General features: G+C 41.1%; 6 protein-coding genes across 9 annotated transcripts; 4 read left to right on the top strand and 2 right to left on the bottom strand.

The window, feature by feature from the left end:
- Window positions 1-4,461: 4,461 nt before the first annotated feature.
- On the bottom strand, window positions 4,462-21,890 carry kif2a (kinesin family member 2a; the record flags this gene model as incomplete). Of its 3 annotated transcripts, XM_083905497.1 has the most annotated exons (22): window positions 4,462-4,982; window positions 5,085-5,220; window positions 6,051-6,152; window positions 6,264-6,420; window positions 9,417-9,545; window positions 9,802-9,869; window positions 9,959-10,069; window positions 10,151-10,355; window positions 11,063-11,205; window positions 11,301-11,392; window positions 11,473-11,536; window positions 11,623-11,713; window positions 11,807-11,969; window positions 12,468-12,522; window positions 12,620-12,715; window positions 12,887-12,987; window positions 14,855-14,899; window positions 15,019-15,144; window positions 15,316-15,370; window positions 15,891-16,013; window positions 16,903-16,997; window positions 21,830-21,890. In XM_083905497.1, 22 exons carry the CDS (start codon window positions 21,888-21,890, stop codon window positions 4,897-4,899), a joined length of 2,304 nt encoding a protein of 767 aa, XP_083761623.1. In that variant the 3' UTR covers window positions 4,462-4,896. The 3 variants fall into 3 exon arrangements, with proteins under 3 accessions (XP_083761623.1, XP_083761625.1, XP_083761624.1); XM_083905499.1 differs by lacking the exon at window positions 9,417-9,545; XM_083905498.1 differs by lacking the exon at window positions 14,855-14,899.
- Window positions 21,891-23,744: 1,854 nt separating this feature from the next.
- On the top strand, window positions 23,745-33,144 carry unc45b (unc-45 myosin chaperone B). Of its 2 annotated transcripts, none has more exons than XM_083904492.1 (20): window positions 23,745-23,859; window positions 24,600-24,761; window positions 24,855-24,891; window positions 24,968-25,143; window positions 25,500-25,589; window positions 25,719-25,886; window positions 25,972-26,137; window positions 26,242-26,412; window positions 27,176-27,347; window positions 27,443-27,743; window positions 27,832-27,926; window positions 28,432-28,573; window positions 28,674-28,814; window positions 28,911-29,038; window positions 29,772-29,838; window positions 30,008-30,121; window positions 30,242-30,357; window positions 31,292-31,409; window positions 31,500-31,655; window positions 32,398-33,144. In XM_083904492.1, exons 1-20 carry the CDS (start codon window positions 23,749-23,751, stop codon window positions 32,668-32,670), a joined length of 2,904 nt encoding a protein of 967 aa, XP_083760618.1. In that variant the 5' UTR covers window positions 23,745-23,748; the 3' UTR covers window positions 32,671-33,144. The 2 variants fall into 2 exon arrangements, with proteins under 2 accessions (XP_083760618.1, XP_083760617.1); XM_083904491.1 differs by lacking the exon at window positions 23,745-23,859 and adding an exon at window positions 24,015-24,140.
- Window positions 33,145-54,378: 21,234 nt separating this feature from the next.
- pip5k1bb (phosphatidylinositol-4-phosphate 5-kinase, type I, beta b) lies at window positions 54,379-87,621 on the top strand (the record flags this gene model as incomplete). The annotated part of the gene is made up of 13 exons (XM_083905119.1): window positions 54,379-54,447; window positions 56,352-56,482; window positions 61,859-61,976; window positions 64,922-65,074; window positions 67,299-67,598; window positions 76,848-77,050; window positions 77,511-77,594; window positions 78,861-78,909; window positions 79,014-79,098; window positions 80,474-80,632; window positions 83,526-83,652; window positions 86,387-86,515; window positions 87,531-87,621. The coding sequence occupies 13 exons, from the start codon at window positions 54,379-54,381 to the stop codon at window positions 87,619-87,621; spliced, it is 1,698 nt and encodes a 565-aa protein (XP_083761245.1).
- Window positions 87,622-89,876: 2,255 nt separating this feature from the next.
- LOC310940323 (ceramide transfer protein-like) lies at window positions 89,877-111,247 on the bottom strand. The gene is made up of 18 exons (XM_083905262.1): window positions 110,672-111,247; window positions 109,322-109,456; window positions 105,417-105,533; window positions 100,012-100,119; window positions 99,726-99,864; window positions 98,737-98,820; window positions 98,458-98,615; window positions 96,841-96,933; window positions 96,621-96,707; window positions 96,051-96,143; window positions 95,231-95,308; window positions 94,560-94,655; window positions 93,078-93,210; window positions 92,905-92,975; window positions 92,680-92,808; window positions 92,453-92,582; window positions 91,923-92,060; window positions 89,877-91,464 (listed from the first exon to the last, which is right to left on the bottom strand). The coding sequence occupies exons 1-17, from the start codon at window positions 110,759-110,761 to the stop codon at window positions 91,933-91,935; spliced, it is 1,869 nt and encodes a 622-aa protein (XP_083761388.1). The 5' UTR covers window positions 110,762-111,247; the 3' UTR covers window positions 89,877-91,464; window positions 91,923-91,932.
- A 1,321-nt stretch (window positions 111,248-112,568) lies between these two features.
- Window positions 112,569-122,031, top strand: polk (polymerase (DNA directed) kappa; the record flags this gene model as incomplete). Its single annotated transcript, XM_083905328.1, has 14 exons — window positions 112,569-112,632; window positions 113,464-113,583; window positions 113,676-113,828; window positions 114,756-114,887; window positions 114,982-115,146; window positions 115,229-115,439; window positions 116,357-116,481; window positions 116,592-116,758; window positions 117,395-117,427; window positions 117,542-117,638; window positions 119,859-120,030; window positions 120,203-121,111; window positions 121,581-121,629; window positions 121,947-122,031. Exons 1-14 carry the CDS (start codon window positions 112,579-112,581, stop codon window positions 122,029-122,031), a joined length of 2,472 nt encoding a protein of 823 aa, XP_083761454.1. The 5' UTR covers window positions 112,569-112,578.
- A 957-nt stretch (window positions 122,032-122,988) lies between these two features.
- On the top strand, window positions 122,989-133,958 carry ankdd1b (ankyrin repeat and death domain containing 1B; the record flags this gene model as incomplete). The annotated part of the gene is made up of 17 exons (XM_083905118.1): window positions 122,989-123,163; window positions 123,258-123,358; window positions 123,471-123,569; window positions 123,985-124,083; window positions 125,476-125,580; window positions 125,662-125,763; window positions 125,884-125,982; window positions 126,099-126,197; window positions 126,278-126,376; window positions 127,524-127,622; window positions 127,713-127,811; window positions 127,902-127,997; window positions 128,806-129,007; window positions 129,759-129,890; window positions 130,771-130,869; window positions 133,732-133,836; window positions 133,921-133,958. 17 exons carry the CDS (start codon window positions 122,989-122,991, stop codon window positions 133,956-133,958), a joined length of 1,848 nt encoding a protein of 615 aa, XP_083761244.1.
- Between the last annotated feature and the right edge of the window lie 10,221 nt (window positions 133,959-144,179).

Genomic DNA, 144,179 nt, shown 5'->3' with positions numbered 1-144,179 from the left:
TTTGGTCCAAAATTGGACAAAAACGACATACTATACTATGTCGTCCAAAATCTGACCATTTTTTTGAAAAACGTTTTTTTGGTCCTAAACTTGACAAAAACGTCACACTAAACTATGTAGTACCTTATACTATACTATGTCTCCAAAATGTGACCATTTTTGGAGAAAAAAGATTTGGTCCAAAATTGGACAAAAACGACATACTATATACTATGTCGGCCAAAATCTGACCATTTTTTTGAAAAACGTTTTTTTGGTCCTAAACTTGACAAAAACGTCACTCTATACTATGTAGTACGTTATACTATACTATGTCTCCAAAATGTGACCATTTTTGGAGAAAATAAATTTGGTCCAAAATTGGACAAAAACGACATACTATACTATGTCGTCCAAAATCTGACCATTTTTTTGAAAAACGTTTTTTTGGTCCTAAACTTGAGAAAAACGTCACACTATACTATGTAGTACCTTATACTATACTATGTCTCCAAAATGTGACCATTTTTAGAGAAAAAAAATTTGGTCCAAAATTGGACAAAAACGTCATACTATACTATGTCATCCAAAGTTGGTCAAAAACATCATAGTCGTCCAAAAACGTCATACTGTGGTCCCAATTTTGAGGTCCAACATTTCATCATTATGTGGCATTAAGCTTACACTTTATTGTATTGAGGCCCTTGCCCACAGTGTTCGAAACCTGCCTTTACCGGGACTTGAACCCCAGCTGTTCACATCAAAATCCGTCAACTAAACTACTAAGCTATACAAGCTGCTGGAAGTTAGTAGAACAAACAGTTATACTATACTATGTCGTCCAAAATCTGACCATTTTTTTGAAAAATGTGACCATTTTTAGAGAAAAAAAATTTGGTCCAAAATTGGACAAAAACGACATACTATACTATGTCGTCCAAAATCTGACCATTTTTTTTAAAAACGTTTTTTTGGTCCTAAACTTGACAAAAACGTCACACTATACTATGTAGTACCTTATACTATACTATGTCTCCAAAATGTGACCATTTTTAGAGAAAAAAACATTTGGTCCAAAATTGGACAAAAACGACACACTTTACTGTCTTCCAAAATCTGACCATTTTTTTGAAAAACTTTTTTTGGTCCTAAACTTGACAAAAACGTCACACTATACTATGTAGTACGTCATACTATACTATGTCTCCAAAATGTGACCATTTTTGGAGAAAAAAAATAAATGGTTCAAAATTGGACAAAAACGACATACTATACTATGTCGTCCAAAATCTGACCATTTTTTTGAAAAACTTTTTTTGGTCCTAAACTTGACAAAAACGTCACACTATACTATGTAGTACCTTATACTATACTATGTCTCCAAAATGTGACCATTTTTGGAGAAAAAAAATTTGGTCCAAAGTTGGACAAAAACGACATACTATACTATGTCGTCCAAAATCTGACCATTTTTTTGAAAAACGTTTTTTGGTCCTAAACTTGACAAAAACGTCACACTATACTATGTAGTACCTTATACTATACTATGTCTCCAAAATGTGACCATTTTTTGAAATAAAAAAATGGTCCAAAATTTGACAAAAACGACATACTATACTATGTCGTCCAAAATCTGACCATTTTTTGAAAAACGTTTTTTTGGTCCAAAACATGACAAAAACGTAATACTATACTATGAAGTACGTCCTACTATACTATGTGGTCCAAAATCTGAACATTTTTTGAAAAACGTTTTTTTGGTCCAAAACATGACAGGCGGGCACCTGGTAGCTTCTAACTTCACTTCACCTCACTTGCATGTATCCATATGATCACTCAGTCAAATATCTTTGATATTGTTTATAAAAACTGGTAATCGTTAGGAGTAAGCACTGGAATGAATGTGTATGCAGTTGAATGCATAATATTAATCATTTAAATGGTAAACAAACAAAAAAATATTATATGGTAGCCCTCCATATTATTTTTTACCCTTAAGGTAGCTCTCTGTCTCAAAAAGGTTGGTGACCCCTGTACTATACTATGTCGTCCAAAATCTGACCATTTTTTTGAAAAATGTTTTTTTGGTCCAAAACATGACAAAAACGTAATTCTATACTATGTAGTACGTCCTACTATACTATGTCGTCCATAATGGGACCATTTTTTGAAATAAAAAAATGGTCCAAAATTGGACAAAAACGACATACTATACTATGTCGTCCAAAATCTGACCATTTTTTTCAAAAACTTTTTTTGGTCCAAAACATGACAAAAACGTAATACTATACTATGTAGTACGTCCAACTATACTATGTGGTCCATAATGTAACCATTTTTTGAAAAAAAAAAATGGTCCAAAATTTGACAAAAACGACATACTATACTATGTCGTCCAACATCTGACCATTTTTTTGAAAAACTTTTTTTGGTCCAAAACATGACAAAAACGTAATACTATACTATGTAGTACGTCCTACTATACTATGTCGTCCATAATCTGACAATTTTTTGAAAAACGTTTTTTTGGTCCAAAACATGACATAAACGTAATACTATACTATGAAGTACGTCCTACTATACTATGTCGTCCATAATGTGACCATTTTTTGAAAAAAAAAAAAAAGGTCCAAAATTTGACAAAAACGACATACTATACTATGTCGTCCAAAATCTGAACATTTTTTGAAAAACGTTTTTTTGGTCCAAAACATGACAAAACGTAATACTATACTATGAAGTACGTCCTACTATACTATGTGGTCCATAATGTGACCATTTTTTGAAAAAAAAAAATGATCCAAAATTTGACAAAAACGACATACTATACTATGTCGTCCAAAATCTGAACATTTTTTGAAAAACGTTTTTTTGGTCCAAAACATGACAAAACGTAATACTATACTATGAAGTACGTCCTACTATACTATGTCGTCCATAATGTGACCATTTTTTGAAATAAAAAAATGGTCCAAAATTTGACAAAAACGACATACTATACTATGTTGTCCAAAATCTGACCATTTTTTTGAAAAACGTTTTTTGGTCCAAAACATGACAAAAACGTAATACTATACTATGTAGTACATCCTAATACACTTTGACGTCCATAATGTGACCATTTTTTGAAAAAAAAAAAGGTCAAAAATTTGACAAAAACGATATACTATACTATGTCGTCCAAAATCTGACCATTTTTTTGAAAAACGTTTTTTTCGTCCAAAATTTGACAAAAACGTCATACTATACTATGTCGTCCAAAATTCGACAAAAAAAAAGAAAAATCATACTATAGTATGTCGTCCAAAATTTGACCATAAAGGAAAAGCAGTGATTCATTATAACTTCAGGTGAAACACTTCCACAATAAAATTGAAAAATAAACCGTGGATAATTTAGTCAGTAAAATGTCAGTAAAACATAGTGAAGTACTAAAGTAAATCGTAAAGCCGATATCATGTAAAAAAAATCAAATGCATTATTTTCATTTCAACATGTTTTTATTGAAAAATCTAATGTCATACCTCTTCATGAAATATTTGCTGCTACTAAACTGCAAAAAAAATGACCTGGATCGATCAATAAATAAAGAAATAAAACAGTTTTTTTATCAGTTTAATAATTGTAAATAATTTAAATGCAGCTGCTGTGGTCATCAATTCTTTTACTTCTTGTGATAAAATTACAAAAATAATCAATAACTTACCTTTACACAGGGAACAAACTATAATTATCACAGGTCATGTATTATTTGCACTTGGGGAGCAGAAAAGGTGAAAGGTCAAAGTCACAGTCAGCCCATAATGACCAGACACAGCCGTTCAAATGAAAGACACGAGTCTTTATTAACTTCTTCCAGCATCACATCCAGTGCAAACACTGAGCCACTTAACCACCGGTCGGTCAGGAGTCGTCACTATACATTTATTTAATAATATCAGGTTTTTTCTAGTTTTTTTTTTTTTATATAACAAAAGTGTTAAATGGGGGATGGGTTGAAAAAAAAACATGTTTTACAGTAAGTAAGATTTTTTTTTTGTTTTAAAGTCAAGTAACCACAGAATGAAATGGCACAAACTCAAGCAACTACGTGTAAAAAAAGAAAAAACACAAGGAAAAGAAACAGAAGCACAGCTGTGATTAAAGGCTTCTTCCACATAGAGCTGCAACTAACCATTATTTTCATAATCGACTAATCTGTCCGTTATTTTCTTGATTAATCCAAATAATTTTCTTTCTTTTGTCGGAAAAACCCAAAATGATACAGTTTTAACGATTTCTTTGTTACATGGAGCAAAGAAACCAGGACATATTTACATTTTAAGAAGCTGAAAACCCTGTTTTAATTCTTTAAAACCGATTAATCGATTATTGAAACAGTTGACGATTAATTTAGTAAGTGAATAATCGTCGCAGCTCGTCTTCCAAACTGGTTAAAACTCTCTCAAAGGAAGGAGAAGGAAAAGGATGAGATGTGACTTTTACAAACACCAGCTGAGGAGAACAGAGGTGAACATACGTACGCTTATCATAGAGTGCACATGCAGATACGTCAGCCAGAGGGAGCAGAGATAAAATACTGGTTTAGTGTGGTAAACCTTCAAAAAGTGTGCAATGAGGATCTCTTCTTTAGGCCAGGACCAAAAACAAACAACTAAAAAATCTGTTTAAAAGAAAGTACAAAGAAGTATAAAACAAAAATAATTTAAGAAGAAGAAGAAGAAAGTAAACATTCTTCATGAAGAAAAATCTAAAAAGAGAGGAAGTACAACTAGTATTTTCCCTTCCCTAATAAGACCATAATGAGCCAGTTGTGAATCTCAGCCTGTTGATTCTCTTCCACAGCAGCTCAGCCTGTGCCAAACATCTAGTGGTTAGTTACGTTTCCTGCATGTGCCACTTCAACCTCTTCAGTCACTAAAGAGCAAACGGCCTCTTGGGTTTGATCTGCTTACTGGCCTGCTCCTCCTCCTGGAGCGTGGAGCGGAATGACTTCACTTTATCTGATGAGGAGAGAGAGAGAGAGGGAAAAGAAGAAAAAGAGGATTCATGTTTGTTTGTCTGAGCAGGAAACGCAGTCGTCTGTGTGTGTTTACGAGTCATACCTCGGAGCTCCGTGAGGATTTCTATCTTCTGATCCAGGATCTGCTCCAGCTGAGTGGCGTAAGACTCCACGTCGTAGTCCACCTCCTCCGTCATCTCCAGCAGCACCTTTTCATCCTCCAGCCACCGGATCGACTCCTTTAATTCATGAAGTTAGAACGCGTCATTGCTTTTACTTTGTAGGCACGCTGTGTGTGTGTGCGCTGTAATCTGTGTAATCATTTGTTTTTCAAAATAAAATGAACAAACGGATAACGAGCGTTTCCACGTTTGGTCCTGTTTTGACTTTTTCCATCTAATGAAAGTCGCGTAACCTGGAAAGTGACCAGTGACGATGGAGCACCACGATAAAAATGTCAACAAATCACAAATGTTTTAAATTTTGAATGCCTTTCGCATTAAGAAAGTAATTCTAAATCCAGAAGACAATGTGATACTCACGTATGGATTCAAACTTACGTACTTAAATCCACTATTTTATTTAAAAATGATACAAAAGCACATTAGAAGTACAGCAGGAGACATTTTCTGAGTGTTACTGACAATAATTACTAATAAATATTCACAAAAAAATATAGAAAAGCACAATTCTTCAAACTTAGTGTGTGTAGTTTAGTTACAGAACGTTTGACGACACTCCAGTGTAATATAGTATAGTTATTGAATATTTTTAAATATATTTTTTGCACTTTTATTCTGAAAAATTCATGTTTATGTTCAATTATTATATTTTTTCTATGAATTAATTAAAGTGCGTCGTATGGTTTGTATTCGACTTTCATATGTGCTTCAGGTTCCAGGTTTTCCAGCAGCTCAAATAGCTAAAACCAGCTAAAACTGTGTATTTAAATTTTTCCTCTCTATAATAACCACCGTAGTTCCACCATTAGATGTCACTCATTCATACACACTGCATTTTTAAGTGTTTATGTCTCATGTTTTCATATAAAAACAGAAAAAAAAATGACCTGGAAAACAGCTCGATGGTCCTCCAGCACCTGCTCCTCCATCTCCACCAACTGAGACACGGCTTCGTGGAAGGTAAAGAGCTGAGGAGACACTTCCTCCTCCTGGAAAAACATCAAGGACACAGAGAGTCAACACTGATTTACTCATTTCTGCGTTTCCCACAGAATGATTTAGTCATAATATGACATTACTTGATAATTCCGTGCACTTACGTTCTGCTCACAGAGCAGTTTGAGGTCGTCCCGATGCGGCGACATGCTCAGCCACTCCTCGTCCAGATGTTCCAGATGCTCCAGCTGGTTGACTGCGTGGATGTTGGGTCGACCTCCCTCCGTCACCTGGTTGGGGTCGATCGTCAGTTCCTTGACTCTGCAGAGGAGAAGAAGAAAAAAAAAAAAGGCACGGAGCTCCGTCAGCTTTTTAGACGGCAAGGACACGCTCTCTGAACACGGCCACTGTGGAGGGTTACTGAGTGGGGATGACATCATGAATGGGGAAAGTCGACCGAGTTGAGTCCTAGATATAGCTGGACTTTTTAAAATGTGCAGGGTCTGTCTGTTAGCAACGTAACGCGAAAAGTCCCAGATGGATTTGGATGAAATTCTAAGGAAATGTCCGCTATGGGACCAAGAACAAGTGATTAAATTCACAATTTTTATCGCTATTTTGTAGAAACTGAGCTGCCTTGGAGGAGGGTCTGCGCTCTCCGAGTGCTTTTCTAGCTCTGCCTCTGTTTCGTGGTTATCGCAGTTCCCGAAAATGATTTTAAATAATTAAAACCAAACATTTCTAAAACATTTTCTTCAAATTAAAATAAAAGCGCGAGAAAAAAAACCCTGATAACTAACAAACTGAATTGTGTGTCTATAAAACAAACTAAAATTGTAGCAAAAAATGTGCTTAATGTTTTTTGTCTTTGTAAATTTATTTCGTACATAAATAATCCTTTTGGGTTCATATGAAGTATATTTATTTTTATAATATAAGGAGCTTTTATTTTAAGGGTTATTATAAAGGTTAAAACGTCCATCTTTTGTTGCTTTCATGACTCAATACTTTGTTAATTATGACTTATATTATTGAAATTATCTGGCAAATACTCTATAATATAAAAACAGCAAAAAATAAATAAATAAAACTGAGCATTTCCAAGAAACAAAAAATTTATATAATAAAAACTAGCAAACCCTCTCTTAAAACTAATGAAAATGAACTAATGTTGACTGTTGTAAATCTGTTTTGCCCCAACACTGTAACTGCTTAAAATAATAAAAATAACAAAAAATGACAAAATAAAAGCTAAAACTAATGAAAAATCCATAACTATTATAACTTTGCTCTGCTTGGTCTTTGTCAACATTGTTTGTTTGCTGCGTCTGAGGGAGCGTATGTATGTATACACCAGCAGAGCAGGAAGTGTTTATCCTGTCAAACGACTGGAAAAAACAGGTTCTCCTTTTGCCGTCGTCTCCATATGTCGACTTAAAATTGCCCGGCGACACAGGATACAACGCTAATTTACAACACGCCTCATCTATCGCGATATGAACAAAAAGTACAGTTGGTGTGATCCAGTAAAGCCACACACAGGACGTTGGAGCTGATGTTTTATGAGGCTTCACCGCTCTCTGCTCAAACCTGTTAGTTCAGCACTGATTTATCAGGACTATTTAAAAGGGATTAACGGCTCAGAATTGGACCACACCAATACTGCTTGTTTTTTGTCAGTGACTCACAGATGACTGACTAACTGCTGGATGTCTATTCTAACACGAGCAGCACTCTTATTATTTAAATTGTTCATAATAAAAGAAAACCTGTGTATTTGTCTCAATTTCACCACTGATGATGTCTCTCTCTCACACACTCACTCACAAAAACGATCTGTAATGTCCTTCAGGGGTCAGTGGAAAGAAGAAATAAAGAGTTAAGACAAACAGAAGAGCAGCAGCAGCAGGTGGAGGAGGAGGGGGATGAAAAGTGTCACGTCATGCAGTCATGAAGGAGTGAGAGGGAGAGGGTTTGTTTTTCCCCCCCACACGGTGAATGAAAGCTGTTATAATGAGGATGTGGATGAGGATCATGTTATAAAAAACCTGAAGGCAGTGACTGCATGCTCTGGCTGTGTCTCAATTCAGGACGAATCAATCACAATTTAATTTATTATAAAAGTTGTAGTTCCTTAAGTCGTAAAAGGTTGAACAAAAAAAAGAAGACAATCTCCTGTGAACCATCTGTGGATTCCGGACTCAAAACTCTGGGAAGGACTGAACTCCAGACCATTTTAAGCCCGAACCTAAACGAAACAGACCGGTCTAAGAAAGATTTCCCTACGACATCACTGCCCCCGTCGCCTAGCAACAGAGCTGCAGCTGGACACGGTAGAGATCACCGATGGCATGTTAAACGACAGGAAAAATCAAATTAAAGTACACGCGTATCAGTGGCTATTCAGTGAAGATGAAGCCTGGTCCGAAACACTCATCAGTGAATCCTGAGATTCTGAGGTTTTGCACTGTAAAAAAATTATATTAATGCAAGTAAACAATATCCCCATTTGCTAGAAAATGCATAACAACTCCAAAAATACCAAATTCCTGGTTAAAAAAGACAGTTAAACAGCTTTGAATGAGCGTAAAAAAATCTGTGGTTCTTTGCTATTTAAAATCACCTTCATACACAGGTTCATACACAAAGAGACAGTCATTTCCTCCTTAGGGAGCCTTAGAATGAGCCATTTTCACCTGCTACACTCCCTCAGTGTTGCCATCATACTCTTATTTTACTAGAAAACTGCTGACTACGTCTCACTAAGAAAACATTTCCCCCTGAAGAGAATTATTTGCAATTCAGCTTCTTTCCTGAAGCTACGCGCAGCCGCGCTAACACACGTGAACATGCACATCATGTGCCAACGTGAGCCAGAAGGCTTGATTCTTCCTGCTGTTGTTGTTGTTTACTTAAGATTCAGAAAGTACGAGCAACCGGAAACAACAACAACAACAAGACTGGAAATGAAGAGCAGGACTTTGTTTTATTATAGATCTTAGAGTCGAGTCGTTGCCGATTAGAACCACTTAAGTGAATGCTGATAACTTAACTTCATTTCCTGACTAAAAATGAAGCCGCAGAAACAGTAGCATCTTCAAAAATGTGGACAGCAGGCAAAATCAGAGCAGAATTGATGCGTTTCTAAATAAAAATGGAGAAGTGTGGACGTAAGCTAGGACAGTCGATTCGTGGCGCAGTGTATCGACCTTCAAATGCACTCTTTGACGATACAGCCTGGATTGAGACACAGCTTGTGTGTGTGTGTGTGTGTTTGTGTGTGAACATGCAGTGCAGTGCAGTGCTGTGACCTTGACCTGCTGGGGGAGGTCGCAGCAAAGTCATCGTCATACTCATAGGTATTGGTGGGCGAGTGGTCAGGGCGACTCCCCTGACCGCCCTGGGAGAAGGGGATGTCCGACGGACTAATCCCAAACTCCTTCACTCTGCACCGCGGTAACCGTCGCACACACAGAGAAACAGAGAGAGAGAGAGAGAGGAGCAGAGGAGGAGAGAGGGGGAACAAAGTCGGAAAAAAAAGAGAAGTGAGAGGAGGGTAAACAAGAAAGTTAAGACAGAACTACTGAGTCTTTGTACAACTCATTTCAATCTACAAAAAGGGGGATTATAGTAGGATTACAGCAGCTGTAATTTCATAATGTCCACTGCTGAAATCCCTGCAATGGTTCAATACATTCCCACCTGTTAGCGTAGCGTAGTGTGTTCAGAGTGTTCTCACAGGATGTCATACCAGGAGAGATTGTTGCAATCTGTTTGGAAAGAGAGAAAGATGACCAGTCAGATAAAGAGGAGAGGTATAACAACACAGATTATGGATGAAAAATAATAAAGAACTGACCATGCATGTGCGTGAATTTTCCCCAATGAAGGAGTCTCTAAGGACCTGGGTCAGCTTACTGGCTCTGAACGGAGTGTGGGGCTTGTTACGGCCAAGAGCCCGGATACACTCCTGGGTTAGAGAGAAAGAAATTGTTGTATTTGTCAGAATAAAATCCAGTGGCTTTCCATTCTACTCTCCCTGCCTACAGACCTTCAGCGCCAGAAGGCTTTTGTTAATCTCGGCTCCCTCCAGACGCGTCTGTCGGTCCGCGCTCGACGTGTCGGCTCCCCGCTCGTTTCCGGCGAGGTCGATGAGGGAGAACTTGCCGTGCATCTTCCCCTTCCTCCGAAGAATGATCTGGAACACGGCGTGGCTGCGAGACGAGTGCGCGTTGGCTGATGTCTGACCCGACGTTCTAGGAAGGAGAGACGGAAAAGAGAAGATGAACAAATGGTTCACACAATGGCATGTGATATTTCTTTGGATTTTGATGACGATAATTAATCGATGTCCTTTAAAGTCCCTTCTGCCTTTGGCACCTCACAGGAAATTGTCAAATTTGAGAGATTAAAAAAAAAGGTTTCTCTTTATCAGCAGCAGCACCTGCAGCCTCACAGCCTTCGTTTTCCTCATCTTTAGGAACTTTCGATTAAGTGTCAGAGCTTTTCTGTGACGCACGAGTGAACGGGAGACCACGGTTAAAGGTGCTGAGAGTTTGAGGAGATGAGCCAAGTATGGCGTCATGAAGACATATTTTTAGACACGCCTCAACATTTTTGAAAAGACTACTGGAGAGAAACTATTCTCAGTTTTCACTCCATAATTCTTTACTCAACACGTCACGTCACCACCATTTTCTCACATAAATAATGTTGTGTGAAGACAAGAAATGCTGAATTTGTTTTAGCGGATCTTTAAAAAAATGTATCTTAATTGTCTGAGTTATAACTCATTAAATATTGCTAACAGATTATATTAATGGACACTATGTTTGGGGAAAACAACAGCTTTAAAATTCAAGTCAAAAGTCATTTAAATACTCAATAATGTCAATTTGCATATCATGTTCTGGGATAATAACACCACCAACACTAACCATGGTATGATTTTCTGTCGTCATACCTGCAGCCGTTGCCCAGTTCTATGAGTTTCAGGACATCCTCGGTGCACTTGACCTCCTTTTCCTGAAGCCCCACCACCTGCACCTGCTGTTTCCCGTCCTCCAGCACTCTCAGCTTCGCTTTACGGTTGAGCAGGTCAAACACCTAATAAAATACACCACAACACTGGCTCTGGGAACGGTTTCATTATTTGCAAACAAAGCTTTAAAAAAACCCTATATCTGACATGCATCACTTGCCTTCCCACTGTAGATTTCAAAGAAGGTAGAATACACTTGGAGGTCTAACTTCTTGTAGCTGGGTTTCTTCAACATGAGAAATACATCCCGAGCTGCACGGAAAGAGACAAGAGATTTAAAGAAAACTTTGTCATGTTATGTCAAACATTATTTTAAGAGTATATGGACTTACCAGCTAAAGCATAAACTCCTTTAGCGCAGTCTTGGTTTTTGCCAGAGAAATCTCCTCCCATTGTCTAATATGTGGTAAAATACAGAATATAAGTCAACAAGTCATTTTAAAAGATATGCTAGAATAAAACTCACAAGTCTTGTAACTCACATGTGTTTTTCCACTGCCCGTCTGCCCGTAGGCGAAGCAAGTCGCCATGCCTCTCTCAAATATGGTCTCCACTAAAGGTCTGGCAGTGAACCTGCAGGACAAGACGCAACACATTCTCTAGTGCTAGATGCAAAAGGAGGACGCAGCATAAAACCAGCACAGAGTGCACATTTGTTTTACGAACCTGTAAACCATCTCGTTGGTGGTGCTGTCATCAAAGGCGTAGTCGAAGCGGAAGGTCTGGTTCTCCAGGAAGCGGGTCAGGTCCACTTTCTGTTTGGGTTCGTGCACCATGACCACGTCCTTGCTGGGGATGGTGATCACGTCCAAGTCCTTCACGGACAACTCTGTGAACCGCAAAGAGAGAATATTTCTTAAATACTGTGTAGAAACAGAATAATGTTATGATACTTGGCCACAACATTAGTGCAGATAAAAGGTCCAGTGTGTAGCCTTTAGGAGGGTGTAGTGATTTAAGTTCAACATACTTCCCACAGAAGCTGAGCTTCCGTGGAAGTAGCGTTTTGCCGTCAAAAAGAAAACCTATTCTGTGCCATCCCATAGAGAACAGTGGTTTCAAAGCAGAGGCTGTTGCAAGAATATGAAAAATCCCCTTAGACGGGCCGCAATACGCGATAAAGAGCCGATTCTGAGCGAACTAGTGACACATTCTAAACCCGTTCTAGTACACTTTTAGTGTTGAAATATAAATACAACACAGTACAAATCTGACTTTGAAATTTTAGAAGAAACTGAGCTTCACTTGCTGTTTTAGATCAACCACCACTGCCATTAGATGTCACCAATTCATACAAACAGGACCTTTAACAATCATAGACTCTTACCCTTTTTGTTGAGTGGACGTTTCCTCACACACACACATATTCGGTGCTCTTCAATCTGGACATAGCAACAGAGAAGGATTTTTTTTTAAATTTTACTCAGGTCAAACATATTTTAACCAGGAGAGAAGAATAAGAAGTGATGATCCACTCACCAAATCTGCTGTGGTCAGAGGCCGGTAGTCTAGGTTGGCTCGGAAATCTCGGATCATGTACATGATCTCATAGTTGGGAATAGTGGTGTCCACCTCCTGAAGGAGGACAAGGAGAGGGAAAATGACAGTGAGGTGACGGAGAAAAATATACCCCAATGCTTTTGAGTGTATAATCGCAGAGTCAGGAACTAAAGTGGTTGTAAATTAAAATTCATTAAAGATGCTTTCGTCATTCTGGAGGGAAGACAGTGAGTAATATTCATGTACCTGAGCTCTTTTCTCCCTGAGCTCTTGCTGCTGAAGCCGGCGCCTCTCCCTCTTCTCCTGCAGCTTCTCCACCTCCTTCACGCAGTTCGACTTCCTCCTCGCTGCCATCAAGACAACAGAAACAGTTACTCTACGGCAAGTTTTACTACAAATAGTGTAAAAAAAACGCCATCTTCTTCTGTCATTTTCTCTTCCAATCTGTTTCTCTACACTTGGCCAAAGAAGCCTCGTTGTGACAGTGAGTCTGTTCTGTTCTCCTGGTCTGACTTCAAACAACAGCTGAGATAAAACCTTGGGCTAATTCCAACAAAAGCAGAACAATGATAGTGTTCATACGCAGAGTTGAACGCTGGTGTCTTGCTCACAGAGCTCCTCGTACAACAATGGCTGCTTTCTGTACAACAAACGAACGCCTGCGCCTTCAGAATGTGCTCGCTTCATTTATCTTCTCCTTCTGTGGGATCGATGAATTTAGGTTGATAGACGATATATGAAGAGTGGAGAGGATGTGATGCACAAAATTGCTCAACTTAGATAAAGCAACTAAATGTTGTGTCTGTTGCACTGATATATAATTCAAATAAAGGCCTGCAATGATTAATCAATTACTAAATGAATCATCAACTACTTTGATATTTTCATCAGTTTGTGTCTTTTTCTATAATATTCAAAACAAGCTTTTTTTGGGGGGGGGGATTTTTCAGCTTCTTAGATGTGAATATTTTGTGGTTTTCTTGGCTCCAAAAATGAATAAATCATAAAACTGAATACTTTTGGTTTGCGGACAAAACAAGACATTTGAGCGCATCATCATTCCCAGGTTTGGTAAAACATTTTTCTGACATTTTACGGGCCAAACAAGACCAAGAAGCTTGAGAGAGCAAAAATGTGTAAACTTTCACACAAAAGTATATATATTTATGTTGTAAATATTCTATTTTATTATCTTATTTGTCTTTTATATGTGTTCTGGTGTTAATAATGCATGCTGACTATTACATTTACCCTTTTACTATCTTTTCTGCTTTTAAATATCTTTTAAGTGACCAATGAAATACTCATCCATTATCAATTATAAGAAAAAGTGTAAAAATCTACCTCTGTACTGCTAAAAACGCTTCTTACAGTGTAGAATACGAGCCTGTAAAAACGTCAGAGTTGATTTCAAATCAAGCGTTTTTTTTCAACCACATTACTCCCAGCTGAGAACACCCACAGGTTAGTGTCATTTAAGGTGAGTCAGAACCTTTGAATAACCATCACGAAGAAAGCACAGGTTAGTCAATGTGAGTAAGCCACTTGCGAGTTCATTCAAATCAGTGTCATCTGATTAGCCCTGGCTCACTGCTGTAGCCGCAGCTGTGCCTTCCCACAGGCTTGACCGAAGCCCACGTCTCCCTGCCCAGACCTCCTGCTGGCACCAGTCACTGACAGAGCCAAACTATCAGAGCAGAGGGATTAATAATGTGCTCTAATCTGGGAGGAGAGAAGATGAGCTGGGTCACTAAAAGAGGGGGGTGGGGGGGGGAGAGAGAGAGAGACGATGCGGCACCATCACTACTCAAGGAGAAGTGATGGTTTCCCTCTTCCTCCTTTCAACTCATCAAATGACTGCGAGCACTTGAAGGAAATGGAGGGTAAAGAAAAAAAGGTGGCCATTTGAGTCTGGAGCAGAACTGCAGAGTGCCACAGGCGTGTCCCGCGCGTGTGACTCAGCAGAAATCACGTGGATAAAAAAGACACTCAAACAGCAGCACAAGTCCTTGTCTAATACCCAGAAAGCCTGTCTGCTGGATGGATTTGTCGCGCTACTTCTTCACCACACCACAGCTCTGAATAGTATCTGGCAGACATTTTGGCAGCACAGGCTCAATGACTCCCAGATTCTATTGGGAGCTCTACTGGAATCACCATGAAACACTGAGGGCGGGGGGGGGGGGGGTGGGGGGACATATAGGTGATACATACAAATCTGTGCAGACTCCTTTCTGGAGATCATGTGATGTAGGGACTCTGTGATAAACAAGTAGTCAGCAAAAAAAAAACATGAGCTATTAATAAGGATGTTAAGGTTTGCACGTGACCTAAATCAAATAATCCCAGCAAACGAATTATTGTGTGGATCACGTTACCATTCTGCAGCTGCTGTTGTGTCTGGGCTTGATTGGTCTGTGCAGGTTGCTGGGACGGAGGCGGCGGCGGCGGCGGTGCCGGTTCTGGTTGCGGAGGCTGCACTTGTCGGGCTCGGGTCGGAATCCCTGAAAGAAACGAAGAAGAAAACTATTATTTTCTCGATTTATAGAGGTAACTGTTTGGTCCGGGAAAATGTCGAAAAAAGTGTTGAGCAAACCTTAAAACGATGGTGAAAGAAAATATTAATATCATTTCAAAGATTTAAGAGAAAAACAACATGACATGATTTAACGAACCTCTGTTATCTCTGGACGGAGTATCATTCTTAACGGGTGCTATTGTCCGCCGGTTCTGCACGAGGAAACAGAAATCACAGTTAAGATTATTCTAGGAACCAAATGGGGGTATGGCATCCATCCCTGTATAGTTAACAGTCTAAGTCTTAATCATGTCTTCATACTGTCATTTAATGCTGATGCGATCATTAAAGACTGGAGTGCATTGACCACACACATAGTAAAATAACTTTTTATATATAGATAAACAACATAATATGAGCTGATAACCTAAAATAAATCTGTATGATACAGAAGTAATAGAAACAATCCATGTGTTGCATGCTTATATAGAGCAGCCTTAATCCTCTGTGTAATTCACACAGTGTACTTAACAGAAGCAATTAGCCGGTTATTTAGAAACGGGTTCAGCAACCTAACAAGCCGAGGCTGTCTGAGCCGTTTTAAAGATGAAATAGCTAATACAATTAAAAGAGAAAATGAGTTGAACTTTATATTGAAACTATGAAAAATGCATACATTTCACTGGTCTTTTACAGTAGTTGCTGGGTAAGACGGGTAACACGGATACTTGCCTTTGCAATTTTGCTGACCTTCACACATGTGGGTGTGGGAGGGGGTGGAGTCTCTGGACTAGGAGCAATTTCCTCATCTGGAGCCACATCTGGGTTAAGTGCAAATATACTCTCCAAGTCGATCTGTCCAGAAGCAGAGGAGGAGCATTCACGTTAAAAACAACACTGATAATAACACGTTTGTTAGTGTCGGTGTAATAATACAATTTCTGCACACATTTTGTCAAATTACAATAAAGAACAATTCATATATCCACCAGATTTAACGGTAACACATTAAAAAGGGGTGAACACCTTTCACAGAAACTATGCACACACTTGTCAATGAAAGATAAACTGATAAGAGTGTAATGACACACATTTCAGTCAGAATAAAATAGACAAACATCACATTAAACAGACTAAAGTGTGTGAAAATGTGACTAAACTAACTCAACTTTGGTCCGAAATCAAGTCATCAGTCCCTCAGACCAGTCTTTGAGATCTTTGTTTTTTTTTTCAACTAGGACTTTTGTTACAGTTTCATCAACACATCTAATCTGTTGAGACATCAGGATGATAGACAGCTGCTGACTAATGTTAAAAGTCACCCTATGAGGGTATTTAAAACAAAAACGTGTATAACGTATACACAAACTCAAGATTTTGTAGCTTAATTCAACCGTTTACAAAATAACAAGCCTCAGAGGGCTTACGCAAACAATATGTGGGCCATCACTGATATAATAATATGTCAAAAATGTTGCATTTTATTATTTTTGAAATCTTCAGGTCTTGAAAAAAAGCATTTTGAAGTATGCATGACATTACTAACCATATATGATGTATAATGAATAACTGTCTGATCAACATAAATAATGAATGGATGAATATGAGTAATGTGGGAGTGTCATACTAGCAGGCTGCTTGTGTAATCGTCACAGATCCCGAATGTCTCTGTATCCATTATTCATTGCTTCGCACAATAAAAAGCACATGGCTGCTGCAGAGGGACTACGAAACGGCTGCTTACTTCTTTCCCTTTTGTGTCTCCGTTTTCTATCCACTCCACTGTGACGCTCTCGTTGTCCTCGTTGAGGGAGGTCACCATCGCCTGGTGTATACGTCCTGTGAAAAGATGTCGCAGAGAAAACACAAACATCAGAAACAGATACTTACAAAGAACACAAAACCTGGTTGTTTTTAGGGCCAGAGCAATATTTTTCTAAATGGCTGCAGGAGTTTTAGACGCTGTCGTGAGCGAATAAAATAGGTCGAGCAGTATAATTTTACATCAGCTCTTTTCCTCTGACATTTTTATTTCACATAGGGTTGCAAAATTCTGGACATTTTCAATATTAAAAGTTGGGAACTTAAATATAGTTAATAAATAGCATTATTTCAATCAGATTTGATTCAAATTAATATGTTGTTGTCATCTTGTTCAACACAAAAAAATGCCACATACATCATCTGATGTGTGGGGGCATTTCACACCAGCTAATGTTGAGAGAAAGTCTTTGTACGTGTGTAAATATCGTAGAAAGACGTATGTGAAGAATGTCACAAAAATGCAGCAGCAGCAGCATGTCAATGTCCCCTGAACTCAAAACATGCACAACTTATAATTATTGACGTTCTAGTGAAATGAAGCTGTGTCCCGTTTCTAAATTGCACAATATCACGTGCATTTAAGAGACTTTGTAAACGGCGTGATTATTGGCTGCTGATCGACTAGGATTTTCACTTGCACAACCATCTCTGCTGTTACAGAGAATGGTCCCAAAAGAGGAAGTATCCAGAGAGCGGCAGTTCTCTGGGTGAAAAGCCTCGATCACAGAGGTCAGGAGAGAACGGCTAGACTGGTTTGAGATGACAGAAAGGCAACAGTAACTCAACGAGTCACATAAATACCAAAGTACAGCAGATTATCTGTGAATGCAAAACCTAGAAGCAGATGGGCTATCACTGGATTTTTATGAGGACACATAATACATTAAGAGGTAGTTGGCGAGTGTTTTTTTTTTTTTATTAAACTTGAAAGCTAGGCAAAATGCAGAGGTTACTTTTAGAAAATTCAGACCATGTGGTTTGATAATGACCTCTTAAGAGACAATCACCGTTAAAAAAGACAAGCACAGCTGCTGGCTGTGTGATTGTGTCCGCCTCTCTGTCTGCACTGTAATAATACCAGCTGTAAAAAGCCTGCAGAGGCCCTCACGTCTGTGTCCATGTGGATCTCACACAGTACACACTTTATAGCCCCGGCACCAACCAGGGGAAACACCATGTTCCTGTATTCATAATTTATAAGACATGCAGGGAGCCAGAGAGCAAAGATGCTTTTAGTGTTCCTAACTGCCGAACATTCGGCTGATTTGGCCTTACAGTGGTTTTACACCGGCTAAAACAGACAAGCTAAACGAAAAAGTATGAAAAAGAGGGCGAGCTGAGAGGGGAACTGTGCAGTTTGATCAGGACAGTTTGGCTTTAGAGGACAAGAGCTAACGCATTGCATCTAAAAGAGAAAATTCTCAATTAACTACAGATGTGGTAGTTGCGCAACGTGACCATAGAGCTGCAACGATTATTCAATTCCTAGATTAATCATCGACTATTTTGATAAACATTCGATTGGGTGTAATTTGTGACTTTTTTAATAAACACTCGTAGAACAAAAAAGTTTCCATGACTATCCCAGCATTTATCAAGTTTCTGAAAGCGTAAACGTATACATAAAATCAAACTGCGACAAAGTAGGTGACAGCCAAGGCTGCGGGAACAACAGGTGCACAGCGTTTGTTGTCACACTTCTACTTAAGGACCATTGAATGCATGACATGCTGCAGTAGTGATCACAGCAATCAGCACAGGGTTTACAAAGAGAACAGAGGTCACGACGCCAAAGCCCTCTAAATCATGCCTGCCCTGCTGCTATTGCTCAAAGATAAAATGGAAATGGTAGTATCAGGAGAGTAATTTAAATATACAATATCATGGCATCAAAACATTACCCTGCCCTGTTTAATCTAAAGATGAGAGACAAATCGAATTACAACAGTAGTAAACAAGCTTGACACAAATAAATGTTACATAAAGTTAAAGAATTTCTTCCCAAATCTGCCGACATAGTAAGGTTTCTGTTGCCTGCTGTATCAAATCCAAGCTCAAACAAAGAGGGATCCTGTTTGTATATTGACAGAGCTGCAGAAAATGGTGTGCGTTGACATATAATGACGGCAAAATCCTCACCAGGCATACAGACGCGCTGCTTATTTACATATGTGGATATGAAAGGCACGGATGATATAACCTGAGAATGAAGGCTACAGCCACAGTAACACAATAAACACCAATAGAATTTTAACACGCTTGTCTAACCTGTTGTTTGAGGTCAAGAGACATGGGAATGTGACAATGCTGAAGTCAATGCCGTTTGTTTTTTGTTGTTCAAACTTCAAAGTAGCAAAGTTTTAACTAACTAATAAAATGAAAATACATTCCTAAGAGAAGAAGCTCAACTGTAACTGATTTGTCTGATCTTCCTATCACATTTTTAAACCATTCCATGATTACACATTTCATTAGAGCCTTCAGGCAGATAGATCCAAGTGCACAGCATTGGTCCTGGATTCCCTACAAGAAACAGACACAACAGGGTGTTGCTGTGGCAACTGACCTTTTTGATGGAAGCAAATTTACACTATGACCAACCTCTCCAACATCGGTAGGACACAAAGACAACACATCTCTTCCTCACACACTGAAAGTCATATACGGCAGTTAATCTGCTGCACTGTCCAATGTGATGCACTTTTAAACTAAACCCTGGGTGGCTGTGTACACTGACACCTCCCAGTGTGTGCTTCAAGCTTTGCTAATCCTAGGGAACAAAATCAACCCTTCAAATAAACCATTTCAACAGAAAACTTAACAGATACGGAAAAATGTGTACAATAACTACATTATTTGGTCACCCGTGTCCCTCAAGTGCTATGAAAGACACCAATGTACATTTCATTACCTAAAAATGCCTGAAAACAACAAATAGTCAGGGGACTAAAGAGGGAAAGTGTTATTATATTTAAAAAGCACATGCATACTGCATCAGGGACCAACTGTACAAGGGAACAAATGAGGCACAATCAAAAGTGAGTCCTGGCAGAATCCAGTGGCCTGACTTCAACAGATGGGGTGGAGGCTAATAGCCTGAATCTGGCTTGAATCAGAACCAGGCGCACTACTAGCACCCCTCCCACAGAGAGGGCAATCCCTGCTCTAGATGCAACACCAACCGGCAGGGAAATGGGAGAGACAGATGCACTTCCCTCTCTGGGCCGGCTGAGCATTTCTTTTATATAGATCACCCGTTAGTCTCAAGACACTGCAGACACAGTGTAAACAAATGACTCAGACATCATATACACTGACACAGTCAGTTCAATGGGTAATTATACACTATGCAACTTCCTTTATATTTCCAACTGTTGTTCAAAAGTTGATTGTAAAAATGTTATCACAGGGTGTGTGAGCTAATTCTGGAAGGGCCTGAAGGAATGAAACTAACTTTTCTGTCATCTTTAGTTGCCGGGCCCTGAAGCAATTCTCAAAGGACAGTGACAATCTATTGTTTTATTTTGTAATATCTATCTATTGTTTAGTGATGTGTATTAGTATTACATGCTTGAAATACAGTTATTACCTTCCAATTCAGATAATACTTGGTGTATTTTATAATGGTTAATGAAGGGTATTTATGTGTGATATAATCAATGACATTGCTTGTAAATATGGACAAATTTTGCTATAACACCACGATTAGGCTTCAAATCAAAGAAGAGTGATTAAGTGACATTTGTATATACAAATATGTGCTTATAGTATTTCTATTCGTCTACATCTGGCCTTTCCCAGGTGTGAGCCTAATCTCTTCTTATCTATTGAACTGTCTGAAACAAGATGTCATTACAATCAGGCGCTCTTGGACTTGACTGTTGCCTTTGATAGAATAGATCACAACATTCTTTTGTCTCGCCTTGAGTTGTTTAAGGACATCAGGGGCACATCCCTTAATTGGTTCAGGTCCTATTCAAACTAATCAAACAGAAGCTCCTCTTTTTATCTCGGTCAATATTCCTCCTCTTACCTGTGGGGTGCCTCAGGGCTCTATCCTGGGGCCTATCCTTTTCTAAGGATACCTGCTCCCTTTGGGGTCTACTTTAAATAAATACATCCCCTTCCATCATTTTGAAGAGGACAAATACATATACCCATAATGTTGAAAAGTCTACAATTAAATAAATCATTTATTATCTGTACCAAAAGTCTGTGATGTGATGTGACTCTCAAAAACATTACTTCTACTTGTTTTCCGTCAATTATATCGTCACCGGTACAACTGATGTTAATTCAATAGGCTGAATAAAAATTTAAAATTATAAACATATGGTTTGCTTAGAAGACACACAGTTGCCAAGGAGCAAACCTCTGGTTAAGTAAGTGGGTCACGGTTAGGTTTCAGTTCAGCATTACTAGGCTTCAACATGTAATAAAGCCGGTAGGTATCATTAGCAAGCGCTAGCCGTAAAGCTAATCACAAGCTAACGAAGCGGTTGACAGTGCGCTAACTCGGTTAGCTAGCATGGCTAATGTGAATTTTTAATAGCGTGTTACAACATTTCATTTGGCGTGACGTAACTCGCATGCACTCAAGTTATTATTTGCGGTGTGCTATTTAGTAACACGCGGTATATTCGGTTATCCATGGTGGCAAAACCTCGCATTGACGCTAGCTAACAAAGGTAAGGACTCATTCAAAGCACTCCGCCCTGACAGCTACTTCGTGTAGCTAACGTGAGCGCTGCGCTCTCTGCAGTCACTAACGACGGTTGCTGCACTCAACGGAACCGCAGCAACAAAGATCCGCCGACAACCTGCACAGAAGGCGGGATGAAACTTACCATCGCTGCGCTTTATCTCCACATAAGTACCGACAACGATCTTCCCAAAGACCGACGCCATTCTACATTACTTCACAGACAGAGAGGGGACTCAGTCGACGACTGTTATAAGCCGGCGAAATGCAGCTTCTTGTGTTTAGCAGCCTTTGACTGTGGAGAGGAAGATGCAGCCAACACACACATATGAACTAGCATTACGTAGCTACCAAGAGCACTGAGCGTTTCCGGTCCGGCATTTTCAAATTAAAAACGTGCTTTCTTCTTTATTATTATTTTTTTTTTTAAGTATTTAAAATGTTTATCTTCTGCACTTTACATTATTTTTAATGGCTTTGTGGTGAATTATTGTTTTATGCTTCAATATCATATTTTATGCCTACATTTAGTCAATTTTTTTTTAGTTTTCTTCTATACCCCTATGTTATAAATGGGATTTTGATGAAATTGTAAATTTTAATGTTTCCCAATTTTCACATTGAGTTGCAGGATCTTACCAGAAAATGACTTTGGTAGAAATTGAAGTCACTATTTATAATAGTAGTAGTCTTGAAGTATATGACATTTATATAAAATATAGTCTTGAAGAATATGACATTTACTGAACTTATAAAAGTAATTTTCTGATATAAAATTACATAATAGCAACCCTTTTTGATTGGAAGGACATTGACAGGAAACTTTTTCATATTTCAATTAATATTAATAAACACTTATGTAAATATGCCAGAGGTAGTCAAAATCTAACAATATGCTGCCCATTTTAAATTCTGAAAAATCTTCTCCGGCCCACCACAAACTTTAATAGTCATAATAAGTGGCGCGGCCCACATTTATTTATTTTTTTTTGGGGGGGGGGGGGGGGTTAATCACTGCTTGTGATTGTCACTTTCATTGTTATGGATGTATATGATGCCACCTGGTTAGGTTTAGGTATAAGATTTAAATTGTGGTTAGGTTAATATTAAGATTAATGGTTAGGTATTAACTGGGAAAAGGTTAAGGTTATAGGTTTAACACTTTGTTTAGGCTGTCCAAATGAAAGGAACTCATTATAGTGTCCTAAAACAATAGCTGCATTAACATTTCTGTGTATGAGAGAGAAAGAGAGAGCGCTGGTGCCACAAGGTGGCGTAATACATCTATTACAGTGAGAGTGGCAGCTATGTACAATAAATAAAACAGTTGGAAAGCCATTTGAGATCACTGTCAAAGTATGAAAGCACTCCTGTGATGATCATAGAGGACAAATGGCGCAGAAGTGAGACATTATTCCACTCTGGGTGTACACGCTCAAACTATGAGTAAATGAAGATAGCAAACCTCTAGATTATCTGAAAAAGAGATACCAACTGAATCAATCCAATGCCAAAAACATTTGAGATTTAACCAATCAATGAATTCATTTCTGCCTGATTATTCGTATCCATCCCAGCATGCACTGGGCAGGAGGAAAACACCATGTTCGCCACCACGTTCTCGAGGCTCGAGATCATTCCAGAAGTTACCAGGTCTCTCTGTGGTCCCACAGCTGTCAGCTCCCCCCCCCCCCCCCCCGACTGTCTCCATATCCACACACACCTCCTGCCACTTTGGCATCAGACATTTGCTGGTGAGTTCTCAGCTGTCTGTGCCTGAAATAGACTTTATCTGGAGCAGACCATCTTTAAGGGGGGGGTCCCACTGACACAATGCATTTAGTGGGAATTAAGTGTTCAGTTTTTAAATCCTTGGGCAAGTCAGAGACACTGGAAGTACATTTTTCGCAGCACAAGTAATCACGGTTTCTGACGACTTTTGGGGCATAGTGGTTTTTAGGGGCCTTTCCCTGCTTGGAACAAACCTGTGTGTGTGATGGATGGTCCACGTGTGTCAGTCCTGTCCCATCTCATTCACATGCAGCATAAATATAAATGGAGTTGATGGTGAGGGCAAGTCACACAACGGAGAACCAAACGGCAGGAACTGGACCTTCAGACGCGGGACAAAACAGAACGAGGATTGAGCAGGAGACACAGCACGCAATCCTGAAGGTACTGAGCAGACTTTACTCTTTTCTTCATGTTGTCAGTCACACATATGAAGAGGGTGCTGAGGATAAGAGCACAGATTGGGGGGGGGGGGGAAGACTGAGTCTGTCAGGGATTCAGCAGGATTGGGAAAGTGGCATTTGTTGTAAGACTTCAGCTTCAGGGGTGCGATGGGTCATGCCCAAATATGGCCTGAGGGGAGGCCATTTAAAGCTAGAGATAACATGTGCGTGGCCATTTGCTACGGGAGACCCAGGTCAGCAGGACACCTATTAGCAAACAGGGTGAGAATAAAAACTTTACTAACGCTATACTAGTTTTTAAATTATGTGAACAATTGCTATTTTACAGGGAGAATGAGAGCGAGAAATAAGTGTACATTTGCGTTGCTTTTGAGCTGCTTCTTTACTCCTGTTCTCCTGCCACTAACTTTTAAAATGAGAAAAACTGTAAAGATGCTTTGAAAATGTTTTTTTTTTTTTACCTTTAGCTTCTTTGACATATGTTTGTTTATCTATAAATCTCGTTAAGTGACTGTAATAATAATAATTGAATTGTGGGGGAAAATACTCATCTAAAACACATGAGGCAAGGCCTTTGCCAAAAGAACTTATTCTAAGGAAACTAAAAACTTTTATTTTCAAGCCATTATGCACTCATAAACACATACTTTTTTTAGCCAACAAACCCTCCTAAATGTTACACACTGCCGCGTAATGAACGATAATTCCATTGTCTACCAGATGGGAGACTCAATCCAGCTAAAAGACGAGGGAAACAAACACTTCCAGGCAGGAGAGATCGCCGAGGCCATTGAATGTTACACGAAAGCCATCAAAGAGTGCAAGGACAAGAAGGTGCTGGCCGTCATCCACAGGAACAGATCAGCATGCTATCTAAAGAAGGTAAGCCGTTTTGTTTGCAAAAACTAGAACACACACGCACAGGTTAAGTGTGTGCTGTAATTCAATTTTAAATGCTTTTCTTTTGTGTCACAGGAAAACTATACTTGTGCAGCAGCCGATGCATCCAAAGGTAAAGTCATTCAATTAAATCTAGTAGTAAATTCTGTATGCTCACTGTAAACGTTCCCTTCTTCTTTTTTTTTTAGCAATCGATGTCGACGCAGCAGACATTAAAGCTTTGTACCGGCGGTGTCAAGCTCTGGAGAAGCTCGGGAAACTGGACATGGCTTTCAAAGACGTGCAGAGATGCGCCACCATCGAACCAAAGAACAAGACCTTCCTGGAGACTCTTCGCAGGCTGGGGGCAGAAATCCAGGCCAAGGTCAACACCCACACGCACACATATGATGACGCTTTTCCACTATACAGTTCCAGCACGGATCGACTCGGCACGGCACGACTCGGGACATTTTTGGGAAATGGAAAACTTTTTTTTTAGTACCTGCCCTGGCAAAGTTCCAAGCGAACTGAGCTGATATGAAAATGCGACGTCAACAACGAAAGGGGCCGATTTGCGAGCTGCAATACAACCGCTTCTGCTGGAACTGTACAGTGGAAAAGCGCCATAAGAAAAAAACCAACAAAAAAACATTAAAATACGTGAAGCGTCGAATTAAAAGGAGATGGAAATAGAAAACAATGTCACTTAAAGCATTTTTTTTCTCTCTCTCTCCACAGCTCAAAACATCATTCTCCACAGATTCAAGAGTACAGAGCATGTTTGATATTCTCCTTGATGCAGAGATGGAAAAGGACAAGAAAGAAAAGGTGTGTACATATGAAACATAAATAAAATACGGTGCGGCCTCTTTTTCCTTTTCCTTTGATGAAAACTGCATCAATGCACCACTAATTCTTCTCCTTCTTCTTCTTCTTGCTCCTCTTTTTCGTCTAAAGGCGGCCAACAACCTGATTGTGCTGTCGCGGGAAGACGCGGGGGCCGAGAGAATCTTCCAGAACAACGGCGTGCCTCTGCTGCTCAACATGATCGAGACGGGCAAACAGGAGATGATCCTCGCTGCTGTCCGTACTCTGTCGGGAATGTGCACGGGACACAAGGCTCGGGTGAGGAAAAAAATAGCAAAGTTCAAATCGTGAAAGGGAAATCCACAAAAAACTAAAAAATCTGTATTTTGACTTCTTTAACCAGGCCATGGCTGTGATGCACATGGTGGGCGTGAATAAGATGTGCAGCATCATGGCTGTGGACGACGAGGAGATCACCCTGGGTACCTGCAACCTCTTCCAGTGCATTAACGACTCGCTCACCGGTGGAGATACACGGGAATATGGCAAAGAAGAGGCCTTGGTTTTGGGTGAGACAGTGAATTTCACATCTAGCTATTTCAGTCACTTTTTCCCTAAACTTGTTGTTCCTAAAGTTGTATTTTTTGTATTCTATGATCTGTCCCCTCTGCAGACGCATCGAAAGACCTGAAAACCATTCTCCTGTCGCTGCTGGAGATGCTCGTCAGTCAGAAGGTGTCTGGCCACGGCAGAGACCAGGCGCTGAACCTGCTCGCCAAGAACGTGCCACGCAAAGACAAGAAGGAGAAGGAAAACGCCACGGCGCTCTTCGCCATCGATCACGGTGAGACAGGCAGCTGCAGCACATCGGCCCGTTTGGTTTGAGCCGTAGTTTCCTAAAGATCACTAAAAAGTCACCCTGTCGTGGCGTACTGAGGAGAACATTTTATCTCCAGCCTCCCTACAGTACATTCATCACGTATCATGGAGGATAAAGCTGTAGACCAGGGGTTCTCAAAGTTTTGATACCTGAGGGCCAATTTAGGAACCCAACATTGGACTGAGGGCCGCCAAAGGAAAAAAAAAAGGAAAAAAAAAAAACAGAACGAAAACCCATTTGTAATAATTTTAATGACCAGATTGCAGTTCTACAGTTTAGCGTTAAGTAATTTAAGCATTAATATAATAACGCTTTATAATTTACTGGGTAATTACCCAGTATTTTGGCAATTGTTCTTACTTTCTAATTACAGGTTAATACCAAGTAACACATTTCTGTTACTGGGTAAATAGCCAGTAATTGGGGGCTGTAGCTACCTGCTTATTACCAGCTTATAACCCAATAATACACTAAAATTCACCATATAGAAACCAGGTAAATACCCAGTATTTTTGTTTACACTTATTGGTCTGTATCCGGTAATGTCCAATAAACATTTAACAAGCTTAGTACCTCCTGGATTAAAACTATCAACTAATTCATTGCGAGCCGCCAGAAATGTTTCTGCGGGCCCGCCATTGGTCCCCGGGCCGCACTTTGAGAACCAACGCTGTAGACAATGAGTAAGTGACGGTGAATTGAACCAGTGTGTGTTTGCGTTGTCCAGGTCTGAAGAAGATCCTCAAAGTGTGTGGTCAGGTTCCCGAGCTGCCAGACCAGCTGCCGTTGACAGAGAACACGCAGCTGATCGCCAGCGTGCTCCTCAACAAGCTCTACGACGACCTCAAATGTGACCCGGAGAGAACCAACTACAGAGAAATTTGCGACGAATACATCAAGTCGGTTCATGAAATACTTAAATAACGCCAGTAACCTTTTTTTTTTTTTTTTAAATTGCAACATTACATAACCTCTTGTTTCCTCTTTGGCACAGATCCAAGATTGACCCCAACAACATGGACAAGACCCTTCACGCCATCAACACCATCTCCGGACTCCTGCAGGGACCCTTCGACGTGGGCAACGCCCTGATCGGGCGGCAAGGCATCATGGAGATGATGGTGGCGCTGTGCGGCTCCGACCGCGAGGTGGACCAGACGGTGGCCGTGGAGGCGCTGATCCACGCCTCGACCAAGATGAGCCGCGCCTCCTTCATCATCTCCAACGGCGTGTCGCTGCTCAAGGACATCTACAAGAACACCAAGAACGAGAAGATTAAAATACGCTCGCTGGTGGTGAGTGCGGATTTATTGAAGTGCTGTGTGTATGTGTGTGTTGTACATATACTCATATTCATGACCCCCCCCCCCACCAACCCTCTAGGGTCTCTGTAAACTGGGCTCAGCTGGAGGCGATGACTACAGTTTACGGCAGTTTGCTGAGGGCTCCACCGAGAAACTGGCCAAGCAGTGCAGGAAGTAAGTGTTCACACAGAAACAGTTAGGTTTCCTAGGTTACTGTTATGTTGTGGTACCTACAGGCCCCCCCAATATTAAAGGTGCCATATGTAAGAATGTGGCCAAAAACAGTTACTACATTCAAATTCAAAATACCGAGGTCTTTTAGGTTTCGTTTTTTGGACGTAACTGGCAACCCGTGGTTGCTCGGCAGCTGAGACTCTACCGACTGCAATGATTGGTAGACGGCGGTAGGTGGCGCCACATGCCAAAACACGATTTCAAAACATAAACATGATTTGAAGGCTGCAAAACATTTTTTTTAATGCAAATATTTTGTCTGTACTGTTGTTGTTGGTGACTTCAGGTTGTTATATTAACATTATTCCTGAGTCTCTGTGACATATTAGGAGGATTTTACGGCCAGTTGCTTTAGATTTATTACATAATGCACCTTTAAACTTGCTCCAAAACTGTGGAACAAACGGCCCCCGGTACAAATGTCTGTGTCCCTCTTTTACTCCAGGTGGCTCTGTAATCCCCAGATTGATACCAAAACTAGGAAGTGGGCCATCGAGGGTCTCGCTTACCTGACCAATGATGCCGACGTGAAAGACGACTTTGTTGAGGACGAGATCGCCATGAAAGCCATGTTTGAACTGGCCAAGGTAAAGAAAAACGCAGATCAGAAGGAAAAAAAAGTGTACTGTGGATCTGATCAGATTTGGGAATTAACCCATTTTTTTTTCTTCTTGTCTCTGTTTTCAGTCCAAGGACAAGACCATCTTATACGCAGTAGCTTGCACCTTGGTGAACTGCACCAACTCCTACGAAAAGAAGGACATCCTCCCCGAGCTGGTTCAGCTCGCCAAGTTTTCAAAGCAACACGTGCCCGAGCAACACCCTAAGGTACGAGAAGAAGGGAAAGGAAAGAAAAAACCTCTCAGACAGAAAACCGTAACGTGAGATTAACTAGGAAAATGCCATGTTGTTGTTTTTTAACAGGACAAGAAGGACTTTATTGACAAGAGAGTGAAAAGGCTGTTGAAGGCCGGTGTCATATCAGCTCTGACTGTCATGGTCAAAGCAGACAACGCCATCCTCACCGACCAGACCAAGGAGATGCTGTCAAGGTACGAAGAAGCGTCTCAAATGAATGTGACGATGATGATGATGATGATGTTGATGATGTTTCAGAGTTGCGTCTCCACGGGCAAAACGATCGCAACTTTCCTACCTTCAGTAGGGTAGGAAATTAACTAATTTCCTTAAAGGTGCCATATGTAAGAATGTGGCCAAAAACGGTTACAACATTCAAATTCATAATACCGAGATCTTTTAGGTTTCGTTTTCTGACGCAACTGGCAACCCGTGGTTGCTCGGCAGCTGAGACTCTACTGACTGCAATGATTGGTAGACGGCGGTAGGTGGCGCCACATGCCAAAACAAGATTTCAAAACATAAACGTGATTTGCAGTCTGCAAAAGATTATTTTTAATGCATTTAATGCAATAATTAATACAAATAATTTGGCTGTACTTTATTACATAATGCACCTTTAAACATGGACTTCTCCGCTCTTGTGGAATATCTTTCCAGGGCAATTTTAATCAAATGTTGATAAATACCTTGTTTCTTCTTCGTGCCATGAGTGCTCATAGTTGCCTATTTTCAGATCAGACCGAGCAAAAGTGAACTATTTTCCAATTTTACAGATATTTCAAGGGCATTTTCTCCCGAGCCGTAACTAATTTTCTCATTAGAACATGTGATTAATCATAAAATGACATCCAGTAGGTACCTTCATAGCTGATTTGAGGTTTTTTATATAATGAATACTCATCATTTTCTGTATTTTATCCCAAGGGTTTTCTTGGCGTTATCAGACGATCCTAAAGACCGTGGCATTATTGTAGCTGAAGGTGGAGGAAAAGTGAGTCATAGACTTGTAAATCACTGCATGTTGCACAAAATAAAATATAAGACCTTCCATTATTTTTTTTTTAATGCCACTGCCCAGACAAACCTGTTCTATAAACTCGAGTTTTCCGTCTCATATTCTCTGCTCTGATTTTTAAATGACACTATTATTCTGCCCTCAGGCTTTGATACCTCTCGCTCTGGACGGGACAGAAGCTGGAAAAGTGAAAGCCTGTCATTCTCTTGCAAAGATTGCAGCAATTTCCAACCCTGAAATCGCCTTCCCTGGTGAGAGGGTAAGACATTCGACATGATTTCCTTGGCAGTTGCATTTGAAATGACAGCGAGAGAAGAAGGAGAATGGAAATTTACCCCCCAAAAAATTACCCCGGCTCTCACTTTGTCTCCATTGGCAGGTATACGAGGTGGTGCGGCCTTTAGTCAGCCTCCTCCACACTGACAGAGATGGAATGCAGAACTTTGAAGCTCTGAAAGGCCTCACCAACTTTGCTGGATTCAGTGAAAAACTCAGGTGAGTGCAACTCTTAGGTCTCCATAGATAGCATTTACAGAAACTCTACTTTGGCAGGGTTCAACATCCATCCATCATCTACCGCTTTATCCTCCACCAGTCGTTGTGCCTATCTCAGCTGACATTGGGTGATAGGCGGGGGTACACCCTCGACCGTTCGCCAGTCCATTGCAGGGCCACATATAGAGACAAACAACCATTCACTCACACTCTCACACCTACGGTCAATTTAGAGTCACCAATTCACCTAATCCCCATATCCCATGTTTTTGGACTGTGGGAGGAAGCCGGAGAATCCGGAGAAAGCCCACGCACACACGGGGAGAACATGCAAACTCCTTGCAGAAAGGCCCTTGTTCCGAAGTTGTTCCAAACGGGGCTCGAACCCAAGAACCTGGGTCTTCTTGCTGCAAAGGCAACCACTACAGCAACCGTGGGCCCAGGGTCCAACATGAAAAGCATAAAAACACATTTAAAGGTGCATTATGTAATAAATCTAAAGCAACCGGCCATAAAAATCCTCCTAATATGTCACAGAGACTCAGGAATAATGTTCACATAACAAACTGAACTCACCAACAACAACAGTACAGCCAAAATATTTGCATTAAAAAAAATATATTTTGCAGACTGCAAATCATGTTAATGTTTTGAAATCATGTTTTGGCATGTGGCGCCACCTACTGCCGTCTACCAATCATTGCAGTCAGTAGAGTCTCAGCTGCCGAAAAACCACGGGTTGCCAGTTACGTCAGAAAAACGAAACCTGAAACACCTCTGTATTTTGAATTTGAATGTAGTAACCGTTTTTTGGCCACATTCTTACATATGGCACCTTTAAAGGACAACATTTTGGGGCTGGTAGAACTTTGTATCTTCTGCCTGATGAACTTATTGGAGTTAAACTGTACACTTTCCCCCCCCCCCGCTATAGATTGAAGATCATGAAAGAGCAAGCTCTGCCCGAAATCGAGAACTACATGTTCGAGGAGCACGAGCAGCTGAGACAAGCGGCCACCGAGTGCATGTGCAACCTCGTCACGTGCAAAGAGGTGAGAGAATAATACATAATGAACAACAACCGGTCAACACATTGCAAGTTGCGTGTTACAACTGGAAACTGTGTCCAATTGTGTGTTTAGGTCCAAGAGCGTTACCTGGAAGAAGGCAACGATAAGCTGAAGCTGCTGGTGCTGCTCTGCGGCGAGGACGACGACGAGCTTCAGGTGGCGGCGGCTGGAGCTCTGGCCATGATCACGGCTGCTCAGAAGAAGCTCTGCACCAAAATGACCCGGGTGGTATGTGCAACCGTAGAGTCACATTTTTTGTCTCCACTATGGAAGTAGTGAATTCAGGCGTTTCAGTCAGGCTTTGGGCTTCTTATCTTAAAGGTACAATGTGTAGTATTTATGGGTTTATATGACCCAAAATCCACTCTTTTATACATATTATGTGCTCCTGCATTTCCTAGTTGCTGTATAATAGTTTTTGTTTCATTTTCGTAGTGTTTCAAAAAGTCATGTAAAATAACATGACCACGGACCGCGGTTGCATAGCAACTGTTAGCAGCGAGACGCCATGTTTCTACCGGAGCCTGTAAGGACAAACGCGAGAGAACAAAACAAGCGTCTCTTTACTTGTAGCGGAAGTCCCGCCTCCTCTCTCTCCGCTTCGTCTGCTACGGCCACGGTAGCTCCGCCCTCTCCCTCGCCTCACGAACCTCATCTGCTGACACGGAGAAAGACAACGAGGACGACATTTGACCAGCTGCGGATACCGTAGCGCTCAGGGAAGGGAGGGGGTGAGCAGAGCAGCAGGTCTTTGTTGTAAATTTCAGCCTCTCCTCTAGATGGCACTATAAACTACTTATTTCCCCTTTAATGCTTCAGGAGACAGCTCCGACTTCCGATATAAATGGAACGCAGCCAAACGGCCTCACTTTAAACCACAGACTGTCACGTGTCATTCCCAAACTCTACCGTGTTTCGCTAAATGACCGATCTCTCTCTCTCTCTCACTCTCTCTCTCTCTCCCAAACAGACGGGCCAGTGGCTTGAGATCCTGCAGAGGTTATGTCTCCACACTCACCCCAGCGTCCAGCACCGCGGCCTGGTGATCGTCCACAACATGCTCTTCTGCGACGACGGCGAGCTCGCCAAGAAGCTGATGGAGAGCGAGCTGCTGGAGATCCTGACGGTGATCGGCAAAGCGGAGGACAATCCCAAGAGGCAGGAGCCCATCGACGTGGCGCGCACGTGCCTGGTCAAAGCCATGGAGCTCGGCCTCATCAAACCCTTCTCCACGCCTTCTTAAAGCCACGCAGCAATGGATGGACCTTTTTATTCTGTCTTTTACTTCCTTTGTTTTTTTCCAAATGCCTTTTTTTCTACATCACAGATATTATACATATATATCCCAGTGTCTTTACATTTTGTCTCATAATATCAGAGGCTAAACTTTGGCCTTTGTGCACTAGGATCATAAAAAGAAAGATATGATGTCCTGTGACGCACTAAATCAAGGTGCACCAGGTCTTATATAGGTCTATATTATCCACTGATTACCCATTAGCCCACATTTCACTGACCTGTTTGTAACATTTGCAGTTGAACTGCAGGTAAACGTGTAGTTTAGTCCTGGTTTAAGGTGAAATGAACTGAATCGCTCTCTCGGCTTTATTATTGACTCAAACATCGTTCTGGTTCTTCTCTTATTTTCTGTTTTTGGATCCATGAAAAAGTGTTGTTGTATTGTACAATGACAATAAAGGCTTTCTATTCTATTCTATGTGTCAAGGAATCTGTCACGTTATAGTCGTCGGTTATTTCAAACATGCAAAAGAACTCATGCAATATGTGATGCTGCTTTTATGCAACAGTTACTACAATTCCATCCTTGCATCCAACCTCTACCGCTTTATCCACCACATGAGGGTCATAGAGGTCACTGGTGCTGACATAGAGCGAAACGTGGGGGTCACACATCCTGGACAGATCACCTGCCCATCACAGGGACACATAATAGTCAGGGCCGGCCCAAGGCATAACCGAACTAGGGCCCCGTGACCACTAGAGGACCCCCAAGAGCAATTAACAAAAAAAAAAAAAAAATTGGTTTGCTGTCGTTTATTTAGAATTTTTCTCCCTGTTTTTGCCAAAGCGTTTTCACCGTTTTTTTTTTTAAATAGTTGTCAGATGTGATTATTTAACGTTATATTTTATTTATCAACCATTTTTATTACCTTATTCCGGGTGCCTCTGTTGATTTACATTATTGTTTAAGTATAAGTATAAAATTTTATTTAATGCTGTGTATTTTTTTTTTTTACATATAAAAGTCAAATCTTCGTATTACAGGAGTGTATTTTGAATCCCCCCCCCCCCCCCAAAGATTGTGCACATTAGATAGAGGGCCCCAAAATCAAATTTTGCTTCGGGCCCCCAAATCAAATTTTGCTTCGGGCCCCATGGAGGCTTGGGCCGGCCCTGCATATAGAGACGAACAAGCATTCACTTCTTACTGACAATCCATCCCCAGTTTACAGTATCTGGTGCACGTGTGTCCTACGCCTGCTGGAAACCAGCAGAGGGCGTGTTGGAGCAGCTGTTCACATGAGGTTTTTTTCACTTGGTGGCAGGGCTGTATATGTAAAGAGGCAGGGCAGGGACTCTCTCACTCACTCACTTACTCACTCACTCAGTGAGAGACACAGAGGCTTCTCTGCTGCACTCAGTAAGAGGCTGTGAGTCTTCAGGAGTCCTCACTCTGCTGCGGGAATTAATAACACTCATTTGTTTTTTTGCTGCTGCTGCTGGGGGACAGTCCAGTCCACTGGAGGACAGGAGGACGAGGACAGGGTTTTTGTTTTTACTGTCCCTCTGTCCCTGTGTGTGTGTGTGTGTGTGTGTGTGTGAGGACTGCAGCAGCACACACACTGAGGAGGAAAACGACTGGCTGGTAAGAGAGGACTGTTTGTTTGATGTTTGCTGCGTAACACTGTACAGTATATACTGTACACACACACACACACACACACACACACAGATAGAGAGAGAGAGAGAGTGTGTGTGACATGTGTCACTTGTCAGGTTGTTGTTGTCAGGTGAGACATAAAATGCAGGTGCGTTTACACAACAACAAGAATAAGAAGTCACCCAGATGTTGTGTTGCTCTACTGCCTCACAGAGTGTTTATAGCATTATATGACTTAATCTATGTTTATTTATTTATTATTATTATTATTATTTATTTTTATTTTTTTTAAGTGAAATTAGATGAAATGTGGCTGATTTTAACCTTTAACCCCTCCTCCATCCTCTCCCCATGTTTGGTATATTTACTGTGAAAAAATGGTAAAACGTGTCCATTTGAATGGGGGAAATGAGGCAAATCGTCACGTTTGACGTTCATTCTGACGAGGGAAGGAAGTGATTTATACCAGAAGTTCTCACTTTTTTCTCACGAATATTCTCACTCCCTGTGATGTGAGAACTCAGTTATTCCAGGAATCCCCCCCACCCCCTCCTCCTCATCTATTTCCCCTTTAAATCACTCCATGATAAATAGTTTGACAGAGAAAAAGTCATCTATGAACTATTTTGGACGAAAATCAAATTTGCTTTGCACGTCCCTGAAAATGCAAAACAGCTTTTGTTTCATTTATTATTGACTTATTTTTCTCGTCACATGCATTTAATCTAATATTGGTCCAGTTGTTCTGTTGCAACGATTATTCATTGATTTCTAACTATTTTGATTATTGATTAATGGGTTTGAGTGTTTTTTTTTTTTTTTCTCTCTCTCAATAATTAAAACCATCTTTCTGTTTTTCCGGCTTTCTTAAATGTGAATATTTTCTGGTTTCATTTTTCGTGGTTTGTGGACAAAACAAGACATTTGAGAACATCATCATTTTTGAGGTTTTGGGGAAAACAGCGATTGACATTTTATGGACTAAACAAGTCCTCGATTGCTGGTAGAAAAGAGTTGATAATCTCACTCTTTTAACTTTTACTTTGTTGGAAATCCAGGACCTAAATATCATGACAATTTTCACGGATGAATCTGGAAACTTTTTGTTCGTGGATGAGTGCCAGTGTGCGGTGACTTGCACAACAATGGAAATGTGACCTTTAGCTCCTCATAGTGTGTGTGTGTGTGGAGGAAACGCTGCTGCAGCAGTTATCACGCGGGAGAAACTAGTGGCTCAGTTTAAAGCTCTCGCCGTGAGCTGATGGGTTTTTTTTTTAGTCTGGTGACATTTTTCAGAAGGTGCCGTGAGACGCGTGCGCATGCAGGGCTTTCATTCGCAGGCCGCGATGATAATCTGTCACGTTATAACCGCTCTTTTTACGACCAACTGCTACATTTTTTCTTTCCTGGTATTTTGGTCGGGGGCCGTCTGTGGTTCCTCCGCTCCTGAAAATGAAGCCGATCGTTCTCTCCGAAGGTAGAGGAGCAGATCGATGGTTGTGATTTATGTCGCTCAGGGAGAACGAGGTCATATCACCTGTTGAGCTGATATGTTTGTCATTATACTGGCAAAGAGATTTATGTGTGTCTGAGTCTGTTTTGTTTCATTTAAAGCGGAACTAGACCGGAAGTTCCTATTATCGCTGTTTTTTTTGGTGTGTATCTGCGTCATTACCTTGTTTATGAAGCCCTGACGGTTCGAAACAAACAGTTCAGCCATTGCTGAGAACGTTGTGTTTTATTGTAATCTCGGGGCTCAACGAGATCACTGAAAAACCCGTAATAGTTACGTAAGCAGCATTTCTCCTGAACAACCGATCGTCCTGCTCCGGGCACTAGTCCGGGCACATCCGGTTGCGTACATTGAACCGCAGAAGAAGAATAACGTCCGTTGTGGAGGTGTTTCACGAGCGACAGTGTCTTCTGACTCTGGGTCTGACTCTGGTTTAAAGTCATAAAGGGACTGTGGCGGGGAGTCGTGACGGCGCTATTTTTAAACACTGTTAAAACAATGTTTTGATAATGAGGAGCAGTGCATCCGCCGTTCCAGAGGGGGGCGCTGCGCTTCTGAGAACGGATGTGCCGGATAGTACTGGCCAATCACAAGACTCTGTCTTCTGGGGGTGAAAGTTCACTCTGAAACATCGCGGCTGAAAAACACTGTCAGAAAAGAGGATTTCTATCGGCTAGTTTACAGCAACTAGGAGGTTTTTGACCATAAAAACAAGTTAATATATGTAAGTAGACCTCCATAACTAACATATATGTGCAACAGGACCACTCTATGTGACCTTTAATACCCTTAAACACCTTTTCCTTATTCTGCGTTCTAGCAACGTCATTAATCTCAGGACGCCAAAGTCTGTACCTCCTTTTCGGACGCTCGTCTTTTCAGTTTTTGCGTTGAAAGTGAACGTTGCACTTGATTTTAGCCTTTCAGTTATCAATATATGTGTCTGTCTTTATTGTAGACATTAACTAGACATTGCTTAAGTCTAAAATAAGAATTGGTTCTCGCCTGGTTCAAAAAAGATTAAAGGCGCCGTACGTAAGAATGTGGCCAAAAACGGTTACTACGTTCAAATTCAAAACACCCCGGTCTTTTAGGACGTAACTGGCAACCTGTTGTTGCGCGGCAGCGGAGACTCTACTGACTGCAATGATTGGTAGACGGCGGTAGGTGGCGCCACATGCCAAAACATGATTTTCAAAACATCAACATGATTTGCAGTCTGCAAAATATTTTTTTTTAATGCAAATATTTTGTCTGTACTGTTGTTGTTGGTGAGTTCAGTTTGTTATATGAACATTATTCCTGAGTCTCTGTGACATATTAGGAGGATTTTATGGCCAGTTGCTTTAGATTTATTACATAATGCACCTTTAAATAAAGTCAAAATGACATTTTCCCCCTGTTTCTACGAGACCAGGGTCGTCAAACTCAAATGACCTTGGGGCCAAAAAGTGTCTAAAATGTCAAATTATAACACAATATTCTATCACTATATCACAATAAAGGCACTCATGATGATAGGTGACAGCATTTCAAAGTAAAAGTGCTCGTTTTAACATAGAATGGATGTAAACTTCACAATAATAACATTAAAGAAATCTATTTAGATATAAGTAAATAAAAAACCTGGACGGCTGTAATTAAAACACTGAACAAGCCTATATATATATATATGTGTGTGTGTGTGGAATTTAATGTTAATGAATGCTATTATTATTACTTTTCTTTCTTCATCATTAAATGAAGTCCACATACAGTCGCTCACATGAGAAGTGAATCCTTGAGTCAAATCCTGGTCACATGACTTAACCTGTCTGTGCTTTAACCATTTCAACATTCACATTTGAGCTTCTTTTCAGCTTCTTAAATGTGAGTTTCTTTGCTTCACATAACAAAGAAATCATTACAACTGAATGAGTTTGGTTTGGGAACATAATTTTTCATCATTTTCTGACATTTTACGGACCAAACCATTGCTCGATTAATGGAGAAAATAATCCATAGATTGTTTAATTACGAAAACAATTGTTACTCGCATCAATAGGAATTACCTGATGGAGAAAGATGCTGAATTCTCAGGCTCGGGCCACTTTGTTTTGACCACAGTGTTGATGCACCTGTGCGTGGAGACAAAGAATAATTATGCAAATATCGTCTTTTACGGCCAAGGTCAAATAAAAGCGTGTGGTTTTCTTTGTTTGCTCACATTTGCCTGGGAGGCAGCGGCAGAGGCAGTGGTTGCTGGGGCCACAACGTCGGTCACTTTGCCACACAGGAAGTTTGACAGGGAAAACTTTTGTCCATGCAAATCATCATGTTTGGGTACACGACCTGAAAACACTGCCTCTGCACTGATATATGTCGCTCGTCAGAAGAGTTTCTGTGCAGCATCTGTGCATTATGTAATACTTTTCCTGACCGAGAAGTGCCACCTGATCACTGCAGGGCCTTAAAAAAACAGACAAATAATATTGAAAACGTGCCAAAAGTGTTTTTTTTTCTGTCCATGGTCTCCTGCGTATCTTGGCTGTAACTAGTTGTTATTTGAGTTAGTAGTTTTTATTATCACAAACATGTCTGATATTTTATCTAAACCCTAGAGAGGGTGGTGTATAAAATTCCCTAAAAAGCTCCAAATGGCAGTAGAAGAGGGTGTACCTAATAAAGTGGCCAGTTAGTCTGGTAACTAATGATTATTTTTGTGACCAATTAATATTAATAATTAATATTTTTTATTATTTTCTTGATAAATTGAGCACTTGTTTAGCCCAGAAAATGTCAGAAAATGTCAGAAAATGTCCCTCGTTGTTTCCTAACCCTTGGAATGATGATGTTCCCAAATGTCCTGTTTTGTCCACAAACCAAAGTTTATTCAGTTTTTAATGATTTTTTTTGTCACGTGGAGCAAAGAAACCACAAAATAGTCCCATTTAAGAAGCTGAAAAATCACAAAACTTGTCTAAACAATATATATATCTATAAAAAAAGGCCAACAAGCAGAAGAGAAGGTGTACCTAATAAAGTGACAGATCTCCTCATGAGAGCGTGTTACGGTTTATTCAGGATCCTAATTATCTGGTTCGGATAAATCACATTGGGCCACGTTTTTTTTTTTTTTTTATCGGTGAATAAGCCTCGTGCGAAAAGGTAGCACAGCAATTAAAACTCTTTTTTTTTTTTTTAAGTGGTCGTCTTGTGACTTTTTTGGGTCAAAGAGCAACTCTGTGCACTGAACCATGGGATCCCAGGAGCGAGAGGAGCAAAAAAAATAACAGGCATATGAGGCTTATTAAGAACATGGTTACATAAGTCAGTGACTTCCACAGGCCTCAGCTCATGTGCCTCGTATCAGCACACGGGCGGGGGGGGGGGGGGGGGGGGGGGCCTCGTGTTGGGTTCGGGGCACATTCCAAACCAAAATCAGATTTGGGCAACAAAAAAAAGACCTTGATGTGATGTGATGGTGAACACGTGGAACTTCATAATGTTTACGTTTGTGTGTGTGTGTATGTGTGTGTGTGTTAGAGAGATTTAAGATAAAGTGTAGTAGGGATGTGAATCTCTGGGTGGCTCACGATTCGATTCCGATTCTTAGGGTCACGATTCGATTCAAAATCGATTAAACGGATTCAATTCATACGATTCTCAATTCAAACGATTCTCGATTCAAAAATTGATCCAATGCATAGTGTGTTAAGGCAAATTACGGCATCAAAACGATACAGTTTGTAAGTTAACATTTATTCATTCAACCTACTGTACAAAAAAATAACTTTTTACTGTTTGCCAGTAAATTGGTAAATTTAATCTCGTCGTATTTTTTTAGTTTATTCCGTTCAAAGTTTCTCGTTTATTCTATTAAGTATCAAAGCAGTAAGAAGAAGAAGTAACAAGTAACTGGATTTGTTAGTTTTTGAGTTTGAATCTAATTTATCCAGAGTGACAACACAACAGTCATGTGTTTAAACCCGTTTTCTGCCACTTGAATTTCCTCGTTACTTATTTACGAAACACTCGCGGCTGTTGACGCTGATAAAAACGTGGATGAGCAAATATTGACCCGCGGTGAACGAGCTTCGCGTGTGAAGCGCTAACCTCTGGGTAAACAACGTCGTGAATTATACTTTTCACAGGACGAAGGAATTCTTCTCGTCGCTGAAGCAAAAAAAAAAAAAATCGATGATTGGATTAAGTCAATCAGTGGCTTTTTTTTGTCTTTTCTATCTTTGGATTAGATCATGAACTCCAGACGAGTCACTGTCACACAGTTTGACCGACTTTACTGGTTTTCTATTGACCTGTAACCTTCACACCTTTGTGTGTGTGTGTGTGTGTGTGTGTGTGTGTGTGTGTGTGTGTGTTCTTGTACTTGCGCCATACTGAGGACCAGTGAGGGTTTTTAACTAACAAAGTGAGGACATTTTTACGGAGTGAGGACATTTTGGTCGGTCCTCACTTTGTTTTCATTGAAATCACTTCATTAGGTTGCTATAACATGCTATACTCAATTTGTCAAAAAAAAAATTCAAATTTTGGACGACATAGTATATAGTATGACTTTTTTTGGCAAATTTTGGACCAAACATTTTGGGTCAAATTTTTTTTTTCAAATTTTGGACCAAAAACTGTGCATAAATTTTTTTGTCAATTTTTTTTCAAATTTTGGACCAAACATTTTGGGTCCAATTTTTTTTTTCAAATTTTGGATCAAAAATTTTGCGTCCATTTTTTTTTCAAATTTTGGACCAAACATTTTGCATCAATTTTTTTTTCAAATTCTGGACCAAAAATTTTGGGTCAATTTTTTTTTCAAATTTTGGATGACAGTATAGTATGACGTTTTTGTCAAATTTTGGGTCAATTTTTTTTTTTCAAATTTTGGACCAAACATTTTGGGTCAAATTTTAGTAATGTCATTCATGAAGTAGATATTTGTAATTGTGTTGATTTATAAAGTGGAAATGCTGGTCCTCACTTTGTCAGCTCTTTTAGCCGGTCCTCAGTATGCAGCAAGTACAAGAATGTGTGTGTGTGTTATCTCTGCTCATTCATCAACCAGGCCACAGTCATGTCAGCACAAACCACGGAGGAGCCACCAGGACTGAGTCACAACTTTATAATTAACTTTGTGTCTTTTATCGTTAATGTTGTGATTAATTCTGCCTTCACAATTATATAATGTTTTTATTATACACACACACACACATAGGGTGGTTTCTGTGGACACTCATAGACATAAATAAACATTCCGTTGCCCCTTACACTAACCTTAACCATCACAACTGCGTGCCTGACCCTTAACCTAAACACAATTCTAACCCTAAAACCAGGTCTTAACCCAGACAAAGCGCTTCAAAGTTGTGAGACGCAGACAAAATGAACCACACAATGATTTGTAAGGTTTGTGTGTTTTTTGGATCTCACAAAGATAAGTCTTATTTATTCTCTATGACGGAGTATTGGGGCCAAACTGAAAAACGCCTATTTTTGAATCTTTCGAGAATAAAGTCATAATTCAAATTCAAGCAACGTCTTAGATCTCAAGCAATATTTCTCCTAATATTACGACTTTATACTCCAAATGATTCACTTTAGCCGACAACGCCTTGCAGTTTAACTGGAAACATCACATTACTGACGTCATCGGTTGATCGTTTTTTTCGTTTGTTTTATTGTTGAATTATACCTTTTACTGTTTCGCTCACAGCCTCAATAAAACAAGGCAAACCCAGTTGCCAGGTATAAAACAGTGTCATCCAAGCACACGCGTAGTAAAGTACAAACTAACGTCAGAAATCATTGATGCTAACATCGTATTGACATATTTGGCTGGAAGGTTAATAAAACACTACCAATAAGATGAGATACTAATAGATATAAAATCATGCAAATATAAGGAAGAGCATTAGGGTCACACGTAAAAAAAATAAAAAAAATAATTATTTGATCAAAATCAGTTTTTTCACTTTTTTCCCAATTTTTTTCTCAAAATTGTCACAATTTTTTCTTAGAATTCTGACTTTTCTCACTTTTTTCTCAGAATTCTCATATTTTTCTCAGAATTCTCACTTTTTTCACAGCTTTTTCTCAGAATTCTGACATTTTTCTCAGAATTCTCACTTTTTTTCCCTTAGAATTCTCACTTTTTTTTCAGAATTCTCACTTTTTTCTCAGAATTCTGACATTTTTCTCAGAATTCTCACTTTTTTTCTCAGCTTTTTCCCAGAATTCTGACATTTTTCTCAGAATTCTCACTTTTTTTTCTGAGAAATCTCACTTATTTTTCCTTAGAATTCTCACTTTTTTTGCAGAATTTTCACTTTTTTTCTCAGAATTCTCACTTTTTTCTCAGAATTCATGCGTTTTTTTTTTTTTTTTTAATTTTTTTAACATGTGGCCCTAATACTCTTCCATAAAGATAAAATAATAACAATAAATTATTATACATGTGTATACATATACACATGTATAATATATACAGTATATATATATACAACATATATAAAACAATAATATATATATATATATAAATACATACACGACAAACAAAAATAAACTAATAGTTTAAAAAACTATTAATATTATTAAAAAATATATAATATTGGGGTTGCTTCTCCTTAGAGCAAAATGAGTTAGTATTTTCCACAGCGATCCACATTCACAGGACTTATGTAATCCTGACGTGACCTGACACACTTTCCACAAACTTCTTGTCCAGCATCTGAATGTGGATGATGCAGATTGATCGTTTTTTCCCCCCCAGTATGATGTTAACAACGTCAAAATGCGAGGGCCCCCCACTGCCTCATATCGACGGCAGCTTTTGAAAGGACGACAAAAAAACATCAACATCTCCCAAAGGAGAGCCCTCTAATGTTGACTGCCTCATTCTTTCTTCTCCTGTTTGCTGATTGGTTGAGTGCAGGCTGCCGGCGGGGCAGGAGGTTGGCAGCCTTGCAGGAATTCAGATTATTTTGGAGGTTGTGATGTTTGTTGTTGTTGTTTTGGCCATGCTCAGAGTCTCCTGCCCCCCCCCCCCCCCCCCTCTGCCACTACTTTTTCTGCAGTTCTTTCATTATCTGTGAATAGAAATGAATACAAAAGAGAATTCTTCCTCTCCCCCCCTCCTTCTTCTTTATCTCAGATCAATAAAGGCAGGGCCACCACCGTCTCCCTTTTCTCTCGCGATCGACCACGTCTCAGAGCAAACACAGACTCGTCCTCTGTGTGGTTTGAAGAAAAGCGAAAAGGACCTTTGGACGTTTGGCAGAGCCCAGTATTAATTACGAAGCAAAGCAATGGCGTCGACTGATGCCTCTGTCCGTGGGTGATACGAGTTAAACTGTGTTTATGAGTCAGTGTGGGCTGTGGTCCCCTATTGGGCTGTGAAGGGTATTGCACGTGGACTGCGAAAGGTCGTAAAAAAAACAGGATTTCACTTTCACTTTTGTCAGTGGACTTAACCATCACAGCTAAGTGCCTAACCTTATTAAATTTGTGGGACCAAGACAAAAATGTCCCCCCCAAGGTCAAAATGTCCTCACGGAGATGGCGCAAATCGCGTTGGGTCAGCGCATCCTGTGCAAGGAAGTGCACCAGGGCTTTTACTGCCTAGCCCTGTCTTTTTTAGGCCTAACCTGACCAACACTTGTGCCTAGTTGAGTTTTTTTTTAGAGATTGACCAAATACGACCCATAGTTACGTTTCAGTTTCAGCTGGAGGACAGGTTGGCATTTTCAATTCTGCGTGATTGCATAGTGATTAGGACTAAAATACGACTGTGAAATCCTCGAGTTTTATTTCTAGCTGTAGAATCCATTTCTGAAACTTTGTCACGGGAACATGTTCAGTCCGTATAATTCAAACTAATGCACTTTAGCCCGCTGTGGTCCCAGCTTGACTCTCGACAGTCGTGACATACGTTGCATCACTAACTCACTCACTGTGTGTGTGGGTGTGTGTGTGTGTGTGTGTGTGTGTGTGTGCAGTGTGGGAATGTCACAGTTCAGCCACGTTCAAAACAAAACACTGCTGTACTGACGAACACAGAGAGAGAGTTGTGTGGCGCTGATCGGCTCAGTCAGCATCATGTGAACGCATTTGAATATACTGACTAGATAGTGAGGGGTTAAAGGCGCCATATGTAAGAATGTGGCCAAAAACGGTTACTACATTCAAATTCAAAATACAGAGGTCTTTTAGGTTTTCGTTTTTCTGACGTAACTGGCAACCCGTGGTCGCTCGGCAGCTGATGATTGGTAGACGGCGGTAGGTGGCGCCACATGTCAAAACATGAATTCAAAACATAAACATGATTTGCAGTCTGCAAATTTTTTTTTTTAATGCAAATTATTTGTCTGTACTGTTGTTGTTGGTGAGTTCAGTTTGTTATATGAACATTATTCCTGAGTCTCTGTGACATATTAGGAGGATTTTATGGCCAGTTGATTTGGATTTATTACATAATGCATTTAAAATGAGCTACAAGCATATTATTGCTATACAGGATTATTATTATTATTATTATTGTCACTGGTGGTTGACGACGATGATGATAATCCCGTCGTAATACGATCCTTGTCCTTGTCACACGGATTATCTCCGCTCCTCCAGGGCAGCCTCGCCGTTTTTCTGTTCGTCTTCAGAGACCGTACGTCTTATCTGTTTTCCCCACTCGACGTACTAATTATCCGAGTGTGCCTCTCCCCTCCCACCCTCCATTCCCTCGGACGAATCATGTGACTGGCTGGACACACAGAGGGACACAGAGGGACACAGAGGGACACAGAGGGACACAGAGGGACACAGAGGGACACAGAGGGACACAGAGGGTGACCTCCTCCTCCTCCTCCTCCTCCTCCTCCTCCTCCTCCTCACTGCTTCTTATTCAGACCGGAGCTGAGACGTTCTCTGAATTACAAATGCACAGCAGACCTCAGAGTCCTCCCCCCCCTGATGTTGTGTCTCTCTATAAACTTAGCCGTTCTTCACGGAAAAACATCGTCCCCACGGTGAAGGAAATATTCACGCGTCGCTGCCGGGACAATACAGAAACTCTCAAGCGAAGCATATTTTGAAACCCTCACAGCTTTTGTCCCTCGTCTCTGTCCCCTCGCTTGTCATTGTCCTTCCCTCCGTCTCCGTCACTCATTCTTTTCCTTGTTCATGTCACATGTACGTCTCGGTTTATCTCCCCCACACGTGTTCTTCCTTCGTTTTCATCAGTTAGTTTGTTTACATGACATTGAATCAGGGATCTCAAACTCAAATGAGTGTCTGAGTGTCTAGTTTGGTCAGTAGGGGCCGGTCAAGTTTGGAAAAAAGACATCAAAATGTTAATATTTATGTTGATATTTCACATCATTTCAAAATAAAAGTGTTTGGATATGAAATTATAAAAAAATGTTTGCAATATAAATATATTTGTGTTGCAAATTGAAACAATATATACACATATACATATACTGTATGTATATGGGATATAAGATGATTCGTCCAGAGGACACAGAAAAATATGGAAATGAAGTGATGAAATGAAATGAATTTTCATACATAAATTACATTTTCATTTCACGCAGATGAAGATGTTTGTTTGTTTTATATACGACTGATGGATTCGGCTCGGCTGGTGTGTGTGTGTGTGTGTGTGTGTGGTGGAGTGCCCACGCTTGTCCATGTTTGTCTCTCGATTCATAACAATTTCTCTGTTCTCAGAGCTACATTTGCCCAACACTGGCCAAAACACCTGGTCCTTTGTGTATAGTGTATTGTATGTTGTGTATTGTGTCTAGCCTGCACCTTCCTGCCACACCAGCAGGGAGTCAGCTCCCCTATACCTACAGTGGACAAAGAGGTGTGAAAACGCCGTCTGAAAAAGTAGGGTCTTTGTCTATTGGAGGAATGAGAAAGGGGTGCTGCCTAGCTATGGCCTGGAAAGGCAAACTCCTTGTCTATTGGAGGGCTCACTTTGCTCGAGGTCTTTCTCCAGCAAGGATCACACCTTTTCCTTGCAATGAAAATAAAACCTTGTCGGCCGGTCAGAAGTTCTCTATTTCATTCTTCACCAGCAGCAGCAGAGAAATGTCCACAACACACAACATGGCACATTTTCACAGAATCAACAGTTTTTACACGGCCGTCGTAACTGTAACTGTAACTGAGCCTGTGATGTAATCGCACTGACGTCTCCAAACAGTGAGTGTTTACACAGTGGAGTCGGTAACGATAACAGCCGACTGTGTTGGACTAAAGTATTTGGACACACCTGCCGAGGACTGAGTTCAGGTGTCTCAATAAGGCTCTGGGTTAGGCCTCTTATCTCCGGTGAAGGACAATCTTAACGCTTCAACATACTAAGACATTTTTGGACATTGCTGTGCTTCAGCTTTGTGGCGACGGTGTGAGGAAGATCCTTTTCCAGCCGATGAAAGCAAGGACTATAAAGACATGGTTTGACCCCATCAAGCACCTTTGGTGATCAACTGGTGGGTAAATATTAAGTAGAAATAGAACAAGCTGATAGAAAACACTTAAAGTACCATACAAACGCTGCTGCACTTATGCATTTTATAGTATCTGACTGTATTTTTATTATGTGTACAGGTTTTATAGCGGTCTTTCATTCTCTCTCTCGTTTTTTTATACTACTGATACTAAAAGCCTGCATAAAACTGGAACTGTGCATGTGTCTACACGGCAAATAAAACCTTGAATCTTGAATGTATATATATATATATATATATATATATATATAACGCTGCATTGAATATAGATATTTGGTCAACAAAAAACCAGAGCGGTTACGTCGACGGTGCTGATCCTCAGCAGACCCGAGGCTAAGCTGACTCCCTCATGCATCTTCTTGATTGTATTCATCCAAATCCAGATATACATGCTTATCTAACATCTCACTGTGAGTGGGGGGGGGGGGGGCTGTGAAGGTCATAAAAGCCCAGCAACTCCAGTCCTCAGCGCTCTGCATTGCTGCTCCTCCTATTGATTCTCCATTATGTGTAAAATCTGCTGCAGTAATCCAATAGTGTCCTGGGACTGGAGCAAAGAGCAGCAAACAGGAGCCCGTGTGTACGATGTGAGGTCGATGGATATATGGGGTTTTTCTTTCTATGGCTGATGTCAATCTTTAGAAATAAAGGCAGAAAGGAAACATGTTTTCGATGTATAATGTGAGTATAATGAGCTTACTGGTTCACTGACGCTGATGAGATTAAGGGTGCATTCACAACCGGACTCTGATGTCAAGGTTAGCTTCAAGTGAACCTAGTGCAGGAAGCGGACTACGACCCAGTGAATTGTGGGTAAACACAATAGCCGAGATAAATGGCGTACACGTATTGTATGTTCGCACAAAACAAGATCAAAAACCCAAGAGTGATTGGGTTTGATGCAGCTCCGTGTTTTGCTCTTATGTGGAGGAAACAGAGGTTTTCTTGTTCATCGTTTGTTTTGGCTTCTCCTCGGTAACTCTTGATGCAGCGCCTCTTCAGGCGAGGAGGGGAATACTTTATTCAAAAGGTTTGCTTCGTTTTGCTAAAGTGCGAAAGTGTGAAAACAGACTCGGCTGAACGTTGCAACCCCCAAGTCTAGTGGAGATTATTAGGTATGAAAACATCCTAACCTGGACTTTTGTTTTTAAAATGTTTTGCTTTATTTGGACTATAATTTTTCCTGATTTGGTTTGAGTTTTATCTTGAATAAGTGCAGTACACGGGCAGGCAAAAAGCATCAAGGTATCAAAATCACAAAGCAGGATCAACAAGAATGACGTGGGTTATACAAAAAAATTAATCTAAGGAGACAAACTGGCAGAGAGTGAAAGATGAGGGAGGTCCAAATTCTGCAGGTGTGGCTAACTGAACACAGGTGAATGTAATGAGGGGGCGGGATTTAATCAAACTGGTGGGCGGGGGAATCATCAGCATCATCATTGAGAGAAGCGTGTTGCATTTCAAGACAAAACGAGGAACAAGAACCAGAAAACCAGACAGAAAGAACCGAAAAAAACCTCATCGGAAGTAAAACAGAAAAAGTCCAAAGACAGTTGTCCGATCTCAGGGGTTGTGACTACAGCTACCGAAATTCTCATTCCTGTCTTCATCCCTGTTACTATAACCTTTCCCACCGGAATCCGTGTTGTACGTTTCTTCTGCTGCTCGGATGCATCGGACCTGAATATTTATCATACCAGACGGCCCATGTCTGCTCTCTGCCTGCCAGGACCACTTCTTGGCTGTTTGACTAGCACAGCGTCTGACTTGACTTGGTACCCTTGGCAATATCCCTGCAACTGTGGAGGAAGATATGCTGTCAGAGCCAGTGTTTGATCTGCACACGGCTGTGTGTTTGTTTGAAGGGTGGTTTCGTTTCAGGAAGGGTAGAGAGAGAGAGCGAGAGAGATAGAGAGAGAGAGAGAGAGAGAGAGGGGGGGGGAAAGAGCAGAAGTTGCAAATGCAAAGTGGTTTACAAGTGCAGAGATAGAGTATAATGAACGTCACGTACACTGTTTACACTGTTGTTGTAAAAGTGCCACGAAACTTTGCAGATGCAACAGTTAGACGTGATTTGTCTGAGCTCCAGTCATAAACTGTGTGGAAACAAATTGGGCATAATATTTTAGGGTTGCCAGATGAAGACAACGTGGAAGGAAGAATATATTAAATAGCCACTAGGGGGTGAGTCAACAGGAATATGAGCCTATTTTCCACTTGATTTACAACATTGGTAAACCTTTTTCGAAACAAAATCCAGTCACATTTGGACACCCAGGTTTCCCACACCTTAGTTGACATCAACTTCAAGGACCTTTCAAGGGACCAATTCCCTCAAATTCAAGGGCGAAGACGCTAAAAGCGCCTCGACCCGTGGTTCTGTCCACTGTTATTGGTTTGCAGCACGCTGCTCTGCATCTGGACAAGTGATTGTCCTTGGGAACTTTGGTCAAAGTCAGTCTTTGTCATTTGGAATTTCAATTTCCCAGACATCACGTCATCATTTGCGCTCTCTCGCTTAAAGTTTACTCACTCATTGTTCTGCGTGGAATTTCTCTCAACGTCAACGGCGGAGACACACAGTGGACAGTGTCTGCAACGTCGCTAGAAATGATGACTCGACGTTTGTTCTGCGTAGGCCTGGTTCTACGCACGTTCGAGCAATGCAGGGCATGAAACGGTAGGAGGCGTTGTAACGAACAAGGAAGACGTTTAACCTAAAGTTGTCTCCTGGTTGCACGTCAACGGTCAAATGGCCAAATTTGAGTCTTGAAAGCAGAAGCTGAGATTCTTATTTGTGACATCACTCTTCTTCTGCTCTACACTGACATGGCGTTGTATCCTTGCGTGACCTTGCTGGACTTTCACAAAGCCAGAGACACAGAGAACACCATACCGTGCTCTTTATTTACCCAGATCAAAAATGATATAATCATAATTCAACTTTCAAGTACACGCTGTCCCTTTTCCACCCCTCGACAAATCGATCAGACGTATCATTTTACCCCGTTTGATTCTCACCCAGACCACAAACCACTCACCGTCTACCAAAGGCTGATTGATTTGACGATGATGCATTTTTTTTTTTTTTTTTTTTTTTTTGGTATTTGTAGCACAGGGTGATTGTGATTGCAGCTCAGACTCAGTATTGTTTTACACATGAGTAACAGTGTACACTAAGTGCACTCCCCTTGTTTTCCTTTGCACGCTCCTGTGGTTTTTGTGTGGCAGCGATAAGACACGGACGGTTTGGACTGTCGTCCGTCCGTCTGTCTGTTTGTCTGTCTTTGTCTTTGTTGAGAGGTGAACAACAACAACAACAGACCTGCTGCTGTTCTCTGCAGCTGTGGGCCCCTCGTGGATTGTTCTGGAAACAGTCTGTTACAGCACCAGCTGGGTTGTGGGTCAGGTGAGAGAGAGAGAGAGACAGAGAGGGAGGGAGGGTGGGGATAGAGAGACGGGTCCATCCAAACAATTCCTTTTTACATAACCCTGACACCCAGGCTTGTTAACATTCCTCAGGTTTAGAGGACTGTGTTACGTGCGCAGTCACGCAGAACAATGGCTCAGGTGCGTTTCCTGAAAATGACACGGCACACTATCGAGGCGAAGGATATTGTTTTGTGGCCCCGCAGCGTTCCAAGTGACTTTTACTCTACTTTGGTTACACACAAAAATAATATAAGTCACACATTATGCAAAACTCAATAGCCAACTCAAGTCTCAAGCAAGTCATTCTTGCAAGGTTCAATGAAGTCAACTCGTTTATGAAAGATGATTTACCAGATATTCCAGACAGTTTTTTTTTTTTTTAACTCCTAGAGCTTTATCTATAACAGAAAGACTTTATTACTCATACAGTGTAAGGACTGCTTCATGGTTCCATACAACTGAATTCAATAAAATTAAAATAAATAAAACTACAGAGTCTTAAAATCTAGAAGAATACTGACATGAGGCCTACATTAAAGGTGCCATATGTAAGAATGTGGCCAAAAACTGTTACTACATTCAAATTCAAGGTCTTTTAAGTTTCATTTTCTGACGTAACTGGCAACCCGTGGTTGCTCGGCAGCTGAGACTCTACTGACTGCAATGATTGGTAGACGGCGGTAGGTGGCGCCACATGCAAAAACATGATTTCAAAAACATAAACATGATTTGCAGTCTGCAAAATATTTTTTTTAATGCAAATATTTTGTCTGTACTGTTGTTGTTGGTGAGTTCAGTTTGTTATATGAACATTATTCCTGAGTCTCTGTGACATATTAGGAGGCTTTTATTGCCAGTTGCTTTAGATTTATTACATAATGCACCTTTAAATTAAAAAAAAAAAAAATGCATTTCAAATATCAGATATTTCAACCCACTAAGATGTAAACCAGCATTTTCTCAACTCACTGACTTCCTGTCTTGAATGAAACTTCACGTAGTTGTGTTGGTGTCATTCGGTTGCCAGGTTTGTACGCAAAGGCCGAAAAAAGCAGACACCCAAAAACAAAATTGTAACGTTAACCCGTCAATATTTAAGAAAATGTAAATACTAAAAGTAATTTTACTCTAAGTCTACGTCGAGTCTGAAGTCACAGTAACATCCATACAATAAAACGACGATACCACCTGTCAATCACAGGGGCGTCCACTTGTGTGCTGCTTTATCCTTTATTTTCCACTTAGTTGGAACATAATTTACAAAAGTGCCATTGTTTTCTGTGAATGAAGAGCTAAAATTAGCCATTGAGACGAGGAACTTTGCGTTGCGGAGACCACAGTTCGGATCCGAAAGCAGGAGTTTAAGGTTTGAAGAGTTGTATGGAGCAGCCAACACTGGCCTAAATCAGAGTGTGAAGCAGGTTTATTTTCCCACAGACGACTCCGGAGCGTCACTGATCGAACCAGAGGACCACGTGTATCGTACACTTTTCTTTACAGTCCGTGTAAACAGCCAGAACAAGACGAGTTGTCGGTGTCCCCGTGTTTGTTTGTCCTGGTTTTAAATGGAAAAGTACGAGCACGGAACAAACACTGAGCGGAGCTGTGCGTGGCGGCCGTTTTGCTGCTGCTGCTGCTGCTGCTTTGTTTGGTGAGGATGTCTCTGTTTATAGCAACAGGCAGATAAGCAGCGCCGTCTTAAGATAAACTCCATTCCTTTAATATCTGAATGAAGTGTGCGATAATGTGTGGAACCCTGAGGACTAAATTTAAACACGAGTGCGATGGACGTGGTTCTTATACTGATAAGAAATAACACGCTACAGCTTTGTTACTGTAGTTTCACTCTTAAATCTGGTGCACTTTAATGACTCTGTGTCCTTAAATTGGCTGCGTTTGCTGGTCACACAGCAGGTGAGTGGAGGACCGCGGCGCCCGCAGCACTGATTGCAAAGATATTGTGTAATATTAAGGCTGTGAGGCCTGCAGGTGCATTTATATTCAGGTGGTATTGTGACTGCAGGTTCTGCCACAGCTTATCAGACGGTGTTTTTTTCCCCTTTTTGGTACAAAGATTCATCTCATTTCCTTTGTTGGCGTCGCCGCTCCACCCCCCCCCCCCCCCCCCGCCTCATACTCTCTCTCTCGCCAGACTGAGGACATTATGTCACACGTCTTATTTGACTTTTGTCTCTCTGCCTTTTGTTTCCTCTGAAGAATAAGTGAAGTGAAACAGGGAGGGAGGCAGAGAGAGAGAGAGAGAGTCGAGTGGCGCAGCAAATAATATGTCAAGTCTGTGTCTTAGTGAGAGTGCACTCCACACTGCAACTCACCTCCTGGAATGGAATAAATAAAGACTATTTTACATAATTAAGGATAGGCTATACTTTGTTTTCTTGTAATTAGAAGCGGTCGAATTGTTAAACACAGATGAATGTACACGTTTTCGTGAGTCACGAGGGTCCGTTAAAGCAGAAGTGAGAGTTATAGGAAACAGACTCATCTCCCATCGGACTGAGATGAAGAGGAGAGCACGGGATCTGTGCAGTCTGCTCATCTCAAACCTGCAGCTCTCCAGTGGCCAACCACTTAATATCAGGTCATAATAAGTTATTTCTATTTGTTTTATTATAATGCAAAGACTCTACAGTATGTCACAATATGTTATGGCCGATACAGATACCGATATCACAAACTCAAGTATCTGATACCGATATATACAGTCATTTTTAGACCTTTTTCAAGCGTTTTAATTCTCCAACTGTGCAACAAATGTTCTTCTCCCATAAAGAAGAACTAGCGAAAATGTTGTTGCCGATACCGATACTGATACCAAGTATCGTATCGGCCTCATCCATATCAGAAATCAGCTGACTCGTCAAAACGGTGGCGGTTTCATCAGCGTAAATCGCTTAATCTGAGTGATTGGTTGGGATTACACGATACCACTTTTCCTTGTCTGATACCGATACCGATATCAGTGCGATACTGTCATTTTAGACCTTTTTTGTTGAGTCATTTCAAGATATTTCAAAGACATAATTCTTCCAACTTTGTAGCAAATACTCTACTCCCAACTGTGTACTTACAGTTTTAGGCTGTCGAATTGTAAATTTTTATCTGTCCGTTATCCAGTATGAGCCCGATTTCACCTTTGTTCGGACACTTTTATTTTGAAATTCTGCGGAATATCATCACAAATTATATACAGTCATTTTAGACCTTTTTCAAGTGTTTTAATTCTCCAACTGTGCAACAAATTTTCTTCTCCCATAAAGAAGAACTAAACAGCCTAAAACAACACGACTCAGCGAAAATGTTGTTGCCGATACCGATACTGATACAGAGTATCGTATCGGGCTCATCCATATCAGAAATCAGCTGACTTGTCAAAACGGTGGCGGGTTTCATCAGCGTAAATCAGCGTAAATCGCTTAATCTGAGTGATTGGTTGGGATTACACGATACCACTTTTCCTTGTCTGATACCGATACAAATATCAGTGCGATACTGTCATTTTAGACCTTTTTTTGTTGAGTCATTTCAAGATATTTCAAAGACAATTCTTCCAACTTTGTAGCAAATACTCTACTCCCACATGTATTTACAGTTTTAGGCTGTCGAATTGTACATTTTTATCTGTCCGTTATCCAGTATGAGCCCGATACACCTTTGTTCAGACACTTTTATTTTGAAATTCTGCGGAATATCATCACAAATTATATACAGTCATTTTAGACCTTTTTCAAGTGTTTTAATTCTCCAACTGTGCAACAAATTTTCTTCTCCCATAAAGAAGAACTAAACAGCCTAAAACAACATGACTCAGCGAAAATGTTGTTGCCGATACCGATACTGATACCAAGTATCGTATCGGCCTCATCCATATCAGAAATCAGCTGACTCGTCAAAACGGTGGCGGGTTTCATCAGCGTAAAATTGCTTAATCTGAGTGATTGGTTGGGATTACACGATACCACTTTTGCTTGTCTGATACCGATACCGATATCAGTGCGATACTGTCATTTTAGACCCTTTTTGCAGAGTCATTTCAAGATATTTCAAAGACATAATTCTTCCAACTTTGTAAGCAAATACTCTACTCCCATATGTATTTACAGGTTTAGGCTGTCGAATTGTACATTTTTATCTGTCCGTTATCCAGTATGAGCCCGATACACCTTTGTTCAGACACTTTTATTTTGAAATTCTGCAGAATATCATCACAAATTTTGTTATTGCGACATCAGAATACGGTGATGTCACGTTCACATCGCTCGTCTTCACTGAACTGTTGCTTTTTCCCCCTGAAAAGTTTAACTTTCTTCACTTGACCGACCTGACGTAGAGGTTTGTGTGTGTGATTGCGCGACACTAACTCTTTTGTGTGCGTCTGCTCTCGCGCAGGAGGGGGGTCCTATGACAGATCAACACCTGACAATCAAGACATGTTGCCCTGAGTCTCGTCTGTCAGGCACAGCCTTTTTTTTTTTTTTTTTTCTTAAGCTAAGGTAAGTTCGACTTATTTTCACCAAAAAAACGTTTTTAAGTTGGTTAAGGTTGTCTTTTCATCTTTGACGACTCGGCGTCTCTTTACAGATGTCAACCACGACAGAAAATGGGATGGGAGGGCAATGGAACACAAGCAGAGAGAAAACATACAAGAAGGTAATGAAAGAGAAGAGAACACACAGTGTGTTGTTGTTGTTGTTGTTGTTTTTTAAACTCTGGTGATGAATGTGAACCTGCTCTCATAACATTTGGAATGCTGCTGCTGCTGCTGCTGCTGCTGCTGCTGCTGCTGCTGCTGCTGGGAACCAGCGAGTCCAAACGACCTTTATTTCTCAGTCACATGAGTCCTCATAAATGTCCTTTCCCGGCACATAACGTCCTGACTCCCGCCATGGCCTGCTGCCATGTGCTGGTCACACATGTTTTCTTTCATGTTTTTTTTCTTCTTTTTTTTCCAAATTGTAAGACGTCAGCGCTTATAAGAGTATTTCTTAAGGAAGGAAAAGTGCGTCACAGCAGCGCGGATTAAAAAACCGATGAAAGGTTCTTTATGTAACGGCACTTCACGCTCCACTTCTTTTTCAATACCAAATCTTATTTTAACTTTTATTACCCGCGCAGCACGAATTAAGACTCGACCAGATTAGAAACTGAAAATAAACTCAGCTATCGATACGCTACATCAGGGCTGACTCTAGGATCAGAGCTTCAGGGCCACAAATGTGAGAAAATAACTAGGAGTGGGTCAAAATATCAAGTTAGTGATATCCTCATCCTTACGCAATATGATAATTGATATTTTAATTAACAAATGAAGTGTTTACAGCAGGATAACAGTGGGGAAAGCTACGTTAAGAGATGCTCCAATCCAAGTTCAACAACATGCACTTTGTTCTCCGTGTTGTGAATAAATAGAGAAATCCTGCACTTTTAAATGTTCACGTTACACAGATATTGTGATGTACGATTGTCTTGCAAGATATTTATTATCGCAGAATCGTTATCGTATCTCGGGGTGGAAATCTTTAGGGCCGCCTCACAATTTGGATCACGATTATGATTCAGGAGCTACGTTTCCATTATTAAAACAATTGATGATGGAAAATGTCATGAGAAACAAGAGTTCAGCTCATTAACTTTTATCAAACTAAGCAAGATTAGCGAGTGGAAAGTGGAAAGTTACTGAGGTAGCATCAACCTCAGCTTGGGACATCTTGAATTACAGAAATTCACACATTTAAAAGTACAAAATGCGAAATAAATCGCGCTTTTATGCGCAATGCATCTCGTTCGGAGCGCACGTGACAGTTAAAGTGATGTAAAAGTAATTGCCGTCTCACCCGCTTTGACCAGTGAGAACGTGACTTCTATTTTGGTCGGGATCGCGTCAAATAGCGTAGCCGCACCGTGTGTTTCTGTGTTCACGTTCTCCGCATCAAGTAGCTCCGCCTTTTCTTACCGTCTATTTTACGGGGGTCGTACCTATGTTCCCCGGGTCCTATGTTCCCCTTTTTCCGAAAAATGGTCCACTTTGTATGTGACAGGGGAACATAGGACCCTTTTTTTGAAAAAGGGTAGGGTTAGGATTAGGGTTAGAGAAAGGGTCATATGTTCCCCTGTCACATACAAAGCGGGGAACATAGGACCCGGGGAACATAGATACGGTCCCTATTTTACGTTACGTAATCTGTATTTGGACATTTGTGTTGAAACGAATCAGAATGGTCCAAGTCCAAACCGCGACGCATCTAGGAATCAATGCATTTTCCACAACCCTACGACCCCAGCTGTATCGTGATATTATTGGTATCGCTGGTATCATTGTATGGTGCGATTCCCCTAACATACACTAACATATGCTCTATGTGATGAACATAAACAACTCATTTAACAGCAGCACAAATCGCATGGTAACTTTTCTCCGGTTAGATAATCTGTCCTAAGAGTGAATATAACAGCCATCGCCCTGAACTGCAGTGAATGAACTGTAGCAGCAACAGCTGACGTGATGTTTTTCCCTTCTCTCTTTTTTTAAATTTTTTTTTTCTCTCTCCACGTAGACCACGTCATCGGCCTTGAAGGGATCCATTCAGCTCGGTATTGGCTACACAGTGGGCAACCTCACCTCCAAGCCTGACAGAGACGTGCTTATGCAAGACTTCTACGTAGTGGAGAGCGTCTTTCTGCCGAGGTCAGTGCAGACGCGGCGTCGGCCCGCTCATAAATGCATATTTATACTTGGCTTTTATACACAATAACTTTGTGAGTTAAACACACAGACTTATTTGTATATAAAGTCTCAAAAAAAAACCCTACGAGCGCTGCTCCGTATACGTAGGTGGTAACCCCCGGCTGCTCCTTGGTTACTATAGTTTCCCACTGATCCTGCGACTTAAGGTTAAGCTTTTGTCTGTTGCCAATTCAAATATTGTACGTCTGGGGTCATGTATTATAAACACAGAACTGTTATCAATCTCGCTCCCCGCGGAAAACTGCCGGCACTGTGACACCCAGCGCGGAGAAGATGTATATTTAAGAGACGCCGCCATCAACAAAGTCAAGTTGTGCTTGTCCACAGTCCCCGATGCGGGGATAAAAAGTAGTCCGTCCCACGGATTATCCTGCCAAGGAGTGTGAAATCAGCTAACGCCGTTAAATATATATATATATATATATATATATATGATTCTTGTAAAAGTGTGACTCATGTTTTCACACGTACTGTTCATCACTGTAGCTCTCGCCCATACTCGGTTAAAGAGTGTATGGAAACGCTACGCTGACTGATGTTGATATTCATAGATTGATTATCATATTTACTAATTAGAAAATAGGTTGTTTTTGTTGTTTTATGGAAAAAAAAAAGATAAGCAAAAATTGTGGGTCGCTGGTGCCAATCCCAGCTGACATAGGGCGAAAGGCGGGGTTCATCCTGGACAGGTCACCAGTCCATCACAGAGACAAAACGACCATTCACTCTCACACTTATATAGTCAATTTACAGTGTCCGATTTACCTAATCCCCAAATCTGCATGTTTTTGGATTGTGGGATTAAAGGTGCATTATGTAATAAATCTAAAGCAACTGGCCATAAAATCCTCCTAATATGTCACAGAGACTCAGGAATAATGTTCATATAACAAACTGAACTCACCAACAACAACAGTACAGACAAAATATTTGGATTAAAAAAATATATTTTGCAGACTGCAAATCATGTTTTGGCATGTGGCGCCACCTACCACCATCTAACAATCATTGCAGTCAGTAGAGTCTCAGCTGCCGAGCAACCACGGGTTGCCAGTTATGTCAGAAAACGAAACCTAAAAGACCTAGGTATTTTGAATTTGAATGTAGTAACTGTTTTTGGCCACATTCTTACATATGGCACCTTTAAACCGGAAGAAAAAAAATACATCAATAAAAAAAAGAAAATGATCATCATCTGCATCATCACCTTAAGAAAAGGTGCCTTTAAGGCTCTTCAGGAAGAGAATTGTTCCTTTCAGGAAGTACTTTGTTGGTTTAACCTTTGCGATGCTGCAGCAGGATATGTAAACTCATGTATGTGTGTGTGTATATGCAAACCTCGCCTCGGCACGCACACAGACCTTTTATCATCAGACACACATTGCAGTGACAGCCCTGCGGTCGACACAGTGACGAGTCACCTGGTCTGCACCAAAGGTTATCACAAACGATCACGTCATTTAAATGTGCATTTACTGTGTGTGTGTGTTTAAAAAAAGAATATAAGTGAATATTGGGATTTATGTTCTAATCAAAAATGGCATAAAAACAGCTGAAACCCGGTATTCATCTTCGCTTTGCCCTCATCATCATCATCATCATCATCATCATCATCATCAAGAGTTATGAAATGTAATGAACAGTGCGGTTTATGTTCATGATCAGCCTTTCACTGTGAAAATGTTACTGAAAGAGGGGAAAAAAAACCCAACAATGCACAAAATGAAGCAGACGGCAACGGGGAAAAAAAAAGACGTCTGCGTATAACCATTTCCCTTTTTTATTCCACACTCTCTCTCTCTCTCTGCGTTTTGTCGTCTGTAATAGCTCACAAACAATCCGCTCTCTTTCTTTCTTTCTTTCTTTCTGTTTTTTCCTGCTGACAGATTGTCCTCAGAGAGCAGCTGAGTGATGGAGATGCTTTTACTGCCTCCTTCACTTTCAACGCTGCTCTTTGTCCTGTCAGTCTAGTCTAGTCTAGTCATGTTTTTTACCCATTTTCGACCACTTACTTAGAACTTTGAATATATCTGACAGTTATTTACAATCTACTGCACATTATAATGGTGTATTACACTGTGGTTGTACGTGAACAAGAGACTTTGCATATTGTATATTTACAATAAAAAAAATGTTAAAGCTCACAAAGAGTGGTCCTGTTGCACATATATGTTAGTTATGGAGGTCTACTGACATACATTAACTTGTTTTTATGGCCGATAGAAATCTCTCCTTACTGACGCTCTCCTCAGCCGTGGTGTTTCAGACATAAATCTCACACCCAGAAGACAGAGTGTTTTTGTGATTGGCCAGCCAGCGTAGAGCCTTCCCAACTGTCTTGTGATTGGCCAATACCCGGAAGTGACATATTCAGCACACCCGCTCTCAGAAGCGCAGCTCCCCCCTCTGGAACGGTGGATGCACTGCTCCTCATTATCAAAACATTGTTTTAACAGTGTTAAAAAATAGTTTTGTCACGACTCCCCTGGGTTTTTTCAGAGATCTCGATGAGCCCGAGATTACAATAAAACACAGCGTTCTCAGCAGTGGCTGAAATGTTTGTTTTGAACCTTCAGGGCCTCTTAAACAAGGTAATGACGCAGATACACACGAAAAAAACAGCGTGAATTGGAACTTCCGGTCTAGGTCCGCTTTAGGTCTTTGTCTGTGAATGTGCAAAAACAGGCTCAAAAAATGACTGGGGAGGGGGAAAAGATGCTGATTTGCTCGTGAAATTACCATAATAACCAAAAAGTGAAACTTCTCAGCTTTCAGGAACCATTGGAACTTTTCTAATGGCACAAACAGTCACATAATTACACAATTACAGTAAAGCAAATTGTTCTTGACCAAAAGGGTTAACCATCACAACTGAATGCCTGACCCAAACCTAACTGGTATCGATCTAATACAAGTCAAAATCCCTGGAATCGGATATCGGACAGATAAAAATGTATAATCTGATAAAATCCCCCCCAAAAATCTATATATATCGCATTCTTCACTATATGCATACAGCGTAAAAATGGAAGTGAGAACCACCAAAAGGGAGAACAACATTTGTTGTCTTTGAAACGACTCAGCACAAATGAGCGTTGTGAAAAAAATGGTCGTATCGGAATAATATCGGTATCGGCAGATTCTCGAGGTTTTTATATCGGTATCAAAAACAAAAAAAGTGGTTTCCTAATCCCAAATTCTAACCCTAAAACCAGGTCTTAAAAGCTCTTTAAAGCCAAAATATTCTCACAAAAACAGGTTTGCTTGACAATTGGTCCACACACGTATCTCTGACAACCACACACACACACACAAAGGTGACCCCCCCCCCCCCCAACTGTTTGACTGACTTCACATTTCCAGGCGGATGCATGTTGTCAAGCGGTTTCCACGCGAGGCGTACGAAACCGCGGCGGACTGTCGAGTCGCTGATGGCGAGATAATTGTCGCTGCCCTCGCAGCGTCAAACAGAGCAGTCAGATTTCATTGTGCAGTAATCACAGGTATACTGTTACACACCCGCGCCTCACTGTTGAATACAACACAATAGCCTCTTTTCCCGGAAAAAAAACAAAACAAAAAAAACCCCCACACACGTTCCGGAAATATAAACCAGATTTTAGACTTGCCCTGGAAAACAAAAGCCTTAATTAATCCACTTTTTTGTAGATTTAGGGTCACTGAGATTGAGACCGATGAGAGTTTATTTGATGAAAATCCCAACGGCTGAGTCGCTCTAACCTTATCACACATGCTCGTGTTCCCCCTGGGACAGAAAGGGGTGGACCGGTTCACGAAAACAGGGTCAGTCTTTGTCAAAGCTCACCTGAGAAAGGCTCACAGCCCCAACAAAGTAGGTTATTGTGCGTTTTGTTTTTTTTACCCTCGTGGAGTAAAAAAAGCTCATGTGTTGTTTTGAATTGTTTAGAGCCAGTAATCAAAGCCGTCCTCAGTCTCCAGGCAGAGAACTCTATACGGGGCCAGTTTGCCGCTACGGTGCGGCTGAGTCTTTGGTTCTCGTTAATGACATCACTGTGAGGGACGGGTGGAACACATTACAAGGGCCCACCAACGAGCTTACAGGCAACAGGAAGGCGCAACGTAAACCCCCGAGCACCGTTAGCATTTCAAATGGGTACTTTAATCCCCGCTTTTAACACACTGTAGAGTGACGGTCGCCAACGTTTCAGAATTACAGAAACAAAGGGCTGTAATAATGGTGCGTTCCATTTTTAGTCGGGGCATTTGGATTAATCTGCAACCTCACCAACCCCCCCGACATGCGATTCCAAGATGGCCGTCACTATAAACACTGCTACTTTTACCGTTAACAGAGGCGCAGTTTGTGAACAGGCAAGGCAGGCAACTGCTCGGGGGCCCCGAGCCGATAGGGGGCCCCCGACACTCGGAGCCTGAGGCCTGTTTTTTCTGAAATGTGCAGTGACCAGCCACCTCCCCGTCCCCCTTAAAAACAATGGGCGATTTGCAATGACATCTCAGTAGGAAACCTCCCTAAAGGGGCCCCACCTCACTTTAACCTGTGTGAAGTTATCGTTCTGCAAGTTGAAAAGTTGTTTACAGTGTAATGCATATCTTTTTTACTCAGTTTATATGTTTTTTTTCAGTTATTTACAGTATTGTATTGTTCTATATATTTATATTGTTTTATAAAGTAGGTTCTTTACAGTGTAATGTAATTTTTTTACTAAGTTTATATAGTTTTTTAAAAAGCTATTTACAGTATTGTATTGTTCTTTACATTAATATTTTCACATACTTTTTAAGGTTTTTCCATGTATTTAATTCATTTTGGAAAAAAAAAATATTTTGAACTCATAATTTTCGTTGGTGTCAGATAATTTATAACATAATGGTGATGAACACTGGTTGGAAGGAAGGGCCCCCTGGGAATTTTTGCTTAGGGGCCCATACAGACTCTAGAATCGCCTCTGACTGTTAATAGTGTTAAAAGCACTTCTGTTGTTGTTGTTTTACAGTGAATGTGTTGTACACACTGTACTGTGTAATGTTTAACCATTGACACGTTACCACACACGTCTGTGTGTGAGAAAAACACCATGAAGAACTTTGCTAGCGACTGGTACTGCTAACAATGGCTAGCAAAGGCTAACAATGGCTAGCCAAAGATGTGTTTGTGTTCATGGATTTTTCATGGTCTTCTCAACTGGAACATAGTGAACTAGGAACACCGAAACACTGAAACTAAAAACACAAACAGTTATTCATGTGAAGACAAAGGTTTTCTTGTTATTTACACTGTATCTAATGTGTTGTTGTTTTTTCCCCTTCTACCAGCGAGGGAAGCAACTTGACCCCAGCACATCATTATCCCGATTTCCGCTTCAAGACCTATGCTCCACTGGCCTTCCGCTACTTCAGGGATCTGTTTGGTATCAAACCGGACGACTACCTGGTAAGATTTAAACCTGCTGAACACTACGGTCTGTTCATAACTGGTTATTAGATCCTGAGTGATCCATTTTGTTGCTACAATAGCCCACAATGGACACACAAAACACTTTCTTTGAGCTGTGATGCTAACCTGAAGGCTGTGCAACATGCTAATTCACCAATAAATGCTGCTTTTTACTTTTACACACTGTAGCTTTAAGTGGATTTATTGGCAACAACAACCACCTCCGTACTAACACTGATCAACATCTGAATTCCAGTAGCAGAGGAAAAACGTGCAGCATCTCTTATCTCTAGCTCTTGGTCACTTGTTCACACACACACACACACATCTGTACAATCAGACAGGATAATTTAGTTCTCGGAAACAAGTCATGACGTCAGCGGGTGTTTGAATACGGGGCGGGGGAGTGCACGTCTAATTACATGTGGTCACAGTCGACACGTCGAGGATGTATTTTAATGTCAGGTGTGAACATTTGCACTTGAAGCTGGAGGATGGATGTCAACAACAGGGCTGATGATTCATCATCATGATGATGATGATGATGATGCATGCATGCAAACACATAATTCAGGCCCTCTGCTGGCAACCCACTGATTTGTAGTTCAATCAAACGGTCATGTTTTACATTATAGCAGATCGCGATACAGGGTTTACGCGCCAGAAAATTATGAATTTTGTCATTTGCATTCGAGGGTCGAAGGAATCGTTTGTTGTTTCTAGTTAAGACGCTTCATGGCAGAACATGTCTGACTCTCTCCTGGCCAGGACATAAGCTATGTAGACATGGACGCGAGTAATCGGATTTAAAAGCCTGATCAGAATAAAAAATATCATGTAAAAACATGCCAGTCCCAAAACTCTGATCGGATACAGCCCATTCTGAAGCAAATTTCATTCCAAACCAGAGGGCTATCAGCAATTTTTTATAAACATGACACTGAACTGCCGTATATCATCCGCTTTGTGGCTGCAAAGCATTATGGGAAACGCAGTCCTTCAGCACACAGACACTATGATATGCACTTGCATTGCTTTTTTTTGAAAATTAGCTTATTAAGGCCATTTTAAAGAACAATTTCTACTTTTGCACCATTGGTATATTCATATATATTTAAATAAATGGCTTTACTTCGCCATTCCGAACGATTTGTGTTCATATAAACAGTGGATTAGATCGTGACTTCCTGGTTCGGTGCTATCACGTCCCCTATAGATTTGTATATAATCCTAAAACTTTGGCCTTTGAAATGATGATGCATGTTCCCAGTGTTTTACAGTCGCTGACAGACCTTTTAAAGAAAAGCTGCATTTTGATTTTTTTTTTCTTTTTGAAAGACAAAATTTGTTCATGCACAAGACAATAGAGAGACGACTTCAAAGCAGCAGGGGGTAAGGGGAGGAGAGGCTGGAACAAGAGCACACAAGAGCTTATATACTGTAGATGTGGCCGTGACTGATGTCCTTCAGGTGATGATGCATTTGTTCAGACACAAACCACACGGCAGAGTCTAATTAAAAGAGAGAGCACGCCCACACACACACACACGCAAACACACGCACACAGCCGCGTGGATGCAAATGTAATAAATTGCGGATGTGTTTGTGCTGGTATAAGTTACTGTCATCAGTGGAGGAGTCCATGGAGAGCGAATGCCTGCAGTGTTTTCTCCTCCCCTTTGAACATGTTGCTCTCATAACGCACTGATTAACATCTAAACCTGCTGTGCAGTTCGCTCGCTCTCGAAGCCTCTCTCCGCCTCGCGCGTTCATCGCCGTGTTGTGATGCAGAGAAACAGCAGCTGCAGCAAGTACCGCGGCGGCGCTCGTTTGCTGCTATTACCCTCGGTGGAGCTCGCATTTTGTGCAATAATTGGGAATGTGTTTTTCCCCCTCACAATAAAAGCAGTTGTTCATAATACCTGCTAAGCTATGTGGACAACAATGTGCTGCAACTACAATGTGTCCCTCAGTATGTGTTTTCGAATTTGTGGAACAACTATTAGGGCTGTGACTAATAATCAATTAATCTGTTGATTGTTTTCTCCATTAATTGAGTACTTGTTTGGTCTGTAAAATGTCAAAAAATGTTGACCGGAAAGTAAAGTAATTTGATAATGAGACACAAAAGTCACAGTATATGCTGATGACACCATTATATATATACATATATATACATATATACATATACATATACAAAATATATACATATATATATATATATATATATATATATATATACATATATATACATATATATATATATATACATACATATTATGGCATGCCGTTCAGGAAATTAATCTTTGAATATATTGAATGAAACTTGAATAAATTGAATGAAACTTTGAATATATTGAATGAAACCTTGAATATTTTGAATGAAACTTTGAATATATTGAATGAAACTCTGAATATATTGAATGAAACTTGAATATATTGAATGTAACTTGAATATATTGAATGAAACATTGCATATATTTAATGAAACATTGGATATATTGAATGAAACTCTGAATATATTGAATGAAACTTGAATATATTGAATTAAACCTTGAATATATGGAATGAAACTTGAATATATGGAATGAAACTTGAATATATTGAATGAAACCTTGAATATATGGAATGAAACTTGAATATATTGAATGAAACTCTGAATATATTGAATGAAACCTTGAATATATGGAATGAAACTTGAATATATGGAATGAAACTTGAATATATTGAATGAAACATTGAATATATTGAATGAAACTGAATATATTGAATGAAACTGAATATATTGAATGAAACCTTGAATATATGGAATGAAACCTTGAATATATTGAATGAAACTTGAATATATTGAATGAAACTTGAATATCAAAAGAAAACCATGACAACCTACATATACTGTACTCTACAGTGTGGCTGTAATGTTGATGTTTTCTCTTCCTCAGTACTCCCTGGTTAACGAGCCTCTCATCGAGCTGGGCAACCCGGGGGCTAGCGGCTCTCTCTTCTACCTAACCAGCGATGATGAGTTCATTATCAAAACCGTCCAGCACAAAGAGGCCAAGTTTCTGCAGAGGTTGCTGCCGGGCTACTACATGGTGAGGTCTTCACCGTTGCTTCCATTAGGCCGACTGTGTAAACCCGCGCGTCACCTCGCGTTTTGTTGTTTGCTGTAGCAAACGTGATGACTTTCAGGTCTTTTCTCGCTGACCTCAAGGTCACGGTTTTTTCTTTATTATTGTTTTGTGTTACTGCACAGATTTGTAAAAAAAAAAAAAGCCGGTGACAATGCTGCGATAACCTTCACGCTGTTAGAATCAGCAGCACCGAGTTTCCTCTCATGTGCTGTTGCCTGGTCACTGCTTGTTTTTCCTGATTACAGACATGTGCAGTGGAAATGACTGTGAAAACACACACACACACACACACACACACACACACACACACACAGCCAGTGTGACAAAACCCAACCTAAAACTGACTATTAGTGCTGCAACGAGTCGATTAATCGGTAATTTAGCAATTACAAATTTAATAGGCAACTATTTTGCGACTCAATTCATCGTTTTTTAATAGTTAAAACAAGTTGATCTGATTTTTCAGCTTCTTAAATGTGAATATTGTTTGGTTTATTTGCTCCATATAAGAAATAAATCATTACAACTGAATATTTTTAGTTTTTTGTCAAAACAAGACATTAATGAGCATCACTAATTCCAGGTTTGGTAAAAACTGATCAACGTTTTTTAACGTTTTATGACATTTTATGGCCCAAACAAGTACTCTATTAACTCGGGAATTTGCAGCCCGACTGACTATCATTTCAAAATGAGTTATTTATTAGTTATTTATTGTCTGTTTATGGTCATCACAGCTGCAGTGAAGGGACACACACACACAGAGAGAGAAATAAATCACAGAATACATTGTGTTCTTGAAGTGAGAAAAACATCGTAAAACTGTTGCATTACAGCAGAATTAAATCATAAAGTTCACAAATCACTAAGAATACACCGCAGAGAAACTCGGCCCCCGAAAAAAGCGACTAAGTTTATAAATTATTATCTGTAAATGATCACTAAAAATCAATCAGTAAAAGATGAGAAGGAACAGTTATTTACCGCGGTGAAACACTAACTGCCTCCACATTTGTAGACCAACGTCTAGAAAAGCTCAAAGTGTTTTTCAGCTTCTCTCTCGGGCTCACACTTCTCTCCCTGTTTGGATTAACATGCTGCTTTGCTCGGTCCAGGGAGCATTTAAAGAAGAGTGGAGTCAGTAATTCAATCACGAGAGTTTTTCTCGGAGTCTCAAACTGTCATTGCGTAGAACAAGGAGTTCCAGGTGAAGAGTGGGAATGAAAGAGGCGACGTTCTCCATAATACAAGTCAATAATAGAATCTTTTGGATGGAAGATGTTTGCTTGAACCCACATGCAGACCTTTGGTAAAATTGACCCTTTGTCTATCCTGGACATTTTTGGGGGTCATGCATAAACTGATTTTTGAGAGACTTTTGTGGACTGGCATGGTTTTTAGGCCATTTTGATAAATATACATGCTCAGGTGTATTTATATAGTTGGTGAAAATGGAAAAAATTATAATAATTTCATCAGATTGCTTAGGTTGTGCTGGGAAAAAAATGGATATAAGACGCTCTATATCGTCTCTGTATTTACCTTTTAACATAGTAATGGAAAAAGGCAGCCTAAAGGCTCTGTGTTAAGGTAAAACAACAACAAAACAGTGTTGTTGAATTGGTATCTAAAACCCCTTTAGCGTGAAATATAAAGTGATCCCATTATCATAAGTAGTAATAAAGGTGTATTATGTAATAAATCTAAAGAAACTGGCCATAATATCCTCCTATTGTGTCACAGAGACTCAGGAATAATGTTCATATAACAAACTGAACTCACCAACAACAACAGTACAGACAAAATATTTGCATAACAAATATTTTGCAGACTGCAAATCATGTTTTGGCATGTGGCGCCACCTACCGCCGTCTACCGCCATCTACCAATCATTGCAGTCAGTAGAGTCTCAGCTGCTGAGCAACCACGGGTTGCCAGTTACGTCATAAAACGAGACCTAAAAGACCTCGGTATTTTGAATTTGAATGTAGTAACCGTTTTTGGCCACATTCTTACATATGGCACCTTTAATGGAGAACTGCAGTAAACATTATCTCCAGCTGTGGCTGCAAACGCATTCATTCATATCTAAAAAGCCATTGTATTCATGAGGTTAATGCAATAAAGATATTTATTTGAATAATATATATTCGTATTTACTCGTGTATATCGGTCAAATCCACAGAACCTGAACCAGAACCCTCGCACGCTGCTGCCCAAGTTTTACGGCCTCTACTGCATCCAGTCCGGAGGCATCAACATCCGACTGGTGGTCATGAACAACGTGCTGCCTCGCTCCGTCAAGATGCACTACAAATACGACCTGAAGGGATCCACGTACAAGAGGCGAGCGTCCAGGAAGGAGAGGGAGAAGTCGAGTCCCACGTACAAAGACCTGGACTTTGAGGACATGCACGAGGAGGGGCTTTACTTTGACCCCGAGACGTACAACAACCTCATGAAGACCCTGCAGAGAGACTGTCGGGTAAGTGGACTTTAACAGAGTGTGTGCATGTGCTTCAATGATTATTATTCAATTACTACAGTAATCATCAGCTTTTTTTGATCATTTAATAGTCGGATTTAGTGGTTTATTTTCTGGTTTCTTTGCTCCGTATGACAAAGAAATCATTCACACTCAACATTTTATGAACCAAACCAATTAATCGACACTTTAACGGAAGCATTGTACGTGTTTTTGTTTTATTAAACACTCATTTATTAGTGCAAGTTGAATTAAGATTGAAGAAATTCCTGAATTTTTGCTGTAATAAGTAGTGATATATAAAATAGTGTCATCTGCGTATACAGTGACTCTGTGGAGAAGCAGGAGTGACTTTCTGGTTTGGGAACATTTTTCAACATATGCGATACCTGGTATTGTGTGAAGTCAGCTACAGGAACTAGATATTTAGAAATGTTTCCGATCACCGGAAACTGAAACGCCAGTTCAGGACGGTGCACGAGAGGCTTCTTGACTGATGGGACGAAATGTTTTGATAAGAGAAAATTTTCCACGTGTTTGTCAGTAGCACAGCAGCAGCAGCAGCAGCAGCGTACGTGTTTCCACTGTGTGTTCAGTCTAAGCTCAGTGGAGTTTGCCCTGGGCACTGTCCTCCCTTCTCTGCTCTGTCTCAGTACGCGACAGCTCGACAAACACTGAATACGATTAAAGGTGAGATCCCGGTGAGCGTGAGAGACTCGGATACTCGATGCAAAGTTCTTCCTCCGGTCTTAGAGTGGGCGACTTTTGCAGGACAGTTAATCTACTTCCTTGAGAAGAGTTACACAAAATGATGTTTGCTGTGGATCGGTGTATCAGATGAGGCCCAAACCTGCCAGACTTGGCAACCTGGAACCTTTTCACATCACGGTTTAATGTTCTCACGTTACACGAGCCTAAGGTTTTGAGTGTGTAGTAGATGAAAGAGGCAGACGGTGCTTTTTGCCAAACAGCGATTGGCGGCATATGGAGCGGTGTTAGTGGTAATGAACAGTGTGATGCTCTGGATGAATTTCAGAGAAAGCTGTTAGACAACACAGCTCTACTCTACTCTACTCTACTCTACTCTACTCTACTCTACTCTTCCTCGTCAACATTCGACAAGCGCTGCTGTCGCGCCCTCAAAGTCAAACAGGATCTCGCTCACAAGAACAACAAGTCTCAGTCGAACGAGATTGCCATGCAAATTCAGATGAACTTAAGCGATCCCCTCAAGTTAGGGCCTTTCTTAAGCAGAATGACATCATCCCCCTCCTTTCTTGCCAAGTTAGTATTTCCTTAATGTTTAACTTGACAGCACATTTACAACCCTAACAGGGCCAGCCCAAGCCTTTATGGGGCCCTAAGCTGGATTTGATTTGCCCCCCCCCCCCCCCCTCCTCCACCACCTTGGATAAGCCGAAATTGTTCGTTTTTTAAACCTTTGAGCACAGTAAAATCCCAAAAGTGTCCATTTTCCATCACTATAGTACCGAAAATGCAGCGTCGCTGTTTAATAGACACAAACTAGGGACGTCGAGCTCATGACTCTTGACCAAATCGGTGACCGTCAGTTTGTCGACGTCACATTTTAGTGCCGGCTCCGCTCGGGTAGAGTCGTGCCGTACCGTGCTACGACTGTACAGTGGAATTAAACAAGTTAAACCAGTTTAATGACTTTGGTTCTTAAAACTTAGAACAGCACGTGTGTATGAAATTTTCAACTACAAAAACAAACAAACATAACACTATTTAGATATCTAATTATATGTAAAAGATGTCTAATTTTCTCTAGATAGATACAGCTGCTCGGTTCGCTCCTGCCTTGGGGCCATCTCTGAACCCATTGTGTGTCCCAAAAAAAGTGTTTGTCATGGCGTATGTCAGACGGGGGAGCATTACCGTAAGCAGCAGCTGTCAGAGAGTCTGTGCTGAGCAGCTTCCTGCGTTTACCTCCTGAGCAGGAAGCGTAGTGCCCTCTAAGCAGAAATCGCCGTCCATTTCCATGACTAAGCAGCTCACCCCCCCTGTCACCCCCGACAGAGGCTGCCGATCAAAACACAGAGACGGGGTCGACCCAAGCAAAACAACACGGGGGCAAGAGGCGTAGAGGTAGAGGATGCTGGGGGGGGGGGGGGTTTGAACCTCTGAAAATCCACTTTTAGCTATATTTGCGTGTGTGGAGTGACATGATTTCTATACCTTTGAAATGCGGCGAGGTCAGATCTGAAGAGTGGAAGCCGAGAGCCGAGCGATCAGAGATATTTCTGTGTATGTGGGACATTTGACACGTGGGGGGGGGAAACTCAGGATACGGTGTCTTCCTTTTAAGACTCCGCTCTCTCCGTGCAGCCCCACTGATACTCCCCAAACGCCAGAACAACTCAAAACACTCGGCATCATTAATTCATGTTGGACAGAGAGAGAATGGGGCAGAGAGGTGGATGGATTGTGCAAGTGTGTGTGATTTACAACACAACACAACACAACAAGGGCTGGGCAAAGTACTTCAACCTCCCTTTGTATCACATCACATCACATGAGCGTCTGTCGGACAACACATTTAATCAAAGATAATATGTGTAAAATATGAACCTCAGCAACATTTAGTTTGTAGTCGGTTAGCGCTGACACAATACTCCATTGAAGGATTATTAATCAATCACTAATTAAGCTTTTAATCGAGTATTAAAAGATTATTATTAGGTTAACGCACAACGCGATTCCATGACGACTGACCGGAAAAAGATGCGCGTGACGTCATGTTTACGTCCAGGCACCGTTTACCAGTTAGCTCCGTTAGCTGCATTAGCTCGTTTAGCGCCGTTAGCGCGCCTACAGTCGAACTGGAGCGGTCTGTTTATTAAAACGAAAAGAGCAGCGCTACAAATAACCAGCGGTACCTGTGTACTGCGTATGTGTGCCTCTGTTTTTTAAAGTTTCGCGTAACTTTAGAGACTCATTTTAACAATCCGGAGTCACGTAAACATGACGCCACGTGCTTCTTTTTCCGGTCAGTCGTCATTGAAGCACGTTGCGCGTTAACGTTGACGCCGTTAATGAGTTAACGTACGCAGCCCTAATTATTATACTCATTCTACGTTCCTTTTTCTTGGCTAGCGCAAAGGCGCTTTCACACCAGAGCTGTTTGATCCACTTTAAATGGTCCAGTGAACCAAAGAGAGGAAGTAGTGCTAGCTTGCTAGCTTGCTAAGCGGCTAAAAGGGGATGGATTTCTGTTTTCGGTCGAGGTAGTTTGATCTTTCACTTACAAAAGTGGAGTTTGAAAACGAACCAAACCAAAAGAATGTGTGATTTTTTTTAAACCGAGTCCCTAGCCTAATGTGAAAGTGCCTTGAGTTTGTTTACCTTTACGGTTTTGACTGCACTCCCTGCGATGTTGCTGTGACCTCCAATGCCACATCCGGGTAGGAGTGACGTCGGGTGTCTGGGCGCTTGGTGGGCGCTAAAATGTCCGGGGGGTGGAGTTGGTGTGGGACAGCTGCTATGGTTATTGTCCTGTGGGTGTGTTTTCTTATTATTTTCAACTGCCTTCATTTATCCATCTGTGGAAGAAGAAACAAAGGAAACTGAAAATCAAAATAGTTTAAGATTCATTTACTAAATCGATTAATTGTCTTATTGTCGCAGCCCTATGAGGCAGCTTTGTTTTGACACCTCGTCGTCTCTCGATTAAGTCCCGACCAAACTACAACTGACTGAGCTCCAATTTCAGACACAAACCACTGCGCGATCACAAAGATTCAGCTGATCCAGACATACATTCTCAAGTAGGAGGATAATAATGGGTTGCATAGCAGCCAGCGAAGCCAATCACATACGACCATTTACTGTATGCACTCCCCCATCCTCGAGGTCATGTGATGCTCCGACAACAATAGCTTCTGTCTCTCTCTCTCCTCGCTGCAGAGAACCAGGGCCATGACCTTGCAGTCAAAAATCCGAAAGGCTTTAGTGTGATTGTCAACCACACGACATTAAACTACTTAAATAAGGTTCAGATGTGTTCGTTACACATGTTACAGTATAATTTGTTAAATATTCTACTCATACTCTGGTATATACACAGTATTTCTGATTTTCCTCCAGGTAATATCAGATAAGCTAGCGCTAGCGTGGTCCCAAATGCAGATACAAAAACTCTATCGAAAGTAAAATAAATTACTGTCCTGGTCCTGGTCCTGGTCCTGGTCCTGGTCCTGGTCCTGGTCCTGGTCCTGGTCCTGGTCCTGGTCCTGGTCCTGGTCCTGGTCCTGGTCCTGGTCCTGGTCCTGGTCCTGGTCCTGGTCCTGGTCCTGGTCCTGGTCCTGGTCCTGGTCCTGGTCCTGGTCTGTTTAAACAGGAAGGACTGAGTGAGTGGTGGCAATCAGAGTAATCTGCAGCAGGTGAGTTGGATTGAAACCAGGTAACGGGGTTTCTCCGGCCAACCTGCAGGGGGGAAAAGACAATTAGACACGCCCACTCATACAGACAGGGGAAGAGGATCCTAACAGCACCAGAGGAAGTTCACGTACCACAGTTTGAGAACCATGGGCGCGCACAGGTCCTATATAAGCAAAATAATTCATACATTTTTATGCAAAATAATGGATTTCTTAAATCTGTGTAGACATATTATGGTGATTTTATGTCTGAATACAGACCTTGGTTTGATGCGACCTCCGGGGGCCGCATCTGGTTCCTGTAAGGTTCATTAGAAATAAGAACATAAACATAAACAACTGAACATCATGCATGCTTTTATTTTAAAGATGATTATTTTTCTCAATTTATGCAACGCACATGTGCATGTGCGCGTTTTCATTGCCTTATCATAACATATCATTATTCTTAGCAGTTGCAGATATGAAATAAATATGGAGCAGAGTTGAGTTCGGCCTTTTTGGTCCATATTTTCTCTTTTTCCATGCGGCCTCCTGGGAAAACCACCCCTGTGTTAATATATACATTTCTTACATAAAGCTTCCTTTCACACACACATGTTTCTATTAATGCGTAATGTGATGTTATTGCTGTGATGGTAACTGTGGCATATACTGTGGACTAATGTCTGAAAAGGGGAGGTCTTGTGTGCTTTTTCAGCCATATTTCTTCGCTTTTTCAAATGAAGAATACACGTACAATCATTATGATGCTGCTAGGTTTGTTTAATTCATATTATATCTATTTTACTCAAAAAACTTGATTGACAGAAACACAGTGAAGCTTTTATTTTCTTTGAAGGAAGTGACATTGACGTCGACTTTTTGTCAATCCTATTTCTTTGTTGTTGTATGTATCTCAGATCCACTGTCTGTAGATGAAATAATACAAAAATATATATATATATATATATATATTCTGGGGGTGAAGTGGCTATGAGCTGAAATATGTGCCACCAGAAACTGAATTTGAATCATTTATATTTGGATTTGAATTGCTAAACTTGAATAATTGCATTAAAAAACTGAATTTGAATCACATAATTTGAATTATTGCATTGAAAAACAATCTGAATAGTAACATTTGAAATTGAATTATTCAAATTCAACACTCCATATCTCTTCGCATTAAGTTCTCAAAATTCAAATTCAGTTCTAAAAATTCAGATTCAATTCAAACAATTCTGATTCAGTTCTCAAAATTCAGATTCAATTCTTAAAATTCAGATTCAATTCTTAAAATTCAGATTCTGTTCTCAAAATTCAAATTCAGTTCTCAAAATTCAGATTCAGTTCTCAAAATTCAGATTCAATTCAAAAAATTCAGATTCAGTTCTCAAAATTCAGATTCAAATTACTGTGACAGACATCCGGGTAGTTCAAGGATGACGGAAGAACAATATAGATATATGGAGTGTTGAATTTGAAAAATTCAATTTCAAATTATACTCTTCAGATTCAGTTTTTCAATGCAATAATTCAAATTATGTGATTCAAATTCAGTTTTTAAATGCAATTATTCAACTTTAGCAATTCAAATTCAAATATAAATGATTCAATTTCAGTTTCTGGTGGCACATAATATTTCAGCCCATAAGTGGCCCCTTTAAGAGAAACCCTGCAGTGCATTAGTGTCACACCGGCCAACACTATGAGTAAATCCACTGGCACCAGAGTGGTAGAGGGCGGAATTGAGAGAGAATCGGGGGTTTGTTGACGATCAGAGGCTGCTGTGACAAACGTGACCTCCTACGTATAAGCGTTAGGATTAGACTTTTACATTCACCGTGAAGAAAACTGAGCTGCGTTTGAAGTGAGAGCAGAGCAGAGAGAGACATCACTTGGTCTGCTTTAGACGAGCGTCTGTGTAATATCAGAGTAAATATTCCACTCATCAGACACTCTGTTTTTTCTCTCGCTCCAATAACTATTAAAATGCAGCTGTTGTTTTGTCTCTGGTGCGACAAGTTTGATTGTTCGTCTGGGGGGGAAAGCTGGAGCCAGGACGCACAGTAATGGCCTTATGTAGGCAGCCTGGTTTGTGTGTGTGTGTGTGTGTGTGTTCTTGTACTTGCCGCATACTGAGGACCAGTGAGGGTTTTTAACCAACAAAGTGAGGTCATTTTTACGGAGTGAGGACATTTTGGCCGGTCCTCACTTTGTATTCATTGAAATCACTTCCTTAGGTTGCTATGACATGCTATACTCAATTTGTCCCAAAAAAAAAAAAATCTAATTTTGGACGACATAGTATAGTATGACGTTTTTGTCAAATTTTGGACCAAAAATTTTTGGTCAAATTTTGGACCAAAAAATTTTGGTCCAATTTTGGACCAAAAATGTTTGGTCAAATTTTTTTTTTACTTTGGTCGACATAGTATAGTATGACTTTTTTGTAAACTTTTGGACCAAAATTTTTTTGTCAAAGATTTTTTCAAATTTTGGACGACATAGTATAGTATGACTTTTTTGTAAACTTTTGGACCAACATTTTTTTGTCAAAGATTTTTTCAAATTTTGGACGACACAGAATAGTATGACGTTTTTGTCAAATTTTGGACCAAAAATTTTTGGTCAAATTTTGGACCAACAAATTTTGGTCAAATTTTTTTTTTACTTTGGTCGACATAGTATAGTATGACTTTTTTGTAAACTTTTGGACCAAAAAATTTTTGTCAAAGATTTTTTAAAATTTTGGACGACATAGTATAGTATGACGTTTTTGTCAAATTTTGGACCAAAACTTTTTTGTCAAATTTTGGACCAAAACTTTTTGGTCAAATTTTGGACCAAAACTTTTTGGTCAAATTTTGGACCAAAACTTTTTGGTCAAATTTTGGACCAAAACTTTTTGGTCAAATGTTTTATTTATTTTGGTCGACATAGTATAGTATGACTTTTTTTGTAAACTTTTGGACCAAAAAATTTTTGTCAAATATTTTTTCACATTTTGGAGGACATAGTATAGTATGACGTTTTTGTAAAATTTTGGACCAAAAATTTTTGGTCAAATTTTTTTTTTATTTTGGTCGACATAGTATAGTATGACTTTTTTTGTAAACTTTTGGACCAAAAATTTTTTGTCGAAGATTTTTTCAAATTTTGGACGACATAGTATAGTATGACGTTTTTGTAAAAATTTGAACCAAAAAAAATAAATAAAAAAATCTAAAAGTTTTCCAGGCCTTTTTGCTCTGGGGCTCCACCTGCAGACATTTTGTGGTACCGCACCCAGTAGTTCTTTGTAGATGTCATTCATAAAGTAGATATTTGTAATTGTGTTGATTTATAAAGTGGAAATGCTGGTCCTCACTTTGTCAGCAACCCAGTCCTCAGTATGCAACAAGTACAAGAATGTTTGTGTGTGTGTGTGTGTGTGTGTGTGTGTGGCTCTATTCAAAATGGCTGCTGTGTTTGAAAAAGAAAAACAACAAAAAAAAAAGGCTGGGGGAGTTTGGAGTGAAAGGGATGCAAATTGTTGATATGGAACAGGCAACGCTCAGACAAAAGGCTCAGTGTTTGACTCAGTCAGTCATTAGGTCTCTTCTGCGCAGATGAATACAACATTATACGTTCATCTTTACATCTCAGAGACCTCGGCTCATACTAGGAACGATATCTGTTCACTGGAAAGGGAATGTAGAGGAAATTGTGGGTCAAAATTCAAAACACTTTTCTCATAAAAAGGGGTCAAATTACTGTGGAATCTGGGTCAGGGCTGTCTTTGATTCCCCCCTGTGTACAGTTTACTGTACATATGGTGGTATTTGAATGTCTCATAGTATGAGGATTAACATTAGGGCTGCAATTAATTTTTATTTTAATGATCGATTAGTTGTTTGGTCGAAAAATCGAAAAATCTGTTCCAAAAAGATGAAAATGATTCACTTTTAATGATTTATTTGTCGTGTGGAGCAAAGAAAGAAGAAAATGTTCACATTTAAGATGCCAAAAAATCTGAAAAAAAGCACTAAACTGATTAACCCTAGAACACTATCGCTCAAATTCAAAACAAAACAAATAAACATATATCAAAACATGACAATACATGACACATTTGAGTAGTGCTCTTCTATTTTAAACTGTGTCACGTCTAACAAAATGAAAGAAAAGCCTCGTGAGGGAAACATATAAAAACGCTCCAAAATGACTGGAAAATTAGGAATTTGGAAACAAAAAAAAAATTAAAAAATAATAATAATGAATCACATAATTTTATTTAACCACCCGGCAATTTTGTTCTAGGGTTAATCAATCATTGTAGCACTAAGTCAAAGTATTAACCAAGTTCGTTTTTTGATTCAACGCAAAGTGTATTTCCACATAGTTTCTCGTCCAGAATTCCCGGACAACTGCTTTTTTTTTTTTTCCAGTCGAGGTCAGATTATAAGCCGGACTACCTGGCACTATAGTGACCCCCCCCCCCCCTCCTCCCCCGTCCCCTCCTCAGTCTGGCCCCTGTCTTGCCACAAGACCGCAGCAGTGAAGTAGAGTCGTAGAGTCTCTGGGAAAGTGGGCGAAAGGCTCCTTGGGGCGGGTCAATGTGTAACACTTGGCTCACTGTGAAGGAAAACACCTTGTTTGTTTAGCTCAAAACTGGTTTGGACAGGGATTTGAGTCACTGAAAAGTGTTTTGGGTCAAAAAAAAAAAAGTTTCACAGTGTCGTCCTCTTTACGTTCCAAATAAAAAAACAGTCACTGGCTGCTTTACAAATAAAAGTTGTTGAAAAGTCACATTTATTGACTGTTTGTCTGTGCGTCACTGGGTGTTTTTTTTGTCATCATTCGTTTGACCATTTTCCTCACACAGGTTCTGGAGAGTTTCAAGATCATGGACTACAGTCTGCTGCTGGGCGTGCACGTCCTGGACCAGAGCCAGAGGGAGGGCGGCGAGTCGGGCCAGGCGGGCGGCGACGGCAGGAGGCCCGCGGGTCAGCGGGTGCTTTACTCCACCGCCATGGAGTCCATCCAGGGAGACGGCAAAGCGGCCGAGGCTCTGAGCACGGACGACACGTGAGTGGACTCGGGCTGGAGGAGGAAAAACGCACATACAAACACTTGTTTTTATATCTTTGTGAGGACACAAAGTTGTAGGACCCAGACTAAAATGTCCCCACAAAGATAGTTTCTTTTTTTTTTTTGGACCTCACAAAGACATAGATTTCCTCTTGATCTCCACCTTCTCTCCCCTCGCAGTTACACAGCCGTGCTCATGCCTCGCTCCTCGCGCGCAACACTCTCTCATATAACCATAGCTACACGTATACAAACACAGAGCCACTGTTCTGCATATTTACAGCGATGCACATGAACACAAATACCCCCGAGTGCCTCTTCTGCAAACACTTCTTATTTGAACAGTGTTCTCTCTTTTCTTTTCTTTTCTTTTTTTACGCACTGCAGAGGAAGAACTGTTGCTCTTCTCTGACTGCTGGTGTGTGTGTGTGTGTGTGTGTGTGTGTGTGTGTTACAGGATGGGTGGCATCCCTGCCAAAACACACAAAGAAGAAAAGCTGCTCATCTTCCTGGGTATCATCGATATCCTGCAGTCGTACAGGTACCAACACACGATTCTGGCCTTTGACTTCACGCCCTCATCGTCAATCACAAAAAGATCATGGAAGCTAAAAGGGTCGCACACAAAGGGGTTCAGCTTTATATTATCCCTGACTAACTGCTGTGGCCGATGTTTTTTTTTTTTTTGCGCTGCGACAAGAACCCTCTTAATGTTGAATCATCAGCGTGCATTGATTGAAGGAAGCTACGAGCCACTTTACTAAACTCCTCAGAGGAAGAACAGAGGACTTTTTCACCATCCAACACCGTTTAAATGGACACGGCGTTCAATCTTCTTTATTTACTTATTGATTTTTCGTCTTCTTTTTTTTTTTTTTTTTTGTCCAGAGAGCTCGCAGTGAGTCAAGAGCGGGAAGCTTCTTGGCATATCGGCTTTTCAAACAAAAAGCATCATATAAATCACATAGACCTTTTTTTTTTCATCCTGAAGCAAACCAATCAGTGTGTGAGGGCTATATATTATATTATATTGTGATTGTTATATATTGATATATTACCTGCAGGTTTATTTGTATATGTGTATAATTGCTTTAAAATGAATATAATGAATTCATATAAAACATGTTGACGCCACGTTCCAACAGACAAACCAACCAGTGTGTGTTTTGACGTAAAAAGGTTACGATACAAAATGAATAATAGTAATAATAATAATAATAATAATACTAATAACATTTAATAATAATAACTTTACAGACAAGAAAATAAAGAAGAAATAAAAGTACTAATATGCAAATAAAGCAATTAAAAAACAGAATTATGGGTGTTAGAAAATACCTGTCAGGATAAGAACAATATATAATGAATTCATTAATTAATGAATTAATGAATTCATTAATTAATGAATTAATTAATGAATTAAATAAATAAATAAATAAATAAACAAACAAACAAATAAATAAATAAATAATTCATTCATTCATTAAATAATTTATTAATTAAATAAATAATTCATTCATTAATTAAATAATTAAATCATTAATTAATTACTTAAATAAAAGTCTAAAAATGTGATTTAACTGTAAAAAGTGATGGCCACTGTACTTCTAAGACTAGCTTCGAAAAAGGGACAATTTGCATGATCACCGTAAGAAGTCACTACTTCTTACACATTAGACCTTTCAGGAACAAGTGCAATCTTAGTTCTCAGGGTGGATTTAAGCAGAAAGGGGAAGTGTGTTGTGTAAGCGGATATATTAGTGACAAAGCTTCTCTTTTTATATTATTTTTGTTTGTTTCTCCTCAGGTTCATTAAAAAGTTGGAACATTCGTGGAAAGCCCTGGTGTACGATGGCGTAAGTTGATAAGTTTCCGCTGCTCAGTGAATGAGCCTTTTGTTTTCGCTCGGGCTAAATCTACTGTCTAATAATAAGAGTGGTTTGTTTTTTTTTTTCCTCAGGACTCCGTGTCGGTGCATCGGCCTGGCTTTTACGCCAGCCGCTTCCTCAAGTTCATGAGCACGCGGGTCTTCAGGAAGACTCAGCGTAAGTGTTTTCACGTCCATCATGGTCACACGTGAGACACGCAGAGAGAGAAGCCAGGGTCAGGAGGAGGAAGTGGAAAAAAAGGAAATCCTGCGCTGATAATCACAGTGAATCTGTGGGCCGCGTGTTTATTCATGTTAAAGGTCCAGTGTGCAAGATTTTGCAAGAATTCTCAATGACTCAGATCAGCATTTGTGAGGACATCTGCTTCATTTTTTTACTCATTTCTGGTGCAGTGCTACAACATGCATTCATCGTCCAGCCGATAGCTATGAACATTTTTTAGCGAAACCTCACTTTTTAGAACTTAATTTCGTCTAACTTCATCTTATTAGCGACTAAAAAAATCAATTTTGCTGTTGTAGTTTTTTGTCAACTCTGACTTAAGTAATTGTTATAAAATCGTGAACATACCTGCTAATTTTAACGCAAAAGAGGCTTTAGTGACCTCTAATGGTGAGACGACAGATTGCAACAAACAGAGGGCTTGTGCATACGGAAACTACGGTGGCCTTTGCAGTTCTTTTTGTCAAAACATGATGGTGCAAGATGGCGGTTTCTTGCCTAAAGAACGTGTTATTCTCAGGCAACGGAAAAAAGACAAACCATTTTTTTTTTTTTTTTTTAAAGCAATTATACACTTACATTTCTTTTGCCAATTAGCCCTCGTAAATGGTACACACTGCACCTTTAACTGAAGCTACGGCTGCACCACTGAGTCGTCGGCAGTCGGCCGAGCGTTTGAGGCGTTTGATTGTCTTTGATTCAATTTTAAAGGTTAAATTACGCCGACTTTTATTCAATAATATTCCGAACGTAATGTTAATCACGAGGCTCGGTCGTAGAGAAAAACGCACTCGCTAACACAACAAACGCACTCACCAAAGGAAACGGTTACGCACCACGGAGAGGGATAAAGAGGCTAAAGTCAATCAACTCCATTAGACCCCGTAAAGATTACATCCATTCCACTTCACCCTGTAAATTTCAGGCATGCGGAGCCGATTGCGTTGCATGAACGATTCCTTCACGTTAACATGAAATTGAGAAACAAACGTTACGTAAGAAATGTGCGCATTTAGCTTTGCCCGTGAAAACCTTTCACGAGTTTAATTGTGGAGAGAGATGACAGGGCCGGGATTCCATTTCACGCTCTGCTCTCGGAGGCAGAACGAGAACAGCTCAGGGGTTTGCACTCGTGCAAACCGCCTCTGTGCGTTACAAGCGTCCGATAGCATTTACAGCTCATTTAGAGTCTGATTGTTCAAACGTGGGGGGCGATTGTCCCTTTTTTATTCCATCTGCTCCAATTATCTCCGTGCTCTTTTCTTTCCCCCTGACTCGTGATGCTCCTTTGTTGCTCCGCGCTCCGCAGCACTTCGATTTTCTCCTTCAAAGAGGACTCGCACTTCCATCCCGGCTCTGAAGTCGTCCTCTCAGGAGATCCTTTCATCGCAGGCGGACGAGAGGAACGAGGAGGACAGGAGGGAGAGGCTGGGAGGAGCTCGCAGCCTCGCCAGTCTGGACGGACAAGGTAGAACAACAGTACATAGCTCAGTCAATGTTCACTTTGAAGCCTCTATGTTGTTTCAGATTGTTTGAACGACAAGCAGACTATGGTCTATATGTCCTCCTTCATATCCAAATATATTATCCGGGGTTCCCACAAGTCCTTGAAATCCTGGAATTGAAATGGGTTCACAAATTCTGTGCAATAAAGAAGTTAAAGGTACAATATGTAGTATTTATGGGTTTATATAACCCAAAATCCACTTTTTTTATACATATTATGTGCTCCTGCATTGTCTAGTCGCTGTATAATAGTTTTTGTTTCATTTTCGTAGTGTTTCAAAAAGTCATGTAAAATAACATGGTCGCGGGCCGCGGTTGCTTAGCCACTGTTAGCAGCGAGACGCCATGTTTCTACCGGAGCCTGTAAGGACAAACGCGAGAGAACAAATCAAGCGTCTCTTTACTTGTAGCGGAAGTCCCGCCTCCTCTCTCTCCGCGAACCTCATCTGTTGACACGGAGAAAGACGACGAGGACGACATTTGACCTGCTGAGGATACCGTAGCGCTCAGGGAAGGGAGGGGGTGAGCAGAGGAGCAGTTCTTTGTTGTAAATTTCAGCCTCTCCTCTAGATGGCACTATAAACTACTAACTTCACCTTTAAGTTGATATTTAGGTAAATGTCTCCCTTGTTTGTTTGCGATGCCTCCTACTGGTTCATGCCCTGCCTCGCTTGACGTACGTAGACGAGGCCGACGCGGAGTCGACTCGTAAATTGCTAGCGGTGTCGTCTCTCTGTCCACCGTTGACGTGAGATTCCGTACGCGGAACAACGAGCGAGTAAAGTAAAGCGAGAGAGCACAAGCGACGCGATCCCTGGGAAAACGAAAATTTCCACGTTCCAAATTGGCCAAGATCCCGAGAACAATCACTGCAAATCAATAAAAGAGGTACGCCCATCATGGGCGAAGATGCTTTTTCCAAGTTGCCTTAAGCTGTGTCAGCGCATTCGGTCCTTGAATTCGAGGGAATCGGAACTGGAAAGTCCTTGAAAAGTCCTTGAAAAATTTGATGTTAGATTAGATTAAGACGGAGCAAGAGATAAGGGGACTCTAATTATTAGAGTCAAAAATCCTCAGCTCCTCAAGAACCACCCGAGGAAGCTAGCGAGCCCTGGGTAGAACACGCACCGTAGTTTTAGAACCATGGTATGTTATAGAACTACTCGGCTCGTCTCGACTCTCAACACATTTTCTTTGAGTACCTGGTGGAGGTTCCACTGCCGGGGCCACCGATTGCGCGACATTTGACACAACATCGTCCTTTTCCTGTAGGCTTTTTTTGCGTTTCGCCGTCCTATGACGACCCCCCCGCCCACGTTGAGGAGGTAACTATAAAGTCATGGAAAAAACGCGACGTGACCGATACCAAACCGAGCAGAGCCGAGTCGAGTAGTGCTCGAACTGTATAATGGAAAAGCGCCGTAAGTGATTTGCAGGTTTTGTGGCTTGAGGCTCAGTAAACAGCCACTTGTATTCGGCCATAAAAGCGTCGTTCCTCTCAGCTTCGGTGCCAGAGGAGAAGCCGTCGCCGGCTGATAGAGTGTCCGACGGCTTTGTCAGCAATCAGAACAGAGACGACGTTGTTAGCCGCACCCCTTCAGATACGGATAAGTGTGTGTGTGTGTGTGTGTGTGTGTGTGTGTGTGTGTGTGTGTGTGTGTGTGATGTGTGGTTTCTTCACATCCTCTCCCCGTGAGTCCATGAACATGTACACGAAGGTGCATGAACGTGACGCGTGCGATAAAGGCGTCTGACCTTTGCGTGCGATGTGAAAAACAGCAGGGTGTGGTCGTGGGTGTGTGATGTAACGCACTATAAAACATACTTAATGGACGTTAAATCAAGTACGGAGGAGGGAAAACAGAAGGGAACTCTGTTTTTTTTTACGGAAATAGACCGTTTGTCACTTTTTATTGATAATAACTTCATCAATTAGCTTTGCCCCCGTAAAAATATCACGCTCTCGCTCTTTTCGTAGTTTCTCTCACGATCACATTAGGTTAACGACATAAAGGTCAGCTGATCACGCTGAGTGACTTATCAGTGGTTACTTCAGGGCTTCGAGGCACCGTTTGGACATACATAACATATTCCTACGATGTGGTCAAGGACAGCAGATAGTGTGTTATAACAAAAACCTATGACGATCCAACTTTATTTTGAAAACTCAAAACAAGTCAGGTGTCAGGTGTAGATTTGTCATCAAGTAACGCCGCCGCGACACCGGAGTCCAGGCACCGTTTACCAGTTAGCTCCGTTAGCTTCATTAGCTCCTTTTTAGCGCCGTTAGCGCGCCTACAGTGGAACTGGAGCGGTCTCTGTTTTGTTAAAGGAAAAGAGCAGCGCTAACAAACAACCGCACAGCGTACCTGTGCGCTGCGTATGTGCGCCTCTGTTTTTTAAACGTTAGCGACTCATTTTAACAACCGGGAGTCGCGTAAACATGACCTTGCGCGCCTCTTTTTCCGGTCAGTCGTCATGGGAATGTGCTGTGCGTTAACGTTAACGACACCACTAAAAAATATTGTATTTGACGTTGACATTTTAACAAATTCCTCCTGCGGGCCGGATTGGACCCTCTGGCGGGCCAGTTCTGGCCCCCGGGCCGTATGTTTGACACCCCTGATTTAGAGTGTCCGTTTTGCCTATTCCTCAAATCTGAAGACCCAGAGAATACCATCACAAAGCCCCCTGTGCAATGATTTGGCAAACAATAACATCTTTATCTCCAAAAGTGTCGACGGTACGTCACGTACTGACACCTTTTGAAAGCACAATTCTGGGAATGTAGTAGATAACCCTTCACATAAACCTAAAACAACGCGTCCTAACGTCCGTAAACGTTGTCTCCTCAGCTGTGTTCGGCTCCTATCTCCGTCCTGATCTGGTTCCCGTGGACGTGTCGTTCTACGGGGGTTCCTCCATGGGAACCATCTCCACGTCCTCCATCTTTGTCAACGTGGACAACCAAACAGACGAGAGGTAACTGACGTGTGTGTGTGTATTATTATTATGGTTTTATTACCTTAGTCGCAGAGTCTGACGCCAAGCACTTTATGAGGCCTCAAGGACGTGAGGAGGAGGAGGAAGGGTTGTAAATAGGCCACGCCCCCAACACACACGCCCACACAAATGTCACCTGTGGTGTTGCGTCACATGGTTCTCGTTGGCGACGTGTCGTGCGTCACGGAGCAGGTGACTCAGACGGGGCTCGGCAAACACTTCCCACACAGCATATGGACAGGAGAGTCTAGGAGGAGGAAAGAAAGTAAACACGTCTTTATTTTCAGTTTTACTTTACTATTCGGCCTCTATTTTGGTCTTTGTGAACAGAAATCGCGTCACATTATTTGTTGTTGTTGTTGTTGTAGCGTCCTTAGAGTGAAAAACAGACTCTGTCCATACAATATTTTTATTCTCTCGGTTAATCGCAGAATCTTTTTTGTCCAAAAAATGCCATAAAATGTCGATCATTGTTTCTCAAACATGGAAATAACAATGTTCTCGTGTGTATTGTTTTGTCCACAAACCCAGAATTATTCAGTTTTAATGATTTATTTGTTTTATGGACCAAAGAAAATACAGAGTTTGTCCCAACCGCTCCATAGAGTCACAGTATACGCTGATGACACTATTATATACATACTTGTTATAACAAAAATGTTGAAAACTGAAAACTTGAGTTCACCAAACCTGGATTTTACCTGAATTATGTTTTTCGAATGTCTTATTTTGTCTCCACAAACAAAAAGTGATTCACTTTAAATGATTTTTTTTTGTTTGTACGAAGCAAAGAAACCAGAAAATATTCACATTTTAGAAGCTGGAAAATCGGAAAAACTTGTTTTAATTCTTTAAATAAAACACTCAAACCCATTATATTTAAGAAAACATCGACAATGAATATTGTAATCCATTAATAACCGATTAAACTCAAACGCAATTGTTTTAGCCCTAGAACTGACAGAGGGAGCGTTTGTACGTATACAGCAGAAGCTGTATATTAAAGGTGGACCAAAAAAAAAAAAGGGTTTTAATTTTGGTGACATCACATATATAACTTTTAATAAGTTATTTGACAGACAATGCTCTGTGCCGCCATGTGATCTCTGGCGCCCCCCTGAGTAGGGTTTGGATCCTAGTTTGGCGTAGACATTGGTTTATTTGTTTATATTTAAAATGTTTGCACTACAGCTTTAATTTCATCACCCAAACAGAACATTTATAAACTTTGTCCACATTCTCCGTGTTATTGAAACAATAATAAAGCACTTTATGATTTTTTTTCTGATCCACGTCCACTGCATCACCCCCTGCCTGTCCCTGGAGGACACTTTGTCCTCTGCCGTCACCTCTCGTCCTCCTGTCCACCAGTGTCAGGTGTCTTGCTTGCTCTCTGAGCCTCCATTGTGTGTGTGTGTGTGTGTGTGTGTTTGTGTGTTTGTGTGACTTGTCCAGTCTTGTCCCTCTCATCAGTCACCTGCTGCTGCTGCTGCTGCTCCATCACATTGTTCTGTCATCTGTTTTCATTCATAGTTAAACAGCAGTTACTTGGTGCAGAAAGACAGTGAAAACTGTGACAAAAGAGCACAGTGGAGACGTTTGTCCACTGACGATACTCACCGACAGTGACGCGTCCGGACGACTCAGTTGGTCACGTGTGCTGCACTTGGATCTACACAATTCAAATAGAAAAAATACACTTATTTGCTTGAAGTAAATACAAAATATTACATTATCCTTCAGCTACCAAACAAGTCCCTGTGGTTTATTTTAGAATTTAGCTCAAATAATCCCTCTAAATCAGTCAGGTTAAGGTTAACAGATTAACCCGTTTCGGTTGCTTGACTTTAAACTTTTTTTTTTTTACTTCACCTGCAGTAAAAGAAGAAATAATAAGCATTTATGACGGTTGTGTTGTTCTTCTCTCTCCACCTCAAACTGTAGTCGGTCACATGAGAGACACAAAAACACACATTCATGGCTCTGTCAGGGGAGTCACCTGATGTCGTATAAGAGGAGCAACGTTGCCCCCTGGTGGACGAAGTGGAGATTTATTATATAAAAAAAGTTACATAGCGAAGAAAAAGTAATTTAAATGATGTTTTAATGTGATATAATTGCTGGTATTGCTGATAAACTGGTGACATTTTCATGCACAACCAACGAGAAAATAACCAGTAAGCAGCATTTGTCTGACTTTGGGTCCTCTGGAGCTAATAATGTGCATCCAGACGTCCTCAGATTCTCTCTGTATATTTATTTTCTCCTCACTTGTGGTAGAAGCTTCCTGCTTAAATTACACTAATTGCACAGCAGGGAAATCCAAGGTGTAAATAATCGAATTAGAGTTTTGGGGCAGCCCACACCGAAATAGAGGGGGGGTCCCCCTGAGCGAGTTACCTAATCCCCATTACTCCACTTGTTAATTGGACACTCTAAAAATTGACCCCAGCCACAGGGGAGACACACCTCGTATACAGCTTATGCCGGATAAGCCTGGATGAATTGGAGGGGTTGCATTAGGAAAAGCATCCAGGGTAAAAAAAAAAAAAAATCTCTGCCAGAATCAACCTAGTGGCAGCAGCTGAAAGACAAAAAAAAACAAACAAACAAACAAACAAAGAAGATTCACCAGTAATACAATAAACACATGTTGGACTACATTACGGATCAAATAACAAAAAAGTTACATCGTCACCTCTTACCGTTTCAGAGACGACGCCGCGTCCAGCTCGACGTTCACCCTGGAGGACAGCGCCATCTGTCTCACGTCGGAGCAGAGCACGATGGACGTGGACATAGACCGCGACGACGGATCGGTTCTCGATGTCTACTTGGTGAGGTTTTTTTTGCCTGAGAGACGTTTGACTTGTTTTCTCCTCTTAACCCTTTAAGGTACGCACCAAGAAAAAAGTAAAGGAAAAATGTTTTATTCACTTATGATAACAATAACAACAATCAGTATATATATTTTTTTTAAATTAGACCCTACAATCTTTCAGATACAGCCCTCTACCAAACGGTTGAGACGTCTGTTCATAATAAAAGTACAACATTCAGAAAAGTCACATTAACACTTTCCCCCTAATTTTTACCAACATTAGCTAGCTTCTCTACCTTTACCATAAAATGACAAGTCAACTGTTTGGTAGAGCATGTTTGTAAAAAATTATTTGACCCTTATAAGACTTATTTTTGTTGAATTAAGTTTCATAATTCTGTACATCAACTCCTCTGAAACGATAAATGTCAACAAAATAGTCTTCGGACGAGTGAATTTTCGTGCCTTTTTCAATGAGATATAGTGACTTAAAGGTGCATTATGTAATAAATCTAAAGCAACTGGCCATAAAATCCTCCTAATATGTCACAGAGACTCAGGAATAATGTTCATATAACAAACTGAACTCACCAACAACAACAGTACAGACAAAATATTTGCATTATAAAAATATTTTGCAGACTGCAAATCATGTTTATGTTAACTTTTGAAATCATGTTTTGGCATGTGGCGCCACCTACCGCCGTCTACCAATCATTGCAGTCAGTAGAGTTTGAATTTGAACGTAGTAACCGTTTTTGGCCACATTCTTACATACGGCACCTTTAAAGTGTGGTCGACCAAATAGTTGAGTAGTACCTTAAAGGGTTAAAGTAATTGCTCTTCTGTGCTGATGCATATTAACGTCACATTAAAGATAGAGTACGTAACGTTCCTTCATTAACTCAACCAAAAACAAGACTAATGTCATGTATTCTATCGAGTCGTGTTCCATTTTACCCTTAAATCGTTGTCTTTTGATGTTATTTTGATTCGACTTACTCACGACCAACGCTCCTCTTCTGTCCCTCTGCAGTGAAACGAGCAGCGTTACCGCCTTCATTTCCTCTTGCCAATCACGAGACAATCGCCGCACGCCACTGGGGAAAAGGCCGCGCACACCCTGACCTTTGATTTCAACCTCCTGTGCTGCTAAAAAAAAAAAATCTGTGTTGCCACTCGTCTCGCCTCAAAAGACACACACACACACACACAAAAAAAGACTTTGAGAGTAAGAGAAGATACAATGGACGCACATCTGCGACACATCATGCAACGAACCCGACGCTCGGTCACGTTGTAGACTAGAGCAAAAATGTCCGTGCAGTGCCATCGAGTTTTATATATATATATATATATATATATATATAACCTGTTTTCAAGGCATTTCATGACATTTAATATAAGGAGACACTAGATACAAATCATGCATTTCATTACCAATCCTGGTTTCTTTCCGAAACGAGGGACACTTTCAAAGAAGAGGAATGTTTACAGTAACGTTATTGCGACGGCGACGGCGACGTCTTTGTGTCACACGAAAAAAGGACACACGCAACAGCCAAACCAGGAACAGACTGAGGCCAAAACACGAGACGTTTGGACGTTGTTGGACCTGAAGCTCCGGTGAACCCTGGGGGCTGCTGCTGCTGCTGTAAACTCAACAAAGTGACAGGTTACTGGCTCTTGGATGAAGCACAGAGCGAGCGGACGAGACACTGAACTCTGCATAAAAGAAACGGCACTTTTGACATTAGTTGTGATTACTGTTAAGACATATTTTTCCTCTGAGGACATGTGTGATTAAGCACTTTTTCCCCCTCCTCCTCCTCCTCCTCAGTCACTGATAATTTACTACACGTGCAGAGACAACAGAGAAGGGACGATCTTATTTCTTTTATTCTCGATGTGGAGCTTCTAGTTTTTGTGTCGCAACGGAAGACGCTTTTTTTACTCAGGATCCTTTGATATCGTCTTTTTCTTCTTCTTCTCGAGAAGTTAGGAAACAACACTTTTAGAGGCCGCCTGATACCTCTTCATCATCATCATCGAGTCCATATCCAACTATAAATGTCGAGGAAGAAACACACACACAATCACATGTCAGTTGAGCCCATAATTTATGTTAAAAAAAAAAAAAAAATCTATATATTTTACCATTTGCTGAAAGACAAACTTTCATCGCTGAATGTAAAGACAATGCATATTTATATATAGAAGAGACTCATATAAATAAAACTGCTCAAATTCTGTGTCCCTGTGTGTTCTGCAACTTTAGTGTGTGATGTTTTTACTGGGATGGATTATGAACCAGTGGGCACAGACTTGAATAAAATTACCTGTTGGGGGGGGGGGGGGGTCTTGGCTTTCCGACATGTCCAGAGCATGTCCTTTGTCTCAAATATGAAGTCAATGTAAGGCGAAGATACAGGCTCACTTCCTGCTTTGTGGTGAAATGGCGGGAAAATTCAAAACGGCCGATTTCAAGTTGGGTCAAGTTCAAGGTCAGTCTCTTGTGTCACGCATGAAGTTTCGAGCCGATCAGTCAATGTACGGCGAAGAAGATACAGGCCACTTCCTGCTTTGTGGTGAAATGGCAGCAAAATTCAAAACGGCAGATTTCCATTCATAGGCGTGTTCAGGGTCGGTCTCTTGCGTCACGCATGAACTTTCGAGCAGATCGGTCCACGTACGGCAAAGTTACAGGCCACTTCCTGTTTTGCGGTGAAACGGCGGTTAAAATTCAAAATGGCAGATTTCCAGTTAGGTTAAGTTCACGTCGTTCGTAGACGTGTCCAGGGTCGTAGTCTCGTGTCACATAGGAAGTTTCGAGCAGATCGGTCCACGTACCGCGAAGCTAAAGGTCACTTCCTGTTTCGTGGGGAATGCTCAAAATTTGCCAAAATTCCGACCACGCCCCTTTTTAATTTTGCGAGAACTTTTGATAACTTCTCATCTTTTACGTGTCAAGTACAAAATCACACACTTTTTTATTTATTTTTTTTACGTTAGTTTGGCAAACGTGCTCAGACGACAAAATGGACGGCAAATCGACGCCAAATTAAAAATGGCGGACTTCCTGTTGAGTTGAGGCCATGGCCCCAAAATAGTTTTTTGATCGTCTTGAGCTCCGACACGTTTCCACCAAGTTTGGTGGAATTTGGTCTAACTTAGTTTTTGCTTAGTGCTACAGCGCTTAGCGTTGCGGGCGCTAACGAGCCATTTTTCACCACTTTCGCATATTTTTTACGCCTTTTTAACCATCGTTACCAGCGTCGTTTTTCCAGTTTGCAAGCACAAACATTACTTATCCGTTAAAATTCTCTTGTGTAACAATTTTTAATTTACAGAACATTGTCAAATTGCATTACATTTAGTGCAAATGATAACACTTCTGATGTACAACTTAGAAAATATACAAAGTGTGTGTGTGTGTGTCGATTACTGACAAAATATCAGACTTAAAAAATGATAAATGCATTCTTCAGCTGACGTAGATCTCCCCCTCTCTCTTCTCTCTTGTAATCATCAGAAAAACAAACCTTCCTGACCTTTGACCTCCCCGTTAGACGATAGTGATCCTCGCTCTCTGATCTACCGACTGCATAAAACTCCCCGAACATAAGATGGCATTAAACCGAAAGTAGAGCAAACTAAAAATGCTGAGGTACGACGATGACGTGAAATGCTGACCCTCTCCTCACTCTCCCTCCCTCGTTTGTTTTCAGTGTCGATAAATGCACATCTGGTGGTGGCTGTACGGTAGAGAAAGCCAGGGTGGATCTTTAGGGCTTCATCCTGGAGTCTAAGGCATTAAAGGGATTTTTAGTTTCATCAGTCAAAGGGCAGAAAAGGAGGAAAAAACCACTGCACTGTAGTGTGGCGAGTGTGAAATGTCATTTTGTTTAGAGTACGTCAGAGAATGCTACTTCCTGTGCAGCCATTTTTTAAGTTTTGTTTTTTTCTCAGTGTTTACTTGATCCTACGGGACTTTGTAGGGCGGCCATTTTGAGAGGCCAACGGTCACCGTCACAATGTATTGACTTTATATGACAATAGCAACAGGACTCGTCATTAGTTTATGGGTGGGCTGAAGACAGTGAAAAAATCAATTTACATAAGTGTGTGTGAAATGTTTCCACATATCCCTCAAAGAAAGAGAGGGACTTGAATTTTTTTTTTTTTTTTTTTATGGGAAAATAGATGAAATTTTTTTTTTTTTTGTAAATTAGATTCGGAAAAAAAAAATCTCCCATTTTCCTTGGACGACCAGTAATTCAAGCGCTTAACAGTCAATTCACATTCCTCCACATTGGTAAACTAACCGTCTCTGTACAATACATCGTGTCCACGCTCTCTCTTGGAAAAGAAGCTACTGTATAACAATCTATAAATATAAAGATCTCAAAGCTTTAGGCTCCGCCCCCTCCATCAAACTGCGGCGAGTCGTCACGAGAGAGGGACACGAGAAGGAAACACTGTACCACACCTCATCGATCTACTTTCCTCGCTCATGGTAGTTACTTTAGCAGCAGCAAAACGTGGAGCTGTAATACTAGTGATTAAAGCAAACCCAAAAAAACAAATAACAATAATAATAATAATAATAATAATAATCATGATGTATGTAATTATAAGAAATGTACAAAAAAATTTACAAAACAAAAAAAAATTTGAAAACCACATAGGGAAATTGAATTTACATAATATAACTGCAGCCGTGTCCAACCGATGGTGTTGAGGCCAGTGCTAACGTGGCTGCGGATGATGAGAAGTGATGATGGATTAAAGCTGTCAAACCAGTCTCCTCTCTACAAACAGGTGTGTTCTCTCTCTCTCTGGGTGACAGATGTGCTGTCCTGCAGGCAGACGTCTGATCTCACCGTCAGGGTCAATGCGCGTCACCGAGAGCCTGTCTAACGCCGGACGTCGTCTCCGCGGCGGGCAAAAAAAAAATGGGGTCCTCAAGCCTGGAAGATACAAGATACAAGATAAAGGGGTAATAAGTATATAACATTTTCTTTATTATATATTTCTCAATACCTCCTCTAGAGGGTGGTGCAGTTGCAGGCATCGACAAACATAGCGACCACTACTAATGGAAGGCTAATTTAGCAGCAGTAGAATACAAGTCATAACATTAGTAATATTTTACCATTTTCTGGTTGTAGATATACCAGAAGGCTCTGGCAGCCAGTTTTAAAAGTTTTATAGGCTCTTCTTCCTCGTTTTCCCCACTAATTGGACTATTGACTCTATACTGCCCTCGATATTTATCCTATCAAATTTCGTCGATATGCAAAGTACCTACTGAAAGCATCTGTCCGTCTCCATCTTTTAATGCGTAGAGAATAAACGGGCCTTAAGTGTATACATGCCATGTTTTTAACTGCAGTAGTGACCTCTGTGTTTGAGGTCGTCTGGTTACCTGTTAGTGTTCAGAAGAGAATGGACTTCCCAGCCGTTTTTTCCTGGACGTAGGACGTGAAGCGTTTCAGGAACTTGGGATATTCTCTCTTGGCGACAGCTCTGAGGACCGAAGCCGGAGCCCAGCCTCCTGGATTTACTGGAGCCACACAGAGGAAACGTGATCAGAAAAGAACAAGTGCCAAATCATGACAGCGGTCTAGGGCGCCCTCTAGTGATTATTTTATAAAAATTAACTTCCTTGACAGTCTTAACTATCGACTCCAACAATAAGAACTCGCAACAAACTGACACAGGAGTATTTCTGCAGTGCAACTTTACATCACAGTCTTGTCTACAGGATGTAAGGGGAGGGACAAATGGACATATCAGAGACATGTTAAGCAGTCTTGGTATATATGATAAGAATAAATAAGCTGTCAGGGCTCTGTTTAACCAACATCTAATGCTAGTTTAACTTAGCATCCGCTGTGGCGCCATCTAGAGAAGGAAAAGTCGAAAGAGCAAAAAAAAAAAAAAAGAGGTACATACCATTGGCGACGTAAGTGATCTTACAAAGTATGTTGTCTCTGCTGATCTCTTTATCGCCCTCTGGTGGGCTGACCAGCGTTTGGCAGATCATTGCGACGTTGATTTTGGCACGAACGCACCTGTTTGTGGGCTGAGAGTCGAGAGACAAAAAAGATCAACGTGAGCCATCTGTGAGTTAGCGAAAAACCATTTCATTCACGCCTCCTGTTTTAAGGGGGTGGACTTACAGAGGCATCTTTGTGATCCACAGAGAAGTTGCAGACCAGCCACGTGTCGGGATCGTTCTCGTTCGTCGCGATGATCTTCCTGATGGCCGACAGATAGAGCACATCTCTCTGAGAGGCGGGCCACACTCTCTGAAACGCGGGAGTAGAAAAGACGTTAAAAAAATGACGATTCGGCAACAGAATATCACGGATATCAAAACGTGCGACTCCATTTTAAACCAGTACCTTGTGTGTTTGGTAAACAATGATGGCGTTATCAGAAAGTGTTTCCACAACGTTGAAGTTTTCAATGGTTGCTGAGGCAGGAGAAGATCAGTCAAGATTGTGACATTAAAAACAACAACAACAACAACAGCGTTGACATGACGGGACACTCGGGTGTCAAGCGGTGAACTTACTCTCCCAGTCCATTCGCACGTCTGTGTCCCAGAAGTAGTGACAGACCTCGTGTCCCGTCACCCCCTTCACAGAATGCGTGGCTTTGAGAGGATCCAGGACGATGCCGTTCTCTTCCACTTCCCTCCTGTACACCTGTTGTGTGTGTGTGTGTGTGTGACACAGAATAAATCACTACAACAAAACATATTCACAACTCCACGACAAAGCTCATCCTCAAGATACTGTTGGTCGACAATTTCAGCTCCTTTTTCTTATTATTCTTCACGTATGTGGAGTTAAGAGAGATTTAAACTTCACTTGGTAAACTCACTCAGATATTATAGTATAATTTAAAAGTAATTTTATGGTGCTACATGTAAGAACTGTATTATATTACGTTGTTATCGTGGTGATATGTCAACAGAGACAAAGAAAATGTGTTCAACACAGCAGCAACTGCACTTATGTGTCTGAAATTCATAATGTTACCAGACCTAAAAAGCCCCAATACCCATCTCAAAAAGGTCTGTACCAGAAGTGAAGCAAAACAAGAATCTGCATTCAAATATACACGCTAAAAATGGGAGCGGAAGATGAAGAAAGACTTGCTGACACGGATATATTTCTCCTGGACAGTGAACCAAAACATCCAAAGTTAGCTAATGGTCTATCTCCCCGTCACTCTCATAAACATCCTCAAGGGATATTTGACAAATATGCTGTTACAGTCCTATATAATCTCCTCTTATAATATGATAATTCTCCACTGTTCTGTTGGTGTTTCTACTGTAAGAACTGTATTGTTTTAAGTCATAAAACAACCATGATATGTCAACAGAGTCAAAGAAAATGTGTTAAACCCTGGCAGCTATGGGTCTGAAATTAAACCTAAAAAAAGCCCCAATACCCCTCTCATAAAAGTCTGTACCAGAGGAAAAGCAAAACAAGAATCTGTATTAAAATAGACGGCTAAAAGGAAAATAAATAAGATTAATAAGACATGCCAATGTGGATACGTTTCTCCTGGACAGTGGACAAAAACATTCAAAGTTAGCTAATGGTCTCTTTCCACGTCTCTCTCATAAACATCTTTGCTTTTACAGTCCCAAACATCATTATCATCGGATAATTCTCCACTGTTGTGTTGGTGTTTCTACTGTAAGAACAGTATGGTGACCACAATATGTCAACAGAGTCAAAGAAAATGTGTTAAACACAGCAAAACAAGAATCTCCATTAAAACGTTGACGGCTAAAAGGGGAGAGATGATATATTTCTCCTGGACAGTGAACCAAAACTTCCAAAGTTAGCCAACGGTCAATCTCCCCACCGCTCTCAGGTATATTTGATATATATGCTCCAATATAGTCGCCTCGTCTCCTCCCGTCATCGGACAATTCTCCCCTGTTCTGTCGGCGTTTCTACTGCCTTTTAAAACGTGTCACAATTAGAAAACAGGGGGGGAAACGATTCACGCTGCTGCTTCCGTCTCCTGCGCTCACCTTCATCTCTCCTTCCTCTATTACCAACTGCCAGTTGGCATCTCCACCCACGTCCTGGAGGGAATAAGTCATGTGGTTCTGCACCCACTCCTCCACCTGAGACACAGACAGATATCGATTGGCTTTGGAATATTACAGACGCGTGTTTTATCCGTCAGCGTGAGGACATGCTTCGAAACAAGGGTTTGTTAACATTATCTCAGGCAAAAAAAAAAGAAGAAGACGGAAAAACTAAAGCTGCTGAGATACAACGGAATAAATATTTAATACACCATGCTGCAAGAGGGTGTTAGTCAATATCTTAATAACGCATTAATAAGTTCATAACCAGTTTGGATTCATGCCTGCGCATGCTATGGAAGACAGAGCAATGTGAGGAAAAGGAGGCTGAAAAGACGTCGCACTAGATCCCGGCCATGCTGCACTGGACTTGATAATGAGAGTCATTATGTGATGTTAGTCGCTCCAGGGATTTTAATTTAATCCAGTTAATGTTTTAGTCTTAATGTATGACACACTACAACACTACAATACTAAATAGGTTTAGTACAACAAAAACAAAAAAACACTTTGTGAAGTCCTGGAGTGACTGGTTAGTAGACATTCTCATGCTTTGAGGTTTGTGCTCTCTCTCTCTCTCTCTCTCTCTCTCGCTCGAACACATACAGTACCTGAGCGCTGAATCTGTGAATGTCATCTGAAGCACTGACTAGCTCAACGGAGGACAGGGAAGAAGAATGGCTATGGGGCTGTGCGGCAGAAAAGAGGTTTGCGAGAGAGAAAGAAAAGAAGTAAGAAACAAAACTTGAAGCAGGAGACCAGAGCACAACAATCACGCGTGGCTTCAAGTAGCATTTTCAGAAAGTAGAGAAATACAGATATCGTCTGCGTGGAGGGATGCAAACGGGCGGATACAATTTCTGGTAAATTTCCATGGGGAATTTTGAAAATATTCCATATTAGATGCTTTCCATGGGAAATTATGGGTATTTAGGGGAAATAACTGGGAATATAGGGAAATGTAATCGGAATGAAGCCCTAAAATGTTCCTGAGAACTGCCACATGCAGTACGCAGTGTGCTATGTGCATGTGATTGTGGAATGGCAACTGTTTTTAGTCAAGATTATGCTTAAATATACTTTTCCCAAGTATATTTAAGTTCCCTATGAAGAGCCAACCTCCAATTTTGAAAAGATTCTCAGTTTATTCCCATTAATTCCCATGGGAAGTTTCCATCTTTGAAAATTCCCAGAAATCTGCGTATACACAATACTGTAAAAGGACATAATAATAATAATAACAATAATATGTCATTTAAAATAGAGGTTGCCGGGGTTATAGACGGGTCACACTGGTTGTAGGCCGACTAGACTTCAAACAGGATGGATGAGTTGAAGAAAGAATAACAACTCGACATAAATAAGACCAAAGAACATGGGAATATAACACAGTGTACATTGAAGGCAATATGAGAGAGACATGTCGAGCACCTTGTTGGTGAAGCGGTGCGTGCCGATCGTGGAGTAGACGTCGCCGGGAGTAACCGAGGACGGTCGGGATATCCTGACCTTCTCTGAGTGACACTGAGGGGACACAGAGCAGCGGTTATGTAAGAGAACTTCAGTAACTCGGCATCCACACTATGTTTTCATTTGAAAGTGGCACTTTTCTCTTAGATGACAGCATAGCGATTAAAGCATTCAGGTACACAGAGCATGTTTGTGCCAGTGTGAAGAGGAAGCCGACGCTCTCCTCTCCTGCATTTTGTCCGCTTAGTTTCAGCGAGCGTGAACGAAACGGAACAATGGTGAAGATTCAAAACAGCAGAAGCCTATTATGAAGTCTCTTTCCGTCACAGCTGATTGGTTGGTTTGTGGCCGATAAGAACTCATCAGGAAGTGAATGAATGGTGAAGCGAGTGTTTTGTGGATGATGTCTGATGTAGCCTAAGACGACCGTCTGTAACTGTCCTTTAGTGATTTTTGTAGAGGCCAGAATAAAAGGATTAGGTAGGAGTAACTTAAGAAGACATTGTGATTTTACAAAATCAAGCATCACACCTGCTCCTCTATCTTGTCTTGTCTGTCCAGTTCGGCTTCAACCGCATCAAAGAACTCGTCTTCGTTGATCAGGCTGTTCGGTCCCTCCTGTAAGAGTCACAGATTGATAGAAATTCCCACGTGAGCGGCCTTTTTAAGGGCTTAAGTACTAAAAAAATGTTAAGAAATCCTTCTGCGGGTTGTTTGTGCAATGAGTTGATCTACAGTATGTTGATCTTGCCTCATAGTCTGGGCCCCCGTAGTGCGACTTCTTCTTCAGTTCATGCACAGCACACTTGTAGGCATCTTCTACCCTCCTCCTCTTCTCCAACTCCTGCACACACACACATACACAGACACACACACACACAGACAGGGCAGTACAGCATGGTTACAATGACGTGAATTGAAAGCACAGCAACAGATAACGTTGTTTTGATTTTAAAAAGGGATCGGCAGACCCTTCACAATCAGGCAATGGACTATGAAACTCGACAATGTTTCACAAGGTTTCAAAGGGTAAGGGTGTGCACTCAAATGTCCCCGTAATGTGTCAGAGGCAACTCGACGTCTATTATTTAAAAGCTTAGTCATTCAAGGTACAGTATGTACAATTAGCGACAACAAAATCTGCTCATTTTTCAGACACGGTCGATCCCAAGTGGGACAGAAGGAAAGCGGGAACAACAGCAGCTGAAAATATACACCTTTAAAATGAAACGACACTTCTCTCGAGACGATACCTCGACAGAAGGCGACCAGACAAACAATGTGGAAAGCAAGGTGTGGACATTTGCCACGAAGCAAACGGCAAATGATCTCGTTGTCAGAAGTGGTCAAGCGGAGACGTACTGCAAAAAGGAGGCTGCCCGTCTGTAGTGGTATCCATCTCTGCGTCTGGTACGAGCGCAGGTCTGTCCTCTTTCGCAGCGAGGGCTTCCATAAACCCCGAGCAGTCATTTTTTTAAATGTATCGTCTGTGCGAGTCGGAGCAGGCGTGTCTCGTTCCTTTTGAATCGGCGTTCTATCTCTCGCTATTTCTATGCCCTTACTCCACATGGGCAGCAAAACTTAAAAAAACACACAACCTAAGCAGGGACGAGAGTAAAAGGAAGTTTCTCTTTAAAAAGTCACAACTAACTCTGAGAGCTTCCCCCGGCTTTTGTGAGTTTTAGGGTTGGGCAAGCACGCCTTTACACACACACACACACACACAAGAAGAGAAACAAAAAAGAAAAAGGAAAGGAACTGGTTTGACAACATCAGCTGAGCTGATCAGGATGTCAGCGTGAGCAGCTCCAAGGGCGTACCTTTACAGACGCAGGCAGCCCTCAAGGTGTGGAAGAGTCTGCAGTCGTTGATATAAACAAAGTATAAGCACTGTTATGGACCAAAAGTCCAACACAGCTGCTGGTTTAACGAGTAGTAGCAGACAAGCACTGTAACCTGAGAATTAATAGTGCTAATTATTCAAAACAAAGGGGATATAATTCCACAAAATCCCCATTTAATTATTCAGAAGAAAAAAACTTAAAATTTTAAGAGTAAATTCTGAGTCAATCTGGTTGTTTTCCTCCAGTACAGTGTGACGTTGTTACGACGGGGACGGTGCAAGTGTTGCGTCACAATCTCACCGCCTGAGTGACACAAAAAAAACAAAAAAAAAAACCTCCTGGCCATAATAACCAACTTCTTTAAGACACAATAGAAGGCAGCAATTACTGCGGACTCCTCAGGCGGTGACACTTCCACGCAGCATTGGCCTGCTGATACCAGACACCCACTCTGGGAACTGGTGAGTATTCACACACAAAATGCATTGTGTGTGTGTGTGTGTGTGTGTGTGTAGAGAACGGACCTTGTCCAGTCTTTTCTGCCAGCTGTCCTCTCGTTTGACCATGAGCTCGATGCAGTGGGACAGGGTGGACAGGATGCCTGCCGTCGTGGCCTTGAAGGTAATGGCCTCACCCTTAAAGTCTATTCCGTTCGTACCTTTGGGACTGGCCGGGGAGAACACTGGCACAGACACAAACAAAGAAATAATAGAAAAAAATCAAAGACCATTCATTAAAGACGCTTGAAATATTTGCACATAAAGGAGGTCATATTTGGATTAGTATTTGCAGGTTGAACTCACATTTCTCCTTGCTGCCATTGTTGTTGTGATTATATTCCCCATCGGTTTTTGTAGTGGTTGGAAATTCATCTTCGTCGTCCTCTACTACAGAGAAAGAAAACGGCGGCAACGTCAGAAAATGACACAAACACCAAGACCGGATCAGAAATGCTTGTTTTTGATAATGTGACGATAACAATAAATCAATACACGGGTAACAGTTCTTCCTCAAAAATCTTTATTTCTAGATGCTGGCTCACCCTGTTTTTTTTTTCGGGCTGGGCAATAATCCACAAACAATATTATATCGTGACATAACTTCCTTCAATAGCAGTAACAAAAGGTTCCATAATGCACTGTGCAAACACACCTTATTACCATAGATGTTTTAACTCAGATGAGCTAAATAGTCCTCTGTTGAACAATCGTTTTTCTGTCTATAAGGAAGTGTCACAGCGCAATCAACTAATTTAATTAACTTTTACTCACTGGCAAAAATCAATCTTAGTTTGTATGCCATTTATTATAATGTTTTTATGCATTATGATAAGGCGGTCGTATCGTCCAGCCTTTTCCACAAGTGTCACACTTGGTGTGAATGGATCACAATTCAATTGAACGTCCATTTTCATTTTAACCCACACAAGAGCTCAAAAAGTGCCCCTGTAAGTGAATATTGATCGATTTTGCGTTTTCCTCTTGCAATTAGTTTTACCAACCACTCTCCTGCTATTCTTACACCACACGCACTACGTGAAAGACGCTTCCCGTCGATAAACTTCTACTTTTGCCGGGAAACGTCCACGAATAACCGCGCCATGTCGCCACTGCTCGACATACAAGTGTTAAGTTTTGTGTTAAGGGGGAGGTAAACGGACTTAAACCTACGTAAAACTGGGTGATTCTCACTTACACGTGGAACTCTTAACATTGAGAAATGTTTGCGACAAAAGAAACTTGACCTTTTATGCTACTTGTGTGTGCAAACCAATATATATGGCACAGCTTACCCCGGTCTCTCTGAAATTCATCTTTAGACACGGCGTCAGAGCAGGAGTCAAAGTATTTCTGCAGGGTGTCCACCTGTCTGCACAGAATGTCCCGAAAGGTTTCCATTTCTGCTAGCTTCTCGCGCAGCCTGTGCCCCTTCTGTGCAGAGAGAGGAACGAGGAAACGCAGACAAAAACAAAGACATTAGAATAATGGTTTTCAGAGGAAACGGTTGCTTTGGTTATGTGGAAAGGAAAACTTCTTCTTATAAAACGGCTTATTTTAGGTTATTTTTGTATTCTTTACCTTGAAAGAGGACGCGGACGTCGCAGACACGGCACTGGCTGCGGAGGTGAGAGACAACATGGAACCATGACGCCTCAGACTGGTTTCTGAACCGTAACCGGACTCGGCCTAAAAGATGGAGAGGATGGAGGAAAGAGTAGGAGAGAACAGGAGGTCAGCAAGTGCATGAAACACGTCGAACAAGTTGCATTCTGCCATTTAAAAACTAGACTAGATGGAGGCAGGAAAAGAAATAGATCAGTGTTTTCAGTCAGGAGATGAACTGCAAGCAGAGCAGAGCAGGGGCCTCTACACCTACACAGACAAACAGCCTTTGAAAAAAGGGAAGGACTCTGATACACACAGTCACAAGCATCAACAGAGATGGTTGCGATGATAACTGCTGCTGCTGCTGCTGCGAGGAACAATGGAAATCAATCACAGAGCAGGCAGACGCTGGCTTGATTACAGTCTCTCTGGGGGAGATCACTGTTGCTGCGCTGGAACATGAGATGCACTTTCTCATGATGTGTGCCGTCTGTACACACACACCAAAACAAAAATATATACGGTATTATCTGCTAAATTAGAAAGGGAACAAATGGAAATCGCAAAAATAAACACATTCCCAGACTTGAATTTATATACACTCGTATATCTTTCCTGTTGCACAACAACAGATACCAAGCAATTTACAATTTACAAAAACCATACGTCGTGAGTTCAGTTGCGGGTCGTTTATCTGAGTAAAGTCCCCCCCTCCATGTTTGCTGTAAAAGTGTATAAAGTGTATGTGCTGCCTGCAACAGCCTGTTTATATTATGTTGACTGATTTGTGCGATTTGGAATTAAAGTGGGTTTCAAGTATTTATATAACAAAAGGGGAAAACATCACATCTTGTTCCCATTATGGGCCTGTGTGGGACATGCGCTCGGAGTACTAAAGTATGCAGTACTACAAGCACACAGTAACAGTACAGAGTCATATTATACTTAAAAAGTACTCAGAAAAAATGTAAACGTACCAAATGATACACATGCATTACATATAAAGGCATTTGAAAAAAAAAATACAATTAAGTAACACAACATTCAGAGTTCTTAAAGTGACAGGAGCCAAATTTAAGAAGTTTTTTTTTGTTTATTGTGTAAGAACTGACTTTGTTGTTATTGACTTCGTTAACCATCAAGGGTCACTGCTGCATAGAGTGCTACAAGAATCAGTTACACTAAATACATACAGTACTATATCAACCTCTGTGTGTCCTGTCCTTTTTACGTATTTATCCTTTTTAACTACTTGTTGTCCTAATGGCACTGCCTACATTCCAAACAGCTGAGAATGACAGTTAGACACAGTTGCATGGGTAAACAAACAACATGTAGATTTAGGGACAAATAAAGTGTTTGCTTTACGTTTATTCCATTTGATCAGGCTGATATATTGACAGAGATGGAGATGCAACGCGATGCACCGCAACAAAACAGGGCTGCAACTATCGATTATTTCGTTTTGATGATTTCTTTGTGATATGGAGCACAGAAACCAGACAATATTCACATTTAAGAAGCTGAAAAATGCTGAAATATTGTTTTAATAGTCGACAATGAATTGAATAATCATTGCAGCCTTTCAACAAAAACGATAATAAAGACCTTTCCAAGATGAAGCCGGAGAACAGAGACAGCCACCTCCATGTACCTGGCCAGCGGCACTGCACGACCATGCAAACCAAACACCCACTCAAACAAAAACACACACTGGCAAAGTGGCATTTAGCGCTCCAGGGCGTTGTGATGGTGATGACTGTACTGTAACTGACCATAGCAACCGCCACTTAGTGTAATTACTTAGTGTTGTTGAAGGAAATCACTTAAAGTCAAAGATGCTAGTTGTCCAACAAACACAAGAGTAATGAATTTATAAAAGGTTGGCTGTTTTTTTTGGGGTTTTTTTTAACGACAACTGTGATGCGGAGGAGTTTAATGCTGAAGCTAACCCTTCAGTGGTTCTGAAGGCAAGCGTGCAAACACAAAACAACGATAATTTATTCTCTGGATACGGCCAAATGTACAGCAACCACTCACAACACTGGCACACAAATAAAGACTTTCAATGAGGAGTGACAGAGAGAAAGCAGCATGCATGCCCCTCATGCTACAAGCCCACCATTTGGCCATTCCAACACCCAAAGCAGTGCAGGACACTGCTGCAGTCCTGGCCGTTTTCTGGCCCCCACATGGCCCAGTTGCTCCCCTAAAACACTCCCAGTGATAAATCCAGTACTTCGGGTTTTCTCTGTGGACACACCTCACGGGCAAAAAAAACACGGGAATATGGAGAGGAGAGGACGAGAGAAGCCACGCAATTTTAGCTTAGCTCAGCTCATCAAGTAAAAAGCAAGCGGCGATTAAAGAGAGGACAGAGCGAGGAGGGGAGAAAAGTGGTGATCAGCGCCACAGCAGTCGAGAGGAGAGGCAGACGCGAGCTGCTCGGTGAAGCAGAAGAGATGGACGGAGCTGAGAGAGGGAAGAGTTTGCAGCTCTGCGCTCAGTCGCTTCCTCTGCGGGCAACACACATGGACTCAAAAAGGCAGTCGCACACACTTCACACATAGATTTCTTAACAGACCACACACACAAGTGCAACCTTTTTATCTCGTCCATGTTTATGTCCAACACCGTTGCCCCCCGAGCGAGCGGCCGAGAGCGCGTGCGTTTGCATGGAAGAGAGTGAGCGAGGGCGAGGTGCAAATGACGGGCAAGTTCAGAATGCATTAGTGAGAGGAAGAAAGGCTGTCTAAAGCTGTTTGTGTGGCGAACCACTAAAGGACCAAATGGGAGGATAAGTACATTATGATGGAGAGAGAGAGAGAGAGAGAGAGAAAAGAGAGAGAGAGAGAGAGAGTGTGGGAGGCAGGGGACAACATTTGTTTGGATCTTCTGCTTTACTTTCTGTCCGCCCTGCTCTCCTTTCATTCATTCCTACCTCTGGTTAGCTCATATGCGCAGTCTAGTCTGTACCACTGGGATTTGGACTGTGCCAGTCTGATGAATGCACAACGCAGAGGGGGTTTTTACCCCCCATTGCATCCCCTATCGCCCCTCTAACTCTGACAGAATGGAACAGCCCACATCGGTACGACCAATGTGTCCCACTTGACTTTTGTTGCTGTGAGAACGAGTGATTAAAAAAAATTCAAATGCATTTCTCATCAAGAGCTGGACTTCATAATAAAAATCCCTACATTTTAGCACCAACTTTTGCCACCACCAACACAAACACACCCACACATCGAAACACAACAATGTCCTTTCTGCTTTGAAACAGTGGACACCTCATTTTGTTATGTGGACAAAACAATCGAGGGCTGTTGTGTTGCATGGGAACACTAAAAGCTGTCATTATTACATATTAAGCCATTTGAAACGTCTATATTAGAGACTAAATACTTAACCTTAAGACTTTTTTTATGCAAATATGTTTATTTGAGGACTTCCAACATTTTCTGACATTGTACGGACCAAAAAACTAAGGGTTTACAGATAGCACGATGCTGAAAATAATCTTTTGTGGCAGCACTAGGCTATTATTATTATTATTAGCAGTATTGGCATTGTCATCATTATTATGGTCCCCCATTTGTCCTTTCACCCCAACCGGACTAGGCAGATGGCCGCACATCTTTGAGTCTGGTTCTGAGAGATTTCCTTCTCGTAAAGGGAAGTCTTTTCTCTGCACTGCTGACGAGTGCTTTCTCATTGTGTGAACCGTGTAGGTTCCTCTTCTCTCTATAATCGTGTTAAGGCTTCTGCTTAACTGTGTACAGAGTGTGTCTGACTATCATCTGTTCGTTGGTGATTTCATTCAGCATTAGAAAAAGAAAACTCCATGTTTACACAAAGTAGCAGACGTTGACATTATGCAGATGTTTTTTTTTTGTCTGTGTGCAGTTCACTGCATAGTTGCAAGTCCTTCTTTGCCCCGTTGGGGGCAGTGGCGACACACTGGCCTCCTTCAGAGCTGAAGGTAGTGCTGCTGCTGCTGCTGCTGCATTAAGTACTAACTACTGGAGGTTACTGAGGGTCACGGTCCAGATATAACTCTGGAAATAGTCTCACACTGTTGTTAATGGACAGGAGACCCGTGGTCACTCACACTTGTCTGACAGGCTGACACGCTGTAGTTTTTGGGCTAATGAAAGTTCACAGGATAGTGATTATTTCTGCTAGGGGAGAGGTGTATTTACTGTGCTCTCGCTTTGTTATGATGTTTTAAGTGAAAATAACATCTTTTCAATCAGAACATGCTGTTGGTTTTCAGCAGAACTCTCATAAACGCCATAATAATAAACATCTATTCCATGTAGGGCTGCAATTAACGTGTTTTATTCTTATTATCCATTAATCTATAGATTATTTTCGCAATATTAGGCCCATAAAATGTCATAAATTGTCAAGTCAACTCGTGCTTTTAACCAAACAATGTCTGAATGATTAACTCTGAATATTGCGCTCACTTAATCATTGAGCGTATTCAACTAGAGAGTTAACAGGGATAACGATCAAAGGCTTTAAAATTCAAATGATTAACTTAATACAACCCCTCTAGGAATAATAGGGGAAAACCCAGCTCTGTTTAAGAGCATCAATAAAACAAATTAAAACCAGACTGAATGCCAAGTAGCTTAATATTAGGAGCATGGGTTGCAAACTAATGAACAACGCAATTTGAGAAGATGTAGTGTTGTGAAATAAAGTTAAATCTCTCTTATTTCCGTGTTATGTCTGTTGTAAAAACCATATCTGGCCTACATCACATGACTGTTTGCGGTAACGTAAGTGCATTAGAGAGCCCGACCTAATAAAGCTCAACGCCTGCCAAAAGCACTGACTAATAAGACACCTACGCATAAACCAAAACACAACCTTTGACACACTAACTATATGAACCACAGCCCTTCTTTAGCAAAGGGGTGAGAACAGATTAAAACCTGCTTTACAGCCCTTTATTTTACATGCCCATACACCAGCGAGCGGACGGCCGTACATAGCGAGCAGCTGCCTAGTATCTGATGACAGGGATACCCCCCCTAACCCCCCCCACCACCACCACCACCACCACCACCACCTCAACACCTCACTCCCCAGATTCCTCACATTCCCAGGGTAAAGGCCTCTGTGTGCGAGCGTGGGTCCGAATCCCCCTGTCCGGGCCACACCCAGCTCGCCGAACAAAACAGATTGCAGAAGTCGCTCTGACCCAAAACTGAACCCGTGTATCTGAAATATGCGAGATATGCAAATAATGCTGTATTTACAGAGGTTGGAATCTACTTTCTGAGTAATACAGGTGAAAATCCCCATGAATAACTTGACCAAAACAAAGTCTTAATGATGATTTTTTTTTTCCCATAATTACTCACCTTGTGCAGTTCTATCGACTCAATCCATTGGAGTCTGTGCTCGGGGTCTTCGGCTCTGAGGTACCAGACGCTGTCGTTGACGCTGATGTCAAAGCGACACTCGTCAAACTCATGAGGCTGCACAGAAGGGAGAGAGAGAGAGAGAGAGAGCTTGTGAATAGATATTAGGTACGAGACGTGTCAGGAAATATAACTTATTAAACTGAGGAATAGGAGCAAAACGCTGCTCTAGAAAAGCATCCGTCTGTTTTTAAGACACTGGCTGACTATAGTGATGACACACAGTCTGGACACACATGGATTCAATCAGCCACAGAAAAGCCTCTGCCACACAATAAACAAGAATTTTAATTAGAAACTGATGTATTATGTTTCAAAAGCACAACACTAAACGACCGCAGCGAAACACAGAGACTCCTCCGGCAACGCCTTCGTCTCATCTTCATTACTCCCCCCCCGTTCTTTCTTCTACGTTCTATTCGGTCAAATCTTGCAACCGTTAACACTTTTCCCTCCTCGACAATGCACCCCACCCAGCTCCAACCTCTGACTCGCACCCAAACAACGTCTTCCAAAGAATTCCTCCACTTCCTCTGAGACTGGAATTCAACTGCTGCACTCGGCCCGAGGAGAGATCTGCTGTGCGGAAAAAAAGTTTGTAATGCAAAAAAGATAAAGACACGGTTGGGTTCGAGTCTCCTCGTTTTCTCTCCTCAGGAGGGCAGAGACTACAGCTGCTCCGTCAGCTGACATAACCTCATGTTACCCACGTTTAATTAGATTTGCCGAATGACACTCGTCATGTGCTGCTTTATTCGCTGCAACTCACTCCGCAAAAATCAGAAAACAAATGGGTCAGTCTGCATAACTTTATGCAAAACTGCACACAGTGAAGAGTGGTGTACATACTTATGTTAGCTAGAATGGTCACAACACCTCTTTAAATACATTATATTTCAAATGAAATGTAATGAAACCATTTTGTTTTGGTTTCTTTTAAAAAAAAAAAGAAGTCCTGGGAATGAGGAAGGAAATATTTATTACTACTTTTCAGGAAGTGTGCTTTCTTTTGTTTTTTGTTTCAATTCACTGAGTTCATCTGGAACAGACGGATCATGATTAGGGCTGCAACGATTGTTCGATTAATCAATTGCGAACAATGAACTATTTTGGTTATGGATTAAAGAGTTTGAAGGCTTGTTTCAATAGAGTAAAACAATGTTTTTTCAGCTTCTTCAAAGAAATAATGTGCTGGTTTCTTTGCTCCAAATAACAAAGAAATCCTTAAAACTGAATCATTTTGATAAGTGGACAAAACAAGACATTATGTCCTGGATTGAATGTTTTGATTTTCTGACATTTTACGAACAAACAAGTACTCGATTATTTAAGAAAATAATATGCAGATTAATAGACTATGAAAAGTAATTGTTGTAAGTTGCATTTTTTCCACCACGTTCCACCTCTTCTATAACCCTAACCCTTCCAGGACAATCGGCATCATCACACTTAAGACCCCCTAGCGGCAGAAATGACATACTGTGAATTAACACCGAGATAAGCCAGAAGAGAGGAAAAAATCCTCGGCTCTCGACAGGTGGAACGTATAAAAATGCACTTTTCACTGTGACAAGGACATGCAAGTGAATCCAACAGTATATCTCTCTGTGCTGTATCAGACATGGCCCATAAACCTCTGCTTTATAATCCAGTTTATACCCCGATTCACTCTGACTGGAACAGTCCCTTTTCCCCCTGCGTAAGCACTTCAGCACATCCCACACTGCAGCACTGACTTTTCCTTGTAAAAATAAAACTGTGGCATCTTGAGTATTAGAGTTATTAGTCAAACACTTATAGACACAGTCAACTAGAGGGACTTGTATGAGCTGCAAGCTACCGTTTTCATACAAATAACGATTATTGTCATCATTAATTAATCTGTGGATTATTTTCTCGGATAATAGAGTACCTCAAAATGACGATCCCAGACTTTTTAATGATTACTCTGTCTATATGCACAGTTAAGAAGCTGAAAAATCAGAAAGCTTGTTTTAATTATATATAAAAAAAAAAAAAAAAAAACGAATAATCAATTATCAAAACAGCTTACGATTAGTTCAAATTTTAATTCATAGAAATAAATGTAAATATTTAAAGGCGCCATATGTAAGAATGTGGCCAAAAACAGTCACTGCACTCTACTGACTGCAATGATTGGTAGACGGCGGTAGGTGGCGCCACATGCCAAAACATGATTTCAAAACATAAACATGATTTGCAGTCTGCAAAAGCTTTTTTTTTTTATGCAAATATTTTGTCTGTACTGTTGTTGTTGGTGAGTTCAGTTTGTTATATGAACATTATTCCTGAGTCTCTGTGACATATTAGGAGGATTTTATGGCCAGTTGATTTAGATTTATTACATAATGCACCTTTAATACTACTACTACCTCCACAAAGGTCTTGTGTATAAATATATACGTAACGGCACATGACCTGATGTGAGCCATTGATCATGGACCTTGCACACTTCCCCTCAGTATGAGGACGGTCTGCTGTCTGCAGCTTGACAATTGTAGCAGACTGGTGTTAGGGCACATTTCTGCATTCCAGACTCCTCAGACCACAGTCTCCACAGAGAGCACCGGGAGACTTCTTCAGAGGGGGCTTAAGCAAACTGTGTAAACAGTTGGTAAGCCAACCGGCACGAGGTTACACAACTCTGAATGTCTTTTTGAGCGTTCCATTCAGGTGTGCACACACACAGGAATGCTAGATTAGAAGAAACAAACTGAAAACCCCTTTCATGTTATGGTCTTAATCCACTTTTGAGTCATATAATCCTATTGCACAAATCACTGTAAAACCATTTGTTTGGCCTCTGTACTTGGTGGCGGCATGCTCAGAGGAAACAGTCAATGTTTAACCAGGGTGTGGGATTTCAGCTTATCTCACCGACAGGAGGCATGCGTACACGTCCACTCTCAACAGTGTGTGTGTGTGTGTGTGTGTGTGTGTGTGTGTGTGTGTGTGTGTGTGTGTGTGTGTGTGTGGTTAAAGCTTTTGTTTTTAACTGTAGGGGGCGCCAATTTCAGGTAGCCTATGGCAAGCCGAATTAACATTTAATATCTGTAATTCAATTCTTCCTATCAACAATGACATTCTTCCTATCCACAATTGTCATTTCAGATATCCGCAATTAGATTCTGGATATCTAGAATAAACATTCTGGATATCCGCAATAGAATTCTTACTAGGAGAAACTGCCCATTTCAAATCTTCAATCCAATTGTTACTAGTCGTAATAACATTTACGGTAATTGTAATGAAACCACACTGACGTGGCGTCATTTGTCCTAGGAAGATTGCCATTGTGGACAGGAAGAATGTAATTGTGGATAGGAAGAATGTAATTGTGGACATCTGAAACTGAAAGCCCAATACACATGAATGACAAAAGTGACATAATTTGTCTTAAGAAGAATGACATTGTGGATAGGAAGAATGTCATTGTGGATAGGAAGAACTGAATTACAGATATCTGTAATACACATCCAGTCTAGCTATTAAATGTTGAAACGGCTTGCCATGGGTAGCCTGTACAATAACCACCACAATGACTGCTGGAGGGAGAATGCCTCTGTCCTTTCAAATACAAACGGGTCTCAATCCTACCTGTTAGCAAGTAACAAGTCATTACTAGTTAATGTTTACTTTTTATCTTTAAAGGAGCATGAACTGAAGGAAGAAAATGTCCACAAGTCCACGTTAATGACATGAACCTAAACACTGCCTGTTCCAGTCGTGATTAGATTATCTTGTGAACTCGCTAACATGTCGAACCATAAGTGCTGAACTCTGTTCTCCGCGTGGATACGACCGAGCAGAAGGTCGACACTTACTGTGATGACAGCTTTGCTGAGGCACAGGGAGCCCCTGCAGCCGTACTCGCGCTCATCCTCCGACTTGTAGTAGCTCAAAGTGTTGTTTTTCAACACGACCCAGCGGTCCTGCCATCCGTGTATGTAATTTGTCCACTGTAAATAAACAAAAAAAAGGTACACTTTGTCATTGACGGATCCTGGGATCAAAAGGCTCTTTCAAGCCCATCTGCCATTTGAGATATTTAATTAATTTTTAGTTTGATGCTGTGAAGATAACTCTCTGTTGGAAGCATCATTTCAATAACAAATCAAGCATGGACACCACAGGTGGCGTAAACATTGGTTCTTCTTCTTAAGAGGCCATTTAGTTGTAGTGCCAATTATTTTTGTTTGCACATACAAGTAAATTTATCTTCAGGAAGATTGTTTTAAAAAAAGGTAAATTGGATTATTTTGGTCCTGTCCAACATCAGATAGTGTTACTTATTTTACAGTGCATTTAGCATAGTCACTTTTATTTATATACGCCTTTAGATATCATGCATTAGAAACATCTTTGTGCCATTGGAATCTTTTTATCTTGTGTTGTTTTACAGTGTAAGTTTAATTGAATTATGACCTTTAACACATTTATGGCAGTGCTCAACACTCTTTTTCCGGTGTTATTGTTTTGGTGGATGATTGCCAGTGCACGTCTTTATCCTCTGGTACCACCTGAGAAAATATTGAGCTCTTAAAGTAACAACATGATCGCCAACGTTAAAATACAGTGGTGTAAAAAGGGTCGAGCACTTTTCCATTTTCAGGAGGCAGATTTATTGCAATAAAGATCATTTTCCCTCTCATCCTCCTCTTCCCATGTACTTCACACACTGGTATAGTGAAATTACATACATACACACGGTCCAAATCATTATTAAACCAACTTTTGAGTAATTAAAGCACATAATAGGTCTGACTTAGTTAGTGTGTCATGTCATTCTTAATAGTCTCTTATCTTGTGTCGTGTTATTGTTGCTTTGTATTGTGTATAAACACTTACAATGTGGATTATGTGGCCAGATAAATATCATTCTTCAGTACAAGTTCAAGTAACGTGTGGGTTCAAACTTTCATGGACAGAAAACAACAAACGCACAACTAGCTAGCTAACTATTATATCAATGTGTACCATTGTGTTTGATAGTCCAGGTGTTGTGATTCCCCCGGGTTAAACAAAAGGTAATCCACCTAATAATCCCCACAGTAATTGACAAAACAACCACATTGCATTCAGATTATAGCCTCGTGTTATTAAAGACACGTGACGTAAAAGTGATCTCTCTGCAGCAGCAACAGCAGAATATTTAGGAGTTCACCTCACATTACCTTGCTTAAAACGCCTCCGTGCTCCACAGGCTGCACAGTCTCCGGGTCCACATCCTCGTCCGAACCGGACGATGAACTCTTCTCGGACATTTAAATCCAAGGAGAAAACTCGACTTGTGTGCTATGGTCCTGCTGGATTAATAATCGGTGATTAAAAACGCGTCACTCACTTGTACCTGCTGACCAGTTTCTACGACGCCAATAATGACACTCGCGCTTTTCTTTTCTTTTTTGCGACACCTCAGCTCCGTAGCGTAAAATTACACGCAGCCGTCTGGTTTCGGACTTTGGCGCAGATAAGACGTCCTCCGGGTGTCACTCGAGTCTCAACTTCACGGCGTTTTGTGCGGGCTTTGTTTTGAAACTGACGTCGAATGCGAATGCGAGACTAGCTTAGTTAGCGTTAGCTGTCAAAACGACGCGACTAGCTAACATCAACTTGACGAGCAACTTGTGAATGTTGTCGTCGGCTCTCTCTGCGGCGCTACTCATCGGCGGGAGACGGTGAAGGAGGCCGTGGCGTTTACTGCTGCGCCTCGACTTCAGCATGCTAATGACGAGCAGCGCTCTGTAAATATCCCTGTGCTCGAGTTCCGCACTTAAGTTGTTAGCAGCAGCAGCAGCAGCACTGGAGGACTGGCTAGCTTGTCTTCACTCAGGTCCGGGGAGGGGGCGGGGGGCTGGGAAAGCTGCGGCCACGCTCTACTGTGTACCTGCAGAGGGCGCTGTCAAGCTACACGCAGTTACACAGACGCACCGGATGTCGTACAAATCCACATTTAAATTAAAAGCATCCCCCCCCTTTTTTTCCCACTATGAAGGTAATTCAATAAATAGATATTATAAACTATTATCATATAATATCAAAATACCCTGTAAATATACATTGTGAAAATAATCACAGCCTTATGGTCTCAGGTCACAGGATACGTGTGTAAAAGTAACAGAAAATGTCACTTTTATAATGTTACTTAAGTAAAAGTCTTAAAGAACATGACATTTACTGTCAAAAATGTAAGTTTTAGAAGTAAAACTATTAATTTCTGGCCCTGCTAGTCTACTTGTGTCCTTAACTCTCATCACTTTGTATAAATACAAACCATTAACAACTCTTCTTCTTCTGATTTTATTTGGTAGTAACAAAGATAGTTAGAGGAAATGTAGAAGTTGCTAGAAATATAAATAACAAAGTAAAATACAGATACAGTAACAACGTATTTGTAATTTGTTATATTACAACACTACCTTTGTTAAGCACCTGCACTTTAGTGTTTATTTATTTCTTACATCTGTGATAATTATGGTTTCCATTTTAATGTGTTTTTTTTATGTCTGTTAACTGTAAATTTAAAAAAAGTTTTATCCCGGTTTAATAATATTAATAATAATAATAATAATAATAATAATAATAATAATAATAATAATAATAATAATAATAATAATAAAATAAACCTAGATATTCAACATTACTTATTGTCATGTAGCATGTAAGTGGTATGAGGTAGAAATGCAGTGAATAAAGAAAGTACAAACTACAACGAGAAATCATATTTTAAACACATGCCCCGCCTCTTCCGGTGATGACGTGTGTACGCGGAAGTGCCGCCAAACCGTTTCAAAACATGTAGGGACTTGATCGTCAGACAGCTGAGGTTGATAAAATAATACCGACTTTAAGGTGAATGAATCACGTATTGAACGTAGCGGTTGTTCTTTGACTTCGCTGGAGACTGCGCACATATTATATTATGGGAAACGTCGTGACGTCACATCTCAGTTAACTTTATAGAAAGCTGAGGTCGTTTTTGTGTCTGTTTTTTCACTTCTTCGGGATGGAGGAGAATGGATCCATCAAAAGTGAGGAGGGCTTCCTCTCCAGGATGGCTCTCAATGACAACAAGGCAGGAATGGAGGGTCTTGACAGGGACAGGATTAACAAGATCATCATGGAGTCATCGAAGGTAAACGATAGTAAACATTCCAGTATGTTTTGCGTGTGAATAGCAGCAGTTCACCACGATCCTACTCATATACACAAGCCTAATGTGTGAAAGTATGAATCGTATTAAAAGCCATGAACCCTAATGAATGAGATGATTTAGTTAACTAATCGATTAATCAATCTTTACACACTTTCACACACCTCAGTATATTAGGGCTGCAGCTAACGATGTATTTTCACAATGAATTAATCTCTCGATTATTTTCTCCAATAGTCAGAATAATGTTGATCAGTGTTTCCCAAACCTGGAAAATGATGATGTTCTCAAATATCTAGAAACCGTGTTTTGTCCACAAACCAAACAATTATTCCGTTTTAATGATTTCTTTGTCATATGGAGCAAAGAAAGCAGAACATGTTCACATTTAAGACGCTGAAAAATCAGAGAATCTTGTTTTAATTGTTCAAAAAGCACTCAAACTGAATAATTATTTTATTTATTTTTAGCAATCGATTATTATAAATCAATAAGCTGAATTATGGATTCAGCCCTAATCATGACACTCATTTCTCAGATGTTGTAGTGTAAACCACCTGCTATGAACTGTGGGTAATTACTTCAGGCAAAGTCTGCAGAAATCCTATCTCTAATAAATAATAATAAAACAGATATGTAAAGTTGTTGTAAAGTGCTCAAATGGCCACGAGGGGGAGCTCACACACTTGACATCACTGACATACTGGACGTCTGTGAGTGTGTGAGTGTGGGACAGTGGGACTGGGCCCACATTTAACTGGAGTGTGCTCTGGACAGTTTGAATTTGTAAATCTTTCCTGTCCTTCTCTACAGGGATCGAGGTTTTATGAGAACGAGCTGAAGAGAGAGCAGCAGGTGAACCAGCGCATCGACAGAATGATGCAGCAAAAGGCCCAGATCACAGAGCAGCAGTTAAAGAAAGCACAAGCTCAGGTAGGGAATGACACAAGTCTGAGCTGTTGGCATTGGCTTCTTTTTCCTCCTTTAAAATAAAATAAAATTTTTGGTCAAACCTCTCTGTGTAGGTGGACAAGATGGCCTCTGCGCTGGAGAGCAGACGCGATCTAACGCGCGCGATCGTACACGTGGACATGGACGCTTTCTACGCTGCTGTGGAGATGAGAGACTGTCCTGAACTGAAAGACAAGCCAATGGCTGTGGGATCCATGAGCATGCTGGTACAATAATATATTACCAGGAAATGACGATGTTCTCAAACGTCTCGTTTTGTCCACACACCGAAATGATTCAGCTTCAGTGATTTCGTTGTTATGTCGAGCAAAGAAACGAAGAAAATATTCACATTTAAAGGTGCCATATGTAAGAATGTGGCCAAAAACGGTTACTGCATTCAAATTCAAAATACCGAGGTCTGTTAGGTTTCGTTTTTCTGACGTAACCGGCAACCCGTGGTTGCTCGGCAGCTGAGACTCTACTGACTGCAATGATTGGTAGACGGCGGTAGGTGGCGCCACATGCCAAAAACGTGATTTCAAAACATAAACATGATTTGCAGTCTGCAAAATATATATTTTAATTCAAATATTTTGTCTGTACTGTTGTTGTTGGTGAGTTCAGTTTGTTATATGAACATTATTCCTGAGTCTCTGTGACATATTAGGAGGATTTTACGGCCAGTTGCTTTAGATTTATTACATAATGCACCTTTAAGAAGCTTAAAGATCAGAACGCTTATTTATAATCATTAATAAAACACTCAAACCAAATAATCGATTGTCACAATAGTCAATCACGACACTAATTTCTCATACTGAACACATTTTGTTGGATGCATTGTGGCGCCAGATATTGTAAATGACCGCAACTCGTTGTAGTTTAAACAAAACAAAGAGCAGAAATGTTTGCATTAGTACCATAAAGTACAATTTTCTGTCAAGAATTTCACAAGAAACACTTAAGTCACACAGCTCAGCAAACTATCAACAATTACCAGTATCTTTGAAATACTTACCACATAGCACGTCATCACCATGAGTCATATTACAACTTATATAATACTGCATATATACCGACAAATACTTATCAATAATGTGAAATCCATATCTGGTGTTCACTTTATTCCGATTTCACCCGCTCTTTTTCAGTCGACGTCCAACTACCACGCCAGGAAGTACGGCGTGCGAGCCGCCATGCCGGGCTTCATCGCCAAAAAACTCTGCCCCAACTTAATCATCGTCCCGACCAACTTTGACAAATACCGAGCCGTGAGCGAGGAGGTGAGACGAGATCACGACGCAGCAAATTCTCCGCAGCGCTTTAGTGGCTCCCAGGTTGAACTAATTACCCACTCGTCAACGCAACTCCTGTTAGATTCGGGAGATCTTCGCCGACTATGACCCTCACTTCCAGCCAATGAGCCTGGATGAAGCTTATCTGGATTTCACAGAGCACCTGGAGCAGAGGCAGAGCTGGCCCGAGTCCTCTCGCACACACCGCTACCGCATCGGCAGCACCATTACTAAAGGCAGGGTTCGAGTACACGAAAAAATGTAGACTCGTGTTATTATAATTACACTAATCGTGTATTATAATGTCTTTCTTTCAAGGTGAAGAGCAGAAGGAGGCAGTGCCGGAGTTGACGGACCTCTCTCCAGTCTTGTTTGACGACAGCCTGAACTCTTCTCCCTGCTTTCCCACGTCTGATGGCGTCAGCGATGATGATGATGGTGGTGTTGGTGCGTTTGAGGTTTTCGGGACATCTGTTGAGGAGGCCGTGAGAGAGATGCGCTTCCGTATCGAGCAGAAGACGACGTTGACCGCTAGTGCAGGTGAGGGGAGTAAAAACACAACACAATGGTGTAAGTGATTAGACACAAAATAGGAGAAAACATGTCTCTACACGGCTTAAAAACTTGCTCGACTAATCGAGTAGAATTCGATTACTAAACAAATCGTCAACCATTTTTGATAATCGATTCATCAGTTTGAGTGTTTTTAAGCTTCTTAAATGTGAATATCTTCTGGTTTATATGTTCCTTATGACAAAGAAATCATTAAAATTTTTATTGTAATAAGTATATATAATAGTGTCATCAACGTATACTGTGACTCTACGAAGCAGTTGGGACAGACTCTGTTTTCTTAGGTCCATAAAACAAAGAAATCATTAAAACTGAATCATTTTGGATTTGGGACAAAAACAAGACATTTGAGGACATCGCTCTTTCCCACATTTTACGGCATTTTACGGACCAAAGGATTAATCGAGGAAAGAATCGACAGATTAATCGATTACGAAAAGAATCGTTAGTTGCAGCCCTAAACATAACAATGAGAAACCATAGTTTCTATCCAATAAGTCCTCTAAGTCTCGGTAGCTCATTCTTCAAACCTAGGGCTGAAACTACACTTGATTAATTGATAATTAATCATTACTGAATTAATTTGAGTGTTTTTTTTAAAGAATCAAAACAAGTTCTCCGATATTAGAGCATCTTAAAAAAAGTGAATATTTTCTGGTTTCTTTGATCCTTATGAAAAAGAAATCATTAAAACTTGATCATTTTTGGTCTGTGGACAAAAAAACATGTTAGTTCCAGTTGCTCAATAATGTTAATAAAGGTCCGTCCAGCTGTTTGGAATTATGATCGATGTGGTGCGTGTGTTTTACCAGCTTGTCATTTGCAAATACACATTTGAATTGAATTATTCAATAACCCCCCCCCCCCACTCACCCACCCTCCAGGAATTGCTCCAAACATGATGCTCGCCAAGGTTTGCAGTGACAAAAACAAGCCCAACGGCCAGTACAGGCTGCCCTCCACCAGAGCCGCAGTCATGGACTTCATCCAGAATCTTCCAGTTCGCAAAGTACTGCACACACACATCGTACACCCTGTGGTGAATTAATGTGGAAATATGTTTTAATCATGGTGTGATGTCGTGTAAAAAAAAAAGGTGTTGTGTGTTTATTCGTCCAGGTTTCCGGTGTTGGGAAGGTGAGCGAGAAGATGCTGAGTGCGCTGGGCATCAGCAGCTGTTCCCACCTCCGACAGCAGATGGCACTGCTGTCGTTGCTGTTCTCGGAGACGTCCTGGCATCATTTCATGCAGGTGTCGCTGGCCCTGAGCTCCACGCACATACAAAGGTAATAAAAAAAAAAACAACAACTTGAGACCAGTGATTAAAATGTGTTTCTATGGAAGAGGATAAGGGCCATACAGGAAAAAAGTATTTGAGTTCTGACTTTTAAACTCAGAATTCTGACTTTTATTCTCAGAATTATGACTTTAAACTCAGAATTCTGACTATTCTAAAGTCAGAATTCTGACTTTCATTCTGAGAATTCTGAGTTTAAAAAAAAACTAGACTTTTAAGTCAGAATTCTGACTTTTATTCTCAGAACTCTGACTTTATTCTAAGAATTCTGATTTTAAACACAGGATTCTGACTTTAATTCTCAGAACTCTGACTCTATTCTAAGAATTCTGAGTTTAAAATCAGAATTCTGACTTTATTTTTAGAATTCTGACTTTTATTCTCAGAACTCTGACTATATTTTAAGAATTCTGACTTTTATTCTCAGAATTCTGACTTTAAACTCAGCATTCTGAGAATAAAGTCAGAATTCTGACTTTTATCCTCAGAAATCGGACTTTAAGTCTCAGAATTCTGACTCAAATACTTTTTCCTGTGTGACCCTATTCCTCTTCCGTACATTTCCAAGAAGACTGGATAATAGAAGTCGATCATCTAAAAGTAGATCATCTTTGCTCTCACACAGGCACGAAAAAAGAAAAGGCATGAGCACAGAAAGGTTTGTTCTAAAAAAAGCAAAAAAAAAAAAAGCACATAAATATAATATTCTTTTCCTAACCCTTTTGTCCTCTTAACTTTTTCCTTTTTTTTTTTTGCCGTTTTATCCTTACAGAACATTTAAAGAACTAAATAAAGCAGAGGAGCAGTTTTTCTTATGCAGGCAGCTTTGTGAAGATTTAGCAGAAGACATGAAAAAAGAAGATCTGAAGGTAATGAATGTCAGAGAGGACTGTGTGTGTGTGTGTGTGTGTGTGTGTTCTTGTACTTGCGGCATACTGAGGACCAGTGAGGGTTTTTAACCAACAAAGTGAGGTCATTTTTACAAAGTGAGGACATTTTGGCCGGTCCTCACTTTGTTTTCATTGAAATCACTTCCTTAGGTTGCTATGACATGCTATACTCAATTTGTCAAAAAAAAATCAAATTTTGGACGACATAGTATGACTTTTTTGTCATATTTTGGACCAAAATTTCTTTTTCAATTTTTTTTTCAAATTTTGGACGACATAGTTTAGTATGACGTTTTTGTCAAATTTTGGACCAAAAATTTTGGGTCAGTTTTTTTTTTCAAACTTTGGACCAAATTTTTTTCTTCAAATTTTGGACCAAAACATTTTTTACAAACTTTTTTTCGACTTTTGAATGACATAGTATAGTATGATGTTTTTGTCAAATGTTGGACCAAAAATTTATTGTCAAAGATTTTGTCAAATTTTGGACCAAAAAAAAACCATGAAGTGTCATTCATGAAGTTGATATTTGTAATTGTGTTGATTTATAAAGTGGAAATGCTGGTCCTCAGTATGTGGCAAGTACAAGAATGTGTGTGTGTGTGTGTGTTCTGGAAAAGCAGAATACAGCGAGGAACGCACACAGCATTTGATCCGAGTCAGTGACCCGCTTACATCAGCCTCGCATGTGGTTTTACTTTATAGCTGCAGCAGACAGACTGCGCTCAGCTGGATGTTCAGCTGGCTGCTCAGCCTTAAAGACCTAAAAGGCTGTCTCAAAAAATAACAAAAGGCAAACAAGCAGCGCAGTGCAGTGCAGCGGATGTTTGAACCCCAAACGAACAACACACACAAAAAAAAGAGATCTCATTCTAGACTGCCCCCCTCCGTTTTTTCAGGCCAAGTACAACTCGTACTATTTACTTCAACCTGTTCATTCCTTTTCAAATGGTTACACAAAGGACGAAACGCGGCCATCATCAACCCCTGCCTGGGTCCCGATGTGGCTTTGATAGCGCGAGGAAATGGAGGACCATTAAGGAAACAGCGGGGACGACTGTCCCCCTTTGGAAATGTCTCTCTATGGGAGATGACGATGACGTGAATATGAAATCGCTTTGTGGCTTCCTGACAAATCAATCTGTGATACGACAGGTTTTTTGCAGATTTCAGAATCTCTTTAAAAAAAAAAAAATGGAACCAATCACAAAGCCCTGGCACACTAGAGGGCGGGCTTAACGTCCAACATTAAATCCAACACGGCCACCGACAGAGCAGCTGTCTTTCAAATCGTCTGTTGCTTCCAGTCTAAGTGACTCGCTCCACAGTGCTCCACCCCGGGGGCTAAAGTCTTGAGATGCCGTTACTAGAATGGCAACAAGCACATTTGTTGTTTTTTGGTTGTAGCTCTATCTAGTTACATACAGGAGTATTTAAAAAAAAATCTATTTCCAATGGTTACATCTCTTGAAATGGCTTGTTCTGCATGTGTATTTGTTACCTTTCTAAGCATAAACACTGAATAAAAGCTGGTCCTGATGAGGCAGAATCTTAATTTCCAAGGAGCTGGTTAAATTTAGGGATTATAGATTGTGGTGAGGTTAAGGTTAGGTATTAACTAATGCTTTTTTAGGCCGTTTCTGAAGCAGAAAAGCCTGCGTTTTTGAGTGTTCGCTGCCCAAAATTTCAAATATTTGGCAACAGACGTTTAATTTGGCAACTAGAACTTTAAAAGTGCCATAGTTGATAAAATTAATAAATAAAGAACAAAGAAAACAAAAAAACCAAGGCAATCAGAGATGGCAGACTTCACCCCATTCATGCAACAAGCCTCTGGCGGCCTCTGGTGGTCATACTGGCAAGTGCAAGTGCGGAAACGGAAACAAACGGACACACAGAGCCACCAAAATATATCAATACTTATAATTGTTTGTTTTCTTCATGGCCACACGGTTGGCGTAGTGGTTTGCGCTCTTGCCTTTGCAGCAAGAAGACCGGGGTTTGAGTCCCCGGTTGGAACAACGGCCTTTCTGCGCTGTGTTTGCGCGATCTCCCCGTGTGTGCGTGGGTTTAATTTCTACGGGTTCTCCGGCTTCCAAAGACACGCAGATTTGGGGATTAGGTAAATAGGTCCGGTGGAGGATAAAGCGGTAGATAATAGATGGATGTTTTTTCCAACTCTGTTTTATTTCGTTTTAGGGTAAAACGGTGACACTGAAGCTAAAGAATGTGAACTTTGAGGTGAAAACCCGGGCTCAGACGCTGCCGTGCGCCGTTGCTACAGTGGAGGAGATCTTCGCTGTTGCTAAGGACCTGCTGAAAACAGAAATAGACAACGAGAGCCCCCAGCCGCTCCGACTGAGGCTCATGGGTAATTAGATCTAACTCTTTAACTGTCATTATCAATTCATATAACTAGCTATGACAATAAATCTCAGTGTTCTGTGGCGCAAACTAATGTGGAAATAATAACACATTTGACATTCACGTAGAACGTTTCTCTGGGTGATTTTATTTTTTTTTGTTGTTTTCCCCGCTCGCAGGTGTTCGCATTTCTGCTTTTGTCAGTTCAGATGATAAAACCCCGCTGCAGAAGAGCATCATTGGGTTTCTTCAACCGGGCAAGACGGAGCCCGATGGCGCTGTCCAAACAACGCAACAGAAAGCTGCGACAGTGCAACTCTCTTATTTCACTCTTCCACCAACGCAGAAGTGCAAGAAACTGGAAGCCGTTCCCTGGCGGGGAAAGCAAAGGACGACAGAGGAAGGTCAGACTGGTGAAGAACCTCAACTGTCTTTCTTCCAGCGGGCCCATGCCAAGAGATTACAAGTCCAGGCAAGCACACGAGAGGAAGGTCAAGCTGAGAATTTACTCTCTGTAGAGTCTCCAACAAAATCGACCAAGAGTTCTGGCTCAGTTCTGCCAGAAAACGGCGTCGTTTCCCACGTAGAGGCTACCGCGTCCACGTCAGGCTGTAACGGCGGCGGCGCGGCAGACGAGAGCTTCACGTGTCCCGTGTGTTTCAGGCAGGTGGAGACGACCGACTTGAGCGTCTTCAACAAACACATAGACCGCTGTCTCAGCCAGTGCTCGGGAAAGACCCGCGCAGAGTCGGACTCGGACTCGGAGAACGAGCGCAAAGAACGCGAGTCTGGCGGTAAAAAGCGGAAGCAGAGGCGTGACGGCGAAGATGCGGCAAAGCCGGAGGTGAACACGCGGGGAAAGGACACCGTCACTCAAACCGTGACCTCCCAGCGGCCTCGGACATGTCGCGTCGATAAAGGCCCCGCCCTCGTCTGCCCGGTGTGTCAGCTGACCCAGGACACGGACGACCTCGCCGTCTTCAATCGCCACGTCGACCTCTGCTTGAACCAGGAGGTCATCCATGAGCTGGGAGGTCAAAGGGCAACGCCTGCAAACGCACCTACAGCTGCTAATAGCAAGGCCCCGGGTGAGTGTGTGTGTGTGCGTGCGTGTGTGTGTGTGGAAACTACAATGGAACATGTTGTTCTAAATGATGTTGAATCATTAATCCGGTCTGTTACAGTATGTACTTAGTGGTTTGGTGGAATGTTTCTGCCTTGAGATGAGTCCTGTTAGTCATGTCTGTTTGCTGGTGAGGGGTGTGTGTGTGTGTGTGTGTGTGTGTGTGTGTGTGTGTGTGTGTGTGTGTGTGTGTGTGTGTGTGTGTGTGTGTGTGTGTGTGTGCATGTGTGTGTGACCTTTAAACTTCACTGACATGGCGTGAGGCGTTTGTATTGATTCCTTCACAGGCAAAAGCTCTTGGAAATTTCAAAAAAAAAAAAATCCATTTGCGATTTCCTCTTAAACGGGATGCTGTTAATACGAGTTATGGGTAATATATGTTATTTTATTGTAATACTTTGCATTTCTCTACCTTTTGCCGTTCCCGGTCGTAGATCGAGGCCATCTCCTGACGAGGCTAGCAAATAAAGGCAAAAGCAAAAGGTGAGAGAGCCTTCATGACGCGCCTTCACTCTCCAGAAAACTAAAGGTTCCAACAGTATTCCGATATAAACATTCAACAAATATGTGTGCGTTTATGTATAAATGTATGTTTTTGCCTATATGTTTAGTCTTTTGTCCCTTTTTTTTATGTTTGATGACATTTTAATATCTCTTTTTCCTTCTGGATTTTACGTGCAGTAGTATACATTCATATATTTATAGTCCTTAAAGTGACATTTTTAAATTAGAAAAATGCCATACGTCACCTCCTAGTTATACAAAGGTTAAGTCAATATATATATATATTTTTTTTGCAGACAGAGCACGCCTTCCTCACCTCCTTCAAAGAGGGCCAAAGCCTTATTAGGTCGCGTCAACACCATCGACAAGTTCCTCAGGTGATGGTCACGCACATAACCTCGGCTGGAGAGGAGACCATCAGACCTGGGACAGCAGAAAGAAGAAGAAAATACAGCTCTATGTCGTTTTTATCTTCAGAAATCTGTCTTGTTTTGTTTTCTTTCTAGTCTTTTCTTGACATTCTGGTAAGATTTACTGAGATTTTTTTTTTTAATGACCTTGTCGTGCACTTGTACCCTGTTATTCTCTACAAGCTAAATCAATATATCTATTTTAAAGACTGCTTATATATGCAACCATTAGGATCCTTTATTTATCTTTAAGTTATTTGATTCCTATTGTATTTATTACACTGCACAGTGACGTTATAGAACAGAATGACGCTGGATAATGACGATGTGAGAGGAAATCCGATCATGTAGCAATAAATTCAACATTTTAAAATTGTGATGTGACTTTTAATCAAACGGGAGTTCAGAGCGGGACTGACTGTTGCGGGAAGTGGAAGCTGCCTGCGGGTTGTGTAAATGTGCAAAAGTGATGGTGTGTATTTAGTCAGATGTTTCCCCCCCCGGAAAAACAAGTTAAACCAACTATTCTCAGCACCTCGTGGTCATACTTTTAGAAACATCCCACTGCGATCGCAGAAATGACAAGAATCACAAACACACGTCCCATCTTTTGATTACTTAAGTCGAAGTGAGTCATGGCGAGTTTAATGCCGCTGTTACTATCAGCAGTATCAGCTTCTTAAGGGCGTGAGCGAGGTAAAGTAAACATGGATCAGCCCTTGAACTGCTGCTGCTACTGCAGACTGGTTGGGCTTTTGCTTCCACTGCTGCGTTGTTGACAGGTTTGGGACACGAAAGAGATTAAACAGAAGAAAAAAGTAATCTTTTTATGACTTTTCCTTAGGCGAGCTTAGTGTTTTCTGCATCATACAGCAAACTCTGCTTTGTTTACACAGAGGTACTTAAGGTACAAAAAAACAAAACAACAATGGAGAGGCAAGTGTTGGCTTTGAGGGCAGTTATAAAAAAGCACAGTCCCAAGAAGGAGACTCTGGATCCGAAGAAGTGGATGAGAGAGGAGACGCTGCGCGGCTTCGGCGACTTCATACTCAACAGTCACTCCGACAAAGAGCCGGACAGCGGCTTTGACGACAAAGAGATGTGTGAGTACAGCGAGCGAGGGAAGTGAAGGTGTGAAAACGGACGGCCGTGTTGTTGTGGTCGTTATCCTGTTTTTTTTGTGTGTTTTGTGCTCAGTGCTCTGGGCCGAGAAGGAGTTCATAGAAGCGGCAAAGAGGAACGACGTGGAGACCATGAGGAGTGTCGGGAGAGGCATAAATGCCAACGCAAAGAATGTGGTAGGTCCAAAAGAATAAGAAAATGACAATGTTATATATATATATATATATATATATATATATATATATGTATATATACACAGCAGCATCTAATCTTTGGTGTTTGCTGCAGAACAACAGGACTGCCCTTCACTATGCAGCAGCCGGCAAGAACATTGAAGCCGCGCAGCTTCTTCTGCAGCGCAGGGTCAGAGTGGACCAGAAGGACAAGGTGAGGAGGGGTCACAAGCCAGAGGAAACAACTTATTTTTTTATATATTTGCACTTCTTTAAAACAATATATTCATCGGAATCCACCTTTTTTTTTTTTTTTTTTTACACACATTTATCAAGTTAAACATGCTTTTTTACGGCACCGACAGCACAGTTCGCACTAACTGTGTAAGCGAGCCACAGTGTAAACGCTGGAGTAAAGTCACATGTGCGAGCAGAATGAATAATGCATAGTCTTGATGTTGATTTTTAACAACAGGAAATTGTTTCTTTGACCTGGTTATTTTATAGAGCTGCAAAAATTTTGCAAAAAAAAAAAACACGTTTCGCAAAAGAGGAAAAAGTGCAACACAAAATCCTTAATAACCTCTTCATGGTGTTTTGTAAGTAATCACACGTGTGTTGTCTGACAGTACGGCGTGGCACCCATTCATTTGGCCGCCTGGTTCGGCAGTTTGGAGATCTTGAAAATGTTAGTGCAGGCTGGGGCCGAACAGAAGGTCGAGAATGAGGTAAAGACGGCATTTATAGCCTGTGTTTTGTTTTTCTTTTGAATAGAATATTCTCTTCTTGTCACAAACTATACACTACGCACTAAATATCCCCCTTTTGTTTTGTGGTTCGGGTACAGTTAAAGCTGTAGTCTGTAACTTTTAAATATAAAGCAATTTATCATTTAGAGAGAAAACTAGGTCATGGTACACCTGATATAAAAATGTGTTTTCTGGGATCGGATTGCGATAGGATAGCGCCTGATCACTTAAAAGTACAATATGTAGTATTTATGGGTTTATATTACCTAAAATCCACTTTTTTATACATATTATGTGCTCCTGCATTGTCTAGTCGCTGTATAATAGTTTTTGTTTCATTTTTGTAGTGTTTCAAAAAGAAATGTAAAATAACACGGTCGCGGGCCGCGGTTGCATAGCCACCGTTAGCAGCAAATCGCCATGTTTCTGCCGGAGCCTGTAAGTACAAACGCGAGAGAACGAATCAAGCGTCGCTTTACTCGTAGCAGGAAGTCCCGCCTCCTCTCTCTCCGCTTCGTCTGCTACGGCCGCGGTAGCTCCGCCCTCTCCCTCGCCTCACGAACCTCATCTGCTGACACGGAGAAAGACGACGAGGACGACATTTGACCAGCTGCGGATACCGTAGCGCTCAGGGAAGGGAGGGGGTGAGCAGAGGAGCAGGTCTTTGTTGTAAATTTCAGCCTCTCCTCTAGATGGCACTATCAACTACTTATTTCCCCTTTAAGTAAGTACAGGTGTAAATACACCCGAGGACAGATCATTATCCGATCTGGTAAACTACTTCAGGAGGTTGGGTTTTTTTTCCGCTTGTTAAAGACGACTTTTTCCCCTGCTTCGGAAAAGCCAAAAAATATCTTTAAAAAACATTACAACACTTGTAATAAAAAAAAATCTTTCAAAAACTAATTTAAAATTAAGCATTTTATTGTTATTTATTTGGCAAACTAAATTCACCAAATTTGAGCCGGCTCACTGGGCTTCTTCTCTGAATGAATCGAGCACAACATTCAATCACTAAAACTTCTTTCTGTTCAGGAATACAAGTAAATAACTATGATTTGACATCGTAATCAAGAAATAATAATGTGTCTTACTATTTTTCCTGTATTTTTTGGTAAAAACTTTGTTGTTGTTGTCGGATCCTGATGTGGACGCCGGAGACGCATGTAGATACCAGGTGTAAACGCATGGGGTGAAACGCAATCCAATCACTATCTGATCACAGGAAACACATTTAAATGCCAGGTGTAAAGGAGGCCTCAGGGACGCACTGTTTTGGTCATTATTCAGGAATCCACAGGGGGGGCGATAGAGATTCCACACTGTGTGAGTGTTTCGCTTTAAACACGTGTGTCGTTTTTTGTTCCTCAGGAGGGATTCAACATCATGCACTGTGCTGCCATCAACAACCACACTCCGATCGTGGAGTACATTGTGAACGACCTGCAGATGAAAGAACTAGACAAAGAGGACCAGGTATCAACATGAGATTTAAATAAATACATGATGTATTACTACTACTTCCAAAGTAAATGCGATCAATACATTATATTTCAGTCTGGGAACCGACCCTTCGCGTTGGCCGCAGAGCACGGCTGTGTCGACATGTTGGAGACGCTCAGGGACACGTACCAGATGTCCACCATGTCGCCCAACAAGGTGTGTTTACGACGTAATTCGCGTTATCGATTCTTCCGTCTAGTTGAGATTCTATATAAGCAGACATTTCTGCAGTAAATGGAACGACGCTCAAAGTCAAACGTTCTTTGTTCCTGTCAGACGGGCGACACGCCCCTGCACTTAGCCGCCAGGAACGGACACCTGGACACCGTCAACCTGCTGCTGCTGAGCTTCGATATCCGAGATGAAGTCAATCTGGTACGGAAAAAATCGGTGTAAACGTCCTCTCCGTCCTATCACGCTTTGGTTTGTTGTGGTTATTGTCCAGCATCACTGTGTGTGTGTGTGTGTGTGTGTGTGTGTGTGTGTGTCAGGAGGGAGAGACAGCTCTGTACCAGGCCGCAGACAACGACCATGAGGAATGTGTGGTGGCTCTGCTGGAGGCCAACTGTGACCCCAACATCCTCACATCGGTACAATCACTGGTGACACGCTGCCGTTCCCGGCATCAGAATATGGATTCAATTCAAATGATTTACCTTCTCTTTGGTAGACGAAAAGCAGCGCACTCCATACGGTTTCAGAGAGAGGAGACACGTCTCTGGTCCAGATCCTCTTAGACTACGCCACTCACGCCGACTTCCAGAATCAGGTACGTGAACGCGAGCTGGGGGGGCGGCGGTGGAACATCTTCCACTCATGTTTCCTGTAGGGCTGCAAAAGGGCACAGTACATTTCAAGAAACTGGAATCGGGAATTTTGGAAATATGGAAAAGTTTGCTTGAGCATTTATGGGAATTAACAGGAAATGTTGTATAATTTAAAAAGGTGCCATATGTAAGAATGTGGCCAAAAAAACGGTTACTACATTCAGGACTTTTAGGTTTCATTTTTTGACGTTAATGGCAACCCGTGGTTGCCTGGCAGCTGAGACTCTACTGACTGCAATGATTGGTAGACGGCGGTAGGTGGCGCCACATGGCAAAACATGATTTCAAAACATAAACATGATTTGCAGTCTGCAAAAGATTTTTTTTAATGCAAATATTTTGTCTGTACTGTTGTTGTTGGTGAGTTCAGTTTGTTATATGAACATTATTCCTGAGTCTCTGTGACATATTAGGAGGATTTTATGGCCAGTTGCTTTAGATTTATTACATAATGCACCTTTAAAGAAACTGTTTCATCTTTCTATATTGTACTTTCACATAATCTAGAATGCGTGTTCATTGTTTATTACCTTTATCTTTACTGTCTTTGCTGCTGTGACAATGTCAATTTTCCCCACCGCAGGACTAATAAAGGACTATTTTATCTTATCCTACACAAATATAAACATGTTTTTTCTATCATAAGATGACATACATGGAAAATTTAGCAGACTGTAAATCATGTTTGTTTCGAAATCATTTTTGGCATGTGGCGCCACCTACCGCCTTCTCCCAATCATTGCAGTCAGTAGAGTCTCAGCTGCCGAGCAACCACGGGTTGCCAGTTACTTCAGAAAACGAAACCTAAAAGATCTTGGTGTTTTGAATTTGAATGTAGTAACCGTTTTTGGCCACATTCTTACATATGGCACCTTTAATTATCCTCAACTGAAAATATCCATGTTATTTGACTCGTAATGACATCATAAGTATCTGTAATAATAACCTCACCTTTCGCCTCATGTCAACTGGGATTAGCACCAGCAGCCCCGCCCGCAACCCTCCTGTGGAGGATAAAGCGTTAGAAGAATTCATTTATGAATAAACAGTTCATCCTCTGGTCTGACGTCGTTTTTTCCCCTCTCTCAGCACCTGGAGACTCCTCTTCACCTGGCAGTGAACCACAGTCACATCCCCGTCATCCACACTCTGCTGCGCGGCGGCTGCAACGTTAATCTCACCAATAAGGTTTGATCGCACAGTAAAAAAAAAAACATACAAAAACACGTCTGACTGTCATAGAACGAATGTGCCTTTAAATGTGCCGTGAACTCTCAGAGGTCGCAGACTGTGATGCATATCGCTGCAGAGTTGGCCAGAATAGATGTCGTGGACATGCTTCTTAAACATGGACTGGATGTAACAATCCAGGACAAGGTAAGAGCTCTGATTTTGTATTAAAACATGTTGTTGGAAGTAATTAAAGTGTGTGTGTTTACGTTTACCTTTCCGTTGTGCGCGGAGCAGCAGGGGAAAACAGCTCTGGGTGTCGCGGCCAGAGCCGACGAGGTGATTATTGTGGACATGATCATCAAAGCAGAGAGATACTACACATGGAGGGAGGTCAGTTTTCAAGCATCCATCCATCTTCCACTGCTTTATCTTCCACACGAGGGCCATACGGTTAATTCAGAGTGACCAATTTGCCTCATCCGCAAATCTGGCAACCGGGGAGGCGTCGTAAATTGGTGATTAAGCTTCTTCACATGCGATTTACTTGGAATAATTGCAACTGAAATTGGCTGAATTCCCTCTAATTATAGGCCGCAACAGTTATTCATTGCCTACTAAATTAAATGTTTGAAAAGATTTTCATAATTGATTGTTTTTAATGATTAAAACAAGCTTTTTCAGCTTCTTAAATTTGAATATTTTCTGGTTCCTTTGCTCAAAATAACAAAGAAATCATTCAAACTGCATATTCTTGGTCTGTGGACAACAGACCGTCAACTTTTTCATGATCGATTAATCGCTGCGAAGCTTTTTTTTCATGATTAAAACCAGATTTCTGATTGTTTTAGCTTCTTAAATGTGAATGTTTTCTTTGTTTCTTTGCTCCACATAACAAAGAAATCATTAAAACATCATCATTTCCAGGTTTCAATGTGTTTTTATGGACGAAACGATTAATAGGAAATAATCGTTAGTTGTAAAAAAAAAAAGAAAAAAATGTCTCGCAGACATTAACATGACAGCCAATTTAGCATCACTTTCATTAAAGCCGGGGCCAAAATCCACACTTGAAACGATGGCATTCATAACGTTAATCACACACTCTCCAATAATCTCTCCTGTCCCCGTGCCCTCGTGTTCTCCGAGGGCTGGGGGTGGCCTTTATCAATCCGCTGACGTGATTCAATTACCCTTTCAGATCAATCCCGAGCTTAATGAGAGTGTCCACAGCGAGTGTCCGCTGACGTTCAAGCCCGACCACCGCAACGAGACCAAGCAGCTCCGCTCCATGGCCTGGCACCTGGCCTACAAGCTCCTGAAGCCGGGGGGCTGGAAGAAGCTGGCAGAGCACTGGAACTTCACCGAGGAGCAGGCGTCTGCCATCGAGCAGCAGTGGACAGGTGACCCCGATGCAGGTTTCTTCTAGTTCAAAATGACCAGGGTTCCCTACACTAAATCAAAGGACTTTCCAGGATCAATTCCCTCAAATTCCAAGGACCGAATGTGCTTGTTCGCTCTGCATCTGGACAAGTGATTGTCCTTGGGTTCTTGGTCAAAGTCACGTCTTTGTAATCGTCTTTGGTGAGACAATCTTTGAATGTTCATTTCCAGGCATCACGTCGTCATTTTTCGCTCTCTTGCTTAGCTTTACTCGCTCATTTTTCTGCATGGAATCTCACGCCAACGCATGCATAGGCCTAGTCTACGTACATCAAGTGATGCAGGGCATGCAGGGAAACAGTAGGCGGCGTTGTAACAAACAAGGGAGACATTTAACTCAATATTAAAAACAAATCCAAGCACTTTCAATGACTCACGTCTATTTAGGGCAATTTTCAAGGATTTCGAGAACCCTCAAGTTCAAGGACCTAATTCGCTTGCATGCTCTGCATCTGGACAAGCGATTGTCCTTGGGTTCTTGGTCAGACTCAGTCTTTGTCATTTGTCTTTGGTGTGACGAAGATCTTGGAATTTTCTTTTTCCAGGCATCACGTCATCATGTTTCGCTCTCTTGCTGAGCTTTACTCGCTCATTGTTCCGCATGGAATCTCACACCAACGAATTTCAAGGACCCGCAAAGCTAATGTTTCAACAATCTTCAACGTTACTTCTTACTCGGTGACTGAACAGAGGGATTGTGTTTGTCCACAGGTCAGCAGAGCTACCAGGAGCACAGCAACAGGATGCTGCTGATCTGGCTTCACGGGGAGGAGTTGGCTCAGCGGAGCCCGGCAAAAGAACTCTACAACAGCCTCGTCTTCACGGGGAACAAGAAAGCTGCGGGTAACATTAAGTTTACTATTTTTAACAAGGTATTTTAAGATGTTTAGATGTGCCAACGGTGGTGTATATACAGTACCTCCAGGATGAGACAAATGTTGATTTCTCTTGCAGATAAGATCCGGTTGGAGTCGGAGAACATGAGCCACAGGAACTGCACCATTTCATGAGGAAGCCACTTTTTTTTTTACAGTATTCACAACTACTGATCTAGAAAAGTTAGCAGTAAAATAATTTATTTTTAAAAAATAAAATTGTGCATCAAATAGTCGACATATGGCTTACGTTGAGTGAAACGGCCTGTTTTGGACGGTTTCAGTAGAAAACATGAGTTGCACAAACGTTTAAAATATGTGGTTTTACACATGACGGCCCTAAGTAAAACTCTTTGTAGAAATACATGTTTTTTTGCAATTTGCAAATAAAAAACTTTTACACGTGCAGATCTAACCTTTTGTGTGTCTACTTTTCTGAGGAAAACATGTTTTCGTTCACTTAAAATAGCCTGAAATCAGGGCAACTACGTCTACCGTTGTTATGTAGGATGTGTCCAATCCTAGGTCTAATAAACTACATGAGCACCATTTCCTGAGAGACGAGCGAGTGTGAAGTCACTCAATGACTTTGATGGAGTGTACTTGACACGTGCTGGTGGCGGCCGCTCGGGAGGAGCCTCTGCCTCTGGCCGAGCTGTGGACCTGTTGAGAGGAGCGGGGAAACTTGGCAGCCGTGGCCTGACCGATGGTGAGCTGAGAGAATGAAAAGACGTTTATTACACTCATTAGAAATCATCTTCAACAGCAGCGACACACACACACACACACACACACACACACGGACGTCTGTACCTGTGTAACCGGGTGATGGCGCTCTATGACCACAGAGCTCATGGGCGGAGCCACGCCCATCGCCTGGATGCTGCTGCGGGGAGCTTTAGCCGTGTCAGGTCGCACAGTGACGCGGGCCGTTACCGTCTTTGAGGGTTTTTGTTGACTCGCTGTTATGACGCGACCACTGACCTATAATAAGTAACACTTGTGTGAACAAACATAACCATGTATTATTTATAGTTTATTTCTATGGGAAATAAATCACCATTCTGTTTCTAGCAGATGCTAATTTGCAACATTTGTCCCTAGAAGACCTTTTATGACAATAATTGACAAAGATACACATTAGAAATAGAATTCTGTTGCACATGATGATATAATAACAACAGTAGTAGTTATTTATAGCTGTTGTGAAGGTGGACAGCGCCCCCTATAGGCGATCTACATGTACAACACTAACCTGTTTGCCCCCTGGTGGTAGTGAGCCGTGCATCACTGAGGCAGAGGGGAGAACGTCTGCTCTGGACATCGGGACACCAAAGCCCAGCTGAGGAGAAGAGGATTTAGTGAGACTGATTGATAAAAAGTGGACTAAGAAAATCAATATACAACACAAGCATTTCCCTTATTTTGGTGTCCGTGAACATAGCTATGACATAACAGGACTATGGTGTGTGTGTGTGTTTTAACTCTCACCATATGCTCAGCTTCACCGTGGGGGGGAATGTGGTCAAAGTGGACCGGACTGAACCGCGTGGAGGAGAAGGGACGCGGTTGAGGTTGACCCATCGAAGCAGAGCCAGGATCGTCGTGAGGAGACGGAGGATCTAAAAACACACATAAAGCATAATAAACTGTGAGATCTTTGGCTCTGAGCGCTCCTTGGAGTCACATGAGGTTAGGAGGAGGTGCTCAACTAATGATTATTTTCATTATCGATTGATTTGTCGATTATTTTCTCAATTAACAAAGTACTTGCTTGGTCCATAAAATGTCAGAAAATGTTGAACAATGATGATGTTTTCCGCCACAGACCATACTAAAATGTATATTTGTTGTATGGAGCAAAGAAACCAGACAATATTCCCATTTAATAAGCTAAAAAACAGACAAACTCAAACCAATGAATCTATTATCAGATTAGATGATGATGAATTTGAATTGATTAATTGAGTTTGTTTTTGAATGTGACAATGCCACAACAATAAAGGCATTTAATGAAATCAAACCATTACATTTTCCGAATTTTAATGCAAAAACCCCGCCCCAAAATTAAAAACATGTACATTTCCATTAGTCTCTATCATATCCCCTTTGCATGCTTTTACAACTGAAGCAGATAGGAAAACATTCAAGCCCATTCCTTCGAGGCATGACTTGTGAAATTTGATCCATGCCTTCATTACAGCACATTCGGATGCTGCAATGTTTTGTTTTTATTATTATTTTGCAGTTAGTCAGGCTTCCCTTTTTAAATCTCTGAAATACACTTACACCTTTCTTCGGTGCGAGATGTTTTGGTGGTTTTTATTGGCGTCTTATTGCTTTTTATACATTGTACAGCGTTTTTTTTGTCTTTTATGTGCTTAACATTGTTGTATGTTTTATTATCTTTCATGGTTTTTTTTTTTATTGTTAGTGTTCGGCAACTTTGGCCAACCGTGCTTTCTTAAAATGGACTGTATTGTTTTGTTAGCTTCACAGTCTTTCTTTGTGTGTTCTTGTGGAGCCTGTGAGGATGCACTTTGACTGTATGAGCCGTTTCCAAAGACCAATATTCTTTAAAGTGTGTGGTCGTACCGTGGTGATCGTGATTTGGAGGATGCTCCGTCTGCGCCTCTGTACTCTGGAACATGCTGAGCGCCTCCATGTTGAGCGCACACACTCCCCTCATGAAGGCTTTCTTCATGGACTCCTCGTAGCGCTCTCGCTCTAACCGAAGCCTCTGAATCTCTGCCTGGGCTTTCTCTATGGCCTCGCAGTGCTGCAGAGGAGAAAGAGAGAGAGAGTCATTTATCAGTTAATACGGACGACGACGACAACAACAACACCTGGTGTTTATCATGTTAATGGTTTCAGGCCGACAGTGTAACACCATTACCAACAAAGTCATTCCCGAATAAACGTTACTCGTTGATTTTCTATTTGCTTCATGGCGATTTCACTGCCACTGTGCAGATTATCTCTGCCAAGAGGGGTTTTGTTTTGTGTTTTTGGCCACAGAAACTCTGAGAAGCAAAACTCCAAAAACAAATCATGGAAACTTCCAATTAACTCTACATGTTTTCATTTTTTTCCACCTGCACTGTTTTTAAATATAGTTATTCATATTTGATTGTGTTGGCATCAACTTCTGGCACTTTGCTTTGCTTCCGCTGCTCTTAAATAATTAGTTATCAGTCCTTTTAGACCTTTAAAACTGTTTTTAACAACACATTTGTGCTATTTCAAGCTGTTTCAATCATCATTCTCCAACCGTGTAACAAATACAAATGCTGTTGCTGATTTTTATGTTCACTTTTACAGTCCGTTATTTTTTCTGACCAGAATCTGACTGACACTCTGCTTATCCCTATTTTAAAAAACCCATCCATTGGGTTTAATCAAGAATAAACTCACACAACACAAACTAGAAAAGCACCCCGGAGAGCGCAGACCTCCGCCAAGGCAGCTCAGTGCCTACAAAATACACCCTGCCGGCGCGCCTGGGTCAGACAGCGAGTGTTGCAACCAGTGATAGCGTCTACGGATCATGCCCAAAATTAAAACGTCCCATTGTGGGAATTTCCTGAAAATGTCTTCCAGATCAGTCCGCGACTTTTCGAGTTATGGTGCCAACAGACAAACAAACTCCGGCGAAAACATATACCTCCTTGGCGGAGGTCAACTATAAATTTCCTTAAATTCAGGTTCATTATACACTTATTTACCTCTGCCAGCTTGGCCTCATAATCTGTGGACAGGTGAGCGCAGACCTCTTCGGCTCTCGCGCGACACGCCTCCTCCACTTTGACCTTCCAGTGCCTCTGGACCAGAGAGTGCCAGCCGGACCACACCTTCTTCTTCAGCTGCAGATTGTAGTGCTGCTGCGCGAGTCGAGCAGCGTGAGCCTTGCGAGGGTAGAGGAGGGAAGGGAAGGGAACCACGAGACCATGAAAGTATTTACGAGGAAATAATTACTGCCATAATTCACTCTTGTGCAGGTGCAGAGCAGGTTTCCTCGCCTTATCGTCAAAAATGAGTCCTCTGCTTAATTTTCTATTTTAAAAAAGGAATTGCATCAGCACTAAAACATCTATGTCTTTGTTGTCAAGAAGCAACAGTTGCAATTAGTTAAGAAATTAAGAGGAAATCACGCCACAAAGGTCAAAAGGTCAGGAAACAAGGAGCTTAAATAAGGTAAGGGAAAGAATTAGAGCTGATCTTGATTAATCGAGTTCTTATTTGGTTCATAAAATGCCAGAAAATGTTGATCATTGTTTCCTAAACCTGGAAAAGATGAGGGGTTTTGTGCACAAACCAAATATATTCGGTTTGAATGAGTCTCTGATTTCTTTACATAACACCTCAAAGCCGTGTGTGTGAGTGTGTGTATGCACCTCTTCTTTGGCCTCGCTGTGCTGAAGTCTCCAGTGGTTGAAGGCCCTCATCTTTTCAAGCCTTTCCTTTTGTCTGTTCAACACCTGACTCAGGTTCATGATCACCTGAGGGAGGACACACACGTGGACACAATAAGGACACATAACAGCAGACATGGTGTCTCTAATCAGAATCCCCAATCTGATTAGACATCCTCTGCACTTACCGGTCTCTACCACCAGGGCAAATCAGAGTGAGGAAGAAATATTTGATACAAATTGTTCACCAGTGTTTTGTTAATCACAACTTCTCAAGGCCAATTCCTATGATCCCCTGCTGGTTCCTGATGTCAAACTAGCTCTTTAAGTATTGTTTTGATTGCGAAACCGCTGGTGGCAGAAACAACATACTGTGCATTTAGACAGAATTATATTAGACACTTAAAAGGTGCGGGGGCTGAGGCCAGCGAGTTCTACACTGAAACTTCAGTTTGGTAATTAATCCAACCGACCACGTTTCGCAGTGGAGAAAGCAAACAGAACAGATGCGCGTGCAGTCACCTCGTCTTTTCTCTGGTTCGAAGTCTCGTAGGTGTGCAGCATCCCCTTCATGCCGTCGAGCTCCGCCTTCAGACCAGCTGCCCGGGCTGCACAGCGCTCCTTCTCTTTCCTCATCTCCAGCTTGTGCCGCTCCGTGAAGGCCAGCTTCCACTTCCGTAGCTCGCTCAGCACGTTTGACTAAATTAGGGTTCATGTGTTCATTACAGTATTACAGTTTGTCACAATCTATATGAACCTGGAAGATTTCATTTAAGGCTTCAACGTGCCTCTGCAACACCTGCAGAAGTAAAGCATAAACCTGGCTTCAGAAATAAATGGTTTCTAGTCTTGATTCACTCAGCTCCTCGAGAGCTCCCTTTTCAATCGCACATCTTTTATGTCAGCACAGTTGTCAGGAGCAACCCAGGGTTAAGTGAGTCATCCACGGACACAGTGGCATTATGCTAGAGGAGCCTGGAATGGAACCCTCAAGCTTCAATTTGACCCACTGTTGCCCCGAATTACAGGGTCAAACATCACCAACACCCACAAGTACAGACATGGCTACCTTATTTTGATGTTAAAATTCATGTAAATAAATAAAATATGTTTATAATTGTTGAATATTTTCCAGTCTCTCAAACTGTGGTAGGTGAGCTTCGAGAGCTCAAACAGCATTTTTTTTTAGCAGACAAGTAAAAAGGCCAGTAAAGTGACAAGGAAGCAGATCAAACACCTTCAGATTGTTGCTCCATGTGTCCAGGATGTCCTCCATCTTCGTCATGTTCTCCTCCGAGACAAACATCTCCATCACAGAGGACGTGAGCGGGTCAGGGCTGTTTGGCCTTGACCTCAGAGTCTGAGTGTGCAAACCACCTGAGGGAGTGTCCGTGAGCACAGACAGTCTGCCGTGTGACCCGCCTGCCACCTCGTCCACTGGAAAGCAAACGTAAAGCATCTTGTTTGTCGTGGTATATGAGAGAAAAAATGTACATAGATATAATATAATTTGTCGTTCATAATTCATCTTACAATGAGAGGCTCTTGAATGAGCGACAGGCTCAACAATTAAGGGATAAGTCTGTGAGGATCTCTCGGGTTTGCTAGAACGTCCTCCATCCTTCGCCTCAGAGGTCGTATCTGGCAGATGACAAAAAAAAGATAGGGGAGGAGTGTAAGTTGGCAACAGCCACAATTACTAAAGAGATAGAAGCAAGGTTGGCTAACAGTACAGGACAACAATAACAAAAAGGTAATATATAAAAAGACAAGCATAGTCCACATCCAGGAATGCATTTAAGTCAATATCTTAATTAAATACTGGAGGGAAAAGAGAAGGCCGGCACCCTTAAGAGCTGCACGGGCACAGTGCCAGGAGATCGTTACCAATCCGCCTGTCTGCTCTCTACATCCCTGTGCACTCTATTATGACAGTTAAAGCACTAAAGCTTCAATGAGAGCCGCAGCTAGGGGGCTGTTTAAGATGGAGTAGGTAATGGTGGAGGAAAAGAGAGACAGTCGACTGATATATGCAGCTGGACTGGACCAGCTCACAAGCTGAAACACTGTGGTGGATAAACACTATATATTTTCACATTGTGATGCCAAATTCATTTTGACAGCTGATCATTTCATGGTGGGCAGTGTCTGCAAAAAAAGGCTTATGACACTTTTCCATTATACAGTTCTAGTTGAAGATTAACACATTTTCAGGCATTTTTAAGATCTACGGTTCGTAATTGCTCGTGTTGCTCGCGTCGGATGTCATGCTCATGACTCTTCCTTGTGATGAGACACTCTGACCGATCAGTGGCCAGCAGTCGGTTGACGTCACGTTTTAATATCAGCTCAGCTCACTTGGAACCTCGCCAGAGCAAAAAAAAAAAACCAGTCGAATCGAGCTGAGCCATGCAAGAGCTGTGTAATGGAAAAGCGCCACTAGCATGGCGAGTGTGTCCTGCATGCAAGACCCAATGATACCTGTGCGGCGTTGTGATTTTGTGCCATCTCTTCTCTGGAAACTGCTGCTCTCTGCGGACATGTGCGCGGTGGTCAGCTGCTGCAGGTGAGAACCGGGTAGCGTGTCAAGCTTAGACGTGACCACAGCATAGCGGAGGAGCTCCTCATACTCATCCTGTTGATCCATGAATAGAAGCAAAGAATAGTAGATTGAAAAAGTGTTTTTTTTTTTGGACTATTACAGAAGAAAACTTTTTTTTTTTTTATTTCTCTAAGATTGATTTTATTTCTTTTCTCTTTTCTTATTTTGACTCCAGCTTTGTAGAGGAGTATATATACAATATTGTCTGAAAACTACAGCAAATCCAGAGGAAGCTCGTACCACAGTTTGAGGACCATGGGGGTGTAGATTATTAATAAATCTGGTTATACATTTAAAAACTCACTGGACATGAAATAATTCACACTACACTGTAAATTAGACTGCACAGTGTCATATCAACACACATAAACAGTAAAATTGGTGTATGTTTAATATAATATAATCACCTGAAGGTCAGAGGACACAGAGCTGCCATGGTCCGAGTCTTTGGGCAGAACAGGACTGGTTCCGTCCTCGTCGTCTGAGGACATCTATCCAACACACAACACACACGTTTGGATATAATATCCACTTTTTTTGTTTTGCCTTCACAAAAATAATAAACCGCTTCGCGAAAGTCCCTATGCGTAAAAGGGAAACTCGAACGTGTGGGCCTCCGTAGATTTTTAAACACGAACGAAAGAACACGGAATATTTAAAGCACGGAACTTTCCAACAACTTGTATTAAGTACACAATTGGAAGAGAACGTTATCGTGGAACATATGTGACTTAACATGCCGCATGTAAGTACTGTAAATACACGATAATACACGCGACTGTACACGCAGATAAGAGATTAATGGCTCATAATAACCTTAAATCTGTACAAACCCTCCGTGTCTTTTTTTTCTGAGCGCGAGGAGCGAATATAAAACGCTGCGTCACGGTCTCGACTTTCGAACAACCAGTGCGAGTTCTAACATGTTTACCTGCTTTTTTTTTACAAAGAAACAAATGTGTCAACAACAAACACACGCTGCTTCTCGTCTCTGTTTTGCCTCGACAGTTGAAAACGCTTGGTTTGCCGTTTCAAACCGACGGACCGTTCAACAACGCACCCGCTCATTGGCTTCCGGTTGTGCAGCTTCCTGCCATGTCGCCTCTGATTGGCTAAGAGGTTTCCACGACAACGGTAAGCGGAACGACGCCAGTCACACCAGCTGCCCCCACCACACTCATGATGATGTTTACATTTTGAACAAAATCATGGATTTTCTCACTCTATAGGTGGTTAATTTTTCCATATTTTACCAATATAAGACTGAATCACGCCTTCAAAATAAAACAAAAAGATTTAGTTGACCTGTATTTTGACATAATGTATAATTTCCTTTTCTTATATTGGCTCCACTGTCTTATGTTTTCATATAAAAGTTTGATATGATGTGGATGTTGTCCAGACCCATGGTTCTCAAAGTGTGGTACGTGATCGTCCTCTGGCGGCACAAAATCAGAAATATTGTTCTATTGTATAAACCAGGGTATGTGATCGGGGTGGAGCAGAGGACTTTTGACCAGAGAGCGTAGAAAATGAAACAAATCAAATAAATATCCGTCTTAATCTAATGTCACGATACCAGTGTGTGAAGTATATGTGAGGAAGAGATGATTACAAAACTGTCACTGCGCTGTCTCTTACATTTGCAGACGATTTCATTCATAAGAACGTTCGCTCTCGTCTGAATTTCATTTTTTTCTCCCCCAATTTTTTTTAAATACTATTTTTTTATATATATATATATATATATATATATATATTTCACTTTCTCAGTCTCTCTCTCTCATAACAAACTAATCCAGAGGGTGCAGTTAAAAGGCAACAGCTGATGTATCCTCCATAGGAAATGATGGAGAGTGCAGATCAAAGGCAGCATCCGCAGCATCATTACTGAATGTGATTGGTTACTTCAAAACTGTGGCGTACTTGTACAGCCCGCTATAAATTATTGGAAGAAGAAGAAGAAGATGACATTTATTGAATATTAAAGCGGAACTAGACCGGAAGTTCCTATTATCGCTGTTTTTTTGGTGTGTATCTGCGTCATTACCTTGTTTATGAAGCCCTGACGGTTCGAAACAAACAGTTCAGCCATTGCTGAGAACGTTGTGTTTTATTGTAATCTCGGGGCTCAACGAGATCACTGAAAATCCCGTAATAGTTACGTAAGCAGCGGTTCTCCTGAACAACCGATCGTCCTGCTCCGGGCGGTAGTCCGGGCACATCCGGTTACGTTTGAACCGCAGAAGAAGAATAACGTCCGTTGTGGAGGTGTTTCACGAGCAACAGTGTCTTCTGACTCTGGGTCTGACTCCGGTTTAAAGTCATAAAAGGGACTGCGGCGGGGAGTCGTGAAGAAGCTATTTTTAAACACTGTTAAAACAATGTTTTGATAATGAGGAGCAGTGCATCCACCGTTCCAGAGGGGGGCGCTGCACTTCTGAGAACGGATGTGCTGGATAGTACTGGCCAATCACAAGACTCTGTCTTCTGGGGGTGAAAGTTCACTCTGAAATCTCGCAGCAGAAAAACACTGTCAGAAAAGAGGATTTCTATCGGCTAGTTCACAGCAACTAGGAGGTTTTTGACCATAAAAACAAGTTAATATATGTAAGTAGACCTCCATAACTAACATTTATGTGCAACAGGACCACTCTATGTGACCTTTAAACTTGCCAGGTGACTTACTCTGTGCACCAGCATGTGCATTGCCGACTTTGGCCACGTTCTTACGAGGAATGCTACGGATATATCACTAAACGAGCCACTTCCGCACACTCTCATATGGAGAAATGAATGGAGACAGATCTGTATGCAGGTTACCGTTGCAACCGCGGTTGTAAATTACACCCGTGTGTGTGTGTTTGTGTGTGGCGTCGATGTACTTGTTTAGACCGTAAAATGTCAGAAAATGTTACGAAAATGTCGATCGGTATTTCTCAAAACCCAGGAAGTGATGATGTCCTCAAACGTCCACAAACCAAAAGTATTCAGTTTGAATGATTTATTTGTTATGTGGAGCAAAAGAACCAGAAAATATTCACATTTAAGAAGCTGAAAAATCAGAAAACTTGCTCTAATTATTGAAAATAATATTGATTATCCAAATAGTTGCAAATCATATATATGTCCTATGGCAAGAGCACTGTCTTTCAGATGTGTAAAGAGTAAGTCTGCAGTGGGAAACCACCACCAAATAAATCCCCCTTTGGCCATTTGACAGCCTTTACCCACCTATAGTGCTTAGCAGTTTGCAGACACTTGTGTGGGATGAACACAGCAGCTTGGCAAACTCCAGACATGGACAGACTTCAGAGAGAGAGAGGAGACATATGGTTCCTCTCAGCCGTGGCAGAGCTGGAAGGTAGCACTGTTGGACCAATAAGGCCTCCTCACCACCTGGCTGAGTACTTACTGTGGGGATCTATCTGTTCGTCCAAAAAAAAAAAAAAAAACGTCGTCTCAGCACTGACATGGGAGAGACCTGCCTGCTGACTTTGAAAAAAGGCGGCGTAATCTGCCCCCACCCCGAGAAACACTGAATCACTGACTGTTGATGTTTGTGCGTGGTCAATTTAAAGCTGCAGTGCGTCATTTTTGCTTGTTGTCGATATTGTTCACAGAGAACAGTGTAACGGTATTGATCATTAATCTGAACACGGGCTCTGTCAAGCAATACTATCAGACCAAGGGAGCGTTTTTTTGTGTGTACACCTGCAGCAAAGAGGCGGGCGGGGGGACCAGAGGCATCAAACTGCAGGTTTTTTGGAGCAGTAGAATTCCCCTTTGAGGTTCTTTGCCTCCGTCTTTCTGCACACAGGAAGTAGTGAGGACACTCGTAAACATAATGCATTCCCTAGCTCCTTACCTTAACCTTGAATATCACAACTAAGTGCCTAAGCCCTAACCCTTGAGCTTATTCTAACCTTAACCCTAAAACCAAGTCTTAATGCTCAAAAAGACTGCCTAACCCTAACCCCAGGTTTATATGTTTTTTTTCTGGTCCCTACAAAGATACACATACAAGAACACACACATGCTAGACAGTTGACACAGGCTATGGATTTCAACCAGAATAGGATAATCCTGGCTTCTGTGGGAGCTACAGCTTCCTGTCATTCAACAGGAAACCTCCTCTTCCCACAGATTATTCCTTTTTTTATTTCTTTCTTCATTTTACAACGTATGAGTCACATGTTTTGAAAGGTTTTGGTGATGTGTTCATCCTGGATTTTTTTGTTTTGTTTTGTTTTGTTTTATTGTAGGAGGGTTTATTTCTGTCTTCCTAACCTGGTTTATTATAGGTACACTGCTTCTTTTTCTTTTTTTTTTTCTTCCAACCAATAGGCAATTGGTGCTGCTGAATTACAAATTTCCTATACGCACGTCTGCTTTTGTCTGAGTTATGAGGGACTGATGAGAAACAGACAGCTGCATAAACACAAGCACACAGGCGGCCGGGGAGTTAGTGAGGACAATGAACAAAACCATATAGAAACATACTGTACTTAAACCCAGTATGTATGTATATATATATATATATATATATATATATATATATATACAAAAGCTGTAAAGCTGTGACATAGCTGCTTTTTCTTCTTGTCCACTGCCTTGTTCTATAGATAAAAAGTGTTGTGGGCCATGATATCTGTGTATTTCTAGAAATTGCATCATTTTAGGGCTGAAATGAATCGATTACTAAATGATAAATGAATTGCCAACTGATTTTTCAGCTTCTTAAATGTTAATTTTTACTAGTTTCTTTGCTCCATAGCACAAGAAGGAAATCCTTATTTCTAGGTTTGTGAAACACTGAGCATTTTCGGACATTTTTTATGGATCAAGTCGACAGCTGTATCCATGGATGAAAATAATCGTTATTTGCGGCCCTACATCCTTAAATCCTTAAATGTGCGTTATGTTGTACATATTTATAGCATCGATCATATTCCGTGTTTTCTCTGTAAACCACTGTTGATAGTCGTGAGATTAAAGCCAGGATTACTGCCTCAATCTCCCCCTTTGGTCAAATCCACCTCCAATGCACCTGGACTTGTGCAGGTCTGAAAATGGGATTCAGCTCACATTCTCTCAGAGCCTGTTCAATCTGTTCCAGGACAATAATCACAACCCATTTGTCGTCGCCCCCCCAGCTACGTTAGCTCGGGTGCGTTTAACTATTCCTGCGATGGTGACAGAAGCGAAATTTTAGGAAATAACGTTTTCCACTCCAGGTTGACTTTGTGATTTAAACTTGTAGCAGTAACAGCCTTAATCTGTTTTTTCTTTGTAATTTCACCTTTTTTGAAATCTGTGTAAAACTGCAGGTTACAAACCCCGGCGCGAGGCGATCGATTCTGCGCTCGCACGTGTTTTACAGACGGCCGCGTAACTCCCCGTCGACGGCACCTAACGCGCCGCCATCAATCGTAATCTTATCTCGCCAGTGTTTTTTCTCCCTCCTCATATGAGACAACGATGATGACCTCTCGTCGAAAAAAAAAAAAAAAAACGTCGCCACAACTCATCTTCCGGTTATTCTCAGCCGCCGGGCTGTTTTCAAATTAGTTTTCATTACATTTTGACGGAGCCGGACTCCCCTCTTGGGCCTCTCTAATCCATCACCTCTCTCTATCAGATGACACCAGTGTCCTTTTGTTTCCTCTCGCAGAAGACGCGCTCGAGTTTGCAAACAAACGCAGTATTTACAGCTGCTGCATAATGTCTTTAATTATTCTGTAGCATAATATATACTGTATATGTACATGCACTGTTTACAGGATCAAGACTAAACCAGTTAACCTGAGCCTCTATCTCCAAAAAAAGGCACAAACAATTAGCGTCAGTGTCCGCATCTGTTGGGTATAATGTGGATGAGGATGAGCAGCAGACTTGTTGTTCCAGTCAACCTCCAGGAAGCTGCCAATGTAGCTCATTTCACATCTCTGGGAAGTATAAAAAAAACAGGGATTTAAAACTGTTGTGGAGTAATATATGTATTGTGGTTTTTATACCACATTATTGAGGTTTTTTTGGTCCAATTTGTGTGATTATGAGCAGCATAACTAGGGGCAGTAAGGGACAGATTGGGATGACATAATCTGGGGATGAAGGGATTCAGAAAATGGCATCAGTGTGTGTGTTTGCAGTGCAGACTTCCACGTTATTTGCGTAAGAAATGCCAGAGATGTTACGTTCATTGCGTATTTTCAGCTAATCCATACGTGTGTCCTACTGCTGCACTTTAGGGCTGCAGCGATTGTTCGGTTAATAGAATATCAAATGAATACTAAATTAATTTGAGTTTTTTCACAGTTAAAGTAGAGTTTTCAGCTTCTTAAATGTGAATATTTAACGAAGAAATCGTTTGAGCTGAATCATTTTGGTATGTAGACAAAACAAGACATTTAGAAAACATCGTCATTTCCAGGTTTGGGAAAAACTGCTCAACATTTTTCAACGTTTTATTATTGATATTTTACAGACCAAAGTACTCGATTATTCAAGAAAATGATCGGCATTCATTGCTTATGATATAAATTGTTAGTTGTAGACCTACAACACTTAAAGGTGCATTATGTAATAAATCTAAATCAACTGGCCATAAAATCCTCCTAATATGTCACAGAGACTCAGGAATAATGTTCATATAACAAACTGAACTCACCAACAACAACAGTACAGCCAAAATATTTGCATTAAAAAAACATTTTGCAGACTGCAAATCATGTTTATGTTTAGAAATCATGTTTTGGCATGTGGCGCCACCTACCGCCCTCTATCAGTCATTGCAGTCAGTAGAGTCTCAGCTGCCGCGTAACCACGGGTTGCCAGTTACGTCGGAAAAAAGAAACCTAAAAGACCTCGGTTTTTTTTGAATTTGAATGTAGTAACCGTTTTTGGCCACATTCTTACATATGGCACCTTTTAAAATCAAGTACACAAAAATAAGGAACATATTGAATGAGTATTGGACTAATTGTATAAAATCTGACCATTTCACGACACATGCACTCGTATGGAGCAGATGACAGGGGATACCCGTGTGTACGGAGGCGTCATGTTCTTATTAAACCTGCATGTTAAGCTGCATTTACTGCACTTGGCACCAGAATTGAATATCTTGACAGCTAACTCTTTGCAAACGCCGTATCCGGTCTGCATATTATATTATACACTATTATTCAATCATTAATCATCTACCACTTTATCCTCCACGTGAGACCGGTGGAGCCAGTTC

The sequence above is a fragment of the Microchirus variegatus genome (genome assembly GCF_963457635.1).
Source record: "Microchirus variegatus genome assembly, chromosome: 18".
NCBI lineage: Eukaryota > Metazoa > Chordata > Actinopteri > Pleuronectiformes > Soleidae > Microchirus > Microchirus variegatus.
Note: the sequence above shows the minus strand (reverse complement) of the source record. Positions and strands in the feature narration are given on the sequence as shown.

Coding starts and splice junctions, on each gene's coding strand:
- unc45b (XM_083904491.1), top strand. CDS start 24,027: ATGGGTCATGCCCAAATATGGCCTGAGGGGAGGCCATTTAAAGCTAGA. Junction 24,141..24,599: donor GACACCTATTAGCAAACAGG/GTGAGAATAAAA, acceptor ATTGTCTACCAG/ATGGGAGACTCAATCCAGCT. Junction 28,815..28,910: donor TGCCCGAGCAACACCCTAAG/GTACGAGAAGAA, acceptor GTTTTTTAACAG/GACAAGAAGGACTTTATTGA.
- LOC310940323 (XM_083905262.1), bottom strand. CDS start 110,761: ATGTCCGAGAAGAGTTCATCGTCCGGTTCGGACGAGGATGTGGACCCG. Junction 105,534..109,321: donor TCAGCAAAGCTGTCATCACA/GTAAGTGTCGAC, acceptor CCTTCTGTGCAG/CCTCATGAGTTTGACGAGTG. Junction 99,865..100,011: donor CGTCCGCGTCCTCTTTCAAG/GTAAAGAATACA, acceptor CTCTCTGCACAG/AAGGGGCACAGGCTGCGCGA.